Source organism: Phaethon aethereus (assembly GCF_964289735.1).
Source record: "Phaethon aethereus genome assembly, chromosome: 5".
Lineage (NCBI taxonomy): Eukaryota > Metazoa > Chordata > Aves > Phaethontiformes > Phaethontidae > Phaethon > Phaethon aethereus.
Window position 1 is genome coordinate 27,652,404 of NC_138579.1, and position 108,893 is coordinate 27,761,296.

The following is a 108,893-nucleotide window of genomic DNA, read 5'->3' on the forward strand; positions in this document are numbered from 1 at the left end:
GATTTGAAAATAATTGGTAATTCCCAGCAAGGGGAGGAAGTAGCGCACTCCTGCCCTCACTAATCTTGCCAAGCAGTTTAGAGACTTAGAAATTTGCCTTACTGTGAGTCCGTTTCCTCTAGTTAGCAGCGCAAGCTTGACTGTGGCCAATTAAGCTACTCCCTTCTCATATCTCAGGTTTTACAGCATGAGGGTGCAAGGCATGCTTTTGATGGAAGTTCAGTCAGCAACACGAGTCCAGGGGCTGGAGCTAACCGTACTTGTCCCAGCACTGACACCTTGCTGCAAATTCAGGCTGTTTCGTTGAAACATGAAATGCTTATCCTACCTGTACTCCTCCTTACCAGAATCTGTTTTGGGATCCGTGTTGGGAAACTTCTGTGTCACACCAGACTTCTCTTCATTCCTCACTAGGAGCTTTGTTTTGAACATGAAGAAAGTAGTTGTGGCCTCTTCTCAACCACAACCATTTCTTATTCCCCTTCCTAGTGTTTGGCAAAACTTGGTATGTGGTCTAGTCTGTGCAACAAGGTGACTGCAAATGCATCCATTTTGTCTTTGAACAATTGTATTCACTTTTGTATTCTCTGAGAACATGAAGTGGGATGCAGCGGTTACTAGCCAGGCTGTGTTACTCCCGAGAACTAGCTATTTAATAATGCAAAAGTCTTCTTTTGGTCTGAGCCAGTGCTATGACAAACTCTTGCTAGATCTTGGGGCTAAGAGCCTTAAGCAGTGAGGCTGTATTTGAAATGGGAAGGGAACATAAGGAATAAGCAGCAGCAGGTTATCTGCCAACTGAACAGATGCTAGCCCTGAGGAATACTTACAGGGTTGAGTTTTGTCTGAAGGGAGTGTCATGGATTCACCAGGACAGGGAGGATGGTCTAGAACAAGACAAGTACCATGCAGAGAAGCTTCTTTTCTGCGTCCTTTGCCTCAGACTTGGGTACTACAAATGCTAGGTGGGAGCACCTACTCGCCAGTACCAAAATTGCATTAAATCTGAATGCTCAGGGCCTTCCTTTGTCAGTGGCACAATTCATTAACTAAAGCAAAACTGCTGCTCTCTATCAGGGGCTTGATCCTGCAGTCATGAGAGAAACAAAAACTCTGCTCAAAGGTTTCTTTTGTGAGAAATTGCAGAATTGAGCCCCAGCTGTTTACATCTGAACTACTCAAGGTGGGTGGGGGATCTAGAGAAGCCAGTCAAGTCCTCACACTTACCCCAGTGCAATGAGATTATTTATTAGCTTAACTAAAGACTAAGCAGCCTTGTAAGAGAAGAATTCTACTTGCAACCCTGATTTTTTCTGTCTCCTCCTTCATAATGTCTTTTAGCCAGTCACTAACAGGCACTGCCTCATATGAGTGACTGAAGAGAAGCATAAGTAATAGCTTTCAGTTTAAAACTTATCTTTTGTTTCTTCTGATGTTAATTCGTGATACTGGTCAACCACATATGTACATCTTGTCCATGGACAGTGCTCACTTAATTTTGTGAGTGCCTAATGCAGGAGGACAGTGTTTGGAACCTAAGACAGAATATCTTGAATGTCTATTTTAATAATTAAAGCATTTTTAACAATATTCAAGACATTGTGGTGCAGTTTTCTTTCCTAGATATTATTGTTGTCTTGCATCTCTTTTTCATGGAGCCCTTAAGACTAGCCAGTTCCACAAGAAACGGCATTAATAAAGCACCAAGAGAAGGGCAGGGAAAAGGGTGAAAGAAAGTGAGGCAGATCAGAGCTTTAAAACGTCTGCCACCATGAGTTGTCTCCCTCTGCTGAAAACTACCCCTTCTTTCCAAGTCTATGAAGTGCTAAGAACCCAGGAGTCACATTACAGCTCTAGAAACCATGTCAGAAAAAACTGAAAGTAATTAAGAAGCAAAAGTTGTAGCTGGCAAACTTCAGCACTGCATTTGCCAAAAGACAGACAGCTGTTTCCACCTCAGTCTTTGATTCACAGAATCATTAAGATTGGAAAAGACCTTTAAGATCATCAAGTCCAACCATCAACCCAACACCACCATGCCCACTAAATCATGTCCTGAAGGGCCACATCTATATGTTTTTTGAACACTTCCAGTGATGGTGACTCCAACACCTCCCGGGGCAGCCTGTTCCAATATTTGACCACCATTCAAAAGGCCCAAACCTAAAGCACATAGTACAGATAGTTCTGCAGCTGAAGACATCATGGTACTATAGGAAGAGACCCTAAAACCTCTTGAGGAGAGCAGATGAGACAGAACTTTTACATAAACCAGTGGATGATGTAATACATAGCTCAATCCCTCAGTTTTATTGTTAAATTAAAATAACACAATTCAAAGATTCAAGTCAGTCACAGTCCTTATAAGGGCAATGCATTCACTGGCATGCTGCTGTTCCAAACTGACAACAGATCACTTGCTGGCAAATGCCATGATTTGCTCCTAAAAGAGAAGAAAAAGATAAACAATTGGCAAACTGGCAGTATGCATCCATTCAAGAAAGCAGCTATAGTCTCCCTCCCTTTTATATATATGGACAACGGTTCTTTGTCAGCCTTTCTATCCCTGTACACTAGAAAATTAAAGAAGTTGCAGCGTTCCTTTCCTTCCCCAAGTAGTGTAAAACAGAGGTGTTAGCAACAGGTTCTGTGCTCAGAAAGAGAGGTCTTCATTTGGCTTTCTGCTTTAAATGGAGCACTGAACCAGCAGCATAGTCCTCTTTTTAGTGCAACTAATAAAGATGCCGTACCAGTGGCAGCTACTACACCTGAGGAACTTACTACTCTTCAACTCAGGTAGTGTCTTAACTGTGACGATAACACAAAGGAAACAGGACACCTGTGTTTAACAGGAAGAAGGTGACTTGATTTGTGGAATAAACCATTCAAATCCAGAAATGAGGAATCTAATTTGAGGGTAGGTGGGAGATTTGAGAGCAGGTGGGAGATTTGAGAGCAGGTGGCTTAAGGAACCTCATGAAAATCCAGAAACTAGGTCAAGATGGTGCAGAATTTAGGCAGACAGGCTGCAAATAGAGGGTCTGTGTTTAAGACCAAACCTCCTCACCACTGGCTTCCTCGGGTAACTTCCATTGTAGCGACTTCCACTTCTGCCATGAGGGAACAATTTCACAAGGCAAAACAGCACAGAAACAGGTAACTCATTTGAGCTGCACACCACATCTGACATCTTATTCTTAGCAAAGATCTGTCTTCATAGGGCTGTGTTTTCATAGTGCATTTCCGGAATGCAGTTCAAGGTTCCACATTTTCATTCCATAGCATAATAAAGCCAATGACTTCTAACCCCTAACTAGTGTTAGGGAGTACAGATACTTAGATCCCTTATCTTCCCTTGTGCTGCAGGAGAAAACAGTTACTACTGAGTGGCCAGTTATTTAGGAACTCCTCAGGCTCATTCAGGGGACAAAACCTCAGTTTGAACAAGTTACTATTTTCCAGCCAAAAAATGTTACATAAAAATAGTCTTCACCAGCTTGTGTATATTTCAAGAGTAGTTCTGGACTCTTCCTACAGCCCTCGCTAAAGTGAGATTCTTACTTTGACAGGAGGCAGGGCATTTGTTGCTTGCAATCCCCATGTCCTCAGCAACACCAAGGGAGCCAGCCTCGTGGAGTAAAGCCTCTTTAGCACATCAATAGCAGCTATCAAGGAGACATTGTGCCTCTGACGTTCTGTCTCAAACTTTAAGAGGTGTTTTAAGGAGCCTGGAAGAGATAGTTGAACACTCTATGACTTGACACAAACATTTGTGCATCTTATCTAGATAAGTTGTCTATATATCTATATATGACAACTAAAAACACAGAAAGATAACAGAGAAATGGTCCATCTTAGTAAAGGCCTCCTTCCATCAGCTAGTGGTCTTCATCTCACCACCTCTTTAACTACTGTCCTGCAGAACTACTATTTTTTTGGAAACAACTTTGGGATGGAAACTGCATCCAAGAATCTTTTAGCTGCTCCACAGCCAATGGACATCAAAACAGTTTTGCTTCAAAGATGCTTGTGCCTTTGAAACACAGGATAGCAGCACGCTTAACCTGCACAGATAATGCCTATCCTGATGTTAGCAGCGAAGGCCATGTGACTATGATTTTACTGCCACTTCATTGCCTTGGATCCTTACCCAGATCGCTCCCATTGAAGGCTGCTGCACTGAGGTGACGAGCTAAACATGCAATATCACCAAAGCCCAGGTTTACACCTTGTCCTGCAAGTGGGTGGACTCTGTGCGCTGCATCCCTGGAGCAAGAGAAGACAGAAATTTATATCCCTTCTTGAAGAAAGCCATGTCTGACAAACCTCAGAAGGGATCGGTATAGCACTCCTCGCCTCTTTGCAATGACCACCACCTTACAGCAGCATATAGGCTTTATCCAGTACCTCCTTGCGTGCTATGCACCTGACTCCTGCTCCAGTTGTAAGAAACAAGACAAAGGGGAGGTAACAAAAAGCAGTTTTGAAAGGAAAAACTATAAAGAGGACTAGCCAAAGTCCTCTCAGATCATCTGTAGAAGAGACCTTAATGGTTTTGTAAGTGACCTCGGCACAACAGGAAGCATATCATTGGCACACCTCACAAACACGAAGTAGATGGGCATCACGAATACAAAGGAGAAGTGGGATATCATTGAATAGAAACAAAATCAGGTTCTTTTATGAGCAGACTTATCTGTAAGGGACAAAGCCAGACATATTGATAAAGAGAGTCTTAGAGAAATGAAATGAAGTTTGGGTATGAAAGATCATGCACTCTAACAAGCTATAAAGCACAGAGTGCTCCCAAGCATGGAGTGGCTCAACAAGTTGGAAAGACGAAAAGTATCTCAAGTGTTATACAGCATCCAAGAATTCCTGTACACTACCAGTGCATTGCAGCTGTGGCACAGAAAAAAGTACACACCACCTTAGAATGTAAAAGACGAGATATTTTCCTATTTCTATAGACCACCGTATAAAAGCCTATGACATCCCATCTGTAATAATTTGTAGGTTTTCTCATTTGTATTCAAGAAAGGTGAGTTTAAAACTCAAACTGGTACACAGTATGGCTGCTACAGTGTTTGGGGAAGTACAGGTCCAGCATGAGATACTGGATTGTTTTGCTGGACTACACAATCCAGAAAAGGGAAAAAATTATCTCGCAATTTACACAGAAAGCACACGCAACAGACAGAGGGCTAGTCGTATAGAAGGACTTCGTTGGCACAAGAGCACATGGTACAAACTGAGCCCGGATGAAGTCAAACTGAAACTATAAATTATTTGTAACCATCTAATTTGTTGACTGGGAGTCACTATTTCTAACCACATGCCACCCACTCACACAAGGGCTGTCACTGGGAACCTTACCCGATAAGAGCCACGCGGTGCTGGACATACTCTGTCGCATGCCCCATTCCAAGAGGGAACATGGCTCGGCTTTCTGGATCTACTTTAGCAACGCTTGGGGGCAGCTGACGGACTGCAGTCCCTGAGGGTTTCAGGAGTGAAATAGCAGATCGAAACATGGCCCCAGCAGTATCAATGAAGTCAGAGTGGTTTACATTGCTCCACTAAAAAAAAACCAAACAAATCTTTAGGTGTTAACCCAAACTAGACATATAAAAGAATCCAGTTGAAAAAAATCCGCATGAGCTCCAAACACAGCATTTCAACCACTTGGACAAAACTACATAGTAGCAGAAACTATCTTCATTGGTTTAGGACATACAAGTTTCCAAATAGGATGAGCATACCCTTCCCACCTTTTTGAAATTTAGTTCAACTTCTTCTATGACTTTCAGAACTAACCTAATACAGTCCCAAAGGGTCATCCTTCTTTGCAAAGTGCCTTTTTAATATCATCCTCACCAGAGGAAGGAATTTGAGAATCCACCTCTCCTATTACTATCCTTTAAGCTGTCGGGTTCCGTCGTATTTCTTGTGATTACAACTATGTCAGCCCCATACCCGCCACAAGGCTGATACTCACAAAGGCAGAATTGATGCTATCCACAAAACTTTCCTCATCCATAGCGAGAAGTTCCGATGCATGTTCATGAGATGTAGACCAGACCAGAGAGCTGGCAGTGTCAGACAGCTTTTTTAAGAGTATGTCAGGGGTAAGTGTCAAGAGAAAAAGAAGCAAAAATAAACAATCAGTGCAAAGTTTTCTCCACTGCCCTGCCCCCACCAGCCCCTCTGCATATTACTCTTCCAGCCCAACTTGCTAAAAGTGGGAAATACCACGGATGAAGTGAGAGGGCAGGAGGGGAAAACAAATGTAATAACTGAAAAGTAAAGGGCAGATGGACAAATTCTTAAGAGACAGAACCAACACCGAAAGGCACAGACAGAAAGTTACTAGAAAAGAACAGACTAAAAACTAAAAAAAAAGTCATCTTACCGGAAGAAGCGCAATTGGCCCTGTGGGGAGGAACCTCTGCCACGCTACATTATTGTCTGTGGCCTACAGTGGTAAGAAGCAAGTGGACAGTCACAAACTAGTGACCAGGATCACCTGCTTAAGCCGTTCTGCTACTTATGGAAAAGTCAATTTGCAGAATTTCACCTCAGACAAATGAAGAGTTGCCACCACAGCTGACTGGTCATACTGATGCTCAATGTTCTTAATTTCAGCTTCTTTCCGGACTACAGAGTTATGACCATCTGCACCAATCTGCAAAACAAAGAGATACAAAGCAACCTCCTCAGCAGCTCCTAAGAAAGCTAATATTCCAGTCTACAAACCTCAGCCTGTATATACACTTTTTTGGTTTATTCAGAAAAACAACAAAAAAAAAAGATTCCCCAAAGACCAGAAGAGGTGGCCTCTTCTGCTCTGTCCAATTCAGTACAGTCTTCTTGCATCAGGTACAGAAAAAACAATGCACCGTGTCCCATAGCATCTCTGACAGAGTTAGCCACTCACCTCACTCAAGCCCTCCACGTGGGTGGAGCGGCACACATGGAATCAGAACCAAATCCAGTGGAAAGGACTTGGGCAAGAGATGATGCCTGATCAACAGAAATAAAAAGTTTAGTTACCAGCAGTTTGGTTTGAAGTCTGCGTCCATCAGATAACTCAATTTGGACCCAAGGGCTTGTGTCACAGCTGTGAGAGGGAAGGGGCCAGGTATACCCGACTGCTCTGCTCCCGTAGAAAACCTCCACCCGGTCTGATGGGAACACAAAGTTCTATGGTCACAGCATGATACAGACATGAAAAAGGAAACATCACTACAACAGCAAAGGCCACGCATGTCTTAATGGCACTCCAAGAGCTGATTCTGCAGTTCTTAAGGCACCCTGAAAGAACAGATTTGGCCAACCCTTTGCCACTACAAGGCCTGCTCTGGATAGAAAGCTGCAGATCTTTTCGTTAAGTCTATTTCTGGAGAGACTATGTTCTGAAGAACTACATGTGCAACTGCTTTCTTGCTGTGTAGCCTTCAGACTTCTCCCTCCTCCCAATTCAAGAAGCTGCCTATGTCTCAGAGTTACTTGTTTCATGAATTATCTTTCTCCCCCTCATAACTTAGTGCACACAACAGAAGGCAAGTAACTAAAAGCTCTCTGCAGGAAATAAAATATTAAAGAAGTTGTCCACTACCTGCTACTGCATCTAACTGTTTTGTGAGAGCAGACATAATGACATCATTCTCCACTATGTAACCCATGTCATCTAAGTCATCTTTCTCAAAAACGATCATGGCTTCTGAACAAGCATCCCACACCTACAAAGAAAAAATACATTACATGAAACTACATGATACAGAAGTGCTGTTCCTTTCAGGGACTATGAATGTATCCATCTTAACAGGAAAAGGACGCGACAATCTATAAATACAGAACTAGAGGAAACGTCCTGGATTACGAGCCATTCCCAGCTACTGAAGTACATCACATTATTCCTGTCATACAATGATCTAGCTTCATCTCAAAAACTAATTGCAAAGAAAGTTTTTTACACCTACTTTCCTGTTACGTAATTAACATATGAAGCTACCCTACCACCGTGTTGTGGTTTAACCCCAGCAGGCAGCTCAGCAGCCACACAGCCACTCGCTCACTCCCCCCAGGTGGGATGGAAGAGAGAATCAGAAGGGTAAAAGTGAGAGAACTTGTGGGTTGAGACAAAGGCAGTTTAATAGGGAAAGCAAAAGCTGCATGTGTAAGCAAAGCAAAACAAGGAATTCATTCACCGCTTCCCATCGGTAGGCAGGTGTTCAGCCATCTCCAGGAAAGCAGGGCTCCATCACACGTAACGGTTACTTGGGAAGACAAACGCTGTAACTATGAACATTCTCCCCTTTGCCCTTCTTCCCCCAGCTTTATATGCCAAGCATGACGTCATATGGTATGGAATATCCCTTTGGTCAGTTGGGGTCAACTGTCCCAGCTGTGTCCCCTCCCAAGTTCTTGTGCACCCCCAGCCTACTCGCTGGTGGTGTTATGTGAGAAGCAGGAAAGGCCTTGGTGATGTGTAAGCACTGCTCAGCAATAGCTAATATGTGGCTGTGTTACCAACAGTTTTCATCACAAATCCAAAACACAGCACCATACAAGCTACTATGAAGAAAATTAACTCTATCCCAGCCAAAATAAATACATACCTTTACCTTTATTTCCTGACTAGTACCCATACCTCAGTATCTACAGTTTCCATTAGGAATCAACCTTTCATCCTGCAACATCAAGATTCTGAGAACAGGTATTTCTGAGTAGACTGCTACCCCCAAAAAAGTAACAGGAATCATCATAAGCATGACCTGCCCTTTGCCAAAGAAAAAACCTTTAGATAGTTAATGTAAGTACTTCTGAGAATTCAAAGTAGACAGACACATAGTACATTTGCAGCCCTAAGTAAGGCACCTGCATTCGCCGGAACGGTTTGAGTCTCAGGCTGCAGACATGATCCCAGGCACCAAAACCTGAAAAAGGACACAAATGCATGGAGATACAGGTTCACATGTGACATTGAGACCCAAACAAAACTGAAGCTCACTCCATGCTCTCCTCCTCCCTCCCCGACTATCAATGTCTAGACTCTGCTTGCACCATCCCCAGACAAGTCCAGGTCTGCCTCAATACTTTCACAGCTCCAGCATCATATTATTTTACTGTTAACACAAGCCAGTAGAAAAGAAACAAGAGCTTTCCATTAATGCTCTGACTTAACAGTCAGCTCTCACTATCCTATCACTGCATAATAAAACACGCACAGAAACACACAGCCCTCATTATTTAGAGCATTTCTTTCTCCATAAGGAATCAAGGCTCAAACTTGTCTTTAAAATGAAAATTAGTCAGAAGTAGTGAACTACCAGACTACAGAGCACTAAGTTCATGCTTCTTTTGTGTACAGCACATTCCAGGTGCTATAGAGAGCACCTTACAACCTTTCACTAGCCTAATGTTGCAAATGTTTATAGAATCAGACGAAGATAAGAGAACACAGATCCCTGTTATAGAGAGAAGCCTGATTTAATCCCCACAATTCAGCATACAGAATACTAAGAGGCAAAGGCAAATAGTTCTGTTGAGTTTAGGATGAACGCAGCATATGCTCAAAGGGTTTTTGTTTAAACAAATAAAAACAGCTCAAATATACGGTTAAAAATGCAAACAACAGAAATTATACTTACTGCTTAGGAGGGTTGCTGATCCTGGGGAGATGGAACTGACCCTGTTACTGTAACTGTCTGGCATGCGATCGTATTCTTTCCTAGGACCAGCCTCCAGTAAAGCAATCTTCTTATCATGGAAGTGGATGTCATGTCCTAAAATAAGCAAATACATGCTTTGCTAAAATGCTCTTGCCAAAAATCTCATTTCTTATTTCAGTATCAGTAACGCCTATGCATTTTTGCAATAGGATAGAGTAGATGCAAAACTTAATAAAGAAACACATTTACAACACAGGTTTTGACTAGGCACGTAAACTTTTGTATTTTAAAGCTTTATCCCTATTATCCTGTAACTGAGACTTTCAACCCTTCTGCAGTTAAGCAAGGATTAAATGTTTTTGTACAAAGTTTACATTTTTTTTACAAATTTGTGCATATTTTGTCATGAAAGTTCATTATTGAAGTATTAACAAGTGAAATGTACAAAGTTTACTCCACACACAGAACACGTTTTTCAGAGCTTAAATGTAAATTCACTAATTAGAACAAGAGATCAAAATAAAACTTCTACGATATCTAGCAACTACATTTATGTTTTCCTTATCCTTATATTCTGACAGTGGAATTGCACAGGCAGTTTTAGACTTCATCTTTCAGTTAAAGAGAACGGGGGGGGGGCGGGGGGGGGGGGGGGCGGCGGGAAGAGATGACTAAAGAGTAAATCACACTACAGCTGAATTAGCCATGCTTGTTGCATCTGACCGCTATGGCTGCAGAAGGTACCGAGACCAGAAATGGTGTCCTTATAACACCCAGTTTACTACAACAGCAGTGCTAATAACAGCATTACCCCAAACATATTTTCTAGATTATGCATAACATAACCTCAGCTCTTGAGAGGTCCCAAACCTGCATGTTAGCCTTAGATATCAGTGCTGGAGGGGATCTTTATGCTGTCTCAAATCCACTGTCGTGGTCTTTAACAATACAAGCAGAACAATGATAAGTTTGCAAGGTAAACCCTTATACTTGCAAAGCACTTATTGCTTAGAACCTTTGCTCTTTTCCTCCTTTTTGCACTCTTTTGTTTAGGCTTCTGTCACTATTACGCCCTTCTGAATCAACGTTGCAAATAAAGGAGGAGCCAGTACTCTCAGGATCTCTAGTGATGCAAACAAGCACAAATCCATTTTAATTTGGTATTCCAGTGTTTAAAACACAGGGTTAGAGAATGAAATGTAGGATCAAAAAAGCAGTTTCAGCTATGGCTGAAAGCATCCATCAGTGATTTCAGGGTAACCATGTTTGACAGAAATACTACAAGTAGTCTACAGAATTCAAAGTAATGGCTATGTTAAAAATATATATATAAATAGGATAAGGCTCATCATAGCAATCAGGTATCCAAACAGCTTTAAGTCAACCTTAGAGTGCTGTCACAAGAGGATGCAGGAATCAGGAAATTCCACAACACAATCTTGAATGTTAAGCTCCTGAATGGTAACCACATAGTTATCTCACACTGTCACCGACAGGGATTAATAATTAAGGTCGACTTATTAAAGTACCCAATATGCCACACACTGAAACATGAAGCTTTTGGGAAAACTCCCTGTTTTAAGTTTTTGTGCAGCCGGTGAGACAGACAGTGAGGGCAGTGGGACACAAAACCCACGACTCGTTGCACTCACAAAACACGGTGCGGGAGGCCCAAAGGCCTCCGAGACCTCATACCACCGCGGCAGGGGCAGGAGGGAGAGACCGCCGCCGGCTGTGAGGCCGTGACTGCACCCCCTGCTGGGACGGCAACGGGCCGGCCCGACGGCACCTGCGACGCCGCCCGGAGCGGGCGAGAAGGTCACAGCCTTACCCAGCACGGCGGCCATGGCGCTCCCGACCATACCCCCGCCCGACACCACCACATCATAGAGCGACACGGCGGCAACAGACCGGAGCGAGGCCCGCGGGCCGGCCCGCAGCCACCCACCGAGCGGAGCCAGCAGCCCCCGACCACACACAACCGCCATCACTGCGGAAGTGACAACACGCCAACCAGCTCCGAGCGGAAGTCGCCGCGGGAAACCATGACAACGCCGCCTGCCTGGGGGCGAGCACTACACGAAACACCTGTTCCTGAGCACCAATAAGCGAACAGCAGGAGCCTGTTCGTCTTGGGAGTCCGATTGGCTGTTGAGGACAAAAAGGCGGACCTAGAAGGTGCCGGATTCGCTGATTGGCGGGAGCGGAATTGGTGTCATTGGAGGGCTAAGACGGCGGCCTGCAGGTGAGGGAAGCGGCCCGGTCTCGGCGCTACCCGGATCTACCTCAGCCCCGGCGGCGGGACGCCGCCGGGGCTGAGGTAGATCCGGGTAGCGCCGAGACCGGGCGTGGAGGTCGAGGCTTGATTTTTTTTTTCTTCCAGGTGACACGGCATTCCCTCAGGCCATAACGGACCAACTCCCGTGTCTCCCGCCACCGGGCAAGGAGCTGAGAGCGGCTTGTCGGGATGGGAGACCGGCAGTCTCCGTTAGAACCGGGCTTACCGTACGAAGCAAAGTTAAGGGGTGACCTTGGGCTATCCGAAGAAGATGAGGAGCTCGAGGGTTTCAGGCGGGAGGCTGCAGTCCTGCGTGACAAGCTGTGGGAGGCTCTCAGGTAGGATGGTACCTGGTAGGGATGGCAGAATGGCATGCGGGATTCCTCCTGCTTCTGACCAGTGACAAGGCAGAGCATGAGTCCCAAGACGCATGTGTATAATACCAAATCACTGGCCACAAACGCACTCCCAGATGGGAGGATGGGGCCAATGGGTGTCCATGCGTTCACATAAAACATGAACAGCACAAATCCCATTTCTTCTCATCAGCTAATCACGCTTAAAATTTGCTAGCAGATCACATACATTTCTATCCAGCGCCCAGTCTTCAGAGCTGTGGTCTTTTCAACACCTAGCTTTCAGACCTCTTGTCTTTCTCTGTGGTTGGTCCAGCTTGAAGTTCACTAGCAGATCACACACACGCTCTTACAAAGGAAATAGTTTATGGAGCAGAACAGACTGCAGCAATCACTAATATTAAGCAATCACCAGCAAGTGTATTGACCAGAAGCCTGTTTACACATGATCGGCACCTTCCGTTTGCCCCCTTTTTCCCATTTTCCTGTTCTTGATCCACCCTTCTCTACCTTGATCCTTCCTTTTACCTACATTTATTCCTTCCCTAAATATCTTAAGTTTTACTCAGTTTCACAATCGCCCTCAAACATCCTGAGAAGTTTGCTACTTCAATGAGACCCATGGTAGTCTCGGTTTTTTTCTTATTATCAATTATATGGTCTCCTTATCAGCTACAAAGCTTCCAGCTGAACCTCTTAAGAGTTGCACTAAAGCAGTTCCTTGCAATGGCCCTTCCATCAGTGTCTTAGGAATGCTGGTATTTGGTACTATTTGTTAGGATTTGTGCATCTGTGTGTCTAATTTATTGCCCCTCCTAAGTTTGTCTTTTACATTGAGTAGCTATCAGCCAGATATCCCTAAAGTTGGAACTTTCTGGTTAGTGGCCTTTTTGGCAAGAAAGTACTAGCAGCATAGCAAATTGCCTTACAAAGCACCATTTTATACATGGAAAACAAGCTCACAAACTTTGGTAGCAAAGCAAAATATAGAGCATGAGAATGATAAGCCCTAGGCCTGTCTTTTAATGACCAGCTCAGCCTACAGTGTCCTCCTCTTAATGAACCATATCCCCCTTCTTTTAACTCTATTTTTTAATGACTTCACTTATTTCCCCTTTATAATGTCTTTGTCTTAGTCGTACATCTGGTAACAAAAGGCAGTCCAGTTCTTTGATCGACCTCACCTCGGACAGTACCTGGGATCAGCAAAAGCCTCACTTATTTCCTAAATCCCGCTTGAGGCCAAAAAGCGCTTCATCTCCCTGGATTCCTTCCATCACCATCCCTCAGCCTTTCGAAATGACACTGCGGGAAGCTCGCAAAAAGTCCCAGTTGATGAAGTCATACATGTTTCTTGAACTAGACAAACAGAGAAACAAAAAGCAAAGCCAGGATGAAGCTGAATGTCAGAAACAATTCCGGGCACAGCCTGTACCTGCCCATGTGTTTCTGCCCCTTTATCAGGAAATAATGGAGCAGAATGAGATTCGCAGGCAAATAGGAACACAGAAAAGAAAGGAGCTGCTACTTTCAACCCAGCGGCCCTTCAGTTTCCTGGAGAAGGAGGAAAAAAAAAAAGAAGCTATCAGACAGAAGTTCCTGACAGCAGCAACCCCAAAAGAGAGTTCCAAACAGAAGCAAGCCAGTAAAAAAGTGCCTAAACCTACTTATGAGCCACTTCTTGGAGATAAAGTCAAAGGTAAAGTGCCAGGGCTCTTCCCGTAACAACTCTCTGCCTGTCCCTCACTGTCTCCATGCTGGGAGGTAGGATCGTGGCCCATAGGGCACTACTTGGAGTATAAAGCCAAATATCATTACGTCCTCTGGTGTTGTCTATTCTCCTGTGTATCACTGGTCATTACATTTCATCTAGATATCCTTACAGTACAGTGTCCTAAATTCAGTAGTCTGGTATCAGTGTCAGCAGCAGCAGTTCTGTACCACTCCCCAGCACACATGGGTACATTGAGCTCTTCAGATTTCCATACCCCTTTTGCGGCAAATCGTGACAGTTTGGGAATCCTTCCCCGCACCAGATTCCATACCCTTGGTTACGCTAAAGGTACTTAGATGATTTGTGGCACAAATGTGAAGACAGATGTAGTGGCAGAAGTGTCGAAGGTCTGTGCAGTATCTTAGAACTGACAATTTTACACCCACCCAGGTGGTCTGTGCTGCACAGAACCCCTAGGAGAAAAATACTTCCTAAGCCCAAATCAGGCAATTAGTTTGGCTCTAAGTGATAGTGCAGTAGTCCAGTCTCTCCTGCCATTCTCAGATGTTTTCAGTTACCTTCCCACTTGCTCTCTACCTTCTTAAGTGCTAAAACAGGGGAGGTAGGTGCCAGGACCATTCTAGTCAGAGGGACAGCCAAGGAAATTTTCCTGATGCTCACTTTCTTTCAGATGGCTCAAGCCCCCAGAGTTCTAAGTTTGAAGTAAGCAATACAGATTTCATGATTGAATATAGGAACTAAACCAGTCTTTGATAATTCTCATTGCTTTTCTCACCCTTTTTCTTTTTTTTTACTGTTTCCCACTGATTTCTTCTTGAGTATACACCAGTTCAGTTTTCACCAGAAATATTCTGTTGTAGTGTACTAAACTAAATAGATTAGAAAGGTAACAGAAAGCAAAGGATAAAGCATTGTTCTTTTTCTGTCTGGTACATGAGTAAGGGAGGAGGAATGAACGTGTCATACCTCAGTCAGTGCAAACTTATAAACAGACTCACAAAAAGTCTTATTTTGCAAGCAGCAGTATTGATTTTCCCCCCCCCCCCAAAAAGGAAAAAAACAATCCACAGCCAACTGTTTGTCTCCATTTTCACAAATACTTAGTGCTGCACAGGCACGGATTCTGATGCTATACCCTGAAACACATTGTTTCTATGGAAAGTTTGTCACAGAAGTCACAAGACATGAATCATCTACCAAATGCTTCTTACTTAAAATCTTTTCCAATATAGACAAAGACTTCTGGATATTACACAGAAAAGCAATCATCTGTTACAAGTGTATTTGAACAGCCCATTTAGATCACACGGTCAACATAAAGTCCCATATGAAAAGTAGAACCTTGACTAATACATCACTTCTGCAAGACAAAGGGCACAAGTTATCTAGTACCCCTAAGAGTAGGAACAGGAGGAGAAGGCCTGTTCAGTAACTTAGTCTGTGAAAGTAGAAAGACATATCTAGAGATTAATGCCTAAGAAGGAGACTCTATCATGTTTTTTCTGGTACCTTTGAATTTTCTTTTTTCCCTGGGAGGCAGAGGAGAGAGAGGCTGGAATGTGGGGAAAGAAAACACAGGATGTCTGGCTATACGTGTAGCCACCATCATAAAGAAAAATTTAATGTTGCACAGTGGCAATTTCACAGCCTTTTATGTCATTCACATTCTTTTCATTGCTTTGCTTTTGATTCATTAGAAGCTGAACTCTACAGAGAAATTCGCATTCAAATGAGAGCGAAGGATTTGCTTGAGAGCTCTGTCGCTCCTATAGATATTAGCAACTGTCGGAGGGAGCCTCAGTCCCGAACTGCCACTAAAACTAAGCAGGAAAGACTTGGCTTCTTGCAGGACAAAAGTTTCAGTTTCAAGCCAAGCATTAATCCAACAATACCGGATTTTGAAGGACTTTACTGGGCATTTCAGAGGGAAGCAGTAAGGAGACAAGAAATCAAAGAGGCAACTCCTAATAAGCCATTCAAGCTAAGAACGTCCAATCTCCGTGGCAGGCAAAGGCAGGCTAATGAAAAGACAAAGGTGAGATAAATGGATATTTCTGTGGTACTGCTTTCTCTGGTCAAGATAGCAACTTAACTTTAATGTTAAAGTTAGTGGTTAATGTCCTGTAACCTCTGCCCTTGTCTTGGGAGTACTGCAGAATTCTGGGACAAACCAGAGAACAAAAATCTACACAAAGAGATGAGCTATGACAGCTAAGGCTCAGCCACCCTTCCATACTCCTAATCATGTCTCCTTCCCCTCATCCCTCAGCCCCCACCCATGTAAATCCCTACTGATGGAAAAGAGAAGAATGACTGCATTGCCCACATACCCCAACTGTTCTCTTTGGTAGACAAAAAGCAGAGGAGATTCTGTATTGTGAACAAATACACTGAATGAAGTTCCATTTTTTTCAGGATTCTCAGCAACTTTTCAAGGTTTCGGTGCAAAAACGTCATTCTCCAAGTGGACTTTCCTCTCTTTCTTCCAACACCCTTCCAGTGCATATTACAGATGCAACTAGAAAAAGGGAATCTGCTATTAGGTAAGTCGAAAAGTTTGTCCACAAGACCATTCACCAACTAATGACCAAAACAGAGGAAAAGAAGTCAGTGTTTTCTCTCATCACATCAACTACATTGGCAATACTTTTCCTAAATGTTTCTCTGCCTTCTTTCTTTGCTAACTCTTGCCCTGCCTCCCAGTTGATTTAGGAGCTGCACACATGTATATCTGAAATTTTGTAGTCCTTTAAGGAGAAAACCAAAAGTGAACTTCCCTGCTAGCATGTAGTCTGGTGGTCTTAAGTGAGCTCATTAGTAATGTTCTTCTATATAGACACTCCCAAGATAACAAAAAGGAAGGGGACAAAGAAGGATTTTATTGCCTGGAGAAACAGAAAAAGAAATGTCAAGCTATCCGAAAGTCAGTGAACAGCCGAGCAAAAGCCCTGGATCTGCATAAAAGCCTGGAGGAAACACACAAGGAGAAGCTGAAACAGAACCGGTCAGTACCCTATTCTGCACAGAAATAACCATTTGCTGTACTAACTGGGGATAATCAGACAATTATTTGGGAGGAATTGGGTCTAAGAACATTTGTAGCGTAACATTTTTGGCTGTCGTACCCATTTGACATTCATTTGGATTTCCTGACAGTTCCACACTACTCCTTCCATACAGAAAGTTTCTTTTAGATTAACATTTGTAGAAACTAATTTGTACAAACAAGCCAGCTGAAATGTAGAATTTGGTAAAGCACACATAAGACAAAGTTTTCTAAAAATGTGAACAGTGGTTCTCTGCTTACAGCCTAGTAGTCAGGCTTTGCTAATGGGTCCGTAACTTCCCAGCAACAGGCCTTTTTTTCCCCATCATTCAGAATCAAGAGAATACCAGAGCTATTTAAAGGATGAAATAGTTACTGAGAATTCCTTGTTCCTGATCAGCTAGTCAGAGGGAACCCGTATTAGACAGGCAACTTTTCCATTTCAGGCAAAGTATGAGAGAGAGAACAAAGGAATACAGAAAGGAACTGGAAGAAATGCATCTGCGAGTCAAGAACAGACCATACCTCTTTGAACAGGTCACCAAGGTAACTGGTCAAAGCTCCAGGATGTTTCTGGGCAACAGGATACATTGTCTTTCATTTAAGATGGGCATTAAGAAATCTAGTCTCAAGTTAATTCATGGATAAGAAGGTACAAATGGTTGCACAGTCTCTTGACTAACACTCAGAATGGAAGGGCCACCCAAGTATAATTTAAATTCCTTCCCACCACTTGGATAAACACTCAGACTTATTTCTTGGTTGTAGAGCTTTCCAGTCCCTAGTATATATTGCAATCAAAGTATATGGTCTGATCAAAATCAAGGCCTTATCACATCAGAAATTATATGAATACCTATTCAGCACCTGAATACCACAGCCTACAGTCTAGAATTTTTTTAAACTTTTTGTTTCAAAACCCTCTCCAGTTGAGCACTTTTTCTTTGTACCTCTAGTGCTACTGGAAAAACATTAGTGACAGTTATGCCACTTATATCACCTGCAAGCTCTGCTATCTGGGGTTGCATTCAGCACAACTCATTCATCACACAGTACCAGCTGCAAATCTGTATTGCTCTTGAGATGCAGATACAATCTTCACTCTCTATAGTATCTTTCTCCCTGGGTTTTCTCTTTCAGTTCTGTCTCCTTGCAGGGATGATAGCTGGTTAGAGACATAGTGACAATACGCTGATTTAAGATTTCTCAATATAAAGTACCCTCCTGGGTCAGACTTTCTGTTCAGATGAGTGGTTAATGGAGGCAGAGAACACATTTGTATGATAAATATTGGTAACATTTCTGTTTGCCAAGTTGGTAAGAATTCACCAGTATCAACAGCATTCACTCATGTTGAGACAAGATTTCTATCCTTCCATATAAAACACCTTAATCTTTAGGAACTGTCCAGTCTCTCTTCAGAGAGGACTACATTAATTTGCAAGGTTTATTTGGAGGCAGTGAGGATATAGGATCCAAGATGCTTGGTTTTCAATTTCATGAAGATAAGCTGATATGAAGCTATTTCACAGGTGCTCTCCATTTATTGAACTCCACTGTCATTAGTGCTTACAAATTACAAGCAAACATGCTTCCAGAATTTCTCACAACCCTTTTTTTGCACATATACTCGAGTGTCAGAGTTAGGACTCAGAACCACGTATGCTAATCTGGTAAGACTGGAATGCTGTAGAAGCAGGAGAAAAAGGAAGGAAAAAAAAACAGAAGCAGGAAAAGGTAAGCTCTGGCTTTGAGAGATGTGAGACATTGTCCTAGTATTCAGTTTTGGTACTGTACTGTATGTATGACAAAATTGTTGGATGGGGGGTTGTCTGTATTCTTGTTCTCATTAGGACTGTCAGCCATGAACTTTAAGACAACGTGAATAGGGAAGCCGCAGTTCTACATGCTTACTGTTTAAGTTTCGATTTCATAGCGTGATGCTCATCAAGGAGCAGAGCGTCGCTACAGACACACCCTCCAGCAAGTTGGGCTAAGTGAAGAATTTGTAAGGAAAAAAGGGAAAGATGCCACTGACTTGCTGGAAGAAGAATCTGACGTTCACAGGTAATAAAAACAATGCAATACAGCTCTTCTGCTTTTGACTAAAAATATTTTCTTTGTTCGTGAAAGCATTCCAGTTTGTATCATGTAGTGTAGGCAAAATTAAATCAACTTCCCTCCTCTTATTAAGCATTACGGCTTCTCTATCTTAACTCCTATGACTGCACTCTATTTCTTATGCATGGGGCAAAGAAGCAAGTAAGCACTGCAAACCATTTCTGGTATTAGACAATCACTATTTCTGCAGAGCGCCCAAGCCTGGGGGTGAAAAGGACAACTGTACTCTAGAGGAAGGCGAACCTCAAAAGGAACAGAGCGAAAAGGAAATGGCAACATAAGATCTAGCAGAAGAATCCATCGATCATCTCTTGATTTTTTTAACTCAAGATTCTCCAGGTTAAGCCTCAGGAACTTTATGTTTTAGGCTGACATGTTAAGAATTGCTCTGGGGTAAGTGAGATGCGAGAACTTAATAAAGCAAAAAAAGACCAACTGTTGTTTAGAGCATGTCTTGTCCAACCCAAACCCTGCAGCCTCCCTTAGTTTTTGCAGGTGTTCCTCATGTGATCCATTTGCCTTTCTTTAATGGGCTACAAAACAAGTTAAAAATGTTGAAGCACTATCTTTGGATAAAAGTAGATATGAAAGATTGAAGAGGTGCATCCTCTAGCATCAGCTCCTTGTGTTCATGCCACAGAAGCACACAGGGAGGGGAAAATACCTTTCAGTGTGCTAACCTTGGATTATACACGTATGTGATAGAATGCTTTTTAACAAATGCTTTATTTCTAAGAAAACAAATAGCACAATTTGACCTACCTTGGGAGAAGACTTAGAGGGAAGTCCTTCTCAGGCGTTAACTCATTATTCACTCGTTACAAGCTCTGCTCCTTCCTCCCATTAGGAAGAAGAAATAGTCTTTCTATATTAAAAAGTCTCCCATGTTTCATTATTTGAAACTGGTTTAACATCTTACTAATTCAGGTCATTAATTTGGCCTGAAAAACAACCAAAATTATGAAGAAGGTTGTAATTAAACAATGCATCACTTTGGATTGCTGTTGTCCTAATTCTACTATTCCTGTGATATAAAAGATGGACTTTGGCAGAAGAAAAATTAGGTATTACCTGTCAGCATGTTGCACTCAAATGCCTGGCACATCTTGAATGGTTTAGTTCACACATTAGTGGTCTTCCTTTACCTGACAGTAATAATGATCACCAAAAAAACAACCCCTTACCACCTGGAATGTTTCTTAAGAATTATGAATATCAAAGCACTTTGAGATTAAAAGATTTTTAAATTGCTATCATGTTTCTGCATTGTCCAATTTCTTTATCAATCATCTTTTCTTCACTTTTTAAATAGAAGCTGTGTCTCTCTTCGTCTTTGTCACCTCAATTCATTTCTCCTTACACTGTAACAACAAAACCTCATCATCACATCAGAAATACAGTACCTGTTAGAACTACCACATTAGATAAAAGATACAAAACTGAGATAATAACATTTTTAACCATAATGAAGTACGAGGTCCAAGAATTTACGTCCCTGGGGTTTCAGGCTGCTATGTTACACTGCCACAGAGATCAATACATAGCTGACAGCATTGGGTTGCAGCAGCAGTTCTCCTTACCGACTCAAACAATGTCCACACTGAGAAGAGGCTTAAGCACCTGGGAGGTATCAAGGAAGGCTGTTATCTACATACCAGTGCCTACACAAGTTTAATTGTGTAAGACAAGGCAAAGGCTGTTCTTTTTCCTGTATCCCCTGGAAAAGAGCAGTGATGTAGTCACATTGTCACCAGGCCTTTGTCACACTGAAAGGGGAAGGAAAGAAGATTTCTTCCATGCTCCAAAGTCTGTGGTCTAAAGCCCATTGGGCTTCTATGGATCTATCTGGAGCAGTGGGAGTGAAATTTTAATACATATGTTTTAAGGGGTATTTACTAAAATTAGTTGCTAATTTCCATAACAATGCTTGATGATGCTGGAAAGAGAAATTTCCGAGCATGTGAAGTGTAAAGGAAACCTCAAGAAAGGAGGAACAAAGGCTTCACTTTAAATTAATATATGATATTATGCCATATTGCTTTAACAAATATTCAGGTGACATGCATGAACATAGTAACAGATAAATCCAAGTCTTAATATTGATCCCTAAACAAAAATTGCTGAAATGGTAATGACAGTAAAAGCATCAAAGTAACTGAAACTCACTAGCATCTTTCTTGCTAAACAAAGTGTTGTTCTGAAAGTAGGATTACATTTCTGTAATCCTAAAAGAGATTTGTAATCTCATATCTCAAAAATGGTATGGAAATAGATTCAACTTTTGCTCTGAATTTTTGCATTTTATGAAAATATTTTGTTGTTTTTAGTTAAAAGAATTACAGCCTGTTCAGCTAACCTATAAAAATGCTGCAGTAAAGAAGACATTTCACTGGAGGATATCCTATCAACTGATGAGATAGTAGCCAAACCACATCAGACCCTGATTCCCAGGTACCTGGTGGAGCTTCTGCAAGAATGTCCAAATGACAATGCCTTTACAGACTGCAGCACTACCTTTACATTCAACTAGGGAGCAATATAAACTCAAGGCGTTCTCTTTGCATAGGAGCTATTGCAGACACATAGTATCTTGGCAAAACTCTGCATTCTTAACAATGCCCATTCTGAAGAAAGTCTTTAACAAAGTATCAAAACATCTACATGGTAGCCTTGTTTAAGGGGCTTAATACACCAAACAAATATTGGAGGAAAAAGTGACTGGGAAAAGCAGGAAAAGAACACAGCAAATGTAACTAAATGATATCAAGTAGTACATTTATTTCAGATAGTAAGTCAGGTTCTGACAGTGAGATGTATTAGAATATAGTCTCTGAAGGGTGGAAGGAAGGCCTGTTGCTCAAGATACTGAACGTTTGTACGGTGCCTAGCACAATGAGGTCCTGGTCCTTAACTGGGGCTCCTAAGTGCTCCAGCAAAACAAACATTTCAGGCTTTAGGAGAATGGACTGCATAAACAATTTTGAAATGGTGTTCCATGACATGGGCTAAATGACACCTAAGCAGCAGACTTCACCTTTTAAGGTCTGCAAGATAGAAACTTGGTCTGGTACGTCATCTTCAACTCCAGTTCTATGATTCATTCTCCATCTACCCACCTGCTCTGTGCACAGTTAAAGCAATGTTCACTCATCCCACTGCAACATGGTGAGCCTCTAGGAGGAATGATCGATCCCACTTCAGTCACCACATATAAGAGGGCGGAAAAAAGAGCAGCTGGTCTCACCCTCCTCTACTCCAATAATAGACTCAGTGTCTGGCAGGTGCAGAGACTCGACACCAAGGCTTGGCTGAGAGTTCATGGAGATGAGATTCTTACTATGCACTGTAGATTCTTCCAGCAAACTGCTGCCCATCAGTGACTCTATTGTGAAAAAAGGGGTAAAACAAAATTCTCATGATGTAATGACTGTAATATAAGATACAATCCCTGCTCCCCTTCAAGTCACATACACTTCTTCCCTAGACACCTACTTTATCTGTTCCTACTCTTTGGGCATCCAGTGTTCCAATGGATGGTAACTCCTATATTATTGTTTTGAGCCTTAGTATGGCAGGATCTCATGCAGGCTTGGCTTTCTCTTTAAATAATTCACATTGCATAAAAAAAACAGGCTGCTGACAACAAGAATATATAACAAAGGACACAAATTCCATGTAAAAAAAAGATACTAGATTCATGTTAATTTTGAAAACAATAAACCTATCTGCCCCTTGACCACAATACAGAAATACACCTTTGCCTTCTATCCTAGAAAAGGGGAGGGTGAACAAACCATTCTCATGTCCAAGACGAACACTCTTTTATTCCTCACTGGCTTGTGGTCTCATATTTTCAGGACAAACATCTTCCCTTCTCTTTGACCAGCCACTAATTCTTTCCTGCACTTCTCCCGCTCCCATAGAAGCCCTCCCTTCCTTACCTGGCTGTTCTCGCTCTCTGCTGCCAGCTGTTCCAATTCGGGAGTGGTGTTTCCTCATATGCACATTTCTGCTACCACTCTGGGAAAATGTCTTCCCACAAATTTGGCACTGATGGGGCTTCACTCCTTGGAGCAGAAGGGGGAAGAATATCCCAAGAATTACCAAATTGGGAATAAAGACCTCATCAACCAAGAAGCCAATAATATTGTTTTGAAATGGCTGTTGACACCACTGGTGCTAATTATCAGTGAAAAAACAAATGAGAAATATTACTGTTTCCTAGAGAGCAATAAGCTTCTAGAACAGAACAGTTTTAGAAAGCAGTATTGCCACCTGTTGGAAAACTCAAGTCTGAAAAGTAACATAAAGTTTTCAAGTCTGATTTATGAGAAGGAACAAGTTATTTGGAGTCTCTTACTCAGTGACGTGGAAATATTTGATGTCCCATACCTAGAATAAAATGACGAAAAGCAAGGAAGCAGAGACAAAGAAGCTGCCATCACGCAATAAATTGCAGCATCAGGTTTACATTACTGAGCAGAGACCAGATGATGACTTGTCACTGTGAAAGGATTTCCATTTTACAGAGCAGTCTATCATTTTCACAATACAAGTATGATGTCCATACATGTCAGCTCAATAGCATGGAAGCCAAGGAGACAGGAAAGAAAAAGCATGGAGAACTCAGGCAGTCTCAAAAGTTACTACCCCAATAAAATCTCCCCTTTCCCAAACATGCCATATTCATCATATGCTGATGATATTTAAGATCGTTCAATCATAAAAGAAGGCATAAGCTTTGAAACACTTGTGAAATACATTTCCATCTAGTGCTTTGTCCAATTACAAGTATGTAGTATTAAAAAAGAAAGGAAAATCCTACCTACGGCAGAAACCCACTCATGAGATTTCAGATTTGAATGGCTTTGGTTAATATATAGAAGTGCTAGATTCTCTTTTAAATAAGAAAATGGCAGATATCCAACTTCATGGCATTTTAAAAATAATTTAAAAAATAAATTTAAAAAAATGTAATTTGAATTTAGAAACATAAAATTTAGAAACACCAGAAAATATTAAAGTGTAAAGGCTACATGCACCACAAAGGAAATCATGAAACACCATGACCAGAAGTCCTGTAGTAACCAGGGGATTTTTCTTAAGGAAATCAAATCAAATCAAAGTCCTACAATAAAGATCCTTTCTCAGAATGTCAGATGAAGACTCTTACCTGAGTGGACAACCAAATGTTTCCGAAGGCTGGAGTATTCGGCAAAGGAGCGACCACATCCTTGTGCCTCACACAGAAAGGGTTTTTCCCCTACAAGGGAAAAGTAAGTTGTTAGATTTTGGGATCACAACTTGATCTGATTGTCCAAGTCCCCAAGAACAGCATGGAGATCTCTACCCCATTCTCCCTTTTCGCCTTACACGCTACAAAGTTCAACAGATATTACACATATGCTTCCTAAGGCTTTTAAAGCGCTCTTCTTCAGCTTTCAGGAGGAAACACTGGCATTCTTTCTGAAATATTCATAGATCATCATTCACGGGTCTGCTGTTTCTAAATAGATCTTCCAAGTATATAAACACCAAAAGAGTACTATTAAAGTGCCTGGACTATGACATATCTTCTATTTCCCTTCATATCAGATTTTATACTTTATTTCAGATCAGGCTGAACTTGGCAAAATCCCATGAGAGGAATGTCAGTCATTCATATGTATGTGTGGAGGAACAGTAACTCAAGGCACAATTTGTTCTCATAGGCTAAAATTTGTAATTTTTTTCTATCTTCACAGCTATTTTTGTATTTGTCTAAATGATGATAAATTGGGAGGTGACTACACTAGTTCAATACAATATAATTAATCTGTTCTAAACACGCTCTTAATAAAGCCTTAAATAAAACTAGAGGCAACTTTTGCCTGAAACGTGCCACTAAAGAACTCAGCATACCATGTTTAACACTATGATTCCAAGTCTTGAACGAGACTACCGTATCAGAGTAACAGCAAGTCCACAGGAGAGTAAGCAAGCTACTTTAGGTATTTTATTGTCTAATATATACATAGTTCTTTCAGAGTAAACTTGTTTTTAAAGTTGTTTCTACTGCAATTTTGCCTTTAGAAGTCCTCTCCTGACAGTTCATTTCTCAGCTTCTTATCTACTATAGCATTCAGCAGATCTGAGCAAAAAGGATCAACACAGCGCGTTTCAATTGGTATTACAAAGCTGAAATATGTAGCAGATTCTCAAAGACTGATTGTACCTTCTGGCTTATTATAAATATTTAAAACTTGGAAAGAAGGAAGAAAAACTACCATTGACAACAATACCAGCACACAGTTCCATCTATAAGAAACCCTAGATCTGTTTATACCTGCAGTTTTACAACACCTTTGGTCTGATCAAACTCTTAATTGCACATTATCAATTTGCAGTTAAGGAAGTTATTATTTACTCCTCCAGAAGCTACTACTCTGTTGGCTGCAGAACACTCACTCTGTCATGGAGGATTGTGCACATATGAGCTGGGCCTACTAACTTTATCTGCACCTTGGCTGGGCACTTTAAGTGCAAAAGAAAACTGCAAAAACTATGGCTGCTGTTACTATACATTCAAAATTTTATTATTGGTAAATATAATTCTTAACTACATCCCAACATCTGCCCCCAAACCATGTGTTCTAGCTAGACTGCAAATTCTTTAAAATAGCAACCTTTTTCCACGTGTATTCTACAAACTACATACCATACGGTAGTGTTTAAGTAAGGCAGAAGGCATAAACAGCTGCTGGCAGCCCACATAATCTGCAATTTTGTTTTACTAGCAAGGCCTTGTGCTCTCACAGTTGTCAAGGTTATTTTGAAACGATAACCAACTGTAATGCAATGCTACCTTCCCAGGCCATCAGGGAATCTCTAACAATATTCTGAGAGGCTTAAACTGGGCCATTTGTTTAAGTGGTGTGCTAATGCTGACGCTTAAAAAAAAAAAAATGAACAAAACCATCAGAATATTCACTATGAACTTTGCTAACTATTAAATTGCCAATCATTTAATCAGTAACTTGTGTGGCGCTCTCAAACAACTTTCTAGGATAAAAACACCTAAGGCACTTTATGCAGTTTTCAAGACTTTGGCTGGTACATCAACTTCTAAAAATATTGACAAGGCAGGATCAAATTCTCCAGAGGAGACAGCATAAACAAACCACGTATAAAATACAGCACTATGAAATAAAGGTTCTTGTTTTATTTGATATAAAAAGCTGAGCATGAGTTAAGAGTACATAGGCTCCAGCATATGGTAACATCCCAAATTAGCATTAGCACAAACAGAGCAGTTTGCATGCCAAAACGCTGTCTTCTAATTATTGCCTTTTACTAATAGACTTTGCTACTATATTTTTGCTACTTATTTCTCTGTATTCCTCATTTCCCTAAATTTCCCAAATGTAGTCATTCCACAAGCAGCACAGGTAACATAAGCTAGTCAGATTCAGCCAGATATCAATATAGCTACAACTGTGTCCACCAGGACTCCACACTGCAGATATAGCTAAGCTATCATGCCTTTCAGGAATTTAAAATAGCTTCTTTATAAAAAACAATTACAGCAGTCATGTTCACTAACTATTCCCTTGGGAACAGTCTAGTATCTCCCTAAAACACCACATACCCCTCCCTCCATCAAACAACTTGAGGGGGGGAAGGAATCTACAGAGCATGTGTCTGAGCAGAGTACAGCACTGTCATGCAGTATTTGAAGGGTGAAACCTGCATGAAATTGTATAGGATAGTAAAGAGGGTAAGCAGTTGATTAATTTGCCCTATAGATCAATGTGAATTGACAGAAAAGGGACATTAATGAAGGGCAGAGATAAACAACATAATATTCTCAAAAGTTTGAGGACGGAGGAGGAAGTGGTTTATTCCTCAGTAAAGACCCCACCTCTGCAGACCACAAACAGGTGAGGTCTAAAACACACCAGTGTGAATTCGTAGGTGGTTCTTCAGATTTCCAGCTGTTGTGAACTGTTTCCCACAACCCAGCTCTGTGCACACAAAGGGTTTTTCACCATTGTGAGTTCTCATGTGCACCTTCAGCCTCTGCAAGACATAGAAACTTTTTCCACAGCCTTCTGCTGGGCAGGTGAAGGAGCGATCGTTCCTGGAAAGCAACAAAATAGCTGCTTCATTACCAGCTACTGCAATGTATTTTCCATGAACACTTGACTTCTTTTTTTGATTAAATAAAAAGGAGAAACATTTAAACCAAAATTGATTACATCAGAAAACGGAGAGACTCAACTGGAATGAGTGACCTAAATTAGGCCTAAAGAACTAGAGTCTGGGTGCTCCAGTGGAAGAATTTGTTCAGGAAATATCTTTTCATCATATTACCTTGCCTATTCCATACCCAGTATGATTTAGTAAAGTGTTGTAACAGATTATACAGCAATGTGGTGGAACTTTAGTCACTTGGAGGATCAAAAATGACTGTATGTGTACATATAACACATGCAGTTACTGCTGTCCCTGTCTCAGGGCAAGATGATGGGCTCACGTCTATTGGAGTCCTTCCCAGTTTTTAAGCATCTCCTCTACGATTTACCTTAGAGACTGCCAATTTTTTAGCTAAAAATTATTAGGGTCATTTGTTAAAGCAAACAACTTTGTTCAAGGATATATAAAAATATGATAGCATCCTACAAGTTCTAATGCTCACTATACCACAGAAGTGATAGTGATGCTCTATATTGAGCACCTATTAAAATACAAATATTCTAAACCAAACTCTAACAAGGACCTGCAAAAATAATCTATATCTGGTCAACGTGTTTCAACATAAATGACCCAAAGCATAAAACAGGGCTAGGATTTCTAAGAGGTTTTCACAGCTTGTCAATGTCAAAAACGAACGCTATCCCAAATACAGAGCACAGTTTTTCAAAGTCATGACACATAGCTTTATTCTGCTCACCGGTGTGTTTTCAGATGATACTTGAAGTGAGCTGGCCACACAAATGTCCGATCACAGCCCTCGACTGTGCACTTCAGCTTCCTTTCCACGCGAGATAAATGAGGAATGGGGCTAGAGTCTTTTGGCTGCCCATCTCCTGAGCAAAGATGAACATTTTCACCTGGAAGAAAAAGCCCACCAAAATCTAAAAAACACAGATTACTATTATGTGTCAAATTTAATAGATAAAAACAGCACCATATATGATACAGGGCTGTAAAACAGGTATGCGCCTGGCTACTAACTGTTTACCATGTCCTAGATGCAGCTGCCTAGCCCATAACAGAGATCAGACACAGATTTGCAAACCTTACCAGGCCCATAAACTCTTCCCAACAAGCTATCTGTATCAGATCAGCTGCTACCAGCAGAGGCTTATCACAAGAAGAATAGAAAGCCAATGCATCAAAAATTGTAAAAAAAGGTCTCAATATCAACCAACCAATTTTAAGTATCAGCCAGGATAACTCTGTTTAAAAACACCTTAGCAAAAAAAAAAAAATTGCATTTGTTTGCAATTATTTATTAACATAATTAAGTCACAAAGCATGTGAGTAAATCCCATTATGTATTCTCCAGAAAGCTGATCTCCAAACTCAGTGGAGCTAAGAAGAAAGTATGAATTACAGTGTGCATTAAAAATATACACTTGTAAGTGAAAATGAAAGTAGAAATACAAGCAGCTGCAATCAGAAAGAAGATACTCTTTACATGTACCAGAGAATAGGCAGATTACAATGGAATTGCTGGTTCCACTACAGTTCATCCCCTGAGAAAAACTGAGGAGCCTATTTATATTGCAGAAAAAAATACATGGTTGTTCTGTATAATTCTGTCACTGATGATCTGAAGATGTCAGAACAGATTAAAAGCTAGAGAGAGTGAAAGAGATGAAGAAACAAGCTGAAACTAGGGCATTGTGTGGAACATTCAACTTTTGAGACACAATCAGGGAATTTCCTACCATTATTGCTTGCTTTGGCATTCTTAGCGAGCTGTGCCCGAGTGGCAGCAATTAAACTGTCATGGGCCAATTCTTGCACTCGTAGGAACCATGGGGTACTGCTGTCTGTGCTATCATGAGAGAGAAAGTCATTCCCAGAGTCTTCTGCTTCATCTTGAACAAACACCAAGTGCTCTGCTGGAGACCCCAGCCCTGGAAAAGACGACAACTTCATGAAACAGAAGGATAATGTAACAGAGGGAAATTTCTTTTGCTTCCCAGAGGCTAGCGTTCATGGCATAGATGCAATAACCGCACTGAAAAAGTGTTCACTGACCTCCACATTGTAGAAAGCTGTTGATGATTAAATGCTCCTGAAATATCCAATAACGCCCAGCAAATTTCATGATCTTTCCCCTTTATAAGCAGCAGGGACAGAGTTGTACTTTTATGTTCTGCATTCTACTGAGACGTATCCAGCCAGATGACAAACAGAAGGAGAATTACCTGCTCTTGTTAGGTTGAGAAGAATAAATGAAGTGCTGTCACTGGGCTGGAGGTCTTGCAATAAACTGGAAGTCTCTGGAGTTGACAGAAGTTCAGATGGCTTCTGTACATTCTGTGCCCTTGTTTCCTCTCCATCAGGGCCCACATTTACCTGGAGACTTCTCAAGACAGCAGATGAAGAAACATCTTTGGAAGAATTAGTGTGGCTTGGAGAAGCGAGATCTCTTTCATCATCTAGTGAAGAAAGTGAAACCAGAGTAAATAAAAGTATAAACACACTATGACTAAAAGATACCTATGAAGTTTTTTCCTAGAAAAAAAAATTAGAACTTGAGAGAGATTGGAGGAGGAAGGAATTTTCTAACTAGTCAGACTTCACTGTTAAATGAGAAAAGTTTCAGTCACCCTTCTGAACTTTTTCCTCCATCCCTGGAACACCTCATCAGCAAGAGGCAGTGGGCCACAGTGGCACAGTAAAGACAGCTATATGAAAGGCACGCTCACAAAGATCTGCTACATAGATTTTACCTGGCAACATGAGTCTGTTGCATTCTGAGGTCTCAGTAACAGGAAGGAGAGAAAGACAGGTGATGTCTTTTGGTTCCGATTCCACCAGCCCTTGCCCCAGTGGAATAGAAGTATTCTGAACAAACTGAACCAGCAGCTGGAAAAAGATACTGAAGATTAGGTCAAGAGCAGCGCGAATCATTTAAAAAGATACTAAACCCCTACTAGGAGACACTGAATATATCCCATGAATACTCATCAAAGTAAGTGGAAGTATTTTCATTTACATTAATAACAGAGAAGGAATTGTTTGTATTGGTCATCTCTGAAGTACCTGTAAAATTCTCATTTCTTTAACATACAATAAATAGCTCTGGATCATTGCAGACTACACTGAAGGCTACTTCGGCTATATTCCTTTTTAATTAATCTTTTACCAAGATAAATTTTACCAATATATGACATGTTTTAAGGCATATATTCCTTGTTAATTCATCTTTTACCATTTGATACGTTACTACACTCTAACCTTCCAAGTAAATGTTTTCCATGCTCAGCCTTTGGTACAGGTATTTTTTTAAATCATTGACTTTAAATACTTAACTGAAAGTTGGACTTTTTTTAAATAAAAACACAAGCAAAAGACTAGTTGCAAAAAGTCTAGCTAATTGGCTATTCAAAATAGGCAGATAATGATCAGAGGAACAAGGTTGGGATGACAAGGGAGAGAACACAGATAGCCTTGTCCATCCATCCAAATCAGCTACTCCTGAGACCATCGAAGATGGACAATTAAAGCCATTGTCTTTTGTGTGAAACCCACCCACTAAGGGCATTCAACAGAAGAAACACTTTCTAGAATACTATGCAAAACAAGGGGGACTATTGCATAAAGACGTATAGGACATATACTGGGATGCATTCCCTGGGGAGGACTTTGGGACTGAACAAGAGATTTGGGGGATTGTACAGGACTTATTACACATTGTTTAAGGGAAAGGGCAAAGGCAGGAAAAGGAAGGGATCAAGGTGGATCAGGGCAGAACAAACACAGGAAAATGGAGAAGGGAGGATAAAAGAGACCCATTACATATGAGCAGGAAGTTGGTCAATACAGTTGTCTGGCTTGGCCTAACCATTGCAGTCCATCCTGTCTTCTTATTAAACTCCATTCCTAACTATTTCCTCTGTGATCCTGGCTCTAGAGTGCATGTGTCATATGCTAGTGAACTTCAGACCAGACTAGTTGGCAAGCACAACAAGAAGTGCAAGGACACTTCCTGGAGAAAGCCATTAAGGTTTTCTCTAGCCAGCACTTAAACTCAGCCTGTGCTCCCAAGTCCCCTCCTGAGCTGTGTTGTAGGTTTACCTGTCTCAAGCCCTGTCTCCTGGATGAACCTCAGGCTTTTACTGCGTTGGCGTCTCCAGTCCCATCTCCTGCTACTCCTGACTGGACTCTCTGGATAGACCCTGGACCTGGTTCATCACTTTGCCTTGTCCAGGGCTGTGGATGGACCCTGTTTCCAGCACCTGTCTCTGCCTGCCATGCTCAGGTGCTGCAGTATTGTGCCCCAGTCAGTGAAGACACCTGGTTCCCTGGACTGGGACCACCCTTGGCTCACAGCTCACCCTCTCTTAGGAGCAGCCTGTCAGGATTGACAATTATGAAGGTAAACATTAAGTCTTGAAGTCATTCAGATGGCAATGTGCCACTTGAACTAGGCCACAAGCCAGACTGCCATTTGAAAGGTTAGCATTTTTTCCTCTTAGGTATATTATAAGAGTATCCAGAGGCCCCAGTTAGAAGAGGGAACTATTTTTATGTTGTCAAAAAAATACATAGCCTAGAAGAGACAGTCCTTCCCCCAAAGCCATGTATTCTAATTTAAGATTAAAAAAATAGGAGAAAGAGGGGTAAAAAGAAAAGAGAGTTAAAAATAATAGAGCAAGGCAACCAGAAGAAAGTTTGGACTAAAAAAATGTGAGCAGCAAGATGCTTCTAAATTACTGGATTTTCTTTCATTTAAAAGCTGTTCATGATCCCTACTGCTGCCTACCCCACCATGAAACACTTGTTTTACGGACTCTTCTATTTTTATACAGCAAGCATTAGATAAAACTTTCCTCCTACAATAGGAAAGCTTTGCTTCAAACCCTCTGCTTCCACACAGCAACATTAAGTAACTAGGGAAAAGCTACATGCAGCAGCCACAAACAAATGCTCAGAAGAAAAGAGATCTTTTTAATTTTCTTTGTAGAGTAATAACAGGCCAGTACAGACAATTAAAAGGGGGCAAAAGAAGCAGAAGTAAACAAAAGGATATGAATCATGCTCATTAAAATTTGGAATAAAAAACCCCAACACTTCCCATAAACTAAAGCAAGCCAATCACCAACTCTACATCAAATAATTCAGAGAAAATAAAAATTTTCATATGACAGTTGTATCTTGACAGCCAAGTACTTTCATAAACCCTCCTTCCTGTTCAAAATCTTTGAATACCTTTGTGACAACTACAGCAACTGGAACATGGGGAAAAACTCATTACAAACACTGTCATCCTTTCTTAAGTTTCTTTTAATTTGGTTTTGCAGCTGAAAGCAAATAGGAAATTGCAAGGGTATCTGGTAATTCAGCATAAAAGACAGACTAGGAACGCGAGAGGTGATAAATTAAATGCACAGATACACAAACTCTTAACAAACTGCAGATAAGAGAGGAACAAAGACCAGAACTCCTGGGACACTGATGGATAGGCCATTACAGGAATAACTCAAGTGTGACCTTGAAGAAATTCAAACAGAAACTTTTAAGAAATAGGAACAATATTAGCATGGGTTACCAGAACACATCTCATTGGCAAAAGCAAACTTCTTATGCGATATGGGGGGAATTATGGGACTAGGTAAAACTTATTATTAAGATGTCTTAAGAAGAAGCTGTGGGAATGTGACAAACATATGGATGTTTAGGGGAGGGGTCAAAGGCAGGGAAAGGGAGGGATCAAGGTGGATAGGAGAGGAACAATCATCAGGAACAGGAAAGGGGTAGGGGATAATATAGGTCGACCACATGTTAGCAGGCTGCAGGTCAGTACACCACTCTGCCTTGTCACCGTAGTCTATCCCATCTTCTTCTCAAATGCTGTGCGCTCCTAAATAGTTTCCAAGTATGTTCATCTAGTTAACTTCAAGATGGACTAGCCTGCGAACAGGCGAAAACCACAATCTGAAAACCCAAAATCCTGGCTAGAGGCTGCATTAAAAAGCCCAAGGCCTGGAGATGGATACTGGAAGGACTAAAGGTTTGACAGAGACTGGACAGATCAATGACTGTGAGTATGCATGTCAGCTGAGAGAAGGCACATGTGTGATAGGCTAGCAAATTTCAAGCCTGATCACCTGATGAGTACAAACAGAATTAGGCCATCTGTGGTCTTCCTGTTCCATATGAATGCCATTTTTGTTTGTGGGTGCCTGTAAAGGTACTGTCTTGCCATGTGCTACTGTTTACAGCCATACATGTCTGTACTGTCAAACTGTGCATGGGTGAATATTTGCAATTCAGGCTCAGCCTCACTTCTGCCTCCACCTGTGAAAAGTGCAATGGTCTCTTGTCTGAAGGACCAGGAGGGGAGGAATCTCCTGGATGCTACAGTTCATCAGCTCTCATAACCATGTAATATCTGGCATCACAAAGAGGATCCAGATGGGCTGTAAATATTCCTGAGGTGGTGACTATAGAACCCCTATGGAAGGAGGGGACTGATCCTTCTGCAAATATGGCCAACATGCTAGAATTTGTAACAAAGCAGACAACATCTTGGGCCACCTGAATAGGAATAGTTAGGGAAACAACGTACAGAATATTAACAGAACACAAAAGGAATAATAAGAGGTGTAAAGTGGCTTTACTCTATAGCCGAGATATCCCTTGGAATTTGAAATAAATTTTAATACTGATGAATTGCAAAAGGACATCCTCAACTTGGGGAGTCAAACATAATGGGCCAGATTTGAGTCATACAGAAAGAATCTATAAGCCTTGGAGGGGCAAAATGAGCAAAGTTCAGCTACATCTTGCTATGAAGAATTTTATTTCTGGCTCTTGTCACTAAAGAAATAATTGACATCCCTGCTGGTCAACAAGAGATGGTTGGACAGGATGATCCCAGGGTCTATCACCACAAGCAGTGCAGAATGCGTCTTACCAAAAAGCTTGGATAATGCCCCTGATGCAACGGCGGGGGGGGGGGGGGGGGGAAGAGAGACAAAAAACCCCAACGAAAAATCTGTTTAAAGAACTGGGAACCCCTCCTAGAGATCCTAAAAATAACACAAAACACTACAGAAACAATGCAAACATGGCCATCTGGGATGGATCAGGCTGAAGCTTGCATCCCATAACAGACCCCCTTCATCAGATGATTCAAACGCCAAGAACTGTCAGGCTGCTTTGTTTGAGGTGGGGGTGGCTGGAAGGAACAGGGGGGAAGGCTGCTCCAGTACTAACATTCAGACCTATCCTCCTGCTGGACAGCTAGGCTAGACTCCCAGAGCAGCAGAGACCATGTTTTTAATCCACACTATTCCTGTTCTAAATTTAACCCATGAACCACTACAAACTAAAGAGGTCACAAGAACCTTTAGCAGAGGGGGAGGGATGGAGGAGAAAGGAGGGGCTGGAGCTGAACGGTGTGGAGGGCAGGAGGCTCCTTAGCTAGAAACTAGGATGCCCTCCTCCCATAAAATCTCTGGGGAATTAATTCATTCACAAGAGTCTCTCCCTTGTGAGGTGCTGATGAGGAAAGGAGAGGCTAAAATACCTCCCTCCACCCCCTTTTCAAGAGCCAATTCAATTTATAGACCAGAGCTGTAGTTCACTTGATTCTGCTAGAGCCAGCCCTGAGAGCAGAAAGCACCCTGCAGTGGACCAGTGTGGTGGAAGTGGCTGGAAATATTTGCAATTGTAACAAATCACCCGGAAGGCTTAAGGCATGCAAAACGCAGATCTTATCAGTTCCCTGAGGAATGCCAGCAATTCAGCTTTGGGGGCAGGGAGTCCAGAAGAAAAAGCAGATCCATCTGCCATACAAAATGTCTCCAAGCAGCTTTGTAACTTTCTGCGAAAGGAGGATTCACCTCTACTCAGATATTCAACATTCACTGGCACATAGGTGGCTTCTTTAGGGATAACACCATCAGCAAAGAAGCTCATGCAATCCATCCATAGTGCTTTGATTAATATTACCTAGGTGTTACACAAATACAGTTAGCTCTTAATTAATACCTTTCTCACATGGTAGGGGATATGAAAGAACATCTGTGGCTATAAGAATTATGGTGCCATGGCTTACCAGAAGATATAAAATCATGATTAACTTTCAGAGATACTTGAACTGCTCCTTGGGAACGGTGTAAAAAGGGTATCTAACCAGTTTCACACCAAAGGAGTAGAAAATAGTACTAACTTAACACTCAGCTTTCACAGTCAGAACCAGAAAGAGGGTGTCTATAGATTCGGTAATCCACAATGCAAATTAATACCAATTTGTAGTATAAAATAGCCTTGATCAAGATTGAGGAATATGGCTTAGAGAGTGTCTATGGAAAGGATGCCCTCTGCAACCACTGTAAGCTTTCCTGCATCAGGCCTGTTCCTACTGGAAAAAGGCCCCTGCTCTGGGCTTGCTGGGAAGGAAATGCAACTCTGCTATGGGGAAATAGGACTATTATGTAAACATGCCTAATTAACAAATACCTTACTCAAGTTGAGAAAAGACAAGGCCCACTTACAGCTCCTATTTGAGGAACAAGTATTCCAACTATCCTGGTCCTTGGCTGTCAGAAATCATCTATGGGAATCTATCTACTCATGACTGAAGTAACAAAAGTCCCCCCACCTTTGACAACTGGGAGAAAATATGATAGCAGTTATGAGCTATCAACCACAAGGCAAGAGAAAGGCACTCCTTGCAGCCCATCCTGAGGCTACTCAGAGCTACTATGAATTTGCAGCTACTTTACCTGAATAGTATGATTGGAAGGACTTTGGCTGCTCTATTAAGAAACAAATACCTTACCACATCACCTGGGCTATGACGAATTACCAGCATATAATCATCGCTCTCTTTGGAGCACCAGTTTAAGATACCTGCTGTATTGCATATGGACTGAAAAAGGATTGAAACAGAAGACTCAACTAAAAAAATGCTATTTACACCTTTGAACTTCCCCAAAAGGTACTTCATAGCAGTACTAAGTCCTCTGCTCTAGGACCTTAGCCTTCTGAAGAGGTAAAGCTGACAACCAGAAAAGCAAGAACACAAAGTGATACAGTCCTCTGCACTTTTAAGTGAGGGAATGTACAGATAGCTGGCTAATGGCTATTCAGCCTAAAAGACAAAGGCAAGAAACAGCAGGGGTAATAAATTGAACACACTGATACAATCGTGTTGAATGTAACAAACTGCAGACTGTTTTATCTAGCTAATTATAGGTAAGAGTAAGAAAGACCAGAACTCCTCAGACACTAATCAATGAGCCACTGCTGAAGTGAAATCTCAGAGAGGTTCAACCAGAACTTTTGTAACTGGTAAGAAAACAAAATTGTCTTGGGTTACCTGAATGGGTCTCACAGGAAAGACCAAACCTGCTATCTGACGTAACAGGCACTGCAGGATGTGTAAAACTTACTACGCAATGTTTAGGGGTGGGAATCAAGGTGGATAAGTGGAAAAAGAACCATGGGTAGGGGGAAGAGAAAAGACTCCAGTCATGTGTTAGCTGGCTGCTGGAGAATACACTGCTGTTTCTGATCACTGCAGTCCCTTCTATCCACTTACTAAACATATTCCTAAGTGAATGCATTGCTAGTGAACTTGCTACTCTACTAACGTGTGAGGAGGAGGCAACCAGAGTCTGGAAAAACCCCAAGACTGCAGCCAGAAACTGGCTAAAAAGCCCTGGGTGTGGGCACAGATACCAGATAGACTTCAGGCCTGGCAGAGACATCTGTGAATGTGAGTATGCATGAGAGCTGAGTGAGGATATAGATATATTCTGTTAATGAACTTTTGTGTTGTTCATGCTGTTTCTGTTTACCTCCTAAAGGTGCTTTACCTATGTATGAGTTAATCTGTTTATGGCCAGCTGTGTGTGCTTGTATGCACACACATACATCACTGTAATTCATGCTCAGCCATGCTACTGGCTGAACCTGGGAACAGATCAGCAGCCTCACACAGAGCAACCAGGATCCCCTGGGTGCTGCTGCCTACCACTTCTGCCAACTGTTTAGTGGAAACATGCATACTTTAAAAAACAGAACCAGCTGATACTAATAGAATAATCCAGACTCCCCAAAACCAAGTAAAGTCAATTTGGTTTGAGGGAAAGAAGTAGTCAATACAGTAATTTATTTTATTCTTGTAACAGAAAAAACATTATAATAGTGAAAAAAAATAATGTGACCTGAGAACAGACAATACTGTTAGCTGACACTTGAAAGGAGGGGAAAAAACCTGCAATATTCTTTAGTCTTTTACCCTTCAAATCAAAACATGGAAGCATTAGACGATGCCACTGAAAACACTTTGAGAATTAATACGTAAGCAGCAAACTGAGAAAAAGTTCAGTGAGTTTACTAAGTGTTGCCCATAAACATTCTGGGGAACCAAACCCAGCTCATAATTGCTCACCTCAGGTTTGGATTCTAACTCATCCGATAACATTGATTCAAGTGTCCGATTCCTGCAGCTGTCCTCAGCAAGGCACAGATTTTTTTTTTTTTTTTTTTTTTTTAGTTCAGAGACAACACCACTCCCTGCTTATTCTCATATTTTCTTAAGTGTAAAACAGTGTGGTGGTCCTTCTGCAAGAAGCTGTGTTGCACAAATACTCAATTTAACCTAAAAAAAACAAAAAAGGAAATATAGAGATAAGAACGAAAAAATGAGAGCAAAGCAAAAAGAAGTGAGCAGATGTTCCATATAATTGAAAAATATACTTTGAAGTACTAGGAAAACTCATTTACCCAGGTTCCTGCATTTCTGTTGTTATCGAATCAGCAAAATAACATCCTAACACTGCAAAATTAATTTTCAAAGGCTATTTACCACATTTTCTTTGCAACAGCTCATTTTCAATGGAAAATTTAATTGTTTGTCCTGGAAACTTATGGGATCAACTGAGAATCACATACAGCATCCAAGAGACAAGGAAGCTGAACTCCAAGCCTGCAAAACAGTGGAATTATCCAAATTGCTGATGAAAGGCAAACATATATAAACAGCCTATCACCAGGAAATCTCTGCTTTTCTTGTCTGTTAATATTGATTATGAACAATACCTTGATGAACACAGGTAAGTGAGATGTATGGGTATTTGTGAAATACTCATACAATGTTTTTTCTTTGGGCTACAAGGGGAAATGAGTACAAGTTTGTGTCTATTTTTGCCTACTGGGAACGCACTCAGACACTAGCGTTGGGAGAAGAACGTGAATTACAGACAGTTCTTTCCCCTCTCTTCCACCACAGTTACAAATCTATTGAATCTATTAAAAAGTGAGAATACTGGATCAGCTAAAAAGAGAAGCTAAAAAGCCCTCCTCTAGCACCGCCAACAGCAAGCAGTGCGGCACAAGATACTCCGTACAGGAGCCTCATCTTCTGCTGTGAAGGGACGAGATAAAAAACAGAGTGGAGGCAGAGTAACTCAGACCACCGCACGGAAACCGGGGCTCGGGATTATTCCCACTTGCTCACCCTCGGCCCGCTTGCAGCCCGCACCCGCGAGGGCGGGCCCCGAGCGACCCACGGGGTCGAGAGCCGGAGCTGCCAGGCCCAGCTACCCACGCCTCAGCCTGGAGAACACCGGCCGGAGCCCCGTAGTGGGGGGAAGAGAGGAAGACCCCGGAGCCACAGGGCAGGGCGGAGCGCCGAGGCCCAGCTAGGGCCGCGCCCCTCCCCCACGCGGGGCAGGTGCGCCACCCCTCCCCCGCCGCGGGGGCCGGTCCGTGGCCGTGAGGGGCAGCACCCGGAGGTACGGTGGGGAAAAGAGGGCCTGGCTGCCCCTCCCCCGTTCCCGTCACGCTTGGGTCCTGTGCCCCGCAGAGAGCGGCGAGTCCTGGAAGAGCGCCCAGGACCCCGCCCGCGGCCCCCCCGCCCGCCTTACCGGCATCTCAGCCGCCCGGATGTGACGAAGCGCCCAACCGGAAATGCCAGCGGCTCCCGGGGAGGGGGTGTTCGGGTGCTCTACCCCCCCTCCCCCGCCCCAGCTCTATGGTGAGCGCTGTAAGGAGCGCCGCTTCCGCCCGCCGCCTCGTCTCAGTGGCGGCTGCGTGGGGCTGTGTTCCGCTTCCCCCCATCCCTACCCGGCCTTACCAGGTGCCGGTGCCCAGCAGCGCCGCCTCTCCCCGCGGCCCGGCTGGCGCAGCGTCGGCGCCTGCCTGGGCGCGGCCTTCCTGAGGAGCCTCCGCGGGGATGAGCGTTGTCCTGTGCGGGAACCTCCCGCTTGCCCCGGGAGTGGGTTTCTCGACATTTCCCTCAGCCCCGAAAAACAGCACAGTAACAGCTGGGTGCTTGGGTGTTTCCCGGTTCCATCGGGATCGTCATCAGGGCTGCAGTGTTCAGCTGCAGCCCGGTTCCTCTTAAAAAATAACCTTTTGGTATGGAGAATACTTTACAGGTGAAGATTATGCAGGAAGCTTACTGTCAAGTTCAACGTTTAACTGCCGAAATCCTCTTTCCTTCAACGTAAATCAACACAGAAAACGTTATTTCTGTGTGTTAGAGCACATGTGGTTTCCGTTTCTGCTTTGCTGTGACTTGGTGTGTGTGTTCTTGCAGTTGGTGATGGAGAGCTCCTGCGTTCACAGCAGCTCACTAACGATGCATATCAAGTTAGTAATTCCAGAAACATGCATGTCTTAACAATGTACCCAAAACCCAAGAAGGGACTGAGTAATTAAAAAAGCTTCTGCTTTGGCTTTTGCTCACGAGCCTTATCTTGGCATCCGTAGGTTAGCAGGACAGAGCTCCTGAAGCAGAGGGGTTGACAGCGTCTGGTCTGACATTAGCAGCTGAACTGGTGACCTTCAGGTCCAGTAAACTTTAACTTGGTTATGGATAGTCCATAGCTTTGGAGCCACGTGCCATTCCTGACTCCCATGCCAGAACGGCTGCTCATGGGACGGTGCTAGCACTAGTGCTGCTGAGCAATGTGGATCTCGGTGATATGGAAGTAACTCAATGGGAGCTGTCAAGGCTGGCAAACCAGGTTCCCCAGGGCTCCTTTGGCACACAGACCACTCTGATCCACAGAAGACTGTGCAAGAACTCGTGGCCACTTCCTGGGAAATGACTGACATCTTCTGCCCATGAACTGCTTGGGAATGGTTTCCTCTAAGATGTGTGGTATGGCTCCTCTGCCTTTCAGCCATTTGAAGATCTTGATTTGCAGCTTAAAGATTCATGGTTACCCCCCTCGGCTTTAAATGTTCAGCGAGTGGCTTCCTGGAGGGCTATGGACTGGAGCCGTAGTGACAGCCTAGTGCTTCAGCAAAAAGACCGTTGACCAGCTACTTGCTGGAGCCACCCAGTAACTCCCTAAAGTCTGCAAGCAAGTTAGATGCACTTCTTTTTACGAGGTATTATCCCAGCAACTTGCAGCCACTGCATTAGTACCAACAAAAGCCTACACTGTGAAATCAACTCTCAGTCAAGCTGAAGGACCTTTCTGATGTCCAAGGCAGGGAAAACTGTGATTCAATGCCCAGAATCAGCAGCCTCAGAGATTTGGTTGCCTCAGTGCCACACTGGCCATGCAGATAGATTGAATCGGGGAACCTTACAAGGTATAGCACTTATCACGTGGGACCACTTGGCCACAGTTGTGATGACCTGAAGCGTTAGACAGACCCATTTATTCACTCAAGTCTACAAAACTGAAGGGAATAACTCCCAAGACTGATTTTTTAACATAACTCTGATAAGCTGGAGCTGAGTAAATGACCATGCAACAGTCACAGTAAAAGACCATTTCACTGTGTTTATTATCACAGGCACAAACCCAGCATGCCACACTTGCTGATCCAATACAATCCAACAAAGGCAACCACCAGTAATGCAGAACTACAAACTTCATAGACCATTTTTTCTTGATGCCACTTTGGTAATCCCAGGGCACTGAATTGTAAAGCTTGATTCTGTTACATTAAGATACTTAGTAATCTCAGAACTCCTTTGACTCATCATCATCCCAACAACGTGGAATTGTTGAGTAGGTATTAAAATATGGAGACGTGTAGGCACATAAGTTCCTTTCATTTGCATCTTTCCATGCCAGATGAGTTTGGCTGCTTTAGAGCTTGGATCTTGACTGCCTGGGGAATTTTGGTCTAATCTGACAGGGGAATCTGCAGTGGGAGTAGCACTGTACTTACCTGAGTTGTTTATGCAGGTCCAAATCACCTATGCAGGTGTGTGAAGCAGTACTGGTCCCTGATGGGAGAAGAATTGTCCAGCTGGGAATTTCCTACAGTCTCACTTTCTCAATAACATCTGCCCCTCTGGGATCCTTCTCTCTAATCAAGGAAAAACAGAAGACTCAGTGACATTTCCCCCATGACCGGATTCAAGAGAAATGCTACTGGTTTTTCACCCCTGCTGTGAGACAGAGAAAATGGCTAGTCATGGAGTAAAGGGAGCGTGGTGGTTTAGATTTGGTTATTGATAAATCTGTTTATAATGGGACCCTATTCTGCATGCAAAGAGGAGCCTAGGTTTTATTTCTCTCAGCACATCTTTTGTTCTGTACACTACTGTACATTCAGATATAACATTGTTATATAAACTTATATGCATTATTCCAAGATATTTGCAGTACTCAATTTCATTTCAACAAGTTTTTTCAAATGGTAAAACTTACATGTGCAATTGCAATTAACGTCACTTTGATGTTCAGCCTTTGCAGCATCAGCATGTAACAGATTTTTTAATTCTCTCAAAAGTCTGTATGCACAAGAGAAGTTCTCTTTCCACACCTACAGCTGGTATTGGCACGGGTATTACAAAGTGGATGAGCTTTGAGAAACTGAGAGAACTAAGATTTGGAGCATTTCCTCATGTAATCCCCTCAGGCTCGCGTGCAGTTCAGTTACATCGGACTCCGTCGCGCTTCGCCTTTCCTGCGTAGTCAGCGCGTTTCCCGTAGCGGCAGCTGGAATGCTGCTGAGGTAATTTCGCGGCCTGAAAGGAGTACGTGCGGTCAGATACGAGCCTCCACGCCGCCGCCACTCGACACCCTTTCCAAGTTTTCCTGAGCACAAGGGCGCTCCAGCGCCTGCCCCCAGGCAGCGCCCAGCAGTCCCACAGAGACCGGCGGCGGCTACGGCGGCTGCGGAGCCTCGCCCGGTCCCGGGCCTCCCGCCGCACTGCGTTAGGGCGGAGGAACCGCTTGGCGGGAGGAGGAGGGGGGAAGGGGGCCGCGCTGCCGGGCCAGCCCCTCAGGGCGCCGCGCTGGTGGGCACCCAGACACTCCTGCTCCGTTCGGCCGCGGAGCTAGGCTTCAGCCCGCCGCTCCGGGTTCCGCTGCGGGGCTGGGGCGAAGGCACGCAGCCGCCGCCGCGTGATGTCGGGGGCCGCCGCGCTCCGCTGCGGGACGGGGCAGTAGGGCAGACGCGGCCCCTGGCAGCCGGCACGGAAGGGTTAACGGCTAACCTGCCCTCGCGGAGACGGTTGGGCTGGCCCCGCCTCCCATTCGCTTGGTAGCATGTTCCATTCCCCCCCCCCGGGGTAATTCCTCTTCCCTCCGCCACGGCGGCCCTCCTCACCCCGCAGAAATAAAGCGCGGCGCCGGCAGCCTGTTCAATCACACCCCCCCTCCGGGCTGGGTGGTAGGGCCCAGGCGGCGCCGCGCAGGCGGGGGCTCCGGCCCGCCTCCCCTGCCTCGCGCCCCTCCCCGCCGCGCTGGGCGGTGGTAGGGCCCGCTCTGCCCCTCGTCCCCCCCCGGCGGCGGCGCGGGTGGTGCGTCCCGGCAGCAGCCGCGTCCCGGCCGGCGCCCGCCCCCTCCGCCTTGTCATTGATGTTGTTGTTTTTGTCGCAGGAGCCGGAGGCGAGGCCGGGGCCGCCGCCGCCTGTGGCCGCCGCAGCAGCAGCAGCGGGGCTCGGGCCGGCGCCAGGCATGTCGATGTGCGGGGAGGCGGTGGGCGCCGGCTCCCTGCCCAGCGAGCTGGTGGTCCACATCTTCTCCTTCCTGGCGGGCCCCGACCGGCTGCGGGCCTCGGCCGCCTGCTCGCACTGGCGGGAGTGCCTCTTCTACCCGGCCCTCTGGCCGCGCCTCCGCCTCAGCCTCCGCGTCTCACCGTCCGAGCGCCCGCGCCTCGAGTTCCTCATGCGCAAGTGCGGCTGGTTCGTCCGTGAGCTCCGCGTACAGTTCGCTGCCGACAACTACCCCAGCGGCGGAGGGGGGGCGGCAGCGGTGGCGGCAGGCGAGGGTTCCGCGGCGGCGGGCGACGGGGAGGCGCCGCCGCTGTGCCCGCGCTGGCTCGACCTGCTGAGGACCTACCTGGAGCTGGTACTGTGCGTTCTGAGCAGCGTCCGCAACAACAGGTACCGCCGCCGGGCCGGGGCCGGGCCCGGGGAGGGGGAGAGGGCCGCGCCTCACCCGGCGGAAGCCTGAGGGGAGGCGGTGGGGGCAGGCGGAGCCCCGGAGCACCGTGCGCCGCGCGGGGCCGGGGTCCGGCCGTCACCTCCGCTTCCGCCGGCGGGAGCGACGCCCGCAGCCGGCAACGGCGCCTGTGGGTGACCCCGGCCTGTTCCTGCCGGGGCCGCGCCTCTGGAGCCCCGGGGCGAGCGGAGCGACGGGACCCGCGCAGCCGGCTTGGGGAGCCGAGTAGATGTTTCTGCCGCCCTGAGCGGAGCAGAAATGTAGTCGCGCTGCTTACAACTCCCTTAATTTGTATCGTATTCTGTGGTTTTAACGGAAAATAGAAATACAAGCGTTTAGCCGGCGAGCAGCTAGTCTGTATGCAGGGCGGGCGTAGCTGCAGTGATAAAAAACTTCACCCCCCTTTTGGAGGGGGGGATGCAGCTCGCGTGGACCAAGTCAACGCTGGGAGCTTGAATGCGGTGCCTAACAAGGCACCTTCCTCAGTTTAAAAGATAAGCATTACTGCTAACATGCTTTTGACCTCTTATGCATGATTGCAAAATAATTAACATCATGAGAAATCAATAGGGGGGGGTAAAATTGTAGTACTGTTTTTCTGGAGGGAGAGTGGTGGAGTACCGCCCCAATAAAGTACTTTCACCTTTCAGGCTTCGAGGGTTTTTGCCGCTGAAAAGCTGAGCTTTCATGCCAGCTCTCGTGTTACCTGCTAAACTGAGATTTGACCCAGTTTTAACTAGGAAGAGGTTTTTATATTTGTTTGTTGAAAAAATACTTAAGACTTAGGACTTTCGTGACCAAATTGAAATTAAATGATAGAAATCTTTTCCCGTGGTTTGGGCTCAAAATGTGTTTATAACCTGCTTTTTGACAGACTTACTTTAGCAGGTTAGATAACTTCCTCAGGTTGGAGTTCTTTAAAATGAAAATACTTGCATTCCCTTTACCGTGTGTGGGTGTGATCAAGATGAGTATCTTTTAAAAAAGATAATAATCAGATATCCTAGTATATGGCCTCTAGTCAGTACCTACGATGGGAAGGCAAGGCTATTACAGTTAGGTTATGATGTGTTTAGAAAGCCATGGAAGTTTTAGGATAGGAAATGGTTAATATTATTTTCCCTTTGTGTGCATGTAGCTTCACCTATCAAGAAAAAAAGAGCTGTAAGTATTTCAGGGTATCTTCAGAATTAATTAAACCTTGTGGAAGGCCTTTGGAAAACTGTCTGCAACTGAATCATGGTCTAGCCACTGCTCTTCTTTGATTCTGAAGGGATTAGAGAGTAGTTTGAGGCCTTCCTGGCTTCTTTGTTTTGAATCGTAGCAAGAGAACTTTAAATGTAATTCCTCGTTGGTTTGAGATGAATGCAAATGTGGTGTGTGAAGTCTCACTTTCAGTTCCTCTGCCGTGTTGTGCCCAGCAGGTACTTCCTGTGGTGCAGCTGTGATGGTTCAGAGTTACAAACCTTACTTCTGAAAACGGCTCCTTGGTCCTGGCTTACGTTTATCTTAATTCATTTCTTGCCTTGTGAGTCCTCGGGGTGCAAATCATGATCATCTGTCTTGATCAGTCTTCTCTTGCCTTTAAGGAGCTTTCACATAACTGTTGAATCTTTGGGAAATCCAGTTAATGTCATAAGTGGAGAAAATGTTGAAGCAATGTTTGTGATTATCTGATCTGAGACAAATATCACTACATGGACTTGGAATTTTAAAATAAATAGTATCTGCAGGAGATGTTGCCTGGGGGTTTCATTGGAAAAACTAGACTACTTTTTTTTTTTTTTCCTCTGCCTCACTAAAATGTGAGGCTGTCAAAATTAAATGTGTCGTGAGAAGGCTTTTGGTACACTTTTTCTTTTAAAAAAAATTCATTCTCCATAGCCTTATCTGAAACTTGTACAAGGACACTTGCTTTCTATTTACAGATTCTGTATGCACAGTGTAGCTCAGGACTGCGGGAAAATACTGTGTAGCTGTTTCTCCAGTACCTCTTCTCTGGCAGATTAGTACAATTTTGGTGGTAAGCCAGAGGTGAAAAGTTAGCAATTTTGATATGATTTTGCATTACTCTACTTTCTTGCTATCTTCAAATCATTTGCATGCTGCTCTTTTGTTTTGAAATGAATAATGTATGACTGGGAAACACAGGGTACCTGGTTATTACAGCAGGCTTTTTTTTTAAAAGCATTTAAAAAATGGGGGAGGGAGGAATTTATATTAAACACTTGACTCTTTATTCAGATTTACTTTCTGAAGACTCCTTTTTTCCCTTGAACAGACAAGGTTTTCAGTTTATTTTGATGTATTTTTTTTCCTTGGGCGGTAACCACCGATAACTGATTAGTTTGCATGTAGAACATTGGTTTTTTGCTCTTTAAGTAGAGTTTTGAGATTGAAACAAGGTGTGAAGGAGCATTAACATATGTCACATAGACATGTGGCCACAATAAGAGCCAAGCAGCTAAACCAGAGGCATTGTCACCTGCCTGATGCTTAGTTTTGCCTAAGGAATGACCACAGTCCAGTCACTTTATTTCTGTGCTTCTGTTTATTCATCTGTAACTCAAGGATAATTAATAATTCCTTCTTTTGTTTGCCGTATGTCATTGTACATGGGATAGCTATTGTAATTCCCAAAAGAATGGAAACAGCAGCATTTTTAACTTCTCCAGTGGCTGAATCACTGTAAATGCATTCCTTTTGGAATTAAGTTTAAAACAAGATGGTTCTTTCATAACTCCTGTCAGCCCTTATGATAGCTTTTTGGCAAAGAAGTTCAAAGATCTTCCATCTTATACTTCAGAACTGGGGAGGAAGAAATCTACTTTTGTGAAATGGTATGCTGTTTCTTAACTGTGTAATCTTGTTGTAGGCTTTTAAATCTATTATTAAACAACTCCCCTCCTTGCAGGAAAAAAAATACTTTAGATGGCTCTAGAATTCTTTGAGGATTTACAATACCACAGGACCTAAGAAAAGTAATGACTAAAAGTAATGTAATTTCTAGATGCTGTCTATAAAAGCATTTTCTGTACAACATGAAACTGCCAATTTCTAAGCAAAACTGTGTCTTAAGTCTCTAGAAAAATATTTTGGAGCAAACTTTGCTAATTCTGATGGAATTAAGGAAATAACTACTTGTCTGCAACTTGGTTTAAAAACAACTGATAATATTCTGACAAGTATTGCTGCTAGCAGCCAGTTATCATAAAAAAGGTACGTTCTATGTCTGCCTTATCTTCGAGGTAGAGCTCAAGTCACCGTAAATTTTATTTTGTCGGTGGCAGCATATTACTCCCAAAATATTGCTTTATTGTGCAAAATACTGCACTGGGACCGTGATGAGCTCTAAAAATCTATATTTAATTAAAAGCTACTAGCATAGGTTTATAGTGATCTGTAACTTTTCCATGAGCTGTTATATTTATGACAGTGAATGAAGCAAAATAACAAAGTATATTATTGTTAAGCAATTATGTTCTACTTCCTATTTTTAAAAAGGGGGGGGTGGGCATGATGTTCTGTAACAATATCAGGAGGGACAAGTTGTTTCTTAGCGGCTCTTAAGAGATCCTAATAATCTGCACCTTCTCAATTTGAAGACTTGAAAGGTGGGAGGGTGCCAAACTTTCTGTGCATCGTTTCAGTGCATACAGCAGCTAATAAGCAACTGCTGATCATTCAGTAGGAAAATTCTGTGTTCTTTTATGTAACTCTTGAAATTCCAAAGTATGGTCTATCCTCTAGCTGCTTACAAAGGAAGATAGGAAGGTAGTGATTTCCACCACCACCACCTGTTTCCTCTGCAGTACAATACATTTGTGTGACTTGTTTGATCTTTGCTGTGGAAATAAAAATGCAGATTATAGTAAAACTGTGGTATCTTGGTGAAGTATGGTATCTATCTTGGAGTTGCCAAAAATTGGTGAATGGCTCAAAACAGTAGGCTGCATCTGTATTTGAGGTTTTCCAATGACTCTCTTCTATTGGTCTGAGCAGGCAGCTGAAACTGGCAAAAACTAGTGTAATAATACAATATGTGCCTTACCACTTTGTTCATGTTGAATGTAAGCAAGACCATTTTGTTCTTTTTTTCATTGGGTGTTCAAGAGCACCAACCAAAACTGAAGATGGAGCCTAGGAAGAAGCTCATTACTTTTAGTATGCTTTTTGAGATAGTGGAAAGTAAATGGTTTAGAAATCCCCCCCAAACACATGTTTTTCCCCAGCTATGTCTATGCGTAGTACATAGGATTAAGATGCCATTATGACTCTCAGCAAAAGATGACAATTAACTTCTAAATAATTTTATTTAAATAGCAATCACTTTACTAACTCTCTGAAATAAATATGAGATGTGAGCTGAACGCCAAAGAGATTATATGACACTGCAAATAGTAGCAAAAATCTAGTATTGTGTTGAACTGTGATAAGATTTGTTGATGGTAATAACTGTGCTGTGAATGGAAAATAGTTGGATGTTTTCATCGCTTAAGTTTTGAGGTGGAGAACTTTTCCATGCATGTCTGTAGCACATGAAATGGCGGTCAAATAGATGTTGTAAAAATGTGTGCAATACTAGTAAATAGTGTTTCATGTGTCCTGTAGTTCAGTGGCTCTAAAATTATTACCTGCCTAGAGTGGCATTCACTGGGGGTATGAATAGTACAGAACAGGACCTGTGCATGATGTGAATACGTAGGTGATTTCAAAATTGTTCAGAAGATTGTGTTTTGTCTCTTAGCTCTCAGAATTAAGGCACTGAGATCAAAAGATAAAAGCTTAATTATAACATTGGCTGTGAACACTGACTTTCACACTAGGTGGAGGTTTCTGCTGCTTTCCCTGTCATACAAGACTCTCTCTTGCAGCTTTTGAGGAAAGAGCCCAAAATACTCTTGGTGGTGGTGCCAGTGTCTTCAGATTTCCCTACCAAGCTTATTCTTCAATATGATCAGACATTGTCTTAATCAGATTTATAGAATATTGAGAATGTGGCCAGGTCTCAGTTAATATTAAAGTATCATTAGTACGGTAGTTCTGTTTTTAAAAGACTGAATATGAAATTGTTAGCATTTCTGAAACAGTTGTAAACTGTAGGTATTTTGTTCTAGTATTTGTCTGACTCTGTATGAAGCTTGTGGATCTTGCTGTTAAGTTGTTCAGCTATAGAAGAAAAGTAGGAGGTGCAACAGTGGATAAATTTCAGGAAACTAGTATATGGTTATTGAATACAGGAACTTCAAAACACGTAAACTATGACTTACGGTAGCTACCAATTACAGGCTGCAATTCATACTTACCTGAAAAACGTAAGACTTGACTACTTGATACTTTTTTTTTTTTTTTCCCTTCCTCTTGGTGGAATATCAGCTCATACTGTGGAGGTAGTGAACTGGCACTAGAGCTTGCCTTTGAGCATTATAATTGTATTGCATTTTCCTCAAAGCTGATCTGAAATATTAGCATATGATTTGTAAGCCAGCAGAAGTAAGTATTTATGTAAGGCACTTAATCATCAGCTACAGGTTAACTGGCATCTACTGTTTAAGGTGCATTTAACTCATGTATCCATTTGTGATGAAACTGGAGTTTCTGCCATGTTAATTATCAAGTGCAGACTAGTCCTTGCATGTTAGGAGTAAAATTTACAATATGTATAAATAAAAAAAAATTGACCCAAAACTTAGTCAGTTAAAAAAATAAAAATCTTAAAAATAAATGCCACACAGCTACTCTAAAATTGCAGTCATTTTCATATGTCTTGCTTGATCTTTTCTAGGAATAGAAAATATGCAAGTTGGAGAGAGAAACTGTACTAGGGAAAGGAAAACTGACTGACTGGCACACCAAGTCATGTCCAGCATAAACTTAGAAGTTCTTCTTTCACTTCTTTTTAGGTATCCCTTCTAAAAATGAAAATTCTGTGTCATGGTGGATTACTAATCTTCTTCAGGTCACTGATGGGAAATATTAGAACAGCCTCCCTACTTTGATGTAACAGAAATTAGACACTGATTAGGGTGTGGGGAGCTTTCACTTTTCCTGTCTGAGGCTTGTGTTGCCTTGATTGAGGCAAGTTTGGGCTCCCCATTTGTAACCCAGCTGCCATATGTAAGTGTTCAGACGGGGTTGTTTGTGGTTGCGTTCTACTTGGGCATTAAATGCAGTGTTAAATGTTAAAAGGAATAAGTATTTGATGTTTTCACCTGTGACACTTCACACATGTTCCAAGGATTAAAAAGTGCATGAAAGCACTGCTAAAAGTTTTGGGTTTTTTTTTTTTATGGTGCTGTGTTGCTGAAAATATTCCTGTGGTGACTGGAAACTGGCATTTTCTTTTACAGCTGGATTCAGCAGTTTGTGTAGTTCTCTTCCCCTTTATACTTCAGTCTAATTTTTTGTAGTTCCATATGTGCCATATGTATTCCAGGACAGTAGGATGTTTCCCAAAATGAACTACATGTTCCATGTAATAATGTGTTCTTATTGTCTGTGTTTGTTTTACCCAGAATGATTCCTCACAGTGTTTCAATTTTGTGTACAGATTCCTCTTTGTTTTGTCGTTTCATAGGAACCTCCAGAAGTTAAGTCTCTTTGGGGATATAAGCATTCTGCAGCAACATGGAAGTATATCAAATACATACCTCGGCAAGGTTGACCCTGATGGCAAGAAGATTAAGCAGTAAGTTGTATTTGTAAATTATCAAATACAGTAAAATAATCGGATTACAGAACACAGATTTTCATGCCTGAAATACATGACTGAGAAAGCTTTAAGTTTTTTTGATAGAATGAGGATGTAAATTCTTAAATTGAGTTGATTTCTGTTCCTACTATTTTCATGAAGTAGTCTGGTTTTGTGGCGCTTTTTTTTTTTTCCCTTCTCAGCAGGGTGAGAATCCTTTCTTTCCTCTTTTCATTGTGTTCTAGAAACAATATTATGTTAGTGGTACACAAGGGGAGGAGGGATGGGGGGTTGTTACCAGCACCTCTACTATTGCTGTACATGAAAAATTTTGAAAAGGAAGTAATCTGTTGTATTTCACAAGAATTCAGGACATGTAGCAAGTAAACTTGAAAGAGAACATAAACACAGCAACTTATTGTGAGTTGCTTCTCAAAACTAGGTTATGTATCTGCAGAATTCCTGGAAGATCATAGCTCACAATCTGCTTGTTTAGTTCAGAGGTGTATTTTAGCTTGCCATAATTACATTACGGTACAGTCCGTGAATGCTTATGATCAGACTAGCTCGCTCTTCTTTGGGAAAGGTTAAATACAAAGTAAAAAGTTACTGACTTCTGGAGTAAATTACCACAGAAGGAGTGATGCTAAATTAACTATTTTAGCAGTTCTGCTAAAACTTTCCTTATAGATAAAACCTGAATACCATAATTTTAATTTGTCAGTTTAAACATCTTTCTCTGAGTAGCTTGGGAGTAAAATAAGTACAGCTACTCTAGATCTTTACTATTATTTTTTTAGAGTAGTTTTAGAACTAGTGTAGGTATATTATCAGTTCAGTTGTACGTATGTGAACACAACTGTCGAACCAAGTGTTTGGTCCTCACTGAAATTTGCAAAACAGTGCAAATACAGATGTGTGTTACATACTGTGTCATCCATTATGCTTAGAATGCAGAACTTAAAGCATATTTGTTATTCTGTTTAACATACGTACTGTAGTGCTGTGTACAGGTAAAACGCTGATTCGGTAAAAGCTCCTTTTTTCATATCCTTTGTGGGGAAGACATAAAGATATAATCAAACTTTTGCCAAGGGGCTTGAGGAGAGCCATCTCAGCAGATGTTTACTCAGCTGAGTACATGGTTAAACATTTCTCCAAACAAATAACAAAAATAAGTATGCACATTTTGGAGCCATAAACCATTCAAAACTCATTATCTAATTTGAAGTTAGTCTTTTAGGTGAATATTGACCTTTGCACATTTTGGAATGAGCGAATTACATGCTACGTCTGTTTTGTTCAGTAGGTTTTGGTGGGGGTGTCTTGCTAGAATAAAACAATGTGTTTGGGACCTGCTAGTCCTTTTCTAAATTAAAGGAAAGCTGGCAGTGTTTTATTTCATGTTCTCAAGTTCATCAACACTGGCAGCAGATTTACTTCAGGACGCAAATCTTTATGGGTCCTTAGTCTTGTCTTTTGCACTTGAGGTTTGCATCAGTTAAGTTGCAAAACATGGATACTGATAACTAACACTGAAAGATATTGAGCAACCTTTGGAGACAGCGTTAGTAGTAGTTGAAGATTTTTGGAATCCATATGGTGATAAACCTTACTAGTTGTTTCAGGAGCTTCCCAGTCAGGGAAGAAAATATGGCACTTCCTTAAGTCCAGAGCACTGAGCTGGCTGTAACAGACAGTGGCTGAAATCTCAGGTAGCACAGAACCATTAGGATGCTCCTCCAGGTTAAGACTAGGGGTTGTTCTGAGGGAGAGGAGGCTTTGGACACTGTTTTAAAAGATGTACTTTTGCAGTGATCTGCCTGGGTTTGTAATGCTTGTTGTTCTTCTGTATAGCATATGTGCCCCGAGTTACTTTCTCAAATTCTCTATACAACTTAGATCATCACTATTGGGAAGCTCAACATAAGCAATACATTTGACTTGAGTTGAACAAAGGGTAATTGTTTAAAATTTTGGCTTTCTGAAATCTGCTTCCCGTGATTGATCCGTGTGGTTCAATAGTTTGGTTTCCAAAAGAACCAGTTTAGCCTCTTGTTATTAAACAAAACATTTTGATTGATAGTCTTTAATTAAACAAATGGGCTCCATATGGACCTCAGTAATATGTTTCCTGTCTAGGGCCATCAATGTCCTTCAGTACTGGTCAGGACTGGTTTTTGGGCTTAAACAGTAACTCAGCCTGTCTAGTCAGGCTTTGGTCTGTCCTCTGGCTGAAAGTGCCATGTGGGGCATTAATTGTGAAAGTAATTGATTTTGAGTTTTTTATTTTTTGCAATAGTTCGCTCCAGTATGATCATTTGTAGGTTTCAGGTTGATGGTGAACATGCCATAATTGCTGCTTACAGGGAGCAAAGGGAACCGATAAGGTACAGTTGTTGAGGCATCACAAGGTTATGTTGCTTTCTTGCATGTGCTGAGCTCTGCTTATATTTTGTGTTGTATTACTGAACCATGCTTAAACTTCAACTTTATAAGCGAGATTTAATATAACTGTGTATATGTTAGGATAAATGTTGTACTACGTGCTAGGCAGTTGAAGTAGAAGCTAATATGACAATAAAGTAGGTTTTAATGGCCAAGAATTCACTTAATATGTCTAAACTTCTAGAACAGTTCAAACTATTTTTGCAAACTCCAGTTAGATGCTGTCTGTTTATGAAAAATAGGATGTGGATAAAAATTTGAAGGAGAAGAAAAACCTCTGTTAGGGTGTTTGAAAATTTATTTGAAATACGTTAAAACTAATGGCATGTAGCTTATATTGTGCTTCCTGTCTGGCCTTATATAAAGCAGGTGTTAAAAACAAACCAAAAGTGATCACTATTAAATGTTCTCTGACAAGTTTGATCTCTTTTTATTAAATTGGCAGAGAACTGGGGGAAAGTGGCTGGAGAGTTTTCTTAGGACCTAGGGGTTGGTAGACTATCAGCACAAATCTAAATACTTACGTAAATACTTTGGTTCTTGCACTGGAAAGTTGGTGTGTAGATAGCATTAAGTCTGTGTCTCTCTTTTTTTAAAAGTTATTTAGTGCAGTTCCCACAGGGGAGAAAACCCACCCTACAGCTGCAGAGTTTTGTATCATATTTCTTTTTGTTAAGTTGTGCAAGTACTAGAATAGTAATATTCTAAGCTTAGATGTTTAAAGTCGTTAGTGCAGCGAGGTATATAGATGGTAGTATTCTAGTGAGCATCTCAAAACTGATTTGTCATCTTTTCAATTGTTCTGTAAAATATTACAAGCGCTGTGAAGATTGACTGCTTGGACTATTACAAAATAATTGTACTATTGTTGCAACCATTACAGCACCTTTCGTAGATGTGTATGGAAGGGGGTGGGGAAGAGTCTTTGTTCATTGGAAGAAATTAGAGAGGTTCCTGTGGTAGAACCTTTTTCTTTGGGGGATTGTCAGAGAATCTGCCTTCAATTTAAGCATTGGCAGGAATAATTATGAAACATTACCAGGATCAAACAGGGCTCATCTGAACTGTAAAAGAATTTGGGAGTAAAATAGCAAAGCTACACTATCTATGACTCTTGACCTGTTGTTTAAAACTGTGTTTAATTTGTGTCGCAGTTGCCAGTCCTCAGTTTAAAAAAAATATTCAGAGAAGATCTGGAAGAACTGAAGGCTTTAAACCAGATGACTATACTAGGCAAAACCTTGGGAACTATTCTGAGGTGTATAGTAGACAAATACAATAACCGCACCAACTTTTCCCCTTACAAAGAGAAGTCAGGCCTTCCAAACCCAGTACATTCTTAGGAGAAGGAAGAAAGCACATGCAAGCAAGGGAGAGGATGAATAAGGATTTGCAGAGGGAGAGGATGAATAAGGATTGATCTTTTAACTTTCTTACAACAGAAGGATTATGGGGCATCAAAGGTAGCAGGTGACAGGTTCAGAGCAAGCAAGAAGAGGGGGGAAATTGCACTGCAGAGTTTTTTATTATTGGATGTTACAGTTGCTAAAAGCCTACTTGGCACAAAGAGGAGCCTGGATAAATTTGTAGAACTGAGGTCCTTAAGGGTTACTAAATACAGAAAGCCACCTCTGGCTCAGGAGGTCCAAGTTAATTTTTTGGAAACTAAGGGGATATTTGAGAAATACCGCTATGTGCTTTCCTTATTCTGTTGCACCTCTTAAGGTGTTAGTGTTTCTCTGCTGTCAGTCAGGATACTGGGCTAAATAAGCTTTTAATTTTGCCTGGACATTATCTCGATTAAAGATACATGAATGAGAATAACAACTTTGTAACATTGTTTTGCTTAGATGTGTAAAGTATACAGATATTTGTAACAATAAAGGGAAAAGTGTCCTGTGCAGAGTATTACCTGATTTGACGAACAAAGATTTTTGCTGATTTTACACTGTTTACATTTTATTTCTTGGCGTTTTATGGAACTGTCATAGCTCGGGTCAACTGCTACCCTTAAATACTGATCTTTCCTTCTGGCTGACCAGTTTGAGATCAAACTCTCATCTACACATGTGTCCTAGAATATATATGTTCAAAGAACACTTGTCATTTGGGCAGGAGGACTCTTCTGGGCCTTAGCAGCTGTGGGATGAAGACTGGGAAAATATTTATTTGGAGGAAGTTTGTAGAGTTTGACTGTACTATTTTAATTTACTATTCAAGATCTTATCTTAAAATACTTCTGTTGATTTCCTGAATTAAATTTCTAACTTAAAGAACATCCCTTCATTATAAAAACATAAAGAGGCAAGAGAGGTGGGATGCATCAGAATAAGTGCATAATAATCATGCAGTGTAATAAGTGGCATGAGGATTCTGGCAGTGCCAGAATCATCTGGCACTGATAATCTGAGATTGAAATGTTACCAGGTCCAAGTTGTTTTGGTAAGACTTGAACCTGTTGACACTTGAAAATCCAGTTAGTTGTACATTCAGAATTATTTAAAGGATCTTCGTATATGTTTGTTCTTTACCTTTTAATGAGCAAAGTTTCAGATCATTCTAACATATGCTCGAAGTCAAGTTTCTGCAACCTTTCACTGAAAGTTACTTTTTCTTATATATTGAATTTGCAGTTTCCAAGCAGTTAGCAAATAGGAGAAACTGTTTTTAAAAACAAGAACTGTATTTTAAACGTGTTACAGGTTTTCTTATTTGCATAACCTTAAAATGTACGTGGGAGGGTGTTAAATACGTGCTGAGAAATGTATGAAATGAAGGTTCATAGTGTGCCACTGTGTTTGAAAGATGAAGTATGTAATTTTTCTCAAGATAGTTTACAGTTTTAACCTTTTCAAGTGCAACGAAGGTTAGATTGATGTGGGAGGTCTGCAGAGTCAGGTTCTAACATTTGTAGTTCATAAGAACCATGATAATAGCACCTTCCTGCAGAATAAGGCCATAAATGAAAGGAGAAGAAGAATTCTCGAGTAAAAAAATAGAATGGTGTGCAATTGGTAAGACTAACCCATGTTTAATAGAATCATTGTCTGTTTTGTTTACTTGCAGAATACAACAGCTGTTTGAAGAGATACTAGGCAATAGCAGGCAATTGAAATGGCTGTCTTGTGGGTTTATGCTGCAGATAGTAACTCCCACATCATTGTCCTCCTTATCAAACCCCATAGCCAACACCATGGAACATCTGAGCTTATTGGACAACCACATCCCTGGTAATACCACTCTTATCACTGCAGTTGAATTGGAGCGCTTTGTGAATCTGCGTTCGCTCGCTTTGGATTTCTGTGATTTTACAGCTGAAATGGCAAGAGTCCTGGCTGACAGCAACCATGTGCCTTTGCATCGACTGTCTCTCCTGGTCCACAGTGTTTCCATAATGCACAAGTCATTGGACAGTATGCCAGAAGATGAGAATTGGAAGGCGCTGACTCGCAACAGCGCTAATCTTCGGGTCTATATAATGGCTTTTGATGTCAAGAGTGATGATATGTTAAGGATTCTTAAGCCCAGTATCCCCCTAGAGAGGATTCATTTTGACAGCTACATCACTTGTGTTTCAGGGGCTGTTGTTGACCTCATATCTAGGCAGTATGACAAGTTCCTCACTCATTTTATACTAATGAATGATGTGATAGATATGTCTGGCTTCCCAGATCTTAGTGACAACCGGAATGAAGATCCACTTGTCTTACTAGCCTGGAGGTGCACAAGACTGTCTCTTCTAGCTGTTCATGGTAGGTAATACAATGCACGGGTGTAGTATGTGACTTTGAAATACTTAAAACGCTTCTGCCTTTCTAATCATAATGTGTTTTAGTAGAGTGGTGTTCAAGAGTCTGCTGTGCAGTTGCTATACACGCTGCTGTAGTTTACACTGGTATTTTTTGTGGTTGAAAGTATGAAGGTGTTTTTTGTGTATGAATTCTAAACATACTTGTAGCTTATTAGCTTCTGTTGAGAAGTCACATAGGATTTTATTAGACTGCTCACGGAAGTGACGATAACTAAGACCTGAGTATTCCAGGAGGCTTATCCTGAAAGTGGTCTGCACTGTGCAAGTCCCACCAAGTGGCTGGTTATGTGAACGTGAACACTGAAAACATTTTCTGTCTTACTGTGAGCTCATATGCTGGCAAGATTAGATGATTGTGCTTCCTGTTTGTAAATAACATGGGTTAAGTGCTCAAGGCTGAAGGTAGGATCTGTTGCCAGTTTAGTAAGACTTTGCCAGCAGATGAAGGCTGAAAAATATAATGTGGAGGAAGTAGCCTCGCTGAGTGCATTCATTTCACCAGTAATACCAGAACTAGGTTTATCCTGCCTATTAATTTGCTATATAATTGCAAATAAAATTTTTAAAAAGTTTGCATTTGGATTCAGCTCTGTCATCAGTACAGTACTTGCTAGAAGTTATAGTTGTTGGCATATTTTAAGGCATTTGAAAGTGAAATAATGCAGAACAGTTCTTTTTGTTTGTGCTGGCATTGGATTACCAAGGCCAAGTTTGCCGATGCATGAAGGAGTTAAGTGATGATTCTGTATTGTGTTGCATAAGAATGAATGCCTGTTTCCTCAGACTGCTTGGGGGAGTAAATCTCCAGTCATTCAGCACAAACAGGAGGGACCTTCAGCTGTGAAAGTTGTACATTCAGATTTCTGTTTCCTGAAGTCAGAAGGTCCTGCTGTATTTGCTAGAAAAAGTTTTTTCCACTGACTTCTACTGAAATATCACAGCCGGGGAGGGGAGGATATATAAGTTCAGCTGTCTATAGTTTCCAGGTCTGACAGATTTTGGATACTGGCATGTGACTGTACCAATTTAAGTGTGGATTTTAGCAGTTTCTTTTAACATTCGGATACAAGTTTGAGGACCTTTTTTAAAAAAAAAAAAATATACATTACCTTATATTATCCTCGCACTACAGGGAAGTTCTCTAATATAGTATCTGAAGTTAAAAAGATGGTAAAATATCTGGATGTAAGCTAGCATAAGTATCATTTAATATCAGCGCGAGTCTATTCAGTAGAAGGTATTAATCTGTGCAGAGCATTGGGAAAGCAAATGCCTTCTACAATTCTGTCTAGCAAACGGTTGTTGCTGCATCTTCTTTGGAGAGATGCTGTGTATACCTGAGGGAGAGAATGGCCAAATATCACCCTTGCTCTGGTGTTGGGATTCAGATTCTTTCCCCTTTTCTTCCCTCCTTGCAGCAGAAGCTAGCTAAGCTGCTTATAAATACCTGCCCATCTTTTTCTTTTTTTAAACTGTGGATATGACTTTTCTGCTACTATAGCATAAGCATCTTCTAGAGCAGCAGCTGTGAGAACATGACTAGGAAGAAAGATCTAGAACGCTGTGATGCTTCAATACAGTGTCTTAGCTTCATGCTTGTATTTTCTGAACTTTACCAAATAATGGTTTCTGGCCCCATTTGTCATATTCTTCATGATACTATCAAGCTTCCTTCAGGGAAAAACTAATGGTTTTGTTCAAGGCGCCGTAATTTGCTTTATGTATAAGCGCTCGGGTTTCTTCTCCTGTCTCCTGAAGTGGTTATTCTTCAGTTTCCAATAGTTAATCAGTTTTTTCTTTGGTTTTCCCTCTTTTTGCCATTAGTTTTCTCTGAAAAAGGCTTTGATTTACATACAGTTTTGATGCCACTTGTCATTGACCAAAAGAGGAGAGGGAAAACATACACTCTTTTCCTTGGGTGCCTCAAGATTCTCTTTTGTGGGAAGTCATATCATCTTTCCACCAAGATAGCATCTTCAAGAGGAGAGGAAGACTGATTGAAGGTTATTAAATACATTCTTGCAGAATGAAGGAAGGCTGTGAAGAATGTGTGGTTGTTTGGGATGGGGACAGTAGGATAGTCAGAGTGATATGATCTGATGCTGTGAATAAAAAGCACAGCCCATCTATGGGAGCTGAAGCTTTTTTTTTTAACGCCTTCTTAAGAGAAGGACACTTCATGTGGATTTTCAAGACTTTGTGTTGTAAACATACTCTGTTACCTATGAGATTCTCAGTTTTATTCTGTCCATGAGCAAAACCAAAGTTGAAATTTCTACCAGCAAAGAGAAACAAATTATGGTGCTGCCTATGGTGAATTTGTTGGTCAGTGATACTTGTGGTGAAGTGATCGCAGGGCAGAGGCTTTTTGGCTGATGGAAGGTTACTGAGAAACTTAAGGCAAAACTTTTGAAAGGAGAGTTAATTTAAAATGAGATGAAGTTGGAACAACCATCTCACTCTCAGAGCACAGAGGATCTGACTGTGAAAAATTATAGCAAAACCTGTATACCTGAACCACAAGGATGGTACAGGGGACATAACCACAGTTGTTATTCCCTTTATTCTTGCACTTTCTGTCAAGGTTTTCTTTAGTAAAGTTCCTGTATGATCAAGATAACTGGAAGCTGGTGTCAGCTCCTTCAGATCCTGATAGGGGAGTGTCATCGTACAGCTGGAACTTGCCATTGGGTTTAATGTCCTACAGCCTTATTGAAGGCTTCATTTTCTGTGGACAGTTGTGCTGGAGGTGAAGTATCAGCAGATGAAGATTGTGGGAATTTGTGCATTCCTAATGGTTAATGTACCAGAACTGAGCCATGCAAATCTGTGCAGGCTTCTTTGTTGAAAACCTACGTGGAGCAACATATTTACAGGAAATCTTAGAGACAAACAGTAGGAAAAAGTAAAAGAAAACAGATTGAAAAATTTTCCGTTCTTTATTACTTTGACATCAGTTTTCTTCATTCTTTAACTGTCGTCTTTTGATACATTATGAGGTAGAGTGCATTAACTGCATTGTTGAAGACCAAACCACAGTTAGTTTTTATTTCTCAGCAGCTTAACTTTCCCAGTTCAAATACTGTGCAGACTGCAGCTTTATTTGGAATCTAAGTGGGCATCTCACCAAGAGGCATAGCACCTGTGAGAATGATGATGAAGGCAGAAATGAGCCTTTCCTTTTGCCGTGGAAGGGCTGACTTGGCGGAGCTCCCAAAAGGGAAAGTTCCCAGATTGTCTGTGGTTTGCATCTCAGTAAGGAGGAGCTTGGCATTTGCCTTAGCAAGGGTACAGAAAGCTAGCAGGTAAGTGGGCAGTAGGTGTTTTTAAAGAGGGATGCCAATATATGCTAATGGGAAGAGAGGGAAGCTTTGTAATTATCTTTAATCTCAGATAGAATAACAAGATATTTGTAGATTTTTTTTTTTTTTTTTTTTAATACCGGTGTGACCTACTTCCTGGAGAGACTTCTGGTTTGTGTGTGTTGAGTTGGTTTGGTTGGTTGGTTGGTTTGGGTTTTTTTGTTTAAGTCTACCTCTAACGCAACAAAAACAAACCACATTTTTTCTAGCACAAGTACAGTTTTAAAACAGTCTTTTTATACATTCACTTAAAATAATTGATTACTCACTTTTTTCATTCTATTTATACTATGAAGTAGATCACAGGAGGTTTGAAATTGTAGGTATAACTCGGAGTAAAGAAGTCCACTTTTCTACAAATGGTGGAAAAAATTAGATCTAGAAAAGCTTGGTCAAACTACCTGAAATATTTTTAACACTTCCTTATTCAGAATATGAAACAGGGCATTACCACTTGCAACAACAACAAAAAATATGCTGTACAAGGATTCTGCCAGATAGAATATGACAAAATGGGTTGGGAAGGATGTTGAGATGCTTTGATATTAAGTACTTCAGTAAAAAAACGCCGTGTCACAAAATGACAGAGTAACTTTCTCTTTCTTTTTTTTTTCTCCTCCCCCCTGCCCCTCAGGTTACACAGTTTGGGCTCATAATCTTATTGCAATTGCTCGTCTTCGTGGCTCTGACCTGAAAGTTCTGGAAGTCACAGAAGAAAGCATTGATTTCGACCAAGGAGAACTGGCTGATCAGGATGTGGATCCAGTACACAATCTCATTGAGCAAGTCTCTCTCGGATTGGGTCGACCTTGGCACGCAGTCATGGACATAGAGCTGCTCAGTGTCTTCACTGAGCCAACCCGTCACTTTTACAGAGAGATGCAAAGCTTCAGTGAAGGCATTTAGCTCCTTATTTACAATTCCTGTGGTTACATATGCAAGTAGGGTCCTATTATGTTTTTTCAGTAGCGTGAATTAACCCCTTTTGTGCTGTGTTTAATCAGTATTAGCTATATAGAATTATATATGTGTATTCTACTTCTTGATCAAAGAACATAGTCGGGTATTGGTTTAGAAGCTGAAAGTGGCAGTGTTTAGGGCTTTCACGGTTAATGGACTTGTCTACCAAACCTTACAGAGATACAGCCAAAGGCTGTCTGAGGTTGCCGGCTAACTTTACTTCTGTTGAGTAACTGCATTTTGAATGATTTTACTATTATATCGGAGTTCTGTGTTCAGGAGCCAACTCTTTAATACCCATATCCATAGCCCAGTGGATTTCTGTGCTGTCATTGTTTGCTTTATCTGGTAGCATGCTACTTAGGCTTAAAGGAAGAGAAGTTTATCCAGGGCTGTTCACGGTAAGACTCTCACCTTGCTTTTTCATGTGCAGATTCTGAAGCATGACTTAACTACCATTCTCAGCTTTTCTTTGCTGTTAAGCAGCGGTGTGAAGCACTAGCTTTCCAGGGACCTGCAGTTACTGATTCACTCCATAAGCTGTAGTCTTTTGGATTCTTTGCAAACTCCTCCTTGTTTATTCTCATGTTCTGTCATCTTCCTTAAAAGTTAGCTTTGGGCCAAAGTTTAAAAGAAAAAAGCAAGAATGTGCACTCCGATGAGGTAAAAACATAACAGTGAAGACTTCAATACAAAGGTATACACCTGCAAACAAACATTAGTCGTGAAATCCCTAGCAACCGAGTCACTGGATTTTCTCTGTCAGCGCCTGTGTCAGCTGCCAAAGAATAGATTAAAAACGAAGAAGTGCCCACATGCTGGCAGGGGCAGGCCAACTTTTGGCCAGCCAGATACTGCTAGATTGTAATATATAAGGTCGAATTTCGACCTGTGGTACACAGCTGTGCTGTGGCTCAGTCAGCAACCTCAGAACTCTTAACAAACATGCACCTGTTTCACTGTGAATAGTGAATGTAAAGGAAGGAAAGGAAACAAATACAAAGCTTGTTCTATCACAGGTATGAGCTGCTATGATGCATGAAGAACATTCCATGAAGTATGTTTTAAAATCTTGTTATATCTGAGAGGCTTTAAAAGCCGATTTAACTGTTTCAGGGCAACCGCGGTACAGACGTGGTCTCTGTGAGACTTCCACCTGACCCCAGTTTTAAGTGGTACGAATGTTGTGCATTTAATGTTTAAAGGACAGTCTGCAATAATAAAGTAAGTGGCCAACGTGGGTGCCCAGCAGTGCTGAGACCTGGCTGCTATATTGTAAGCTTTGGAAAACACAATTTATGCAACAGATGTCCAGATATGATTCTATTTATGGAAAAAGTTTATATGTGTTTTACAAATGGTTTTACCATCTTATATTAAAATGACCTTTTGACAGGTGTGCGCTGTTTTGTCTCCAGTGAGCACATACCATGCGGATTTTATATGTACATCAGTAGAGTGAATCCACTGGCACAGTGTGTGTATATGCCAGATGTGGTGAGATTTTATCTTATAAATGTGATCAGATAAAAAAAAAACTCCTGACAGAAAATGTAAGGAAACCAGCTGAATGTTTGAATTGATGACTGATGTTGTATGGTTTATGTTAAATGTATATTCTTTTAATCAATGAATAAAGCATTAAAAATTGATTGCTGTATAAAATATTTTATTGTATCAGCATGAAGATTTTTAGAATTAAAACGCAAATCATTCATAAGCTGTGTGTAACTGATAGCTCCCATTGTGTTTAGGTCAACAAAAGAGTCTAAAAGAAGTCGTACGGTAATCTTTATTTTTTAATTTGGCTGAATTTTGTCAACACTTTTTGGGGGTGGACGAAGGGGAAGGGTGCTTTGCCTAAAGATCAGACTATCAGACCAGTTAGCACAAACAGTATATCATGATGTGACTTATTAGACTGATACAGTAAACTCTGGATTGTAGACTATAGAAGACTTATTTTTGAGAAATTCCTGCATCCATTGCAATTGCTTAAATCAAAATCTGATGTGCTCAAGAAAAATGTGTAGTACTCCTTTGGTGTCCCACTATTAAATAGATTATGAATACCTGCAATGCTTCAGTTTGACCTTTTATCCGTACTCAGAGTACGTAGCTGTGCATTCTGAATGACAACTGCAAATGCCTGGTAAGCTGTCGAAGAGCTGCCGTGCCCTGCGATGGCTGATTGTGCTGTGAGAATTGTCGGAGTGGCTGTTCGGTGTGTGCGTGCCAAGCACGGATTTAATTTGAGCTTCTGAACTTTGTTTTATGGTGGTCCAAACTGCTACCAAGCATGAGACTTGCACGACTTGTTGTTTAAGCAGTCTCCTAGATCATCTAGGTTTGGTAAGCAAGAGCATTTACCAACTTACTGAAGAGATGCTGTGGGTAGTAAGAATAAGGTAAACGCAGTTCCAGCTTTTCGTATTCCTTTCAGGGCTCGGCCTCAGGAGGGAGGTTTATGTAGGGGTTAAATCCAAGAGGGACTGTTCAGCATTATCTGGACCTTAAATTTGGTCTTAAAGTGATCAAGATTTCTGGCCGTTTTTGTGGCATTTCCTGAAGCAAATGCAGTGTCCCCTGGCTTCAGCAGAGTTGCAGGTTGTCAATTTTATCTCTGCAGACCACTGTGTTTCTGTGGATAACTGCCTCAATGCTGCTGGGAAGTAAATTGTTTACCTTTCTGTTATATAAACAAGTTTCTCATTTTAGTTTAACCTATTTTCTGCTTTGTTTTTAATTAGCTTAAATCTTGAAAGGGAAAAGGAGCAGGAGAAACAGGCTGCTTGGCTGTGGTAGAGGAATGTGCAGCCCTTCACTGACTGCAGTTACAGCCACTGTGTTTGAAATTGGCTGGCTGGCTGGCTCCTGTTAGTACTCTAGGTCTGGTTTTGTATAGAGTCTGAAGCCTAATCACTGGCTATGGCTTGTGTTCCAGGTACTTGATATACACAGACTACTATGATCTTTATTTTACAAGTATAAGGAGTCCAGTAAGGCATGAGTGTGTGGTGAAATTGAGCAGTGTTGGAGAAATACACTTCTGAGTCGTCTGTTGTCTTAGAAATAAGTAAGTGTTGTGTTTGTTGTTTGTTTGTATTTTTAGCAATAATCTGAATTAGTGATACCAGGATGAAGGGACTCAAGCTGAAGCAATTGGAAGTCAAGTGTCAGGAAACTAAGAATGTCCTAATGTGGAAAGTCCACTTGTACTTGGAGTGGGGCCTTACAAACTGTGTGAAATTGCTTTGAGCTTGCATGATCCCAAATGGGATTTTAATTTTGTTTGTTTTTCCTTAAGAGACAGGGATGTCAAGTTAGTCTTGCTGCGTTCTAGATTTAGCAGCAGGAACTTGGGACGCAAGCCTTCAACTGTTAAAACCGGATTGCTTTTTCTTTTTTGGGGGGGAACAGGGGCTTCCCCGCGTACATGCTTGTGTCACCCTTCTCAGTTAAACATACCCAAATACATCTCATGAGTTACTACACCCTGCTTCCCACTGCATAAATCTGCGCTTGTTTTTAAACTGCTTGTCTGCAAATAAAATTTTGGACTATTACTGGGGAAAAAAAAGTCTGAAATTACGCCATTCTCTCTGCGGGATGATCTAATCCAGGCTTGTCCTGCATTATCTTAGTCCAGCTAACTGTTGTTTTGCCTGCAGCTTCCACTATCATTGTGGGCACAGAGTAGATTAGATTGTTTTGGTGGAAGAATAATTGTTTATTGCAGTTACAAGCTAGAACAATACTTAACCCACACATAGAAAATACTGTATTTGTTCAGAAAATATAGCTACATTCATAAATAGTTTGCAACCCTTGAAGTGAGTTGGAAAAAAAGGAGCGGGTTCTTATGGTGGCAGTATTACCAAACTAAGGGCCTCTGTGCTACCCACTGGTTGTACATATGGGGGGAAGGTGGCAGTTACGGTTGTCCTAGGACTGGTATGGAGGGTGAGGGTAAAACCAACTAGTTCCTTTTAGAATCCTGGTGAAGTATGTCAGGCAAATTCAGAGCCTTTAGAAAACAACTAATTGGCTAAAAATGATGGAACAGATGAATCAAGCTGAACAGCCGTTAAAACAATTTAATAAGAATGATGCTTTAAAATGTCTGTTGTCAGGATTTGTCATTGAGTGGCTTAAGTACAGAGGCTTACCTAAATGCCTTTGGGGACTAAACTAGAAGTAGAAAGGAGAATAAAGAAATTGGAGGCATGAGCCATGGAAGAGTTCTGTAGCTGAAATAAGCCGATGTGGAAATAACAGTAGGAGTGGTGAGCAGCAGAAAGAAAAAGCTCCCTTGGCAGACTTGACCTAAGCAATTACAGAAAAAGTAGGCTGGAGATTTTTTTGGTAACTTCTAATTATGGGGTGTGGTAGCTGCCTTTATATTAAAGGTTGAAACTGTGTTTTGTGTGTGTGTGCAGAGAATGGGGGGGATGGCAGTTGAACTACCCACTGCTGCTACTGCAAGCGAGGGCTTGTCTAAAAACAGTTTCCTCCTCTATCTTGAAGGGTCCCTTGCTGGCACTGTCATTACATGGTTTTCAAGCTGAAGCTAAACTGACAGAGGAAAATCTGCAGATGTCTTCAGGTTGTGCCACAACTGTGGTTGTGCTGGGCTCTGTCCAGATAAGGCACGGAAACGCCTGCAGCCTGGCTGCTGCAGGCACCTGTTGCAGTGGCCAGTATAAGGAAAGAAGCAAAACAGCAACCTCACACAGGTGTGAGCAAGACGATGCTCTAAATGCTCTCACAGGCACAAAATCACTAATGCTGCAGTTTGCCACTTCTTTCTTGTATTTTTTTAATTCTCCTTTTTTTGTGTGAAGCCTACCAGTCACTACAAAATGCACACAGGCACAATTAACATCTAAAATTACATGTTTGTGTTTTTTTATATGCTTGCCACAGCAGCATGTTCATGACCACTGTTGTTGCTTTTTTTTGCTAGGTGTATTGGGTATACTTGCTTCTGTGCTTGTTCTAGACAAGAAAAAAATTCTACCTTGCCTTGCAGTTTCCGTTATCTATAGTTTGTGTGAGGATGAGCATGCTTACAGCAATCTGTTCCATCCTCTCTGACCATTTTGTTGATAAAGCCCAAGTGCTCCCTGAAGTAAGAGTTGAAGGAACAAGGAAATAGGAATGAGGAAATGTTTGGGTTTTTTGTCCTACACATTTTCAGGAAAACACTACCCCACACTAGCCCTTTTGAAGAATGATGGGAGAAGTGCTCTGCATTTCCTCTTCCCCTTCCCTCCCCCCATAGTGGTAGGACAACTGCCACTTTGTAAAGCTTTGACAGCTAAAAGATTACCTATGAGATCATTAGCAGAATGTGTATGTAGATATTAATGTATTAAATTCCTCCTCACCTGCTTCTACAGTACTATGTTAACAGTGACACTGCCTTTGTTTTCAGTAGACTTTTATTAACTGTTTCAGTATGTTTTCACATTCTATTCATAAAGCAGCAAGCATCATGTCTGGCATGCAGAGAGAGTCCCTGTATAGCTAAACAAGGACAAAGCAGCTGGACTTTTAAAATATGGTTCACATGATTTCATTTTATACACCTCTGAAGGGATTACTAGAAATACTTAATTTAAAATGACTATTGTACAATGGAAATCACTTATTCACAATATTCATAGTTATCTCATTCTTTATTTACAAACTACTATCCTGAGAATTTTCTATTAAGCTTCAATTTGAGCAAAGTAGTTTATGTATACCTAAGTAACAATGGTTACTTAACAGAAGGAAAAATGTCATTGGAGAGTACAGAAACAGTTCCGCATGTTGCTGAAATGTTGCTGTCAAGTCTCTTGCTGTGGTTCTGGTTGTTCTACAGCTGATGGGTTTGACTGAGGTGGTTCAACTCTATTTTCAGGAGGAGGTGGTGGAGGCAAAAATCCAGGTCGCTGAGGTGGATAGTGAGGATAAGACCTCATTGGAAATGGAGTTCTTACTGTGAGAGAATGGGGGTAGTCCAGTTAGTATCAGTCACAACAGTAAACACATACCTGCTCCTCTTACCCCACATATTCTATTGCTCAGCAACAGCCTGCCTAACCAGGAGTCACAAAGCAGACCTAGGCTAGGTGTTATGCTCCAAAGAGACAAGATGCTAGGAAGGGGAAGACAAAATGAGTGCTTTTCTCAGCAGTTACCCATGACAGGCTCGCAGCAGCAGCCCATCAGTGTCTGCTAATGGGCTGCTGCCACCACCATCACCTTCAGCCCACTGGGGCAGCCCTTGGCTCTCATGCCTTACAGATACTTTGGAAGATCAACGGCTTAGTTCTTCACAGGTTAATCAGAGAAGAGCAGGAGGCAGAAAGAAGCCCTTCAATCCGATAACTTGCTCCACTAATGCAAACTCCAAGGAAAAACAATTCACAGGTATGTCCCAAACACACACTTTTGTGTGGACACACCGCATACCTCAAAGCTAAAGGATGAAACTTTAAGATTTATATATGATGTAACCTCATAGGTAAGCATCTACTTGCTTTCCTACCCCCAAAAAGAACCCTCTAAATGCTGAACAGTGTGTGTATGCGTATTTTCCAGCCAAAGCTAGTATTTGTAAAAAACATTATCAATATGAGCAACTGAAGGTGGCATACAATGCAATTAACCTTCATCAGAAAAGATGCTCCTTGTTAGCTGAATTGAGAAGTAGTATGCGCAAATAAAGACTTAAGTGTCCACGCAGCCTGGTAACTCACTACTTGCACAAAGAACTCATGTTCATCAACCTGAAGTAAATGCTGGCAACGTACTTGGCAGTGGAGGGCGCGGAAGCCCAAAGTCTCGTACTGGAAAACATTCACGTGGTCCATACATGCCAGCGGGAGGAGGGGGAGGAAAAGGAGGTCCTCGTCTCATGAAGGGTGCTCTAGCATCCACAGGCATCAACGGAGGTCTGACTGGAGGGAAAGGTGGAGGAGCAAACCCTGAACTGATGGCTTCACTTTCAGATGCCAGTGACTGATCAGGCAGCGAGTTCTGCAACACAATGAAAACAGGGAAGTTAGTTTAGGGAAAGGGATAAGGAGAGGGAACATCTCCAATCCCGTCAGGCCCACTTTGACATAGACTGTCACACTAACTAACAGCTTGTTCTAACTCTGCCTTAGCAACAGCATAATCCTGAGCAAGTCTATCTGTGTGCACTGACCATCAGCTTGACCATAGTTTCATCTTTTGGGTTATAATTAATTTTCAGCAGGGATTATATTAGTCACACATCAAAATTAATTCACAAGACAGTAAGTGCTGGGATAAATGTATGCATTTAATTTTATAATTTGGACTTGTCCTGATTTCAGCTGGAATAGAGTTAATTTTCTTCATGGAAGCTAGTATGAAGCTATGATTTTGGATTTGGGATGAAAACAATGTTGATAACATCCTGATGCTTTCAGTTGCTGCTAAGCAGTCAAGGACTGTTCAGCTTCTCATGCTGGCCTGCCTGCAAGTAGGCGGGGGGTGCACAGGAAGCTGGGAGGGGACACAGCTGGGACAGCTGACCCCAACTGACCGAAGCGATATTCCATACCATATGACATCATGCTCAGTATATAAAGCTGGGGGAAGAAGGAGGAAGGGGGGATGTTTGGAGTGATGGCATCTGTCTTCCTAAGTAACCGTTATGTGTGAGGGAGCCCTGCTTCCCTGGAGATGGCTGAACGCCTGCTGGCTGATGGGAAGCGGTGAATGAATTCCTTGTTTTGCTTTGCTTGTGTTTTCTCACTTTTACTCTTCTGATTCTCTCCCCCACCCCACCACGGGGGGGAGTGAGTGAGCAGCTGTGTGGGCCATAGTTGGCAGCTGGGGTTAAACCACAACAAGACTGCACAGTGCAATATAATGTGACCAATGTACTAGAGACAAATTTTCCTAAATATTTTGCAGAAAATTAAACCTTCTTTAAATAAAGTTTCTGTTTAAGCTACTTACGCTAAGGTTAGAATGATCTTTCATCCCATTTCCACTTGGTTCTGTTCGTGGGCTATTTTCTGAAGATGTTTGTCCATCTACATGCAGAAGTTAAAGAAGTTATTCAGTGCCGCCCTCCCTTCCACCACTGACTTCAGTATTTTTTTCTGAAATCAGGGTACATAGACAAGAAAAAAACAACATACCAGTATTGCTTTACCAAGCACCTGTTCTGCAGGCAGGTTGAAAGACCACTGAGGAACACAAAGCTATGCCGGGGTATTTTTTCTAACTTCCCCACAGGTTACACATGAATTGCAAGGTTGCAGCTTTTACCAAAGTTTCTTGTATCCAAATAAGGCTTTTTCTTCCTTTTTAGCATTTTTTTTTTCAGATATTACAAGTGCAGTTTCCTAGTGATACGTCTTAACATTACTGTAGCAGTTCTAATACCTTATTCCTTTGGTAAGTCCCAACTGCAAAGTTCAAAGTCTGGATTTCAGTACTGTGGAACATGTTGCTGTTTGGAGTCAGATGGTGTGTGTTGGATGGTTTTTGTTTGTGTTTCTTTTCTTAATTTGTTGGAGGGGCTGTTTTTTTTGCTATTTTTACAAACATTCACCCAAGTCCAATGAAATTATATGCCTCTAAAAAGCAACATTCAAATATGCTTAATACTCTGCTAAATGCTGGCAGGAAGGTTACGTAAAACCCTGTTTCTATTAAGTAGGTTTTGAACTGCCAAAGAACTGAATGCAGCTTTTTTTTTTTTTTAATTGTTGCTTGCCAGCAGCTGAAGAAAAGGGTAAAAATGGATGCAACAAGTAAGTGCAAAGACAGTGCACCTCTCCTGTTCTTCAGTCAGCACCCAGGCACTAGAAGACAGACCTCAGTGGAACACAAAGCATTAGAAAGCAGAAGTGAAACACAGAGAGACTTGGGAAAGGGGGTAGGAAGGCGAGTGGCTGTACAGGAACAGAATTGTCTTCCAGTAGAGAAGAATTCCCTGTAAAACCTGAACCTTCAACCTGAAACAGAATTCAGCCTTCCCAGTTCTCACATTACGACACCAAGTAACAAAGGTTCTCTCTCCTATTGCCAGAAACTGGGCAACACAGAAGGCAACCTACTTCTAATCATATGAGTAGCTGAATACTGGGTGGCAAAGTTTCTGTTCTGAGTTTAATGGCTTCAGCCTAGTCGATGAATCAGACACATGTGACTTACTAGGCATTAAATGAGGATGAAAACTGCTTAATAAGTATTAAGGCTTTAAGCTCTTAAACTGTTTCAGTGATAACGTTTAAGTCACCAAAACTTTGCCTCTGAGCTGCTGGCTGTTGTTAAATACCACAAACTAGAATTTACATAATTGGCCAATTTAAAAGAAATGGTACTTGGGTCAGTGAAATGTGTGACTAAGTTGAGGGCAGCTGCACTGTGAACTACAAAATAGCAGAAAGTATAGTAAACAGTTTGAACGAGGAGACCTCAAGGACCTTCTAGTTCAGTATGCAAAGCTGGTATATATTTGAAAATTTTGCTGTTATTCTTTCAGTCTTACTGACTAACTCTTTCTAACGTCACTATATGTGGCATGGAAATGCAAGTAAGGGTTTGTGATATTTTAATGCTGTAGCGTGCCTCATGGGAGGGGCCAAACCAGACTCAAGGCCAGTCCTGAACGGTTAAGGTACAGAACAGTGAAGGTGGACAAAAAAACACCTCAGGACTACCATTCACTGAATCTCATTCACCTGACAGAAGAGACTGCTATTGTTGATAATAGGGAAAGATTGCATCAAGGCTAGCAGGTGTTAAAATGTTTTTACACAATGGAACATCAGGCCTGTGGTAGCTATAAAGTTGTCCTCTTACCATGGCTTACTATGTGTAGTCAACCTATAATGAGATTTTCCATTTGATAGTACCATGGAAGCAATTCCCACCTGTTTTATCAAAAGACTGCACGTTGTAAGTTCGTAGTTCTGCTGGTCCAGAAAGTCTTCCAGTATTTGGAGGATTAGGGAAAAATCTTTCTTGTCTTCGAGGAAGAAGAACTGGATCAGTGTAAGGCTCACCTAACACTGAAGAAACCACAAAACGTGTGAGTGAAGATTTATTCACCCCCATTCCATATAATTTTAGACCAGCAAAATTCTCTGGATAGCTTATGCTCTTGTAAATACCCAAAGTGACTATCATTAAGATTGGAAAAGACCTTTAAGATCTTCAAGTCCAACCATCAACCCAACACCACCATGCCCACTAAACCATGTCCTGAAGTGCCATGTCCAAACATTTTTTGAACACTTCCAGTGATGGTGACTCCACCACCTCCCTGGGCAAAGAAACAAATCTTAAAAAACCCAAACAGGAATCCCACCAAATATGTACTCTAGCTTATGTTTCTACAGAGCTGCAAAAGAGAAGGTTCATTGGTTTTTGGTTTAACATACAGTAGAATGTACCAATAAAACTTCTTACTTTTTCAGATCTTTTATTAATTATCCAGCCCATACAGGTCTTTTGATGCACTAAACAAACCCCCAGTAAAATGATGAAACCAAACAGTTGATTGTACACTGCTAGTACCAATATATATTTAAATGATAGCACAGAAGAAGTAGCACAAGTGAACTGCACAATTCAAGAAGGGGAAAAAAACTACTATTAAGAAAACCTTTCCAGTGCAGTTGCACACACAGTTCCAAGAAAACATTTCATACTTTTAAGCAAAAAATACTTAAATATATACACTCCAAGTCAGTAACTCCTTTTTTCCACAGATACAGTAACTAAGTAAATTTTTTATACCTGGTGGAGGCAGAATTATCCTGCGTTCTCTGTCCCAAGGAGGAGACAGGGATCCAGTATCTGATGGTGGTCTGTGGGGATCAGTTAATCTATCAGAACTCAGCTCTCCTCTTTCGTTACCAGCTTCATACATGGCATTCTGTCCTCTGGATCCTAATCGAAGAAATCAGACAGCTATTTATCCAGGTATTTTAAATTCTCTATTATGGCTTTCTTCGTTTAGTCTGAAAATAGTAAAATAAATCATGGAATGCCAACACTGTCAGGGTATGAGAGGCGCATGGCTCCACAGGACTCTCCAGCTGTTTGCTGATGACCAGCTATGCTTACCAGAAGTGTTTAAAAGGTTTGTTTGGATTGAAAAAGTCTTAGCTCAACAAGAGTGCAATCTAATGTACCTGCAATTTTAAAAAGAAAATAATAATTTTAAGAGCTTCGGTTCATTCAAATGAGAGAAACTACTGCCCTCACAATAAATCTTCTTCTCAGTGCTAAAAAACCTGCTGCTAATCAAACTAAAAATTAGCACACAGAGTTAATACCCTCATCGTAAGAAAATATCTACATTACACTGAACACTCTTCTGGTTCTTTCTAATTCTTTATTCAAGGAAAAAAATAAGAGAAGACCAGGTTAACACATAACCAAGTGCAAGAGAAACTGTAACAATGAGTGATTTTAGGTTGTAACCTTCCTTTAAAATATAGTTAGTCTGAAAAATGACAGAAATGCTGAATTCTGGTATCATTCGCTAATTCTCTGTCCTAAAATTCAACCTAAAATTTGAAGTCATTTGTGTTGTGCAAAGTGAAATGAGCACTGTAATTGCTCTGTAGCTGGCATTATTAAACACATCATTTGTTTAATCAGCCCAAGTTACATTAGTGGCCCACTGTGAAATGGGCAGTAGTTATGCCTTTGCATAGTCTCTTTCCTTGATAATATTGGATCCTGAAATCCAGTTTTCACTCTCCGTCACCAGCAACATCTGAGCTACAATTTAAAGATATACTGGACAGCTCAGTTTCATTACTTATTGTCGATATACAAATAAATCGTCAAGTATGATTTTGCTTGTGGGTGGTATAGCTACAGTTGAACATTCAATCTCAAGCTTTTCTGACTTAGAAAATGAATCGATTTTCATGTGCATGTAGATATGCTTTTTACAAAGAATTAAAGTAAGTAAACAGTCCATGCTGGTCTTTTAAAAACCAATGTTGATTAGTGGAATCCTTATAGAAGAGACATTTAGACATATTTCCCAGAAAGTAAGTACAGGTTTCAACAAGTGTAACAGTAATAGTAAATTAAATAGTAGCTTCTTTATTACCTGTAACAGATGCTGAACTCTACTCTACATTTATCTACACTATTTCCATCAACAGCAAAAATACAAAGGGTGTTTTTCTTCCCTTACAACCCATGACACGACAGCTTGCTTTCACCTACTCCTCAATCCCTGCATTTTACTTCTTACGCACAACTTTCCTGGTCCCTTTTATCACCAGGGAAGAAACCGTCTGCACGTATAATGACTGCCTCAAATTTAGAACAAAGGGAGGAAAAAAATTTATGGAATCAGTAATTTTCTAGTATCATGACCCCCGATAATGTTGGTCTATGTTGTCTCATGTTTTTGACAACACAAGTACCCTCTCCTCCTCTCACTGACTGTAGACCAGTGAGATGGAAGTGGCAGTATTCTTTCTTCAGAAAACTGATTGACTCTTGTTTACTTTAAAAATCAAAAGTTTATTTCAGCAGAATACCATTTGTCCAAGAAATAAAACAAGACTGATTAAGTTCGGCTTTTCATTTTTCTCAATCTATGCTTCTAAAGTGAATCCACTGAGCAACTTACTACTAATGTCTAAATTTTCCATTGTACTGTTACACACTAGACAACTTTAGAAGCAAGTTGAAAAACAGGAAGAGTTTGTCCAATTAACTGCTTATATTGAATTGGTTGTTTTAACACTTTTTGTCACCAGCAAGAGGAAAAGGTGTGACAGGTTTATAGTAGAGGAGAGAGAAATCCAGAATAGATACATTTTCAAGTTTAAGAATTGTACCTCTTCCTCCTCCTCCACCTGGAAGCATAGGTGAAAGCCTTAAAGGACCCTCCAATAAAGTTGGAGGGGAAAGAAAAGCTCTTGTTTCAGATGAAGGCCGGCCCATTGGTGAGGGTCCATATGGGGAATGCTCTGGAACAATTAAAACAAAATACTCAAGTTCACAATATTTAGTTTAGCAAATATAAAGTAATTAACTTCTCAGGTGAGGTTTAAAATGAAATTGTATTAAGTGAAATGAAAATTGTGCTCTAATTACCAAGTGTTTCATATTCCCAGTCTACTCTCATCAAGACTACAAACGCTCAATTTCAACAAAATACTTGACATGACATAGAGTCACTTATGAACCAATTATTTTTTTAAATGACTGTTATTTGTACATACACATGGCCAAGATTACAGGTGTGTTGTCTTGGGAAACAAAACCATAAATCAAAACAATTAGGCTCCATTTTACAATTCAATACTATACCTCTGCCAAATGGTCTAACGGGAACATCAAGAGCATAAGGATCTTTCTCTAAAAGGTCAAGTTTAAATTCTGTTTCAGTTAATCTGCAAATAAACAACAACAAAGTAGTAAATAACAAAGAAGTGCAAAAGTGTACTGGACTGCACCGTTTACTGCTAAGCTTTCTAGTTAAAGGGTTAATGAAGCAAGGTATTTTATTCCCTAAATAAAAAGAAGACAGACAAAGGACATCACAGAACTCTGAATTTACAAATTCCTAAAGTATTTCTCTATGCTGCTGTATTTAAACTGTAATTCAGAAGTTGAAGTGCCATGTCAGAGGTCACAATTCCTGGCATATTACTCTCATGAGTACTCTAAATTGCATTCCAAGTATTAGTTAACTTCACACCTAAATGTTCCTCACAACCACCACCGCCACCTGACCTGTTAGCTCCCTATTAACTTCTGAGATAAGCTGTAAAATCATTAGGCAACCATGACATCTAGTTGATATGTACTTATTTAAAACCAACAAAAACAAGCAGCCGAAGCCTTTGAGTTCTAGTACAACATTCTGCTTCTTTCCCGCAATATTTCAATACTTCACATAGTTCTTAAGTTCTTTCTTTCTTGTGTGTTATGATTACAGGAATGCCCAAATTACTCCCTTTCTTTCAGAACTCCAATGAAACATGGTGTTCTTTCTGCCCTGTTTGGGCCACAGTTGATTAACACAGGTCTAGAAAACACCAAATTGCATAAATCCAAAACATACTCACATGACAAATTGCATGTGTTTAGAATTAGATCAGGACTGCACTTACTTTTGTCTGTTATGTGCATTTTCTTTTTTTATATCATTGAGGTGTCTTTCAGCTGCTCGGGCTGTCAGCTTTGGGGAAGGACAAAAATCAGACGCTTAGATATTGCTATTTATTAATTAAATGCTTCATAAATGTGACACGTTCTAGATCTAAGACTTTTTTTTTTTTTCCCCTATCTGAAGTGTGTGGACAGTATTTTCACAAGGTATGGCTCGTATATAAAGCATATGAAACAGAGCCTCAACATACGTCACCAAATGACATTAGCAGCTCTGCTATACAAATTTTTGAGGAATGACATATCTCTCCTGCAGGTTCTTTAAATTGCAGAAATTAAATTCTTTGGCTAGAGCTGCTTTGAAACATCTACAGAATACATACAAGACTTAAAATCTCCAGTTTTATATAAGGAAGTTTTATTTTAAAATCATATAGTTAAAAAACTGTAAAACTATGACCACGAGGCACCATAGCTTTTAACAGGATTCTATCTTATACAGACCATTCTGTGAAACTGAAGAATGTATTAATCAGGAGATATTTTTAAATTTCCTGTTTGGAAAAAAAGGTAAAAATGACTTTGTAGCAACATTCTTAGGAAGCTGTCAATGGAACATACTGTTCCCACAGGACAAAGTCTTCTATTAGTAGATAAAAGGAGTGAAGTATATCCAGGGAAAAATACTAAAATGGCATTGAAACAAGGCCAAAAGCTTTTATTATAAGCAAAATGTCACACACTTGTTAACTGGTAACATTATTCCAGCAGATTTATTGCTGCAGCAAATAATATTGTAATATCATTCTACTATGCTCATTGGTATCCAGCTCGATTATTTTAAGTATTTTATATGATACAAGTATTTTTAACATGCTTTTGTGTATTTCTGCAAGAAATCCATATGTTTAAAGGTGACAGGTTAGAGTTAATTTTTATTATCTCTTTTTAATAAGAAACAAAAAAGTGATAAAGCAAGCTATTCAAATCACAGAAAAGGAAAATGCACAAAGTTCAGAAAATTCAGTATTTAGAACTTACCCAATTATCATGAGCTTTTTTCTCATGTGAAGTAATCTGTGAGAGATTCATTAGATCATTACTCATCCAAGAAAGTGTACGCTCTTCGTAAATTCAATGTGTTGATAATTTATAATGAGACATCCAAGCTTAAAATTTAACTTTATTGGAAAGTTATCCAGTGATCTCTGCTATGAAATTATGTTGGTCAAAACCATATGGCATTAAGAAGGGAGCAGGGGGGAACCACCCAACAAAACCAAGCCAAATACAGTATCACAACCTATCTGAAAGTGGCATTTCAGTCACAATAACATCACATACCTGATTCTGGTAAGAACGAATGGTTCTTTCTAGCTCTTCTTCCAGATCTTTTGCTCGCTGTCTGTAACAAAATTGGGATTTATGACATTGTAATAAAATGTGGAGGAAAGTAATTTTAAATACAGTAAACACAATGGTAAACACAAGGTTAATTAAGATTTTTTTTTATCCGAGAGACAGTATTGTCCCTTAGGCCCATGAGATACATAAAAAATTATAGTAGCAGTGGAAATTCTAGGCCCTAGATCAGTGCAAACAGGAATGTAAACAAAAGAACGGAACCAAAAAACCCAGCATCTCCACAACTTTCCAGTGGTCTGCAATACGTTTCCAATATAAAGGATATCCCTCCACACACGCCCCAAGAGCCAGCCTCGCCCAGCTCAGCAAACATGTCGGTGTTTCTGGAGCATCATGCTGTCACAGGCTACCACAGTCAGTCCTGAGGGACAGTCACTTGCACTAAAGGTATTTCAAGACCACAGACAGTATGATGCCATCTTTGCTGCCAGCTTCCCTGCGCACAGCCTCTCTAGGTTCTACGTTCTCTAAGCAGGTGGGCCAAAGACACATTCATTTTTTAGTTATACTCCATTTGCAATATTAATATTCTCTTTAAAATTAAGATGCTTACAAAGTTCACATTCTGAGTAAACCAAGAAGGGTGAATTCTGTCTTCCTGTACGAATACTGAAGAATGTCTACAAGACCTTTACATTCTAGAGGAAGAATTAATCTAATTAACTCTTCAGGAAGCATTGTTGATCAGTATCCTTCAGTTAGTCATACTGCCATAAACATTGAAGGAAGATGGGGAACATACATTACAGACTGAAGAATTATGCCATAGTTTGAGAAACCACAGAAACTAACCAGAGGTACACAGCTGGTGTTACACAAAACAGAGCAAAGCAGTTAACAAACAACTACAGAAAATATTCCCACATCACAGTATTTTAGTAAAAAATTTTTAAACAACAGTACTGTTTGACAAGCTTAGAGATACAGAATAGAATACTATAACTATACAACATAAGTATGTTAGGATCTATACGAAAACTGAATATTGAATTTATTTCATAGCATTCTCTTAACTGCTTATTTTTATCTCTGTTCAGTAACGGGAACTAGATTAGAGCGCCACTTCTACCATTCCATTAAAGCTAACGTCAATATAATTAGCATTCAAATGGAAGAAAAGTTGCCAGTGATCTTCCATACCCCAGGTTTTTAACAAAGCAAAAACTCCCTTAGTATGTACTATTACACACAAGCTAGCATGTAACACAGACACACAAAACAAAGAAACTGTAAGAAAATACATTCACTTATGCTGGTGTTTTTATTAATTCTCTATTGCCTTTTGTTCACTTTGGAACAAGTGATTACAGCAACTAAAAATCTCTAATTACCTGTAGCTATTTAGTTCTTCAGCAGCATGATTAATTTTTTCATCTACTTTAGAAAGCTTTTCTTCCTTCTGTAGGCGTTCTCTCTCTTCTACTGTCAGCTTCCTTTAAGAAAATTCAAAAACTATGGTTAATTCTGTTCCAAGTCAATGATTTTGTAGTTGGTCTGTCAAGAAAAATTTCTCTAATTATTTAGGCATGATGAATACATGATATTTATCCAGATAAAGAGTTTTATAGGTAACATATGAAGTGGTATAAATAGCACTAGTTTGTATTCGTATTAGTTTATGCAGTTCATTAACTGTTCTATATCAAACAATGATATTACCACTATTCCTAAAAGGAATCAGGAAGACAATCCATATTCCCAAAGAACATTTCTATTGGGGGGGGGGGGGGGGGGGGGAAGGGAGAGGAAGGGTAAAGCAGCCACAAATCAAATCAAACAAACTAAAAACCAAATTACATTAACTTTCAGTGATTTGTTCTGGTACTTCTTTACATTTTAAAAGAATTTTCCAGAGAAGAAAAATGTTGTTATTAGCTACTAAAAAAACAGGTCTTAAAAAAGTTTTTTTTACAGGTCCCTCTTTTTCTATGCCTTATTGGGCACTACAGAAGAGAAAACCCATATTCCAGACCACAGATTATGCACAAGGTAATTCTGCAGAACACACATGAATACTACTGCTGCATACAGCCCTGAATGGATATACTGATCATTTTTCTCTAGACAGCAGTCCTAGCGATCAAACTATCTAAATCATGGATCTTTCAAACACGATTTAAACTTCTTTTCTACTCAATCTTCATTTCAAATTTTCTACTTCCTTTTTCTGAACACACCTAGCTTTTAAAAAGATGCCTTGTTAATACTAATAGCCTCTTTTATTCTACTGTCTCATCACACAAACTTCTCCCCACTCCTTTTTGGCTTTACTAAAATCTTTGATAAGCAGCATATATTTGCTGAGCTTCAGCGCGGTATTTTTAGATATCATCCACCCGGTTTGCAAACATTTTTCCTTTCTGACTGCCCATCATAGCTTCTTTTTAATAGGTTCCTTCCCACCACCACCATCCCTTTTTTAAAAACAAATGTTAATGTAGTGGATTTCTAGGTTTTGTTGGGTCTACAAAGATGCCAAATATCTATACAGACATATATACTACAGAGCAAAGTATTGAAAGCAATACTTTAAAAAGGTCCTGCATACTGCTCAGTACAGGATCAAGAGTTGTGCTGCTTCTCTTGCCTCCAGATTATGTCTACTCCTTGAAGAAATAATTTCTGGCTAGTAAAACTGTAATTTTTACCATCCTGCCCTGCTCCTTCCCTTGTCCCATCCACTCATACACTTCTGAAGGTTACTACATGCCCCATCCCTATCAACTTTATTTCTAGTCCTTAACATATTTCCAATTTCAACCAGTAAGTCATGATCCCTACTACCATCCTGACTGTGTGGCAGACAGTACAGCCTTCATATTCTATCATTCTTGGTGAGGAAAGCCAGATTCACAGGTGTTGTGTGTTGCTTACTGATAATAGTTAGTTTGCCTATGTCTTAACTCTAGGCTTAGTTTTATATATAGCATCACTCCTCTGCTGACACTACTAGCTCTCTTTACTATATAGAATATACTTCACAGTTAAACTAGCTACTGGTTATCTTTCTTTCAGGAACTTTGATAGCTGTACTACATCATATCTTAATTAAAAAAAAAATTATAAAAATCAGGCTTTCCAACTTTACCCACCTTATTTCATAGATTAAAAATTTGTTACTTCTTGTTTCATCTTTGTTTCTGTACCTGCTTGTGGAAAAGTCCTAAAATAATATACCGCTACTTTCATGGAAACAATTTCTATAAAATTCCTGTGATCACAGATGTACATGAAGGTGTAATGTAACAGGGTCTTCACAATTCAGAAAACTCTGGAAAGCAGCATTCAAATTTTCAGTAATTTTAAGCCCCCCAAATCAAAGAGTTACATTCAAATCAAACAGTAAGTATTAAATATAAAATAGGAACCAGCACCTGTGTAGTTTCATTTCATTTTCTTGATAAAGCTCAGTCATTACTTTAAGTTTCTGCTGAAGTTTTTGAACTTCACTTTCAAAACGTTCATTTTCAGACTGCAAGGAAGCTTGTTGACTTTGAAGGTTTTCTATACGTTCTGTCAAATTTAGATATAATTATATTGGGACAACACACAATTTACAAAATTAAACTATTTGCAATATTTTAGTATATAAAAAGTCTGTAAAAACCTTTGATCCTATATTGATTTAATAAGATAAGCAATAAAATGTGAATATATTTCAATAAATTATACATGTTGAGAAGCAGTATTGCTCCTTTTGATGGGAAACTAGCAACTATACTCTCTGCCTGCCACAATGTGCAGCTCTGAGTGTATACCTAGCCTTTCCTCCAAATTGTACAGTTACTTTTAAAACAATGCAGTTTTGTAATTCACCGTACAAATTTTCATTTAGGGCTCTCATTAGTGTAATTATTCTACTAAAGGAGTAAATCAGTACCATTATACACTCTTGCAGATTTACCCACACAAGGTCTTGTTGAGTAGCCTGAAGGGGTAACTCAGATTTGTCAAACTACCTTATCTTTCCAAGTTAAAATCAGTCATGTATCTTTTGCTATTTACTATTCCTATGCCTCTCCAAGAAACAGAGAAAGCGTCAAGTAACTTTGAATATCTTGATGGGACAGTGTTACAAACAATTTGGAAAACACACTAGTCAGTTTAAAGGACTTTCAAAAACTGAAAAATACAGTTTTACAGAGCATGTCATCACCCAAATAACAAAGCACAGTACATTCAAATGTGATGGCTACTCTGCTGGCTGTTATCTGTGAAAGCAATAGCTAATTACAGGCTTTAATTTGATTTGAAGTGGCAGCGTTTTCATTTCATAAGGTTTAATTATGTCCTACACAAGAAAGGAAAAAAAAAAAAAAGAGCAAGATCTTTCAGGTTCAATTCTCTAAACACAGTATTTGGGACTTTAAGAAGTATTGAGCTTGCACTCATTACCAACTAATCACAATTAAGCCACCATTATTAATAGACTGTTTTAAAATTTGGATTAAAACTCCATCATTTCATGTCTAGAAATTGTGTAAAGATACAAATATCACTTTGCCCATGTATTTTAAGATTCTGTAAATTAACAGTTATAGAATATTCCAAAGTACATCAAAATCTGCAAACAATGCTTTCGCAATTTCGATTGCTTTACCTCTAAAAACAAATGTTTGAAATAGCTAAGCAACTTAAACCCAAGCAGGCATTTTAAGAATCATGTAGAGCTATTAATGTAAACTTAATTCAGTTTTTACTGGAAGTAATACTTACAGTCTGTCACACTATTTTACAGAAGTAGTACCTTATCATAAAGGCAAAACAACATGTAATTACCTGTAAGTTCTCCTTTAGCCTTATTTTCATCAGACAGTTTTGAATACAATTGATCTCTTTCTGTTTCCAGAGTCTTTAAACAAGCATTTAACTACAAAATTAAAATAAAAAGAGAATTTTAAGATTACCAGAAAATGTTTGCATGCAAAAATATCTAATTAAAACATTAAAAGATGCTGAACTCTGTGATACTGATATCTATATACAATTAAACTTATCGTAAAAATTGCATCAATTCCCTCTAGTTTCCCCCCTTCCACCCACAAGCTTCTTAAAACTACATACCTTTGCAGCATAGATCAATTTCTTTATAGTTCGTTTTTGCTGATCATCTGATTGACAGAATAGAATAATACATCACATAAAAAGCACAAAAAGGTTTGTGACAAAGCTTACTACTATTGTTTTACTTTGTTTTTATAAAAAAGCAATCCCCAACATATCATGATAGGCATAGCATATTTGGAGAAGGAAAAAAAAAAAAGCAGGAGGGGCAGAGAATATGCCTATATTCTAGTGCTTTGTTTGCAAATCAGCCTCGGAATGCTCATGTTGAAAGTGAGATGCTGAATACACACTGTAAGATTTAGTGGTATGTGCCCTCTAGTATAATCAGCACCAGCATTAAAAAGAAGCTGCAGCAAGGAAAAGGAGGAAGAAAGGCTCTTCTGTGCTGCTGTATTGTGGGGACCCACATCTACACCCATCTGATTCCAGTGCTACCATACTGCCTGCAACAACTACACCTGCATAAGTACAAGGAAGCAGAAATTAGGCTCTAAGGACCCACAGTGCTTCTGCTGGGAGAAGCTTCAAGAAGAAATGAAAACAAGGTTTCCACTTAAAAATGCTTGAGAATCACTGCTTATAACTAACACAGGCTAAAGTCATTCTGCAAGAGACTGAGCACTGTCTTTACATCGCTCTCCGATAATATGTATGCTTTAGCTATATCCACACAGTTAAATAGTAGCATAGGTTGTTATTCCAAAGGTGTCCAAGCATCAGTTAACTGTCCAATATGAATAACATTGGGTGAGTTCTGAAAATCCAACTTCTACAAAGCTAATCTTCCAACTTTCCAAGAAGTTTGCTGGTTCTATATTTCTAAAACATCTATTACATCAACATTTAAGATGGGAAGCTATACAAATCATACCTAAGTGCTCTCCATTCTCAGTTTCACCCTTGATATCTGTGTCCCAGTGATTATCTTCAGCATCATCTTCTCTTATTGCTGAACTCCAGTCTTTCATCTTCAGTAAGTATTGTGTCAGCGACTACGAAAAAGCCCACACAAAACACAAACAGTAAAATAAATATAAGCAATTAAAATGTAGTTACTATTGCAATTACTTTTTCAGGATTTCTGTCCTTCATTTAGTTCCCTTAGTAGATTAAGTAAGCCCATATACTAGGGGGATTCTAGATGTCTGATGTTACTTTTTCTCTTACAACATATACCTGCAGGTCAACAGGTATGCCCTTGTGATGACTTTTCAGATAGCCAAGTATGCATGCTTTTAGCAGGACTTGTGAATATAAAGTACACAGATGTAAGAATACACTCCCAACTCCCCCACTCCAAATTAAAAAAACACATGAATACTCTATCAGAACAAAGAGTTTTTCCTTATTTAACATGCTGGCTTCCAGGGCTATCAGACTGCTCCACTGTGCGGCTAAGCAACCTTTTTTGCTTAGCAGGAAACAAGACATTAGAGGATGGAGACAGGAAATTAAAAAAAAACCCAACCCCAAACCAGCTTAATACATATTAAGACAAGGAGAGGTTGTTAGAATTTCTTGGAACTCAATGATTAGCATCAGTCTGAATAATTTGATTCAATGCTAGCTGTCGTAATTTACCTTGACTCGACTCTCTTTATTTTTCAATGCTTCTTCTATACCTGCTTTAGACGATTCAAACATCTTAGTTTGTTCATTTAGTTCACTAAATCGTTCACCCCATCCTTCAGCTTCTTGTAAAAGCTAAAAAGGGAAATACCAGATTAGCATGATTGTCTATTACAACCAAGAGTTAAGGATGAATAGCACTTGAGCCTGTTATGTATATTACTTTTAGATAAGCAGAATTTTAACGTCTCACCCATCAGTAAGAATTAACAGAGATAGACTACAAGACAGTTAAACCTCGAGAGTTGAAAAATAAAACTTTTATGTTATTGTCCAGTTGCTTTAGCTGTAATAGCTCTCCATTGTAATTAGTTGTTAGGATATTTTTAAACATTTATAAGAACAGTTTAGTTAATATTCTAGTCAGTTTAAAGACCCTGATGTGACAATAGCAATGGATATAAAATAGTGACAATTTGTGTAATAGCTACAAAGATTGGGCAATGGGTGGAGAGAACACTAATTCCCCAGTATGCAGACACTTCTGAAATTGCACCTGTGTCTTTTCAACTTAGAAGAGGCCAGGGAGGCAAGGGAAACCAGGAAGCTTTTTAGACAGCTATTTAAATTCATGTGACTTGTAGAACTACATTATTTCTCCTACTCTCCTTCATACCTCTTAAAGTAATTTTAAAATTTTATTTTAAAAAAGCTTCCTTGTTAATGAAAGTCACAGCAACTGTACGTCATCAACACCTACTAGTACGTATCTTTGAAATTAACAAAAGGGCAGACAGATTCCAAGGTTACATTTTACAGACATCCCCTAGTAAAATCTCATTTCACAAAAATACAGAGGTAAAGGGATTAGTGCACTTAAGCACCAGTTCATTAAAAATAACCACTGCAACTTATTAACTAATTAAACCATGCCTTCATATTGTGAGAACAAAATTGAACTGACACAAATTTCTTTTAAGACAAAACATGCAGTACAAAAACATGGAATACAGTACAAAAAATTTGTTTTAGAGTCTGTCAAAGAATATTGCTTAAAGTTGCACAACAGGCAACCAATTTAAAAGCAGTGAAAGTACAGAAAGGAATAACTAGGTTGAGCAACAAGAACGTAAGAGCCACTTATACCAAAAATAAAGCCAGAAAATGGTAGTTAAACAGGGGAACTGCCATGCAAATAGACAAGCAAACCTGAACACTACTTATCAAAGATAAACTAGAAGGCATAAAACAAAAAGTATGTGACTAGAATTGGATGAACCCCACTTGGCACACAACTGCAGTAAAAGCCATGTATGAATTTGCAGCATCATGCAAACTATGTATTACAGATAAAACAAAAATACTCTTTATGCTAATACTGCTCAGATGATGTACACAGGCAACTACTTTTATCATTAAATGTCATCCTCAAAGGGAAGCTAAAGTTTAAGATTCCTTCTTCATAAAGCCAAAGAGAAAATAAATTGACATGACTTTACACACCTGTAAGAATTACAAAAAAGAGAAATAGCAAGGATTTGCAGTAGGCTAAAACAATACATTTTCTAATGATCCTGCAAAAACCAAAGAACAGAAAGTTTGGAATTCATTAACAGTTCCCTTGTTCAAACTAAAAGGCCCAATCCTCTCTCTGACACATCATATATCTGAGACAGCACATCTGTTACAATGTTTAAGCTATGATGTGCCAGAAGATTATGACCCATTAGTGCAAATGGACAGAGGAAGAAAGTACTCTAGTTTCTGTCAACAAATAACACCTTTGTTACCTTTTGAGCATAAGTGAAACTCCATCTTTAAAAAAAGTAAGAAAGAAAAATAAAAAAGGGATATGGATACTCTAACATAGCAAACTAACTCACATGCCTACAACAACTTCATAAAAGAGAATACAAATAAGCAAAGCAAATACTTTCTCTTCTTTCCTCATCAGGTTCCATCAACTCTTATCAGGTTATTTATCTACTAAAAAGCATAGTAAAATACCACACACACAAATGTTCTCAAATTACTAAAAAGTGCAACAAAGCTCAGTTAACAACTGTAGTGATTAATCCTTTTGATGACCTTTAAAGGTCCCTTCCAACACAAACTATTCTATGATCCTAAATAATGTGGTTAAGGAGCTACTATACCCTGGTTATTTTATCTGGAAGGAATGCAAAAAAAAACCCCACTTATTTTTATCTAGGAACCTGGCAAGTTAACTACATCCTGGAAGTTGTTTTTACTGATTTTTTTTTTCCTGGTTTTGCCTGATATAAAATAATTGCATATAAAATGCAGAGTAATTATCAGCACTTGGTACTATCTTACTTTAAGTATTATTTTTTAATAAAAGGAAAGAAAAAGAAGATTCTTTTCACACACACACAACTAATTGGATTATTTCTGTTTGAACCCAAGAAATTACCAGAGAAAAACCAAGAAAATCCTTCTCTCTTAAAACTTTGTGTACTGCTTCTCAAGATTTATTACATAAGCATACTGTCACACTTGAAATAAAGCATTAACAACTGACCCTTCCCTCCTCATAGAAACAAGAAGGATGTATAGATTAGACAAAAAACTCCTGAAAGAAAGTAATTCTCAACCAACTTCATCTCACAGTGAAAACACCTAAATCTACTGTTTCTCCACTCACAGCTTCTAATAAAATCATCTTTTTGTAGTCACAAACAAGTACTCATTCTAAAATTGAGGGAAAAATATGAAGTTCTACTGGCAAGAGCTGTGCAGAACTGAAATATGCCTCCTGCAGAAAATCTTCTATTTTCAGTAACTTTGTTTTTTCTGTATCAGTAAGTCTGATATGCACAATGTTTTTATAGAAAGGACTAAAGCACTCCCCAGCTTTTTATGACTGCTAAAACCCAACAGGCCTATACTTCTACCATGCCCCTCTGCAACATATCTATCAGGTTGCTGCTCGGACAATAAAGAGATCATCAGTCAGTCAGGAAAATAAGCACGTATCCATTAAAAAAAACAACCACCAGAAACAAATCAATCCCAAACCCTCCAAAAACGTTCCATGGAACATTTAATGTTCAGAGAGAATAACTTTTTGTTAGAAAAAAAATAGAATAATTTCTTTGTAAAGCTAGTTATGGCACAGGACAACTACTGCATATTCTGAACATTTTAAAATAAACAGCATTATTTTGGATCTGGCTACAGCACTGAGGAAAATAAACAACTAAAATTTGGGAACAGTCTTTTCTGTCCCTTCATATTACTTACCTGACCTTCCATGAGTTTATCCATAGTGGTACTACAGTAAGTTTTTTACCTGCCTTCTGCATATTCTGCAATTTCTTAATTACTTTTGTTTTCTGGATCAAGAATAAGCATTTTCTCTCTGCCTCTGTAGAAGCTCCTAGCTGTGGACTTGCTCAAATCTTTCTGCTTTCCTCCAGGTCTCAGAAAAATTCTTACTACTCTTACTTATATTACCATATGCTCACCTTCTGCCTGAACTCTATGCATGTTCTCCCACAAACTCTAATTAGTAATTTTCTTTTAAAACAGGACTATTTTAGACAAAGTTATTCCAACATAAAATAATTTCAAAGCCATGTCCTCTTCCTCATTCCATTTACTAGAACACGCAAGGGGTATTAAACACATTGAGGAAGAGCTCCTTGGAGAAATCATAGTTACATAGTATCATAAGAAAATATAGTATTTCTAAGGATAACTAGGAAGAACCTACCTGTTTCTCACTCTCCTGGAGATGAGAGTTTTCATCTACTGCATCTTGAACAGATGTCTTGAGTCTCTCTGTATTAATCTGATATACTTTTAGGGTGGACTTGGCCTAAGTGAAATAAAAAACTGTGTTGTTTAAATGGTCTGGGTGAAGATGTTAAGTGGGGTCACAATGGTATTACTGGACTTATTCTTAGGTTTTCTAGCTGTGCTACATACATATTCTTACATTTTCCCTACAATTTCAACAGTTTTTGCTGATTGTAGTTTTGCCACACTATGTATCATTGTGGAGTAAGATGGCAAAAGACAAGACAAAGGAACTGTAAATCAAGTCACACAAAAGTACTAAGCCTTACAAAGTCTTCTGGTTTACACAGCATATTATTTCTGCACCCTTAGTAGAAAAAAAAAATTAACTACATGAACAGAAATTGCAAAGATTTGAAAACAGAAACTATAAAGACTGGACATACCTCATCAACTTGTGACTGGATAGATTTTGCTTCATCCTCTAAAGACTCCACTCTCTTCTGAATTTCAGCCACCTGAAAATTATTAGTTGTCATTTAGCTTCTTCCACAGATTTGACTGAAAAGGTCTAGACAATTAATAAAGCTATTTAATTTTCAAACTGAGAGGGTTCTACTGCCCAATTAATAAAAAAAGCTTTTCTGAGTATATTCCTTTTATTAGGAAATGACAAATATTAGAAAATTGTCATTTTTCTAATATGCTACAAGGAGTACAAGGAGAGACAAAACGGAAAATTTTTGTTTCAAAAAAGCCAAAGATAATAGTTTGCCTTCTCCATATGGAAATTTTTTGTGGGATTTTTTTTTTTAATTACTAGTAACAAAAACAGGATTCTATTTATTCTTACCAAGTTATCATTTTCTGATTGCTTAGATATTTCTTCTTCCAGTTCTTTTTCTAGATTCTCTATTTCTTGGTTGAGTTCCAAGTTTGACTTGTTCAGCTTTTCATGCATTTCCTAAATCAACATATGACATTAATTACATATGAAGACAACAAGTGTGTTTTAAATATGACATCAAAGTACGTTTAGTAGATTTTTATCAAGGATAAATCTCAAAGTACTCTAGAGACTCTTGCATGTAAACAAAACCTGTAACAATTAGCTCTATAGGACCTGAGGTGCAGAATGAAATAAATCTACTTGCTTTTTTTGTTACATAAATTTTATAAAGCCTATTCACTTTTTTGGAATTCTTTTACAAATATATTCTCAGTTTGGGGGATACAAACAATGTAGTGATGATTTTTGTTTACAACTGTGCTCCAGTAGCCTATGAAATATTTGAATTAAATCAGGTGTGAGAAAAAAAATACCTCATGCACTACTGCCTCTCTCTCCCCTAGAAACAGGAACAATTTATTTTTTAAAAAATTAAATATTGTCTAATATGCCATTTGCTCTAGTATAAATAATTTTTAATACAATTGTTGCAAAAACTTCTCTTAATTTAAATGCCTCGCTTCTATGTCATTTTCAGTAACCCAGGACTAAAATAACAATCCTCTCAATTAAAACAATTAAGGTTTTTTGGGGTTTGTTTTGGGGTTTTTTGTTGTTAGTTTTCGGTTCTGGTGTGGTGTTGTTTTTTAATATTGGCAGCATTTTCCCGAAATACTGCCTGAAATTGTAGAAATAAAAATTTCCATTTATCTTTTTACCTCAAAAAAAGATGTGTCTGTTGATTCTTTCATGACATCATCATCCTTCAGAGAAAATTCTAAATCTTCAAACTGAAAAGGAAATACTTTATGTCAGAATGTATGTAAAGAATTGCTTAAATAATAGCATTAATTTATGATGCTCTAGTCTGAAACATAGACACCACCTAAATATTCACAAATGCACCTTCCTGAAAATCAGGAAAGCCTTAGCCCTAGTAGATTATCCCAGTGGCATAAAACAAAGACATTGTAAAGTTGCTTCCAGTGAAATATATCGAAATAAAGGTAGAACTTGCTAACACCTTAATTGCACTTAAAGGCATTGACAGGAAAAAGCATTTGAAGAGTCACTTTAAAACGTTTTAAACATCTTACTTTTAGATAAGTTTAATACTTAAATACTTGATAAATTGAACACAGTTCTGTGACACATCTGAAAGCAGTAAATGAGGATCATTACCTCTTTTCTGCAAAGGCTCAGTTTTTCAAGAACTTTGCATTTGTCTTCAACTAGTTCAGCAATTTTATTGGCAAGCTGTTTTTCCCTTCCTAAAAAAGGACAAACAGTTAAGTGTTGCAACATCCAAATAATTAAAAGGACAAAAAAATTAAATTAAAAAAAAGTCATATGCCAAAAAACAGTATGAAATATAAGCTTACCTACATAAAGTCGACTTCTAACCTGAAATAAAAAGAATAAATACTGAAAACGTCTGATCAGTTACTCTTGCATAGTATCTGAAAACTAATCTTTTAAGCTGTGGTTCCATGAGCAGTTTAACCATGGAACTTAAAAAAAGAATATAAACACAGGCTGCTGTTAAAAATGGGCAACTGCACTCTCTGCTCGCACCCCCTCCATGGCTGTGTGTTTGCCCTGTCCTTCTCCCACTCTAATTAAACAGAGAGAAAATGAGGTTAGTTTTCACCTGGATCACTTTTATAACACACCTCTGTATGACTGCCAACACAAAGTGGTAGTAGACTGGTAGTAGCCAGAAGAGTAGGAAAGGGGAGGGACGGGAAAACTCCATGTGCCAGCTCAGACTTAACTTCCTATGAGGAAAAAAAACCCCACACATTATCATATGTAAGTTAGAGCTGCAGTAAGGGTCCTACTTGATGGGCATCCTGCCCAGATGCAACTCAGTGGCAAGTGCCAAACTGGCAGCTGCCACGTGGGGTTTAGTGCCCTAGAATCAAAATCTAACAAACTGTGGGAGAAAATCTGTCACAAATGGCCTGGACAAGAGATGCAGAACTTGGCTGAACCCACAAAAACTTTACAACACAGCATTCCTCTCAAGGGCCTGGATCATGTGCCTGACATACAATGGGTCCCTCAGATTTTCCCTGTTTCCTCCTCATTTAAAGCTGTGGGATCACCAAGGAGTCCAAGTAATAGAAAAAGGGGAAGAAAGTCATAAGCACACCTTATCCTATCATCCCTCAAAAAAACAAAACCAAACCCCATTACATTTGAGTAAGTAACCATTAATTCTTCAAAGAGCCGTCAGTGCAGTTCTAAGTATGGATGACTGAAAAAGCTAACAATAACTTCTGTAACATCTAATGCCTTAGTGACATGTGCAGGAGGAAAACAATACTAGAGTTGCTGCTTGACTGATTTCAGCTGAAACACCTCTTTCATACCACCTAGAGGGACACTGCTAGAAAACAGAAGGAATGACCCAAACTATAGACACATTAACTTATTCAACTACAGATCCCCTTCCAGACAATCTGGTGGCATTTTTCCAGACGTAAGCTGATGTTAGAACCCTAAAAATACAGTTGCTCATATCTGAAAAACTAAACCGCTATGCCACCTATCTTCAAACATAAGCATCATTATACCTAGCACCAAAACCACATTCTGTCTATTTAAGAGCATACAAAAACTGGGGAGAAATTCAGAACACTGAATTATGGTCACTAACCCCATTTCATTAGTAGGGAGAGTATGGTAGGCTGCTATTTCTCAGATCCTCACTCACAACAGAAGACAACACTTACTCAAAAATATGATCTGATTTGTGCATTAAAAGGTTTCAGTACTGCATTTCTCAAAGTCATCAGCTTAGTGCTCACAAACAGCACTGGTTCAGTGTTGTAATAAACAGAACCAAGGTCACTGTTCAATGAGTTTTAAAATGCCTGCCTTGAAGGGAATCCATCTGGATTGCTTTTGCTTACAGTTACCCTGAAAGACCTGAGCTGGTCTAACTATAGCCTGAGATATATCACAGAGATATCAATACATACAGCAATACATACACTCTAGGGAAGACCTCTCTATCCCATGAAAATAGTTTACAGGCTGACCTCGAAAGTCTGGTCTAGAAATTAAAAAGGAAGCCTTACTAGAGCGAGTGTCATTGAATTTCCTCTAATGAAAACAGTCACTCAGTACATGTCCAAACACTTATCGTCTTAACAAAACAGACTACTTCTCAATTTCTCTTTTAGAGGGATTCTAAATTCAATCACAACAGATTTAAAACTCTGAAGTATTATCTATCTTGAACAGAGTAACAATTTCAATTCAAACCATTAGTGCACTGTAGATATGTGCATGTAATTTTAACACTTACTGATTGATAACCTCTATACAGGAACAAGAGAATTGTAAAGGCTCCAACAATACCAGCACAAATCACTATTTCCCACGGGAAACCATACAGATCGGGACCAGGTCTTATATCTTCAGGCAGTGAAGCCACAGCCTGAAAAATAAAGTTAAAAGCTTCAACTAAAGGAAAAGAGGTTAATATCTTCAACAGAAAAGGCATTACATGTTGAGTTAGTTTACTTCTAAGACTTATACAAGCTTGTACATCTGTTTTTTTCAAAAAACCCTGAGAAAACAGTTAGCAGAACCCTTTGGCTTTTAAATTATACACTTACCAAGTGAGAAAAAAAAAAGAGCAGAGAGAAAAGTTCCAACAAGATATGATGATGACTAGATAAAGCTCTGAAAACTTTTCCTTCCGAAACTACCAATTACAGTATATTCTCCTTTGAATTGTCTACATATTTCACTGTTAGAAGAATCAATACTAATAAGTATTTAATGATCTATTAGTAGAAAATTAGTTTGGTGGAAAACCTGCTCAACCAACTTCATGCTAAAATAACATCCTGAACACAGTCAATGATATAACACATTTTAAACACTTAAATACACTCATATTTTATTTGTAAATGGGTATCACTATTTTCTCAACGATATAACCTGCTTAATGTAGCTCACGTTTACTATGTGCGACCTGTGTTTAAGAACGTGTTACTGTGCAGTGAAGTCTTAATCTCGATTTCTTTAATAAAACGGCCAGGCTACCCCCATCTCAAGCCAAGGGGCGCGCGCGCGCGCGTGTGTGTGTGTGTGTGCGCGCGCGCGAAATCAGGGAGCGTTCGTTTCAGCGCTTTGGCTTTTTGAGACCTCTGTTATTCTCGAAAAAACGGCCAGCTTCGCCAGGGCCCCACCGGCTCCTGGGTCCCACCAGTCCCCTCCCCGGCCGCGCAGCCCTCGGCAGGCTGCCGGGCACGGACGCACGCCGACGAGGCACAGCCCGGCTCTACGCCGCGCACGGGGCTTCTGTGTCGCAGCCGTGCGCCCCGCTGCGGGGCCGCTTCTCGCAGACCCGAGCCCCTTGCCACCCCCAGCGCCGTTTCCCCCAACGCCGAGGCGCCGCTGCGCAAGATCCCGACCCTCGCCGGGGGTCTCCAGAGCCGACCCCGGCCCTCGCGGGGGGTCGCCAGAACCGACACCGGATGGAGGCGGGTCTCGCACTCACCCTGCGCGCCCCTTCTAAGGCCAACCCGCAGTAGCGCTGGGCGCTCTCCCGCAGGCCCAGCCACAAGCTGGCTGTAGCAACGTCCAAAGCATCTCCGCGGCCGCCGGCAGCCATCTTACGCCGGCGGCGGCACGGGCCCACCACCGCGCGGCCCCTTCCGGCTCGCCGCTTGACAACCGGCCTGTACCACTACCGCGGGGGGGGAATAGGAAAAACCACTGCTGCTGCGGGAAGGGGGAACAGCACGCGCACAGGTGGACGCAGCGGCGGACTGTACCACTTCGGCATCAATAGGGGCGCAACACTATCGCTGGGGGGACCGAGAGAGAGACCACTGCGGGGGAAGGTGAGAGCGCGACAGCGAGCCTCACTGCCCCGCCTCGTCCCAGAGCGGGGGTGCCTCCGAAGGCGGCTCCGAGTTCCAGAGCCGGGGGGCCCGGTGCGGCTCAGGGGTGCCCTTTCCTCGCCCTCCCAGCGCAGCTGTCCGGCGCGGGGGGCGCGGGCCCAGGGAGCTGGGTGCCTGCGAGACCGCTCCCGACAGACCCTCCCCTTCGCATTACGCCCGGAGGCGGGAAGGAGCGGCAACTCCCCTCAGCGTACTCCCGCCGCCTGCCCCAGTCCTGACGTGGCCCCGCTGGCCACGAACCTGCTCCTGTTCCTCCTGCAAGTTACGCGCAGGGACACTCACCTCCCCCTTGGCCTCTGCTGCCTCCATCTCTACCCGTGCAGCAGCAGATCTTTAGAAAAATTAAGCTATCAGATCTAGATTCCCCGGGGAGGGCCTGGCTCCGGCCGGGGAGACATGCCACCTCGCCGCCCGCGTTCCCCGAGAGGGAGCCGGCGCAGAAGCCGACATTTCCCCGGCGGGGCGGGGAGAGAAGGAGGAGGCAACAGGTGTCTCAACCGCCGCCTCTCGCTCTTGCGCAAGTGGCGTTGCGTACGCGCGCCGGCGGTTACGCCGCCTGGCGGCCGGCGGAAAAGCCGCGTCATGCTCAGGGGTAGGTCAGCGTCGTGTTAAACTGTATTTCTTTTAGCTAAGTTTGGTTTTTTTTTTTTGGTTTTTTTTTTTTTTTTTGTTAAAAATTGGCCGTACTGGGGCTGCTGATACACAAATGGGAGAGGGCCGAAACGGTAGCTGCAATGCCACGTAGCAATGGTTTCTTTTTCATCTCATTCACTAACTGTTTTTGGTTTTGGTTTTTTTTTTACATGTACTTAACTTTTTTTTCTTTTAACGTATGCTAACTCGTTTTTCACAATGCGAGGTGAGTGACTTGCCAGTGAAGCTGGTACCACCTAACAGATAGTAATAGGTAGAAGGTGGAAGTGGCTTTTTTAGCTTTTAGTAGCTTTTTTTATTGTTTAGTCAAACAGTACAAGAATGAGTTTGGCCATAGCAGCGAACTGTCAATGAGCATGGAAATCCAGTCTGGTTCATGAGGGGAAAAAAAGGCAGAGCCCTTCGGTTTTAGTCTCCTAGGCTGCTGTTTAGCCAGAATCTATGTAAGTACAGTGGAAAGCAGGTACAAATTTATGTGGTTCTTAAACTTCAATTACCCAATCTAAACAAAGTCAAACCAAAGTACCAAAATTAATGATGTTTACCATACACCACTTTACCTGATGCTACTCTTCTCCTTAGAGGGGACAGTGCAACACCATCTACCTTTTCTCACATTCCTCTGGCAGCATTGTTTCTTGTGCAGTTATGTCCAGTAAGGTCCACTTTCACTCTGTCCCTACATTTTGATATTTAAGACAGCCCCATAGCAATCATAACCCCATTTTGTATTTCACATCTTTGCTTAGAAAAGTATTTTTTATGCACTTAAGAACTATAGGAATCTTCAGGAATCAAGGCTTTGACATTACTTTTTAAAAACAATGGAAGTATTCTGGTTATTTTACTCATCCTAACCCAAACTTCCTAAGTCCAAGCAAATTTAATCAGTACTGTCATGGGAACTAGAGGGTGCTATGAGTTGCATTTAAAAAAAAAAAAGAAGCAAAACCCCAAAACCAAACAAACTAAAAAACCACAAATGCAGATATTTTGACAAATGAGGTGTTTCCGGGCTGTTCTGTAAAAAAACCCCCACACTAAGTTCATCACATTCTGCAGTGCAAACAACAGAGGCAGATGAACAGCAGCTAACCTGACATTTTCTTGTTCCACCTCTATATGATTTAGCATCGGATACACCCAGAAGCAAGGGAACTGCAGAGGGTTTATTTAAAAGGATCTTTTTTCTTTCTTTTTTTTTTTTTTAGGAGCTTCATTGCAGAACTTAACCAATAACTGGCTTAATTTTACACCAACGTCAACACTATAGCACATAAAGAATTCTTACCTTTTTGATAATACTTGTCATTGCTGAAAATACGGATTTTATCAATTCCCCAATCTCAAGAGCATCCAAGCACAGAAGTACCTGATATATCCAGCCTCCTTCTGGTTTGTTCATAAGGAAAAAAAAAAAAGGTTTTACATTACAATTGTCAACTTAATATAATTCCAACTAATTTTTTTTTATTAAGATTGCAAATTTATTTTCCTTAAAATTAAGAAACTTAACACTTACCACTACTTGGAATGTAGTTCTGGATGGCATCTGAGAAAGGCTCTTTGACATCAAATGGAGTGTCAACTACTGAACTGTCCATTTTTTCTTCAGAATTTACTGAAGAAAATGCTATTGCTTTTGAGTGTTGGTCACTGCCATGTTCACTCTCCGCAGCTGCATTCATTTCATGTTCCTTCTTTGCTGTTTCTTCTAGTAACTTTCTTCTACTGCCTACTCCTGCAAATAATTGTAAAGGGAAATCGTGCTTACTTTCAGATGATTAAAAGCAAACAAACAAACTCTATCTCAATATTAACCTCTACAGAGATTTTGATTTTTTAATTTTTATTTTCCTCAAATAAATGAGGCGTTGGAACTAGTTGATCTTTAAGGTCCCTTCCAACCCAAACCATTCTATGATTCTGTAACTTAAAGCTGAACACTAGAGTAAAAATATGCTACAGATTTATGGTTTAAGAAACACTTGTTCAAATAATGGTCTCAGAACAGAATTTGGAGGATAGAGTTTTACTACAACACCAGTTTTGCTTGAAGTAGTTAAAAACCAATGTTCAGGAAAAAATATGCTTGGTTTTGATAGCTAGCCTATAGATTCCCTGTTCAGGATTAGTAGGTCTCTCTCATATCCAAATACAAATGGGAAAATCTTTATGAAAAGAACGATTAAAAATGCCATGTAGGATTAAAGATTAACAACTTCCCACAAGATAACCAACTGCACTGTGAAATACAAGAAAGCACAGGCATGTTCATGCAGAATTGTGACTGAAGGCACCTAGCTGCCTCAGTTTCAGTGACTTGGAGTAAATTTCCTGAAGGCAATAAAATACCTCTTTCAAACCCTCCCCTCCTTTCTTACCCATGTAGAAAAAAAAAAAAAAAATTACAAATTAATTATTTTTTTAATTCTATGCTGCAAGCCAGTACTGGCCAAAGATACACGTCACAAACAGTCCAATAGTCAAAAGTCAAGAAGAGTAACTGACTCTTAAACCGTTACCGTTGTATTAACTCAATCTGTATTATCAGATCCTCAAAATATCATAAAGCAGTCATTAACTACGACGAGTGCGGCTCGCTACCTCTTGATTTTAAATCACCGGAAGGAGAGAGTGTTGCATCTGTTGTATCTTTTTCCTCAAAGCAAGCATATTTTGTTCTTGCCAATTGACTGTTAGTGAAGCATCAGTGCAGTACCTTTAGCTGCAGTTTGCGCTGCACACTTAATTGTTATAGCAGACAAGGGCTCTGGCAGCTCTAGAAGAACATTCCTTTTTTCCATACATTTTTCCTGCCCAGTGTCGAAATTGTGCCCCTTTTGTGCAGACACAGTCACTTGTTTCCTCTGCATAATATTGTCTTAACATGAGTAAGCTGTGATTTCATGATGAATCTTTTCAAATTGCTGGTGCAGCTGCATCAGTTTGCTTCCCTCACAGAGATGCTCTATGAGTTGTTTAATATCTTGTTTTAACTTTAAATAAAATTGTTGGAATGTAATCAATGAGTTTGGTAAATCCGAGTGTTTATCATACAATATTTGCCTGGTTTTGCTTGGTTTTTGGGACATGAACTCTGTCTGCCCTACTATGATTTTGTTCATTTCCTTGTTTTTGCTGGATTCTGCAGCAGTATTTTTTCCAAGCTGACCTTCCTCAAATTGATCTTGCATGATTTCTGAATTGATTTAATAATTTTTTGTACCTTCTACAGATTTAGTAGTATCTTTTTCTTGTTCAGATTCCTTTTCTCTTAACTCCTTCTCATTCTTCTGTGCAGTATTTAATTCTACTAGTCCTAGTGTCATCCCTATTTTCATTTGTTTTTTTTTTTTTTTGATAAATCATGTATCCTCAGACTTTTTTCCTACAGGCTTAATTGTTACTTTTACTAAATATATTTGCAAAGAACCCTGATGGTCTGGTAGAAATACTACTTGGAACCCTTTCTGTTAGAATATAATTTTTATTACTTATATTTCTGGACTTTGACTCTCTAATTTTCATATTCTTTCTTTTTTTTCTTTCCCTCTCCTATCTTGTTTTAGTAGCAGGAATTAATTTTTCAGTATTATCCATCCTTTCCATTACAACAGTATCTTCTTTTCAACATAGACTATATATCAGACAGGTTTCTGAGCAATCCCTCATTGCCAGGATTTAACTAATCTGGGTTTTTTTAATAGCAGTTTGGCTTTCTTGTTTAAGGGTTTTAGGAGATACTAACTGTAATGCTATTTTTTTTCTCGCTTTAAAATTGTCTTCTAGTTTAGAGGGTGTCTAGGGTAAAAGTTCACGTTCAGTCAGACTAATATCATGTGACTGCTCTGTTGCTTTAGTTGTCAATAAATTTTGTTTATCAATTTTTTTTTTAATGTGGACTCAGCTGAAGACTTTGGAATTACTGTGCCTTTTGAAGGTGCCTTCCAAAACTCAGATTCATTTTCAATGTTTTTGTACCTTGCACTTTCATAACAGCTTGAATTGATGGGCCTAAAGCTGATGATATGGAATAATCTTTTATTTTACTATATCACGTGTGATTTTTGTATTTTTTTCTATGATCTGGATTAAGACTGTCCTCTGGCCCCTTCTCTGGTACCAGAAGCTCATGTTGGGAACATGAATCTTCCCGTGTTGTTTCCGCTTCACCTTCCCGATGATGTTGCACGTTCATAGGAATTTGTTCAGTCCATAGCTTCTCTCCTGACAGCCTGTCAGCAAGACCATCAAGTATTGTCCTATTTTTCACTGATCTGGTAGATTTTGTTGTTTTGTTGGGGTTTTTTTTCCCCTCCACTGTCCTGTTTGTTATTTTGCACTGCCAGCTGAAGAGAAGAATCATTCTTTTTGGAGGTATCTGCATTACTGTTACCTGATGCATTATGTTTAACCTTCTCATTGAGGTACCTTCAATTTCTTTTCCCCATAGTATTTTATCAAGGCTTATACTGATGCCTTTTTTCATTATGGAAGCTTAGTTCTATTCTCAGCAAGCAGTTTTTACCTTCCATTCTGAAACTCCATGTGTCTTCCAAGTGGCCAATTTCTTTGGAAGTTTTGGTACTTGTTAAGCCAATAGATGAGAGATGAGGAGAGAAAGGTTGATCTGGTGTCAATTCTTGTGAGTCCTCAGATTTCTGATCCTGTTCATCATTGAAAACATCCTGACTGAAATCTTTGATGTTGTTTTCATAAAAACCCAGTGGGTTGTTTTTATTCTCTGGTTTGTGAATTTTCCCTTTTACATCACCATCCATTTTGAACTGTTTTTTTGATGCTGAATTTTGTGCTGTATCACAGCATTTGACTTGTTTGCCTTTCTCAGATGTTTCCAGAGTAAGAGTTGGTTCGCTGTCACATGGGGTTTTCTTGATGTCCAGACCATTATCTGCAGTTCCTAGTAGTTCCCCATAACTTGGTAAATTGTTTTCTAAATTTATAAATTCTTGAATACAAGTGTTCAGGTTATTTTGTTCTTTTTGCCCTGTTTCAACTGTTTCCATTTTTGATTTTGCCTGCAGATAAGTTCCAATTTCCACTGTATTTTCAAAATTTAATTTTGAAGGTAAATGTAGAGAATCTTTGGGGACAGGGTCATTATAATAACCTTTTATATTGGTGTTTTCCTGACTTTCACTACTCTTAGAAACATGTTCTTCAGCACTGGAATAACTAAACAAGGGTACATACTGTCTTTGAGATCCTTCAGGTTGTACTACTGTTTCAACAGATAAAACTTGTGAAGCAACACTATCGCTAACTAATTTAACAAAATGTTTTGCGTTTTCACTACTGTGCTCATTATTTTGCACAGCTAGTGAGGAAAACAGATTGCTTTCTTGGATTGCACCCTCATCTTTTTCAGACAGCTCCTCAATAACTCTCTGGTTTACTTGTGCTTTCATTGCTCTGTTATTATTTCCTTGTAATATTTCATCATAATTTTCAGTTTGAGGGGTTTCTTCACTAAAAAACACATCACCTTGCAAACTCTGCACTTGCTCTTCTTTGGCTGTTGAACTCTGAAACTTCAGTATGTCTGCGAAATGACTGAAAGAGAAGAAATGGCTCTGTTCTTCAGCTATGTCAGGCTTTTCTTCTGGATTTTTCGTGTCTGAGGGACCACAGTTCTGAGGTTGGCTAGGAAAAGAAGTCTGATCTGATGCAATTGATTCATGTCCCTGTTGATTATCATATGTGTCCATATTATAATTAATAAAGCTATTATAGATATTTGTATACCAACCTGACTGGCCATGTTTGCTTTCTGATTCCTGATTTCTCTTTTTAGCCTCAGTGTTTTTCAGCGGTTGGCTTTCTGATACCAAGTCTTGTTCTGAACTGTAAGGTTCAACTGTCTTCTCCTGGTCAGCCATTAGCGTATCAGAAGATGATTCTGTGCTATTTGAGGTGCTTTTGGTGTCATGAAGAGTACGCACACTTGCTGGTATCTCCCCAGGATTTGGCATGTTACTGTTTGAATCTATTATTTCTTGCCAATAATTCTTTTCATCTTCTTCATCTGTTACTGCTTTAACTGTCGCTGATTCTATGTCCATGTGTGATTCTTTCTGACCTAAAGTCTGCACTTCTTCATTCTTATTTGCTTCATCCTTTATTTCTGTGTTTTGCTGGTCTTCCACAGCAAAGGTATCTTTCTCAGCATGGCCAAAATTAAGAACATTACTTAAACCCAAATTGAACCAATTTGATTTGGATTCTTGGCTTTTACTCTTTTCTTCTTCTATCAGTAACTCTGTGACTGCTGTTTCCTGTTCATTATTGGAATGTTCAGGCACACCAGAAACATCATGGATTTGTGGATAATTTTTTTCTGATTCCAAACCAACATCCACATTCTCTTCCCCAAAATACAGAAAGTCCGTCAGTCCACCTTGAAACCAAAGAGATGCTGGGGGTTCTTGTTCCTCCTTATCACGTGGCTCCTGTAAGTAATTTTCAGCAGTTACCGCTATTTTTCTGCCTCGGTATGTATTTTCTTCTAAAGATTCAGTAACGATTTTTAAGGGCTCTTCATCATTTTTACTTCCTGTGGTGAACCATCTTGCAATCCAACTAGCCTGATTTGGAATGGGTTCTAGTGGGAGGCTGTTTTGCATTTGCGGCTCTTCAGTATCATCTTTTCTGTTCTCATTTTTTCTAACCAGCTTTTTGCTTGCAGTCTCCTCTTGAGTGTGAGATTCCTTGGAATCATTTTCAGAAACTGGTTCAACTATTTCTTCGTTTTGCACAGAGTCTCTTGTATGTGTTAAGAGTTCATTTTCATGCAGCATTGATTCTGCATCAGATAATGAATATTCAGTTTCTTTGTTGTGATCATGTAACGTGCTATCTTCATTTTCAAAAGCATACTTATCTCCATGAAGACAAAGGAAATCAGTTTCCTAAAAGAACAGTATCAACTTTTAAAATGTTTTCATGTGTAATTTTCTACAGCACTGTGTAGCACAGCAGTATGTCTTTATTCTCTTTCTTTCTGTGTAGTTATACATGTGTATAACTTTACACAAAGGACTGTAAGTAATTATAGTATTCCTAATGGTTCTATATAATTTATTAGATAAAAATTATTTTAAAAGACAATAAACATGCAAATGGAGCAATAATGAAAAAAACATGTTTTGAATTATCTGAAATAAAATATGCATCAACACTTGAATTTTTAACTAGATATTAGATTTTCAGTTGCTGCGAACTACATTGGAAAATCTGGTGCTGTTGGTTTACCTTAGTGAGCACTTCAACTTCTTCTGCAATAAAAACTTCCTCAACCTTCACAGCATCTCTTGGGAAATAGCCAAAATCCTTTCCTTTCTGTAAAAAATATAAAAGGAATGAGGGCATTTAAACTTGAGTGATAAGTATTTGCATATATGCTAGAAAATTATGAGTAAACAATTGGTTTATACGACTGCCCCTCACTCCATTTTTTTCTGGTCAAAAAAAAAGTGTTTATTTTTCCTTCACAAATGTGTTCCATTTGCCGCTTCAGAGAGTAAGGGGAAGTATATTACTCCATACTGTTATTTTCTGTATTATTTTTATGAACATGTGGTTGTGCAGAACCAGTAGCCTTAACACTGCTTCAACTGAAGACGTGCACAAATGGTCTCAGCCAGCTCCTACTAAAATCAGCCACAAATTTCTGATTGACTCAAGTGGTAGAAAAATCATGCCTTAATAACTAATGATGCATAATAAGGTACAAGAAAAGTACAGTATCAAAGTCAGGTACAAGGCTAGCTGCAGCTGAAGAGAAAATGGCAGTGAAGATGGCAACATTACAGAAAATAAGTTCATGATAACGCCTAGAAGAATCAAGTAAGGGTCAGTCTGACGAAGAAACCAACCCCTAGCTTTACATTAAATATACTCTTTATAAAGATACTCCTGGATGAAAAAAAGGAAGATGGAATTTCACTGTTAAACAATAAATGTGACAGATCATTTACAAAAAAAAAAAAAAAAAGTTAACCAATATATTCTGGCTTTGAAGTACTTACACAGTTTTACTAGCAGTTGGATTTGGATCAATGCATCTCTTCCTTCTTAGCTATAACATAACTACAGGGCTGTTCTAACTACATTGTCAATTGTTCCAAATCATTAACTATGCATGATAACTTTTCTGGGAACTTTCCTTGAGCGCCCAACTGTGAAGTCAGATCCCGATACTGGTTCACTGATTAAGCAACTGTAAAACCTTCTTACCCACAGACCTGTAGGTAGGTACCTGACCTGATAGACCTGAATGTTTTTAAAAGAACCAGATGAAATGATTATAGCCAAATGATTAGATGACGGAGACAGAAAACTTGGATTCTGTTCTTGACTCTGTTTCTCCATGAGTGATCTTTGCCAAGATTTGATTTTCCCTTTCTATATACAGACAGTAACGATGACCCATCTCCCAAATACTATATTGATCCATGACTGGTTAATATTACAAAAGAGATGGAAAATCCCTAGAAGCAAGCAGACAGCAGTTATGCTATTATTATACTATCAACATTATTTTGGGGAAAGACTTTCAGATTGAAGTACTTACACTTCCTGTCCACAAATTTTCATTTTTCCTTGCAAGTTTGGAGTATACCATTATCTCTTCCCCTGTCTTGAAGTTAAGATACCGGCAATCAGGCCCTAAGTAGTCTGTAGTAGCTTGAACTCTGCTCATTGCCGCTGGAATAGTATGTAGAAAGAAAGAAACAAGTAAGTATAGCAGCCATTTTGTCTGAAGTCAGATAGGTTACTGAAGAAGTTTGATATATATAAATACACTAAAATATTTGTTAATACATCAGTATGTGCTTTGCTATGACACTAATCCATTTATATCACCAAGTGGAAAGCAACTAATGCAAAAAAGACATCTCTATCCTGTTTTCTCTCGTTTACTACAGATAGCAAGGAGAAAACCTCTCATCCTATATGGGCATTTTCCAGTCCTTATTCAGCCAAGCTTGCAGTGCTGAAATGCATGTGGAGAATTAGTAAGTTCAACTACTAAACCCAGATCTAAACTGCTAAAAATATTTCCCAGGTATTTATAATTGTATATTTTAGAAATTCTAAGTTAAATCTAGTAATTATTTCAGGGATTTTGTCCCCTATTTTGAACACATTTATATTATAAAGAAAATAAGTAAGTTTAAGCGATATAAACCTTAAAAATTGTCAAAAACAAAGTTTACAATTAAATTTGAATGCCTTTAAATTCTCTTTATCTCCACCCCTGTCTCCCCACAGAAACCACTACTGATGTGCTGTGGTCGGTTTGGAGACCATTCCACATGTTGTTCACAAAGACAGACATCTCTGAGCATCCAGAACCCCCGAACCCCCTGAAGTCAGTGTGGCTCCACAGGAAAATAAAGATCCATCAGCAAAGGAAACGTAAGCTCTCATCACTTCAGGACAACCTACCCACATTGAAAATGCAACAATTAAATCTGCCAAACCAATGGAGACAGCTTAGAAACAGCTTCAACTATATATCATTATGACAGGTTTCACAATGGTAATCAATGGATAATTAATGGGCATTATTTATCACTGCCTACTTGTGATTCAATGGCTCTGCATCCTGCTGAGCTATTTACTCCTCAGAACTCCATAACTAGTTACTGCTCTTAATTCACATTAAAGGAGAAAAAATAAGTAAAGAGGATATATTAACAGTGTCTTTTGTAAGAAGGATTACAAAAAAACCAAACCAAACAGTTTGCTCACAGTAGAAAAAAATGAGCTTTGCAGAATGGGCTGTGAATGTACTGTAAATTCAAGATACATAGTCTTCTTTCTCAGTTTTTTTTTTTTTAAATTTCTTTTGTACCTGTAAATAATGAGTTAAAAATACTTTAAAGTTGCTTTATACTGCCTATTTTGAGGAAACCCAAGAAAAACTAGCTATTCAAGCGTATTTTTACTGAACTTTGATCTTTATATACAACGCAATCCAGCAGGTATTTTTTCTCTTTTTGTTTGAAAAATTTAATCCTATTGCTCATAAACTTACTATACTGGCAACAAACATTTTCTGCGCCTACTCATTTTCAGTCTGTTTCATTGCTAATTTCAACATTATGGTTTGTAATAGCTGCACATACACCGTATACTCCTTTTGAAAAAAAAAACCCCAAACAACTTTTTTACTTACTCTCGCATTCCTGATCACCACACTTCTTCCATTCTGAAAGTACCTTTGTACTGTGCAGACTTGTTAAAAATGGAATTACTAACAGAAAAATTCTCTGATCCAAGATCCTTGACATTTTAGATTAAATCCAGAATGCACTGAAACTGTGGAAACTGCATTGATGTGCAGTTAGCAAGAATATTCTACATTATTTTTCTTAGCCTAACAAAACATTGCAAATAAACTTATAATCCTGTTTTCCTTCTCTCATCTGCTTAAACAGAAGTACTCTATGCTAACAATCTGCAAAGTCAGGTGTCCTGATTATACACATACGTTTAATAATTAACTATGTTCTGATAACTAGGCTGATGTTTTGAATATAAAGAAACTAGTTCTGGTCACATCAAAATTTAGCCTCTATCAGATAGGTTCTTTTGTACTGAGTTTGAGGAATATTGTGCTAGGGGAAATTCAACAAAAGCTGTATTAGGATTTTTTCTGGATTATGAATGTATTTTCAATATACACTTTCCATCTGGTTTTAAGATGGACTGGCAGTTTTAAGCTTATATTGATTTGCGTGATTGCTAATAGAGCTACTGACAATTTTCTAGCTTTTTTTGTTTAATAAACTATATTTTGTGTGCAGTGATATGCTTTAGATTATTTATAGGTGGTCATTGGTAGCTCAGAACAGAAATTTTTCCATATACACTTTTGGAGTTTTCAGGTACTAGATGCCAAGTACAATCCTTCAGCATGGGGAATACATACTCAACTCCAGTGTCTTTTAAAGGTATGTGTCAGTTTTCAGGTTCTTAAGACAACTAGAAAAACCCATATGCTATCTCTACGTTGTGTATCACAGAGCAATATACCAAAGCTAAGCAGATATGTCCTGCTTTTTAAGGAATACCTTCTGTTTCTTAGCAACCTATTATCCAATATAGAGTTATACGTAATGTTTTCTTAAATACAGGTTATACTTCAAAGTAGTAATTATGAAGGGAGTCGTACACTGGTTATATAGGTATGAAGTTGTGCTATAAATGAAATCCTGTAGAGAGGTTTGTGTTGGAAGTAAGCTTTGCTTCAAAGGCTTCACATCATTGTCCTGCATTTCCTTGGTTACCCATACAAAATACATCTAATTTACCTACAAAAGGGGCTTCAGCTTTCCTTTCCCACCCTCCTGCATGGGGTAGCCTCTTCTCTATCCCTTCTTTATAGCACCTGAAGAATCTGCATTCCTTTCCAACCTGATATTGGCAGTCATATGCTTCCTAGTAGACCTGCCCCTTCTTCAGTACTGAGCATGACTCACGCAGAATTCGGTCTGCTTTCTCTTTCCATGAACCTAAGCTGTGTCCTACCGGCAGCATAGTTCTCATCCCTCCTGCTCCACAACCCAAACCTGCGAGACACTGGTGCTTCGCCTGATCTACTGAGCCACCAGACAAATCATCTACTGGAGGCTGGGAAAGAGGGCACAAAGTGAGCCAGGGTCACGTTAACCAGCAATTTCCTGCAAACAAACAAAAAAATCACAGTACATGACATGTCCTCCAGTTGCAATCTAACACTTTGGCCCCTTCCTTTGCCACGTGACCTGGTAGTCAGGCAGGCTTATCCTATGACCTAGTACACCAGCTGCCTCTGCTCTTAGGTAATCCACCGGAGACCTGTCTTACACACCAGGGAAAATACACCACAGATCAGCCCCTCACTACGTGCTCCTGACTAGCTTTGATGCTGACCCATCTCCAGCATCAACATTCTCTCCCCTTCACTCCCCTTGGATCTCGTGTTGCTTAGAAGGTCAGTGATTGGGAACCTTCCCTGGGGTCCTCTAGGTATATCTGTAGGAGGTGAAGGGGGAGAAATGGAATACCAAGCAGTTAAAACATGACAAATGCAAAGAAACCTGATAAGTGGAAAAGTAGGACAGTGTTTTTTTTTTTTTCCCCAGGTCTCTACACATGAGGAGGACTATACAAGAAATTTATATTGGAGGGACTGTCTATACATACCAAGTATTGTGCAAAATAATAAAAAAAAAAGGACAAAATTTTTATCCCACCAAGATTAACAACTGGTCAAAAGTGTCTTTCATAATGTTGCATACCAACAATGGAACATGGGACAAAAGCCAATAATGGACCTAGAAGGACTAACAGTCCCTTCTGAGCCTGGCAACATGGAGCTGATTCACCTAAAAAGGGAAAAGCCAGGTTTTCTGACACCTAAGATTATGTATTTCAGCAAGTTTGTGTGGGAGGACAAACTATCAGAACCACACCTTGAGATCTGCACATTATTACCGTATTTCTCAAAATAGCCCTGAAAATTACTTCAGTTTCATATGGATACACAAACTAATTCTCAAGTCTTTATATGGAGAGAAAATGTAGCAACTCATCCTAGCTATTCAGTTTAATCTAAATCTGCAATTTTCAAGTTATTTCAGGCACTGTTCATTGTGTAGCTTAGTCTCAACAATCATTCTTCTAGGTTTGAAGCTGTTAAAAGGCTGATGAGCACTGCTGCGATCTCTGATATTTTTTCCTCTAGTAACATCAATAATAAATCATATTTACATCAAATACTATTTTCTTCTGGGTGTAAATCCTATACTTGCAGATCTTATACAAGCATAGCATCTAATGACCTTTGAACAGAAGTCTTCGTGGAGTTTATCATAACTGGCTTCCAAAGGACAAAGTTGAAAGCTTTATAGCAGAGAGTGAGACTTCCGTTTATTTCTGTTCTGCAGAACTGAAGCAACAAATGTGAGTACTATTATACATGCTAAGACAAACAATGCTAATGGAAAAGTAAGATCTATTTCCAACAGCTTTCATTAGGATGAAACTATTAACTTATTTTCAGTGACATCTTAATAACTTTAACTACCAAGCTAGGAATGCAGAGATCCCTTATGATATACTAAAATTCACAGAAGGATTAACTCAGAATTAATGGTGTAATTTAAATAAACCAAGTGATATGGCACACTGATGGCTCTTTTAAGATGTGGCTTTGTATAAGCAGAAGAGATGTTGCATTTCCTAGACTATGCAGTATCTGCATTAACAATAAATATCCCAAAGCAAATCATAAATTGGTAAAAGTTCTCCTAAGTACATAAATAGATGTTGACTTTTATAATAACAACAGTATATATGGTTATATTTGTATGATAGCACCGAAAAGCTCCATATGGCATAATGTAGGGTTTCACTGTGTAGAATATTGCACTAATACATGGAAGAATATAGTCCATGGCAAAAGCACTTTAAAAATACAGTTCTCTTGACATAGGATGTTTGGATGAAAACACAGATCAACTTTTACATTGAATGAAATGTTGTGCCAAAAAGATTTTTTTTAAACAAGTATCTTTTAAAAATTAATAAACCAAAGGGAAAAAATGAACACCAATTCAGGCTTCCAGTTAGGTAAGTCTAAACAGGTAACAGTCCTTCATCATGTAGATTTAAACCACCTTTTTCAGCCAAGATAACAAATGGCAAGGAAAAAAGCCATTATTGCTTTCCTACTACAAAAACAGTTACAAGCATGACAACTAAGAGTGCATTTCTAGAAAATCATGGAACTTGTGACTTATATTACTTTGAATCTTGATAATAGGTTTCCAAGCTTTGAATGCCTCACATTTTGCCATATAATAGAACACTGTCCCCTAGTAACAACTGCCTGAACTGGGTTTGTGATGAAGCACAGGTTTTCTAGAAAACTGAGATGAGGGGAAAAAAAAAGGCTGAAAGAACAAAATTATATCCTCCAAAACACAAATCTCTGTATATTACTCATACACCACTGGCACAGCGTTTGATCCCATCATAAATACAAGAAATACCTCTTTGAGCAGGGAAACTAATTTTGAAGATCTGGGACATACATAAAATGAATAGGTTTGTCCTGTTGTACCACAGCAATTGCTACAGAATCAGCAGCTGAAACTGAATCTCAAAATTATAGCTGGGACCTAACCACAAGACCATTACTTTCCTAACAAACAAAAAGATGCTTTAGAAATTTATTTGCAAAATTTACTTGTTTTGGAAATTAATTCTGCTGGAGGGAGGTGTTTAGTTCACTAATACCTACTTTATGCAGAAAAATTATTTTCATGTTTCCTTTGAATACATACAATGAAGCTGTTGTAAGCACAGAGACATCTGCTTAAGGAAAGAAGGGGGAATTTGAAGAGGTGCACCTCTTATGCAAAGTCATGCTTTAGCTTATAATTAATGAATAATCTGCATAACTTCTACTCTGACAAGGACTCCAAGTGGAACATCATGGAAAAAACACATTCTTGGAGGCTTCCGGTTTATCTGTGCATCAAGGACTGAAGAAAAAGACAACATGTAAACAATACAGAGTCAGTGCATTGTATAAAAGCTCCTTAAAAAAAAAAAAAGGCCTTCTAAAGTTATACTTAAAAATGGAAGGGACCATCTGATGGAAGCACTCCACGAGACAGGCATAGAGCATACATGGTATGTTGCCCACTCATGTAAAGCATCTCAACTTCTTTCTTAGTTTTTCCCCTTTCCAATCATCCCTTTTTCACCATTACTTGAATGAAAAGAGAACAAGGTATTTTTCCTTTGATCTCTACTTGCCACTATGGAGAAGAGACATAAGAAAATATTTTAATAACCCCTATGCCATCTGCACTTAATTCTCAGAAACTCCCAACTGTTGCATCAAATTCAGTCTTGAAACTGGCAAGTATTTGAAACTGTAGACTGGCAACAGAGGAAGAAAATTGCACCCATGGTCTCAGCCCTATCCACAGCTCTAAAACTGTTTCAGAGTGAGAGGATGGGATCTTGAGGGCAAATGTAACAATTACTAAAAACACTACTGCTTTATAAAGACACAGGTCTTGATGTAATATTGTGCTAATGGTATACTACTATCTTATACTCTTTCTGTGACATAATATTGCTTGGAATATCTGGCTTTTAGAAAACTTCATTCTTACAAAGTTATTACAGGCTGATGTTTATGTTGCATTGAGCTGCTTAGATTTAGCAAGGCTAACTTAATTAACAGCACAGTTTAACCATGGTGCCAAGTTTCTGCTGACAAACATTAAACTATCAA

General features: G+C 40.1%; 5 protein-coding genes across 5 annotated transcripts; 2 read left to right on the forward strand and 3 right to left on the reverse strand.

The window, feature by feature from the left end:
* Positions 1 to 2,302: 2,302 nt before the first annotated feature.
* On the reverse strand, positions 2,303 to 11,662 carry COQ6 (coenzyme Q6, monooxygenase; the record flags this gene model as incomplete). The annotated part of the gene is made up of 12 exons (XM_082000093.1): positions 2,303 to 2,443; positions 3,562 to 3,728; positions 4,151 to 4,266; positions 5,377 to 5,579; positions 5,999 to 6,106; positions 6,413 to 6,475; positions 6,578 to 6,685; positions 7,054 to 7,184; positions 7,619 to 7,742; positions 8,881 to 8,939; positions 9,654 to 9,788; positions 11,506 to 11,662. 12 exons carry the CDS (start codon positions 11,660 to 11,662, stop codon positions 2,414 to 2,416), a joined length of 1,401 nt encoding a protein of 466 aa, XP_081856219.1. The 3' UTR covers positions 2,303 to 2,413.
* Positions 11,663 to 12,141: 479 nt separating this feature from the next.
* Positions 12,142 to 19,491, forward strand: FAM161B (FAM161 centrosomal protein B; the record flags this gene model as incomplete). The annotated part of the gene is made up of 8 exons (XM_082000381.1): positions 12,142 to 12,290; positions 13,445 to 14,007; positions 15,741 to 16,078; positions 16,459 to 16,586; positions 16,880 to 17,047; positions 17,536 to 17,635; positions 19,026 to 19,156; positions 19,401 to 19,491. The coding sequence occupies 8 exons, from the start codon at positions 12,142 to 12,144 to the stop codon at positions 19,489 to 19,491; spliced, it is 1,668 nt and encodes a 555-aa protein (XP_081856507.1).
* A 2,916-nt stretch (positions 19,492 to 22,407) lies between these two features.
* ZNF410 (zinc finger protein 410) lies at positions 22,408 to 38,359 on the reverse strand (the record flags this gene model as incomplete). The annotated part of the gene is made up of 9 exons (XM_082000880.1): positions 37,839 to 38,359; positions 30,160 to 30,295; positions 29,632 to 29,865; positions 29,146 to 29,337; positions 28,143 to 28,302; positions 27,148 to 27,329; positions 24,384 to 24,473; positions 23,152 to 23,277; positions 22,408 to 22,592 (listed from the first exon to the last, which is right to left on the reverse strand). Exons 1-9 carry the CDS (start codon positions 37,869 to 37,871, stop codon positions 22,408 to 22,410), a joined length of 1,338 nt encoding a protein of 445 aa, XP_081857006.1. The 5' UTR covers positions 37,872 to 38,359.
* Positions 38,360 to 43,224: 4,865 nt separating this feature from the next.
* FBXO33 (F-box protein 33) lies at positions 43,225 to 61,027 on the forward strand (the record flags this gene model as incomplete). Its single annotated transcript, XM_082000830.1, has 4 exons — positions 43,225 to 43,751; positions 50,387 to 50,497; positions 56,015 to 56,700; positions 60,756 to 61,027. 4 exons carry the CDS (start codon positions 43,225 to 43,227, stop codon positions 61,025 to 61,027), a joined length of 1,596 nt encoding a protein of 531 aa, XP_081856956.1.
* A 5,888-nt stretch (positions 61,028 to 66,915) lies between these two features.
* On the reverse strand, positions 66,916 to 103,887 carry MIA2 (MIA SH3 domain ER export factor 2; the record flags this gene model as incomplete). Its single annotated transcript, XM_082000305.1, has 29 exons — positions 66,916 to 67,067; positions 67,885 to 68,110; positions 69,065 to 69,141; positions 70,993 to 71,124; positions 71,861 to 72,013; positions 73,936 to 74,067; positions 74,411 to 74,493; positions 75,217 to 75,284; positions 76,256 to 76,291; positions 76,559 to 76,619; positions 77,971 to 78,072; positions 80,014 to 80,152; positions 81,419 to 81,509; positions 81,704 to 81,750; positions 82,578 to 82,698; positions 83,288 to 83,410; positions 87,012 to 87,116; positions 87,484 to 87,555; positions 87,891 to 88,001; positions 88,706 to 88,777; positions 89,169 to 89,257; positions 89,369 to 89,390; positions 91,303 to 91,434; positions 94,857 to 94,957; positions 95,091 to 95,303; positions 99,339 to 100,497; positions 100,841 to 100,927; positions 102,162 to 102,295; positions 103,773 to 103,887. The coding sequence occupies 29 exons, from the start codon at positions 103,885 to 103,887 to the stop codon at positions 66,916 to 66,918; spliced, it is 4,155 nt and encodes a 1,384-aa protein (XP_081856431.1).
* Positions 103,888 to 108,893: the final 5,006 nt, after the last annotated feature.